The 111,975-nt window shown below is 30.5% G+C and overlaps 15 protein-coding genes and 2 long non-coding RNA genes across 28 annotated transcripts in view; 9 read left to right on the top strand and 8 right to left on the bottom strand.

Moving 5' to 3' along the window:
- The window catches only part of LOC115704936 (LRR receptor-like serine/threonine-protein kinase IOS1), a 5,477-nt gene extending 4,920 nt beyond the window's left edge, over positions 1-557 (bottom strand). Inside the window, exons 1-2 of the mRNA XM_030632155.2 lie at positions 353-557; positions 1-148 (exon numbers count right to left, since the gene is read on the bottom strand). The exon at positions 1-148 is cut by the window's left edge and continues 393 nt beyond it. Of these exons, the coding sequence (XP_030488015.2) occupies positions 1-148; positions 353-464 (260 nt within the window). The 5' untranslated portion in view covers positions 465-557. The remainder of the gene's footprint in view (positions 149-352) is intronic.
- Positions 558-4,487: 3,930 nt separating this feature from the next.
- Positions 4,488-8,781, bottom strand: LOC115704587 (LRR receptor-like serine/threonine-protein kinase IOS1). Of its 2 annotated transcripts, none has more exons than XM_030630878.2 (13): positions 8,537-8,781; positions 7,893-8,436; positions 7,231-7,700; positions 7,007-7,148; positions 6,854-6,925; positions 6,683-6,754; positions 6,498-6,578; positions 6,222-6,382; positions 5,901-6,139; positions 5,682-5,808; positions 5,463-5,528; positions 5,163-5,352; positions 4,488-5,066 (listed from the first exon to the last, which is right to left on the bottom strand). In XM_030630878.2, exons 1-13 carry the CDS (start codon positions 8,625-8,627, stop codon positions 4,634-4,636), a joined length of 2,688 nt encoding a protein of 895 aa, XP_030486738.2. In that variant the 5' UTR covers positions 8,628-8,781; the 3' UTR covers positions 4,488-4,633. The 2 variants fall into 2 exon arrangements, with proteins under 2 accessions (XP_030486738.2, XP_060971464.1); XM_061115481.1 differs by having other exon boundaries at positions 5,901-6,133; positions 8,537-8,759.
- Positions 8,782-11,212: 2,431 nt separating this feature from the next.
- On the bottom strand, positions 11,213-15,315 carry LOC115704132 (LRR receptor-like serine/threonine-protein kinase IOS1). Its single transcript, XM_030631352.2, has 13 exons — positions 15,131-15,315; positions 14,501-15,053; positions 13,944-14,416; positions 13,700-13,838; positions 13,527-13,598; positions 13,355-13,426; positions 13,165-13,245; positions 12,864-13,027; positions 12,534-12,742; positions 12,309-12,435; positions 12,157-12,222; positions 11,878-12,067; positions 11,213-11,755 (listed from the first exon to the last, which is right to left on the bottom strand). Exons 1-13 carry the CDS (start codon positions 15,225-15,227, stop codon positions 11,350-11,352), a joined length of 2,649 nt encoding a protein of 882 aa, XP_030487212.2. The 5' UTR covers positions 15,228-15,315; the 3' UTR covers positions 11,213-11,349.
- An 8,165-nt stretch (positions 15,316-23,480) lies between these two features.
- Positions 23,481-24,392, top strand: LOC133034634 (uncharacterized). Its single transcript, XM_061109837.1, has one exon. It carries the CDS (start codon positions 23,481-23,483, stop codon positions 24,390-24,392), a length of 912 nt encoding a protein of 303 aa, XP_060965820.1.
- A 6,635-nt stretch (positions 24,393-31,027) lies between these two features.
- On the top strand, positions 31,028-34,856 carry LOC115707575 (inositol oxygenase 1). The gene is made up of 11 exons (XM_030635589.2): positions 31,028-31,386; positions 31,627-31,729; positions 33,033-33,114; positions 33,211-33,415; positions 33,514-33,573; positions 33,690-33,742; positions 33,835-33,957; positions 34,068-34,137; positions 34,234-34,312; positions 34,401-34,482; positions 34,565-34,856. Exons 1-11 carry the CDS (start codon positions 31,353-31,355, stop codon positions 34,589-34,591), a joined length of 918 nt encoding a protein of 305 aa, XP_030491449.1. The 5' UTR covers positions 31,028-31,352; the 3' UTR covers positions 34,592-34,856.
- A 12,976-nt stretch (positions 34,857-47,832) lies between these two features.
- Positions 47,833-48,642, top strand: LOC115704586 (uncharacterized). The gene is made up of 2 exons (XM_030631788.2): positions 47,833-48,040; positions 48,309-48,642. Exons 1-2 carry the CDS (start codon positions 47,935-47,937, stop codon positions 48,419-48,421), a joined length of 219 nt encoding a protein of 72 aa, XP_030487648.2. The 5' UTR covers positions 47,833-47,934; the 3' UTR covers positions 48,422-48,642.
- A 3,236-nt stretch (positions 48,643-51,878) lies between these two features.
- LOC115707574 (GDSL esterase/lipase APG) lies at positions 51,879-53,983 on the top strand. The gene is made up of 5 exons (XM_030635588.2): positions 51,879-52,496; positions 52,607-52,737; positions 52,913-53,146; positions 53,231-53,486; positions 53,583-53,983. The coding sequence occupies exons 1-5, from the start codon at positions 52,241-52,243 to the stop codon at positions 53,774-53,776; spliced, it is 1,071 nt and encodes a 356-aa protein (XP_030491448.2). The 5' UTR covers positions 51,879-52,240; the 3' UTR covers positions 53,777-53,983.
- Positions 53,984-60,156: 6,173 nt separating this feature from the next.
- Positions 60,157-61,504, top strand: LOC133034631 (small ribosomal subunit protein bS1c-like). The gene is made up of 4 exons (XM_061109826.1): positions 60,157-60,252; positions 60,407-60,568; positions 60,974-61,249; positions 61,424-61,504. The coding sequence occupies exons 1-3, from the start codon at positions 60,157-60,159 to the stop codon at positions 61,184-61,186; spliced, it is 471 nt and encodes a 156-aa protein (XP_060965809.1). The 3' UTR covers positions 61,187-61,249; positions 61,424-61,504.
- A 1,016-nt stretch (positions 61,505-62,520) lies between these two features.
- LOC133037874 (uncharacterized) lies at positions 62,521-63,774 on the top strand. Its single transcript, XR_009687860.1, has 2 exons — positions 62,521-63,008; positions 63,101-63,774. It is a non-coding gene; the product is annotated as an uncharacterized LOC133037874 (long non-coding RNA).
- A 3,151-nt stretch (positions 63,775-66,925) lies between these two features.
- Positions 66,926-68,729, top strand: LOC115707570 (GDSL esterase/lipase APG). The gene is made up of 5 exons (XM_030635584.2): positions 66,926-67,299; positions 67,428-67,558; positions 67,649-67,882; positions 68,003-68,258; positions 68,369-68,729. Exons 1-5 carry the CDS (start codon positions 67,065-67,067, stop codon positions 68,560-68,562), a joined length of 1,050 nt encoding a protein of 349 aa, XP_030491444.2. The 5' UTR covers positions 66,926-67,064; the 3' UTR covers positions 68,563-68,729.
- A 75-nt stretch (positions 68,730-68,804) lies between these two features.
- LOC115707569 (polyadenylate-binding protein 6) lies at positions 68,805-71,926 on the bottom strand. 8 transcript variants are annotated; one of them, XM_061115530.1, is made up of 8 exons: positions 71,204-71,926; positions 70,726-70,767; positions 70,461-70,620; positions 70,101-70,363; positions 69,749-70,021; positions 69,384-69,667; positions 69,227-69,277; positions 68,805-69,062 (listed from the first exon to the last, which is right to left on the bottom strand). In XM_061115530.1, exons 1-8 carry the CDS (start codon positions 71,451-71,453, stop codon positions 69,036-69,038), a joined length of 1,350 nt encoding a protein of 449 aa, XP_060971513.1. In that variant the 5' UTR covers positions 71,454-71,926; the 3' UTR covers positions 68,805-69,035. The 8 variants fall into 8 exon arrangements, with proteins under 8 accessions (XP_060971513.1, XP_060971505.1, XP_060971511.1 ...); XM_061115522.1 differs by having other exon boundaries at positions 70,458-70,620; positions 71,204-71,925; XM_061115528.1 differs by having other exon boundaries at positions 68,805-69,059; positions 70,458-70,620; positions 71,204-71,918.
- A 761-nt stretch (positions 71,927-72,687) lies between these two features.
- Positions 72,688-76,103, bottom strand: LOC115707563 (protein CHUP1, chloroplastic). Of its 2 annotated transcripts, none has more exons than XM_030635575.2 (5): positions 75,780-76,103; positions 75,428-75,659; positions 75,195-75,277; positions 73,977-74,738; positions 72,688-73,875 (listed from the first exon to the last, which is right to left on the bottom strand). In XM_030635575.2, exons 2-5 carry the CDS (start codon positions 75,573-75,575, stop codon positions 72,997-72,999), a joined length of 1,872 nt encoding a protein of 623 aa, XP_030491435.2. In that variant the 5' UTR covers positions 75,576-75,659; positions 75,780-76,103; the 3' UTR covers positions 72,688-72,996. The 2 variants fall into 2 exon arrangements, with proteins under 2 accessions (XP_030491435.2, XP_030491436.2); XM_030635576.2 differs by having other exon boundaries at positions 75,845-76,101.
- Positions 76,104-82,713: 6,610 nt separating this feature from the next.
- Positions 82,714-89,091, top strand: LOC115707562 (uncharacterized). The gene is made up of 15 exons (XM_030635573.2): positions 82,714-83,596; positions 83,699-83,754; positions 84,058-84,116; positions 84,297-84,368; positions 85,007-85,090; positions 85,232-85,339; positions 85,598-85,660; positions 85,796-85,876; positions 86,057-86,122; positions 86,540-86,695; positions 87,391-87,471; positions 87,821-87,859; positions 88,022-88,104; positions 88,479-88,551; positions 88,700-89,091. Exons 1-15 carry the CDS (start codon positions 82,887-82,889, stop codon positions 88,868-88,870), a joined length of 1,902 nt encoding a protein of 633 aa, XP_030491433.2. The 5' UTR covers positions 82,714-82,886; the 3' UTR covers positions 88,871-89,091.
- Positions 89,092-89,152: 61 nt separating this feature from the next.
- LOC115704584 (ATP-dependent 6-phosphofructokinase 6-like) lies at positions 89,153-93,113 on the bottom strand. The gene is made up of 13 exons (XM_030631786.2): positions 92,311-93,113; positions 92,181-92,227; positions 92,042-92,081; positions 91,854-91,916; positions 91,211-91,348; positions 90,940-91,098; positions 90,787-90,840; positions 90,624-90,692; positions 90,411-90,540; positions 90,067-90,332; positions 89,850-89,898; positions 89,604-89,758; positions 89,153-89,471 (listed from the first exon to the last, which is right to left on the bottom strand). The coding sequence occupies exons 1-13, from the start codon at positions 92,542-92,544 to the stop codon at positions 89,280-89,282; spliced, it is 1,596 nt and encodes a 531-aa protein (XP_030487646.2). The 5' UTR covers positions 92,545-93,113; the 3' UTR covers positions 89,153-89,279.
- LOC115704581 (uncharacterized) lies at positions 93,101-105,648 on the top strand. Of its 3 annotated transcripts, none has more exons than XM_061115596.1 (6): positions 93,101-93,222; positions 93,660-93,815; positions 94,399-94,479; positions 94,831-94,869; positions 95,044-95,572; positions 105,374-105,648. In XM_061115596.1, exons 2-5 carry the CDS (start codon positions 93,675-93,677, stop codon positions 95,140-95,142), a joined length of 360 nt encoding a protein of 119 aa, XP_060971579.1. In that variant the 5' UTR covers positions 93,101-93,222; positions 93,660-93,674; the 3' UTR covers positions 95,143-95,572; positions 105,374-105,648. The 3 variants fall into 3 exon arrangements, with proteins under 3 accessions (XP_060971579.1, XP_060971577.1, XP_060971575.1); XM_061115594.1 differs by lacking the exon at positions 105,374-105,648 and adding an exon at positions 95,734-96,117; XM_061115592.1 differs by lacking the exons at positions 93,101-93,222; positions 93,660-93,815; positions 94,399-94,479; positions 94,831-94,869; positions 95,044-95,572 and adding exons at positions 103,132-103,635; positions 103,986-104,024; positions 104,199-104,281; positions 105,141-105,213.
- On the bottom strand, positions 96,463-99,843 carry LOC115704582 (ATP-dependent 6-phosphofructokinase 6-like). The gene is made up of 13 exons (XM_030631785.2): positions 99,610-99,843; positions 99,480-99,526; positions 99,341-99,380; positions 99,153-99,215; positions 98,377-98,514; positions 98,106-98,264; positions 97,954-98,007; positions 97,794-97,862; positions 97,581-97,710; positions 97,237-97,502; positions 97,020-97,068; positions 96,775-96,929; positions 96,463-96,642 (listed from the first exon to the last, which is right to left on the bottom strand). Exons 1-13 carry the CDS (start codon positions 99,841-99,843, stop codon positions 96,463-96,465), a joined length of 1,584 nt encoding a protein of 527 aa, XP_030487645.2.
- LOC133037870 (uncharacterized) lies at positions 101,529-102,012 on the bottom strand. Its single transcript, XR_009687858.1, has 2 exons — positions 101,972-102,012; positions 101,529-101,887 (listed from the first exon to the last, which is right to left on the bottom strand). It is a non-coding gene; the product is annotated as an uncharacterized LOC133037870 (long non-coding RNA).
- Positions 105,649-111,975: the final 6,327 nt, after the last annotated feature.

Raw genomic sequence — 111,975 nt, 5'->3', positions numbered from 1 at the left:
TGTTGTTGGAGACCGACTCTGTATTTGGGGAGTATGCTTTTTATTACACCACTATTAATAAAAGCAGCATCTGAAATATAATTTATTGTTGTTGTTTTCTCCGAGTAGCTAGAATTTTCAGCCAGACCACAGTCCAAGCTAACGAAACCTGATCAATTAATTATCATGTATTAATTAATTACGTAAGATATATGCAGCTATATAGCTTTTTATTACAGAAATTTTAATTAGCTACGTACCTATATATTAAATTTCGATAACAATAATTAATTAGAAACAAACTACATATAGCTATATAGTAATATATACTGATATAGTGATATATATATAAATGATGATGATTAATACGTACCTTTTTGATCATCTTGTGCATTAACGAGATGTACAAGGGCTGTAAGAACTAGCGATAAAAAGAGAAAATGAAGCTTGAACATCATATTGTTTAGCAAACCTATCCGGATCATATATGATCTACCACACCTAGAATCAACTCACTGGTTTATATATAGTACAATACACTTATATATCTCCCAAGTGGATATATTATATAGCTAATTAATTTAGAGTTTGTAACTTTGTATATAGAAATATATTATATATGTGCAATTCAATGCTAGCTATCATGCGAGTCAACATATTCTTTGTTGCTTAAAAGTTGACCCGATACATGCAAATGTAATTAATTAAAGTATTCTATCTAATAAGTCTCCTATATTTGGCTTGTTTTTCAACTCATTACAAATGCAAATATCCTCTTAATTTCCCTTCTTTTTTTTACTAATTTACCCTCGTTTTGTTGGTCGTGAGTGGCGACGACTTTCTTGATTAGAAATTAAATTACAAAAATGAGAAAAATACGCAAGTTGGAAAGTACTGCCGGCAATTCAATTCAATAGCTAGCTAGGGAATAGTAAAATGCAAGTAGAAACACGTAGAATAATATATTGACGAACGTTGTATTAACTTTTTATAATAATATATATAAAATTAAAGAATAAGTGGGATCTGGTCATTGCATTACTGTCTATTTAATTTTTATTACTATAATATATGTGAGAATTTTGTGAAAATTGAGACCAGCGCAGAGCATTGAAATGGCTTCAATTAATTTCTAGGTATTCGTGACTTAAAATAAAGTGAACCCTCAAAATATTTTATTAGGAATATATATATATATATATGATAAATTAATATTTGAATGATTGATCTGGTGAAGAGGAATTGCTAACTTGAACATCTATATTTCATATCTACACAATTTCAACTGAAGTAGAGGAAGCTAAGAACTTCAGTTCAGGCGCCCCAAGTTCACTTTTTCAAATAATACGTACACATTAAAAAAAAAAGAAAATTTATAGAATTTGTTTAAGGATCAGAAGATATTTATAAGAAAGGGAAAAAAACGTAATAAAGACTGTTCATGAATAACATATATAATGCGATAATTTGTTCAATTCAATTCCCATTATCCCCCAATCTTTACACAATATTAAAAGGAAAAAAATGAAAAAAGCACTGTCCACTTTAATATAGTATAAAGTGTACTGATAGAAATTTAATCGATAGGTCGATCTTGAAATTTAGTAAGTTATAGAAAAAAAATATTATTTTGAATTCTTATTTAGAAAAAAAAAATGTAATATTTTTTAAAATTAGTAAAAAAAAAATATGTGTAATTTTAAGAGGAAAAATTATTTGGGCCTGTGGGCTAGGTGGGCCCTAAGCACAGGCCTATAACCCACCTTTGTCCAAGGTTGGGCATGCCCAAATGGGACGAAGATTACCCGCCTTAATGGGTGGTGGGACGAGCACTACAAAAAAATTTACTTTTAGTAACAACAAAATTTGTGACTAAAAGTGAAAAAAATGTGACTAATTATAAATCATGATTCCTATGTTGTGATTAAAAAGTCCGTAGTTAAAAGTACAAAAAATACAATTTGTTGTGACTAAATGCATGTATTTTTAGTCACAATACTCGTTGTGACTAAAACTAAATTAGTGACAATTATTTGTAACTAAATACTATGTTTTAGTCACAAGTAATATTTTGTTGTGACTAAAAGTCACATTTAATCATAAAAAAATTAGGTTGTGATTAAAAAGTTGTCACTAAAAGTAGCAGTTTTTTGTAGTGGGGGATGGGGTGCAATTTTATATACCCGAAGTGAGTTTGGGGTGGGATCGGGGATGATAGTACTACCCACCCCATATTCGACTCAAATATATATAGTTTTTAAATTATTTCCATATAGTTTTCTAATTATTACATATAAAGTTATATATTGTTATACAGTAGAACCTCTATTTAAAAATACTCTATTCAAGAATAACCTCTAATTTGTTATAAAAAAAAATGAAGTCCCAATTTAGGCCAATTATAAATAAGAATAACCTCTATATGATAATTAGTTATACATTTTTTAAGTCACGTATTAATAAAATATACTTCTATATAAGAATAATTACATCTTAAAAAAATATATACATATATTTTATAAATTTATTTATGTAAAATTAATAATTTTATTTCAAATAATAGTACATGTATAACTATTATATGTACTCGAAAATAATTTTAATATAATATAGTATTAAGAATTGTTTATTGGTATTTTTGTTACATTGATATTTTTTCGATATTTTGATTTTTTTTTTTCAAGTGTAACTCTATTTAGTTATAACCTCTCAATTATTAGAATATTATTTTTTAGTCTCAAGTGTATCCTTGGATAGAGGTATCCTTGGATAGAGGTTCTACTGTACTTACAAAGTTGACTATTAATATTCTTTAATTTATTGTATCATAATGGCTTTTTAATAGGTAGAATGTGTATTTATGTTAAAGTTATTATCTTGTTTTTTATTTTTGTTTTGAATTACATTATATTATTTTCTTAATATTATTGGTGTTTTAATTTTAATGGGTACCCCACGGGGATTTTCCTATCTCAAATCCATTGGGGATTAAGCGGGGCGTGATGGGCATGGGGACATAAATGAAAAACGAGAACGGATTTAGGAGGTGCATTACCCGCTTATTATCTAGGCCAATTTCCATATTTAATTAAGTGCCTAGCAGTGCTAAATGACCATGTGCAAAAAAAAAAAAAAAAGTAAGTACATATATAAGAGGGATGCTTCTCTGAAAAGAGTACAAATTTCTAAATATTCAAGATGCGTTCTAAGTACCACAAATACAGTAGAAGGCGTTGAGCACTGCTTAAATGGCTGAAGCTCCCCTAGTACAACATTATATGAAAGGAGTTGGGCACTACCTAAGGGGCCAAAACTCCTCCAATAAAATCTTAATTATATCTCAAAAAAGATTAAGTGGCTTAAGGGACTAAAAGCTCCCTTACATCCAATGATAACTGAGAAAAGGTCAAGACTGCTATAAGAGTCAATACTCCTTCAATGAAAAAGTTACATAAGTACAGAGGTTGAAAAATTCCAAATCACAATAAACTCCCCCATTATAACAAGCGTGCATGCAACAAAAAGAGTCGAGATAGCTCAAAGTGCCAACACTCTCCCATAAAGGGACATTTAAAAAGACCTCAAGGCATAACTGCCTAAAGGGGCGACCACGAAACCAAGCGATGAGGATGAAGCTCACCAAACTCAGTCTACAAGAACACTTAAAAAAATTCTTCTATACTGGAGGCAAGTGTTTACCCCCAAATTTGCTACATGTAAATTTTTAGATTTCTAAATTAAACGAAGAAAAAATTTTAAAACACACTTGAAAGGTGTGTTAAAGGGAAAAAAGGGGGCTCATCGCACACGATAGAACCCCACACGAGTAAATAACCCAGTGCAAGGAGGTGTCTAGCCACGGGTTAAGCTCCCCGCTACCAGTCCACTAGGTCGCTCCCCATGATAGGCTAGTTTAGGTACATTTTATAAAGTGTTTTTAGAGGTTTGTTTTAATTGATTATATTTATTTTGTACAGAATTACACTTATTTTTAACTTTTTTCAAGTTTTATTGGTAAAATTCACAATATGAATTGAAAATGAGAAAAATATTATTTTTATACAAAAATAAATATATTATTTTTACTTTACTTTTCTGTAGCTACAACGTAAAAATAACGGAAAAATAACGCGCTATTCAAATAATAATAATAAAATCTGTTTAAAAACATAAATAATTAAAAAAAATTATAAATCCATAAAAATGAATTTTTGAGATAGTATTTATAATATGTTAATTACATTCACTTTAATTATATAATAGCCGACTAACTGGTCACCTCAAATAAAACATATAACACACATGAATACAAGGAAATTACAATATTGTATATTCACTCTTTATTTTTTATTTTAATTTTTATTTTATTTTATTAACTTTTATTTATACTCAATTTTATAGGTTATATCCCGTGTGGGTTAGAAATCTAATTTTGATAAGTTTTGTAAAAATATTTATCAATCAATATTATTTTCAAGTTATATTTAGATAATTTGTAATAAAAAAAATTGTTTTCAACTTATCCCTTCATTTATTTTCATATATAATTTTTTCAAATAATAATATAAAAATGGTGATCTATCACAGATTATTACATTTCAATTTCAATGAAAAAGAACGAAACAATTAGACATTAATTAACTGAAATTCTAAATTAGCGTGCGAGAGGATGTGATTCAGTAATCATAACATCGAGATCAAGAGATAGCATTTCATCATTTACTGAATGATGATCAGTCACACTACGGCTGCTGTTGTAGTCGTGTCTCTGAGCTAATTCTAGTGCCAAACACTCCTTTAATTCAATTACAACCTGACTCATGTTTAACTTTTTAGACACACAAGCCATGCCTACTTCCACAGCTTTCCATATTGAGTTGATTTCGAAATTTCCCTCTAACTTTGGATCAACAATACTTTTGACATCTCCATTGGCAAGCATAAAGCTCACCCACTGAGTTATGTGACCTCGATCCCTCTCATGAATTACTCTGCTGATGGCTGGTCGATTTGTAATTATTTCTAATAACACCACTCCAAAACTGTACACATCACTTTTTTCTACAAGTCTGTGAGTCATATAATACCTACAAACAAATATACAAATTAATATAGCTAACAATATTATTTCATTGACTATTAATTAATGCCTTTTCATTTTCAATTAAATTAAAATAACTCACTCAGGGTCAAGATATCCAGGAGTGCCTGCAGGAATTGTGGACACATGAGTACCACCATCAGTTGGGAAAAACTTGGACAAACCAAAGTCTGCTATTTTGGCTTGAAAATTCTCATTTAACAAAATATTTGCAGCCTTTACATCTCTATGTACTATGGCTGGCTTACAACCGCTGTGTAAATACTCCAATCCTATATAAGTAAAAAGGGGAAATAATGATATAGAAATTAATTATATATAGAGCAAAACAATAATAATGTATAAATAATCAAATCAACTTATAAATGTAAAGCTAAAATACCTTGAGCTGCATCCAGTGCTATGTGGAGTCTTTCCTCCCAACTCAAGACTTTTGTACGGCTATCATCTATATATGCATAATAAAAGACAGAGTCAAGTTTGTTGATCTACTACTTTCTCATTAGATAGTTTATATATTTAAATTATAAGAAGCAATCGGGAGAAGAAAGAAAAAAGAAAATCATGTTCAAAAATTATTTTTTTAGTTAAAAACTCAAACCTGAAAGATGTGTGTCCAAACTTCCATTGGGCATATACTCGTAAATAAGTGCCAAGTTCGTTCCTTCGTTACAATATCCAACAAGGGTAGTTAAGTTTCTATGGTGAACCCTCATAAGAAGTTTAACCTGTTATTATGAATATAAACTCACAAATTAATTTCAAATCAACAAATTGTTAATGAATTATATATATAATTAAGCCCATGTAAAAATAGTACCTCTGCTTGAAATTGTTGAAATCCCTGAACTGATGAAGCAGAAAGCATCTTCACAGCTACTTGAACGTTATCAATGAGGCCATGGTAAACGGTTCCAAATCCACCTTTTCCAAGAATTCTCTCGAAGTTGTTAGTTATTTTAACAATCTCAGAGTACGTGAATTGACGTTGTTTGAACTCAAACGAATCATTCTGGAAATTATTAGAATATGCTGATTTATCATCATTTACACCTGCAGCTATATATTAATATGTACATATTAGGACCAATTAAGGTTAATTAAACAAAAATGATGTAAATATATATAGAAATTTAATTACCTCGTTTCTTTTTATTCAGTAGTATTATCAAAATAATTGCTACTACTACTATCGAAAGAATGACAAAACCACCAGCTGATGCGACTATTGGAATTACTTTGCTGCTCTTCTTATTCTTTTTGCATGGAAACGACTCACATAAATCTGGGTTTCCTTCAATACTATTATCCGCAAAATAAAAATAAAAAATGTGAATTTTAGTATAATGTGAGTCTACGTGTAATATCCAAGTAATAAAAAAAATTTGTAAGAGCACACGTAGCTTTGGAACTAGACCTTATTGATAGTGAACCATCCTTTGATCTTTCAACGAGTACTGCTGGCACTAAACCTGTAAGCTTGTTTCTCCCCAGGTTTCTGCATTATAAAACAGAAAACAGAGCTCGATCGAATTATATATTTGGTAATCCATGCATTATAACATGTATAGATGAAAACTAGAGTATAAAAATATAACTTACAAGACTTTTAATTTTGACAACTGAGAAAGAAAATCAGGCACTGATCCTGTTAAATTGTTGTTTGACAAGTCCCTGAAATATTTCACATCAACAATATATATAATAATATTAAATAAATTACCGATCGATTGTAATTAAATAAGATTAATTAATCAGATATATATTACTCACAAGGACTCCAACTCAGTGAGTTCTGAGATATGTGTGCTTATCTCGCCAGTCAATCCACTCGAAGATAAGTTCCTATATCACACATAATTAATAAGATTTGAAATTCATAATTAAATTAATTAACGAAGAAGAAGAGTAAAGTAGTTAACTTACAAAGATGTGACTCTAGGAGGATCTGAACCGTCAAAATTACAGTTGAGACCCACCCACGAGTAGTTTGATGGGAGACAAGGATCTCCATCCCAATTTCTCTTATTAACTCCATAAGCTGACTTTACGTTCGTTAACGCATCCACTACATACAATATATATTATAATTATTAATTATATAATTAACAAAACCAACACTAATCATAGTTAAGTTATAATTAACGAACCGTCAGCTTGGGCCGTTTCTGGTAGAGAGAGATCTATAAGAGAATAGAGCTCGATGGCATTCAAGATTGGAGGTAGAGTCGAATTCCAGGCTTTGTTGATTGAGATTGTATAGTTCAATCTCCCAGTAAATGGTGAAATGCTGTAGATAGTGTTTGTTGACAAGTAATTGGGTACACAATTTTTGTATAAGTTGACACTGTTTAGTTTAATATCAAATGCTCTAGAGTCATTGGGCTTGAGTTTTTCAAGTTCAGCAAAATGCAAGTAGACATAAAATCTGTTACTCTCATCGCTGGCCGTCACAAAAAGCTCCAAAGGTGCACTATTGATGGTCGTCGCTGCAGTTCTCATTATCTGAGAAGGTACTAGGAATTCATTTGATTCCACACTCAACGACGTCGTTATGGTCGTCCAAACACTCTCGTCCTGAAAACTCCCCCATTTCCGATCAAAAACGTCTTCTGGAAACCTAAAAGAAACAAAAATTAAAAAATTTGTTCCTTTTTAATTCATGGATCAATTTTTTATTTTTATATAAATATAAGAAATATGTCATGATTCAACATGAAATCAAACACATTTTAATTAATAAATAATATAGTAACCCCAATGCTAAATAATATTATAAAAAGATAAATAAAATAATTAATCACTTAATCACCTCTGTGCTCCATTAGTGGTTGAACCAATATCGAGCCGATCAACCATAGCCAAAGATACATATTGATCGACCTCATAGGTATTGTTTTTCAAAGGCCGAAGTTCTATTGCGTTAACAAAAGGTGTCCCTGTTCCAGTATTGACGAGACAAACACGAACATAATTCTGTAATGGGACATGGATGATCTCCCTTATAGAAGGTGTAGATATACCCTCTACTTTCACCGTATCCCAAAAATTAGCACCCAAGTGGATATCAAATTTAGGGGTATTATTTTTGGCGTCATAATTCCCGTACAGAAAAGATAACCTTATCAAATACTTGGTACCCTTTTTTATGTTTATAGTGTAACAGTTTCTTATTCCATCAGGAAAGCTTCTGAGTTTTATTGCATGTTGTTGAAGATTCAGTCTGTAAAGTGGTAGTATGCTGTTACTCACTCCACTACTGTTGATGAAAGGTTCGTCTGAGATGTAATTTATGCCTGTTGTTGGTTCGGCGAAGCTGGTGTTTTTGGGTGATCCACAGTCTAAGCTGATGAAGCCTGATCGATATTATATGCATAAGAGTCTTAATTAATTAATATTATTATTATTATTTTATAAGTTAATGAGTACAATGGAAAATTAACTATAATTAATTACCTGATTGATCCTGGGCATGAGCGACGACAAAGAAAGACAAAAAATAATAAATAACAAGAATTGTGTAGGAGTGAAAATGCTCTATCTTCATGCTAACTTCACGTTACGTGCTCAAACTTTAAAACACTTAAAAATGATATAAGTTCCTTTTAATATTATACAATATATTGTTATAAATATATATATGTATTATTTTGGCGAATAAAATAGAGTTGGGTTTGGGTAGTCAACTCTTTTTTTAAGTCTGGGTGAGCGGTCCCAAATTAAAGAGGTATATAATAAGTTAAATAAGTGAGATATATGTTAGAAATTAGGATCGATCGTGTATAATTGGTGCAAGTGGTCAATATGTATTGTCCTTATTCCTACGTACAATAATAAGGCAAGCTTCTTTTTTGTCTTTCATGCATTTGGTTGCAAAGTTTGAACACCACACCCCTGCAGCGTTTACACCTTACCCTAGCTTTTGACTCTTGACTCTATTATCTCAATCCGACGCGGTTATTGAGTATAAAGAAAAAATAATATCCGAATTATTAAGCCGACGTTGAACCTATGTGTTACAACTCGACTAAAAACAGTTGAAAAGAATTAAGAATATTACCAGCAAATTGTTTTATTTATTTATTAACAATCATGATTCATGAACCCATAATATATTTATTGCAAAAACTAGAAATAATTAAGATGCATTTGTCTATTATTGTTATAATTTATTGATTATTGATATTGCCCGAGATTGAAATTATATATAGTGAATTTAAACATAATAAAAATCTTTCAAAAGAACATAATTTTAACTAGCTAGTTTAATAAAAGCCACCATTGATCCAACTTTAAGATTACATTATCTTTCTCAAAAATTACATTTGAAATTATTAATAATATTTATAATTGCGTACGTACGTGTACTATCGTACCATATGCGTATGAGCCAATATACGTACCCTTTGCTAAAAAAATATCGCCTAACCTTCTTGTACATTTTCATTGATTATTTCCTCAGTTTCTTTATCCCATATTCATGCTTTCTCTATTATTTTTTAACGGCTTACTTTTTTTGTCTTTACTTTGTTTATGTACACTATACATAATACTGATGTTAATCTTTTTAAATTTTATATTTTTTTTGTCAAAGAAATTATATGTGATAATAAGTATTTTTATTAAGTGTATATTATTAGATAAAATCAATATATATAGAAACATATTACTAAATATTACATTGCATTCTCTCTAATAAGTTTTTCCAATTAATTTTAATATTAATTATTATTATCTTTTATATAGAAAAGTAAATTATAAATATATGATTTATATTTTCATTGATGAATTTTAATTGATAGATGCTCATGAATCATATTTAATTTTTATAATATTTTCACAAAAAAAAAATTATTTTTATAATAAACTTATTTTAATCTCTTATGAGTACTGTAGTACATACCTTTACTAGTATATATAAGTATAAATATATATATCGACCAAATTAATTAAAATGATCGAACATATACCATATATTATTCAAGAGAAATGCTAAAGGGCACCAGTAATGTCGGGCACCAGTAGTGTCTAGCACTCTCTTATGTGTTAATATCGCTATTGGTTCAACTAAGTATCGGGTCCCACATAATTTAATATAATAGCTTTTAGGGGATATCGTTAGCTAATCGCAACGCGACATGTCAAGAAGGTGCTAAGCACCACTAGTGCCTAATAGCAATGCTCATTATTCAACTAACTACATGCATTAATTGTAGTTTAGAGAAAATAATTAAGAATTTTTGCATTAATGGTAGTTAATTGGTCAAGAGAATGATTGTTCATATTACGCGCGAATGTAATTAAGCTTCAGAATATGTATATTATATTGATTGATAGAAACAACAAGGAAAAAGACCATAAAAACAAATATATAACACATATATAATACAAAAGTCCAAATAATAAGAGGTGCTCTAAGTCAAAGTCATCGACGTCGTAAATAAGTTTGAGGCTTTGAGTGAGTTATTGTCAATATTTACTATACATAGTAATGACCAAACTTTAGTTCTGGGGAATATTACAATTAAGAGCACACATCATTCTTGTACGTATTCTTAATTTAAAATGAACAAAGTCACTCCTAACTTCTTTATCGTACGTGCAAGTCCAAAGTCAATAAAACCAGCGTGCCCTAGCTAATTAAGGATGCTTATAAGTACAAAAATAATAACACGTCTATGCATAATAGTAATTCAGTCTTAACATCTATTAAATTATTCCACTTGTTATATCAGTGGGTTATTCATTTGTAATGTCGACCGAATAACTCGTTGAAGTTCGGTATATTTGAAAGAGATCGCTGACAGTGATACCCGTCTTTAAAATAAAATCACAATGTTATAGCTCTAGCTTCCAAACTATTATGTTGCTATATTGCCCCAATTTTTCTCTTTATTTGGTAATTGATTTAATTTTATATATAACACACACAAAATTAAACGCTAGCTAGTGCTTTGACTCGAAATGATATTATTGTAATTTGATGATCAAATTAATTATATATATAAAAGTAGTTTCAGCATCAATTAAATCTTAATTAGAGACTAATTCATTGAACCCAAAGAACCAGAATAATAATTATCTTATCTATTTTTCCTTATAACATTGTAAAATTTCGTTAACGCGTGCGTATAGCATGTGAATTGTATATGTAAAGTCATTATTATTGATAGATAAGATGCAACACAATCGAGTAAATTCAACTCGTTAAACAAAATTTTCAAAGAAATATATGAAACAGCAATTGAGATGTATGTTTTTGTACTTCTCTACCTAGCCAATGGACTAATTTCGGTAGACACGTCTAAAGAGGAATTAGTCAGTCGGCCATGGTTATTTCGAGCAAGCTCCATTGCCAAACATTCTTTAAGTCCATTCACGACCTCACTCATGTTTGGCCTTTTTCTTGGTGTTGGAGATACACAAGCCATTCCTATTTCAACAGCTTTCCATGCAGAGTTATTATCAAAGCCTCCCTGCAGCCTTGGATCAACAATACTTGTAATTGCACCGTTATCGATGGTAGAGCTAACCCATCGGCTTATGTGAATCCTTTCATCATCAGTACTCTCATTTACTTTAATTATGGCCGGTTGATTTGTGATTATCTCTAACAAAACAACTCCATAACTATAAATGTCACTCGTCTCATTTAATCTATTTGTTATGTGATACCTAAAAAAAAAATTAAGATTCTTGTTCAGTGTATAGTTTTTAAACATATATATCATTTTTCTTTTCTTCAACTGAATATATATATATATATATATATATATATATATAAAATAAAAACTTACGCAGGATCAAGGTATCCAGGAGTACCAGCAACAACTGTAGAAACATGAGTGCCTGTATCAGTGGGGAAAACCCTTGAGAGACCAAAATCAGCAAGTTTCGCTTGAAAATTCTCAGTCAACAAGATGTTTGTCGTCTTCACATCTCGATGGACTATAGGTGGCTTACAACCAAAGTGCATGTACTCCAACCCTACATTTTTTTAAATTTACTGTCAATCACACACAGAAAAAGCTATTTTTTTTTATAAAGGTGGAAAAAAAATTTGTACTTTTCCTAACCTTGTGCAGCATCCATTGCAATCCTAATCCTACCTTCCCAACTCAAGACATTTGTGTTACTATCGCCTGTAATTAGAAATAATAAATCAGAGCTCAATGCTATAATAACTTCTTGTAAAAAGAACATTTTCATGACGTAAGAAAAATTGAACCTGAAAGATGTGAGCTTAAGTCTCCATTGGCCATATATTCATAGATAAGTGCCATTTCGTCCCCTTCGTTGCAATAACCAACAAGGCTAGTCAAGTTTCTGTGATAAACTTTCATAAGAAGTTGAACCTATAATTGAGAAAAAACCACATTATATATAATTTATATACTTGCATTGCATATATTACATATCTCAATATATAATTAACAAGAAAGAAAAAACATGCCTCTGCTTGAAATTGCTGATAACCTTGAACGGAAGTAGAAGAAAGCACTTTCACAGCTACTTGAGTATTCTCATCTATCAAGCCATGGTAAACGGTTCCAAATCCCCCTTTTCCAAGAACTCGCTCAAAATTGTTTGTAATTCTTATGATCTCAGAGTAACTAAACTGTCGTTTTGAGGATTCAAATGCATTCTTTTGAGCACTGGGATCTGCAATATTTAATGTTATAACAAATTTATCATATAAAGCTAGAAAATTAATTTCTATATATTAATTGCTTGTTCATTTGTAATAAACTTATATAAAATATACAGTCTTATTATTACTTACCTTGGGTCTTTTTCATTTTCAAGCCAACAAAAACAGCCACTGCTATTAACAAAGTCACAACCAAACCACCAAGTACTGATGCTAAAATTGGAACAATACTCCTCTTTCTCTTCTCCGTATTCTCACACTTAGATGAGACACATAGATGAGGATTTTCTCCCACGCTATAGATTATTATAATATTGATCCAAGGAATAATTTATGTTAGGAAGCATATTATACAAATTTATAAAAAGAAAATTAATGCAGAATATGTATATATAAATGGTCAAAGCCTTTATACAAGCTTTGACAGACATACCTTAATGATAGCAAACCACGATTTGACTTTTCAATAAGCTTAATTGGAATTGAACCTGTGAGATTGTTTCTTCTCAAGTTTCTGGAGTACAAAGCAAGAAGAATACCTTGATGAATAATGCAGATATAATAATAAAATTTTAGTAATGCAGACAATTAAATTTGTACGGTGTCTATTAATAAAGACTTACAGAACCCTTAAGTTTGGCAATCGTGTCAAAAATTCAGGAACCGGTCCAGTTAAATTATTGTTAGACAAATCCCTGAAACAAAACAGAGTAATTAAGTAGTTTGTGATTGTACAACTTGTAGATAAACAGCAAGTAAAGTAGAGAAAAATCATGATAGATTTAAGGTACTTACAGAGATTGAATCCTAGAGAGTTTTGATATGTGTGTAGTTACATTGCCAGTCAATCCACTCGATGACAAGTTCCTGAATATCATTAATTTCAATCAATTTAGAATTATATGTTATAAAGAACAATAATAATAAAATTAAAAATTAAAGTTAGGGAGTGCTATAAAATAACTTACAAGGATATAATCATTGGAGGATCAAAATCATTGTAGCTACAATTTAGGCCACTCCACGAGTATTCCACAGGGGCACAAGGGTCTCCGTCCCAATTTCTCTTTACTCCGTAAGTTGACTTTACATTGGTGATTGTATTCACTAATGTTCATAATATATAATCAAATAAAACCATGGAATTATTATGTATTAATTAAAAAGAAATTGCAAAAATGTAAAAGATATAAAAGATATATATGTGTATACCATCATTTATGTCTGTCTCTAAGTGTGAAACATCGACAGAGTAGAAGACTTCAAAGGCATTCAAAATAGGAGGCAGAGTTGAATTTTGAAGCTTAACAAGTGAAAAATTGTATTGACTAAAACCAGAATTGCCTGAAGTGCTAAATATGGTGGTCGTGTTTCGGTAGAGAGGAGCAATATCTTCAAACCAGAGCTCTCCATTAACAATAACATTGAATAATCTTGATTGATTAGGTTGGAGTAATTGAGTTTCAGTGAAGTACATATAAAAATATAAATCAGCATTCTGGTTAGGGGAAAACACAGAAAATTCCAATGGATCGCTTTCGTTGATGGGCGTTGCAGCCGTGCTCATCACAATAGCTGGTGGCCGGTAGTATCTCTGGCTTTGAGGATATTTCGTTGTACTAATTACAGTCCATCCCTTTCCATTATAGGGTAACCAACTTCGGTCGTAGAAATCATAAGGGTACCTAAAAAAAAATACAAGTAAACAAAATTGACATGTGTGTAGATAGATAGTCGTTATTATATTATACTAATTATATATTTTATACCTGTATGCTAGATCAGTGGTTGAGCCAATATCTAAGCGAAAGAGTAGTGCCAAAGACTCAGAATATCCAGACGTAGCAGTGTAATTGTAAATGTTACTACTGAAAGGCCTAAACTCCAAAGCTGAAATGAATGGAGTTCCTGATCCAATATTTACAAGACAAACGTGGAGGAAGTCTCGTGATGCAAGATGAATGATCTCACGGATAGAACTTATAGACACGTTGATAAATGTCACTTTGGTCCATAAGTTAACTCCTAGATGGAGATCGAATTCTGGTGCTGTATTTTGGTTGTCGTAATTCCCATGAAAAAATGTTGCTCTGATTAAGTATCTAGTTCCTTTTGTGACATTTACTCTGTAGCAGTTTCTAATTCCTTCTGGAAAGCTTCTAAGATTTTTCACTTGTTCTTGAACACCGGTTTTGTATTCGGGTGCTATGCTGTGACTTGAACCTGTTGTGATGAAAGGTACGTCTGAGATATATTTAAGCTCTGTTGTTGGCTCTGTATAGTTGGAGTTCAATGGCAGACCACAATCTAAGCTGATAAAGCCTGAGAACAAAGATTAATATTAGCATTATGTATATGTATTATATATATATGATGATTTTGTTGGTCATATTATTTACCTGATTGGCCCTCTTGTGCATGAACAATAAGTACTACAGCAAAGGCATTGAGCAACGAAAAGAAGAAAAGCGTTTTGTACAGCTTCATTACTCTCATGTTGATCTATAAGCTTAGCTTGACTAAATGTAAGTATTAGAAGCAATTAGTTATATATTATAAATATCACCTTGCTATATATATATGTGAAACTAATAATAATGCCAAAGTTTAGAAAATGGACTATAGCACTAATTGAAAATATATGCTGTAGCAGAATATACAATACAATGTATTTTCATTTCATGCAATATAAGAGAATTATGTAAATGAGAAAGTCAAAGAGTGTGAGTCAACAAAAATGGCTTTGTATACCGACATATACATATTCGTGGCCATCTTTCTTTCTTGTTTTTTTTCATTTCAGTTTGTCTATGAAAGATCGATAGATCTTTCTTTCTTAACTTTTAGCAAGCTTAATTTGGTTCTAGTTTTTGGACTAGCGAGAGAGGAAGCATTGCCTTTCTCACCCAAACGAATCAACTTGCAATGATCGATGTTACGTTGTTTTCTCTCTCCCAAACACGGTGCTATGCTATTACTATACTTGTGGAGAGATATCATCCACTACATTGTACCATATATATTTTATATTTATATGAAGATATAAAGTTTTTGACTCAGAAATATGTGTTAGTTTAGAGTGGTTTTGATAGTGGACCGTGCATTAAACCGTCTATATTCATTGGATATATTGTAGACTTAGAGCATCAAATATAATTCATTTTGTAAAAATTTTGCTTCTATATTTATTTTGAAGTCAATGTTAATATTTAATTATTACGTTCCAAACTTTTATACATTTATTTTCATTGTTTATATAATAAAATTATTTTTACTATATTTTTAATAAAATTATTAATTAAATATTAAATTTTACGTCAAATCTTATAATTTTCATTAGAACATAATTCTTAACACAAATCTATCACAAAATCATTTTATACTAAATATAATACAATTTTTACCTTCCTCATTTCATCCCAAGATATATGCTTGCTTAAGGTAACTTTTTTTTTGTTTCTAGAATATAAACGGCATAGTCAAACCAAATTAAGACGTATAATAAAAGGAAAATATTACTCTTCCTTCTTAGCCTAATGGATGTGGCTTACTAATTAGTCTTTGAAATATATTCTAGTTTTTTTTTAAAAAAAATATTGAGATATATTTGTATTTGTCATTTTGTCGGATGCTAATATACAACAATGTTTGTTAGTTTTCTTTTCTTGCAACGATATAAATATCTATTCTATATAAAGTGTGTCTATATAACAGAATTCTTGGTTTATGAGAAATTCATGAGTGACTTTTTATTTATATTAAAAATAAAATAGTTTATTATTAAAAATAAAATAGTTTATGAGAAATTCATGGGTCACTTTTTATTTATATATAATAAAATAAAAATAAAATAAATCCCATTAAATCCAAAAAAAAAATAATAATAGGGTTTTAGATTTTCTTTAATTACCGTATTTCTAACCATATTTGATTATTTATGCCTCCTTTATAAACCCTATTTGATTCAAGTTAAGATTATAAGATTAATTTAAAGTATTGTTCATATATTGATTAATCCCATTAATCAATATATGAACAATAATTTAAATTAATCTTATAATCTTAACTTTTTAATTCAATAAAAAATTATTTGTCACGTAATTATTAAGTCTTTTCCTTTTAATTTTTCTTTTGTTCATGATGCTAATTTATTCATATTTTAATTTTTACAATTTTTGTGTTCAGACCATTAAGGTAGTGTTCTACTAGGGGATCTAACGAGTTTCGCCCCTTCGCTAATGGCCTCTAAGAGTTCAAATTTCAGTATTGTATAAATCTTCAATTTATTCTATTTCTTATATTAACTGAAATTTTGCTACTTTTTTTTTTTTAATTTACAACTTTATTGTTTATATCTTATTAGGAACATTCATGGAAATTTAGGTTTCTTTGAAATATACAATTAATGAGCATTACTTTTTGATCATAGTGTGTTTTCCATGGCTGAAAACCTCAATAATCTCTATCATTTAATATCAAATAAAATAAAATTATCATGATGTATACATTATGATTATTTAATGAGTAATTAGTGTGTTGAAATTGTCAAGCTGATATTTAGAATTATTTATAATTGAATTGTTTCTTTGTCAAAATTAATATTAAGTATATTTATATGTTTATAGGTTTATCTATTTTCTCTTAGATCAATCATGCTCGTATAGCAAAAAAATCATACTCGCATATAGACATGTTATTTTTATTTTGCAATTTAGATCTTCTTAGTCATTATTTAGTTCACTTAAACATTTTCCGATTATGGTAACTGAAGTTTTGTTTATTTTAGGTACTCTATTACAAAAATCTGTATTACATGTATTATTTATTTTTGACTATGAGGAGGTGGATTTCTTTATTGGGAAATATATAGCGTGACAAATTATTGTTCATATATTGAATAATTATTTTTGATTAATGCGATTCATATATATAACTGTGTATACTGAATTCTTTATTCAAATAATTATTTTTTATTTTTACGTGATTATTTATTGTTCATATATTTAGAACCCTATTTGATTAAAGTTAAGATTATAAGATTAATTAATTTGTGATTTCTTCCTATAATAATAATCTCACTTAATAATTAATAATATTTTTTTTTTAATTTTTAATTGTATCACTTTCAAATAACATAGAAAAAACTAGCATAAAATTTAGTATACGTGTCTCGCACGTAGTTTTTTGCTAGTATATATATATATATTTGAGTATGCTCTTAATGGGTATTTTATTCTTGAACATCGCATCAAATATCTAATGGTTGATATTTATAGTCATTAACTAAATATTAAAAAAAAAATATTTCCTATTTTGTTATTCTCTATGTTCCTAAAATACATAAAACTATTAATAGAAATAAAAAAATTATACATAGAATTGTTATTTAAAAAATAAAACACACTAAAAATACTAACAAACTATTTTTTTTAATTAATAAAAATCATTTTAAAGATTAAAAAGAAAAAAAATTTATATTTATCTTTTTATAAAATTTCTTTAAACTAGAATTCTAAATTGCATTACTGAGAACAAAAAAAAAATTAAGCTTTAAGCTTTAATACATATAAAATGTATAAGATTTTTTCTAAACCTAAAATCTTTAATTTCATAATAATTAACAATCATTTATATGTTTTTATTTTTTTTAAAATACTTGAACTTACCAAAACTTATAAGAATAAAATCAATGAAGAAAATTTTAACAAAAATAATGAATGAAGAAAAAAAGTGTCATAAACATTATTGAATAATGACAGTTGCCAACACAAGAATTTCAGCACAAAAAATTATACTTGACCCCTAGACAAGATTATCATCTTCCAATCCTAAGAATATAAATAATGAACAACACATCATTAATTATTCTAGGAGAATGATGCATGGTAATGTCAAAAAAAATCATTAGATGATAATAATATTTCTCTAACAATGATACCCTTAGTAAGAACTAAGAAGTATTGCAGCGTTTTATTTTTGAGAGCATGAATAATATTAAGACAATTAGATTCCACAATCAAGCTCTTATTCTCCTAATAAAAAAAACACATTGATATACATGTAAATGATTCTTAGTTTTACAATAATAAATTATTAATAAACTCACAATTTCATAAAATTAAATAATAAAGTAGTAATTTCAATTAATTTTTAAAAATAATTTATAATTTTATCAAATTGTTGGTTGTAATTATTATTTCCAATTTTATAAAAAATAAATATAATTTTTTTAAAAAAATAATTGTAAGAAACTTACCATAAAGGGTTATTAGATTGTTAACTTATTAATATTTTTTAGTGTCCATCAATGGGTATTACCTATTAAGAAGTGTTCCATATATATTATATTTAAACACAATACAATACGGCGTACCGAATGAGCTTTAGTATTGAGTTTTACTTTATTGATTCTTTTATTTCCTTTGATTTTTTTTATTTAAAATAAAAATCAATTGTGTTTCTGTATAAAAACCCTCATAATATTGTAATAAAGGACAGTAAATACCTCCTTTTCCATAGAAAAACCAACACAAACACTGGTCAATCAAGAAGATCCTCATCTTTACTTATATTGGACAGATGACTAGAATTTGGAAGGTATATTATTAGCTTTGTTTGTGGTGACAATTAATTCACTGGATTGATTCCGAAAATGACAATGCACCTTTGGAACCAAAGGTTTCTACCAAGAGAATCGATTTTAATTACTTAAAGCGAACTGATGATCATATTATTGCATCTTGAAATACAGAATTTAATTTATTTTACTTTTGTTATGATGTGAAAGAAAAATTGGTATTTTTGCAAGAACAAAGTGGAATTTAATTAAGAGGTAACACAATTGTGCCAGCCCATCAGCTTTCTGTCTTCCCCAGCTCGTTGACCCATGGGCTTTGACTGGCACCCGCTTGCCAAAGCTGCTGTATGCCTCCCCTGTTCTTCCCACAATCACTCGCCTCCTGTACCATTTTATCACAAAAATCTCCTGTTTTTTTTTGGAGGAAATTATTTATATTTATTTTCCTTTTTTATTTTAACTAGTAAAATAATACGGGGTGATTCTACAATGCACCCTCTTAAAATTGATGTATTGATACACTCTCTACTTGTTTCGGCATCTAGAAAAAAAAATTTAGTCTAATTTTTTTCATATTCATGTACTCTATAGATATTTGAGATATCCTACAAAATTTTAAGAAATTCGGAATAATTTACAATATAGAAAATAATGTTCAAACAGTCTATTTTACACGCGTATAAAAATGTTATTTGCGGCAAAACCCCTAAAGTAGGCAGGTTTTTGCAACTAACCCCCTAATCTAAAATTTTGGTGGTAAAACCTCCTAAACTCAACTTCTGTTAGCAGTTAGCCCTTTCTGTCCATTTTTAGGTGTTAAGTGACAGTTAGCAGCTACTCCACCAAAAATAGTTGCATTCAATATCCATTAAAAAGAGAAAAATTTTAATCAATATTGTACTGCCAAACAATAATGGAAAAGGAAATCACTTAAACAATTAAATAAGAAGATTGAGAGTTCACCTAATGAAAGATAATTTGTTGATGCATAATTCAATAATAATGTTGCTGAGAGTAAGCGATCATTTGAAATTTAAAACTTGACCAACTTTAAAAAATGAGCCTTGAAATCAAGTTTATGCAGTGAGAAAGTGAAATAGAAAGTGTAGGAGAGCAAAGTGGGTTAGGTAACGAAAAAATAGAGATTTGGTGGTTAAGGGAGTGAGATTTTTTTTTTTTTTTTTATAAAATAGAAGAGTGGAACGTGTGTGAGAAAAAGAGAATTATATTCTCTGTGCAACACCCCACTAAATAATGTTGTTAAATTAGATCCCCCCTGTCACACTTATTATTACAGCTTTACAAGAAGAGAAGAAAAATACAAATAAATCAGACCAGATCCTATATGGCTTCGCCTCTAGTGGATCAAGATCTAGTAGTAAGTTACAACCAAAATTGTAACTAACTCCTAGACCTTGATCAACCCTAACCTACAACTATATAAAGGGATCTAGAGCCTTACCAATCTCTCAGTTGAGAGATACCAGAAAACCAGAGCCCAGAATTCCAGATGTGGAAGTTGTTCAGCTCCGAACGTTGTTTCAAGTTCATGCAAAGAAAAAGAAAAGAGTCAGTGAGTGAGAAAAGAAAATAAGAGAGAAATAAACACATAAAGAGAAAAAGAGAGAACATCAGAAATACCAGTCGAGATTGTGACTTGGATTTCTCACCTTTTGTATTAATCTTCTTCAAATAGTGCAGATCTGAGGATCGTCTTCAAAGCGAGCTCGAAAGAGGACGTACCCCTGATTTAGGGCGAACCTCTATAACTTCTGGTGTTTGATTTCTTACTAACTCTACTGTGCTTTGTTTGATCTTTGTGTGTGTGTGTTGTATGGTGTTTCTGGGATGATTTCTGGGTAAGATTGATCAAGAGATCGAGAAGAATCTCTGGTTCTAGGGTTTGAGAACCAGAGAGAAGACAGAGAGAAAGAGAGAGAGTTTGAGAAACTCTCGAATGTTCGAATGAGTGAAATGAGCTAGGGTTAGCTCTGATTTCACTTAGTTTTGTTCAAGGCAGAACGACAAATCGTTTGGTTAAAACGATTTGTCGTGCAGGTGAATACGACAGTGTTTCTTTGTCGTTTGGTTTTGGTTTAAGTTGAATTTTCTGGGACAATTTTATCCCTGTCGTTTTTGACTATATACTTGAGTTGGTGTAGGGCATTCTAGGAATTTCACCAAGAAAATTCCTACAAATGTGTACACTTAATATTACATCCAATAATTATTAAGAATTTAAGAGGTGCATTGATGTATTCAATTTTAGGGTGTCTATTGTAGAATTATCCTAAAATATTTTCTTTATATTTTTCTTAAAGAAATATTTTTTTATATATATAAAACAGCCATTTTTTTTAAATCAGAAAAAAAATTGCATGCATACATTACATACACACCATCATACTATATAATCTATTTAATTTTAATTTTATTGGCCTAAAAATACATGTATGACACTATCATATTATGTAATTTTTACTAAATTTAATTTTATTGGCCAAAAAATAAACACTATCAGACTATCTAATTTCTATTTAATTCTAATTTTGTTGACGAAATAAACTACCACTTATTGAGTATTACCGCGTAATTATCTTAATATATAAAAATATGAATATACCTTCAAAAACCTTTGCTCTCTCTTGAGAAGAGCCTTCCTAAGATGCTGGAAAAGCCCGTGACCATGACGAACAATGATACCTCCATGGAAGACCTGCTGAACAGAACAACCAATCTGACCGTGCTGGATGATGAAGGCTGGGAAATCAACGAATCTGGGGGATCAGAAGTGAATGCTCTTTGCACTATGGGACGATAGTGTTCGAATCACCCAATGAGTCGTTCTCTATTGAGAACGATTCTAGGACGTGTTTGGGGCATTTCGGACAGAGATTGGAGTGTGGAAATTAAGCTAACAACAGCAACAGCAAGCTTCTTGGTCTTCTCTTTCAAATCGACTAAGGATTTAAATCGGATCTTGGCCAAGAATCCTTGGTTCCTCAACAATGGTATACTGATCTTGGAAAGATTTAACGGTATCCCACAGAATTGGGAAAACGGTCTCTCAAAATTCCCTTTAAGTGGTCGAATTCACAATCTCCCTGCCAAATCGATCACTAAAGGGAACTTGGAACGACTATCTGGGTTTGCTGGTGAAGTGCTCGAGATTCAAAAGATTGATATACCAAAGATGGTTTCCAAAGGTTTCTTCACCTTCAAAGTCATGTATGATATATCAAAGCCCATCTGCCCAGGCTTCCTCTTTCCGTTTGAAGGTCGAAAACTATGGCTCCCATACAGGTACGATTGTTTACCTTATATGTGTTTTAATTGTGGTTTTGTGGGGCATGATACTCGGGTTTGTGCAGAACCAATGAAATTCGTTGAAGATGGACTTGGAAACCAACTTCCGGGATATGGAGCATGGCTAAAGATTGATGAAAAGAAGGATTATCTTTATTCACAAATCAAGAATCCCTCTGGTGTTTTTTCATCAAATTTTCCTCCTCCTGGATTCAAGGAAAAACCTTCATCGACTTCGGAAGTAATTCATTCTGGTGGCGGACAAGGGATCAATCCCATACCCGAATTCAAAACTGGTGTCACTATGGAGGCTTCGAAAATTCTGGCATCTTTTCTTACAATCCTGGGTCGAAGATTTTGGAGAAAGGAAAGGGCAGGATAATAGATGAGCCCCTGGGTTTTTCGAAGGAAGGTCCAATGGTTCTGGAAGCTGGGAATATAGCAGGTTGTAGTGATCAAATGAAGTGTGATGGTCAGGGAAGATCTAAACGGAATGGCGCTTGGAGAGAAGAGTGTATGGTGACTCTAAATAACTTAACAATTCCTGACAAGATTCATCCACCATGTCCTCAAGAAACTCCTCTTGAATCCCCAATAATAGATAAATCTACTCTTTTGGACATACCCCTAACTTATGATAGTAACTTGGAAGCTTTGATGAAGATGGAAGGGCCTGCTAAGAGAAGGAAGGTGATCCCGAAAAGAACTAAGAACAATGGGAATAATGGCTCTAAGATGATACCTTCTAAGGAGATACATCAGATACGACACAGGAAAGACCCAAAGGAATTTTCGACAGCAACCGATTTGACCTTTGATGAAACTATGAAAGCGGCGAACTCAGTAGAACTGGGTCGCCGAGAGCCATGAATGCCTTATTTTGGAATGTCCTAGGACTTGGGAACCCTTGGACTCTAAATTCCTTAAAATCCCATGTTAAAGATTATCATCCCGGGATGATATTCTTATCTGAAACTCGGCTTAACAGTATTCGAATGGAGTTTATTCGTATTCAATTAGGCTATGTGGGGTGTTTTACGGTGGATGCCAAAGGCAAAAGTGGTGGTTTGGCTCTTCTTTGGTCAGACGTTTACTCGGTTCAGATTAAGTCTTTTACGGCTTCTCACATTGATGCTCTTGTGGAAAACGACTTGGGCTTTACTTGGCGTTTTACGGGTTTTTATGGTAGTCCGGATCCGGGAGGAAGATTGGAAAGTTGGAAGCTTTTGAAAAGGATAAAAACCATGTTTCATGGTGCTTGGATTTGTGGGGGAGACTTCAATGAAATAGTTAATAATAAAGAAAACAATGGAGGGGGCCCTAAACCAGAATATCTTATGAGAAACTTTCGACTTGCTATTTCGGATTGCCATCTAAGAGAAATTCAAGCCGAGGGGGGAGGATTTACATGGTGTAATGGTAGAGCGGCTAATCTTGTGTATGAAAAACTTGATAGAATCCTTTGCAATACGAATTGGAAAGACAAATTCAAGAAGAACAAAGTCTCCCTTCTAAATTGGTGGAATTCGGATCATAGGCCGCTTCTACTTCAAGCTCATCAAGTTGGAAATGGGAAGTCCTTCAACAAGAGATGGGGATCGCGTTTTCATTTTGAACAAGCTTGGGCGGATAATGAAGATTGTAAAAGAATCATCACTGAAACTTGGAAGAAAAAACAGCAAGGAGACTCGCTTCAAACACTACATCGACTTTTACAATCTTGTGGTTCAAAATTGAACGCATGGAATGCCAAACAAAAAAAAGGAGATGCTTGCTAGAACAAAAGATCTCAAAGGAAAAATAGAGAGCCTTGCAAACTCAACAAAAAAAGAAGATTGGATCACTACTCAAAAGTTGGAGCATGATCTTAATGGTGTTGAAGAAAAGAAAGAGATTTATTGGAAGCAACGAAGTCGAGCTCTTTGGCTGAAACATGGGGACAAAAATACAAAGTATTTCCATTTAAAGCTTCTCAAAGACGCAAGAAAAATACGATTATGGGGATGTTTGACGATTCGCTTAGTTGGACAACGAAAGAGAATGAGATAGAGAATATAGCTGTTGGTTACTTCAAAAAGCTATTCACTAAAGCTAACCGAGGTATAGATCTCTATGAAACTCTCCATAAGTGTGTTCCTAACCGTCTAAGTCTTGCTGAAAACAACTATTTGCTGGAGCCATTTTCCACTGAAGAAATAAAGGCAGCTTTATTCCAAATTCATCCACTCAAAGCCCCCGGCAAAGACGGACTACCAGGCCTATTCTTTCAAAAAAACTGGGATGTTATAGGAGACGAAGTCACTAACGCTTGCCTTGAAGTGTTAAACAACAACGCTGACTGCAGCAACTTCAACGAGACTCTAATTTGTTTAATACCGAAGGTAAAACAACCCACACGCATGACTGAATTCAGACCCATTAGTTTATGTTCAGTGGTTTATAAAGTGATTTCAAATGTCTTGCGAATCGAATGAAAACAAGTATGAATTCTGTGATCTCTTCAAACCAAAGTGCGTTTATAGGAGGGAGAATTATTCAAGATAATACTATCCTTGGGTTCGAAAGTTTACATTGCATGAGGAAAGGCCGGTTTGGTAATGGGAAAAAAATGGCGGTAAAACTCGATATGTCAAAGGCTTATGATAGAGTGGAATGGGACTTTTTGGAAGCTATGATGGTTTGTTTGGGTTATGATCATAGATAAATAATGAAGATTATGAATTGCATCAAATCGGTTTCTTTTTCTATCCTCATCAATGGCTCTATCAAAGGAAAATTCTTCCCCGAAAGAGGTCTTCGCCAAGGTGATCCCTTATCTCCTTTTCTTTTCCTATTGTGTTCTGAGGGTCTTTCCTGTTTAATATTTGAGGCTGAACGGGTTGGTAGACTACATGGTCTTAGATTCGGGTCTATGGAGCAAAAATTATCCCACCTTCTCTTCGCGGATGATAGCCTTATTTTCCTTGATGCAACTTTAAATGAAGGTTATACTTTGAAAACAATTCTTGAGACTTATGCAGCCTTATCCGGACAATGTATAAACCTTGAGAAAACAGAGATGTGTGTGGGATGTAAGGTTGGAGACAATTTGGCTACCAATTTAGCCACAAGTTTGGGTGTTTCCTTGGTAAAAAGCCATACGAAATACCTTGGAATGCCAACTTTTATGGGAAAAAACAAGCAACAGGTGTTTGGAAAAATAAGGGAGAAGATAGAAGCTAAACTACAAGGGTGGAAAGTTGGCCTCTTCTCTCTAGCGGGGAAAGAAATTCTTATCAAAGCAGTGATTCAAGCTCTTCCATGTTATGTAATGAGTTGTTTTCGGATTACTAAAGGTATTATCCATGACATAGAAAGTTTGATTGCTCGTTTCTGGTGGGGAGCAAACTCCAACAAACATAAGATTCATTGGGGTAGTTGGGACAAATTGTGTAACTTAAAAGAACATGGAGGAATGGGATTTCGAAACTTGGAGGACTTTAATAAAGCCCTCTTAGCCAAACAAGGGTGGAAGATCCTCACCAATCCCGATTGCTTACTAGCTCGTGTTTTAAAAGCGCTTTACTTCCCAAATGAAAGTTTTCTAGAAGCAAGGTTGGGTCACTTTGGGTCCTCGGTGTGGAGAGGTATATTATGGGGAAGAGAGTTACTAAAGGAAGGCTACCGTTGGTGTGTTGGAGACGAGAGAACTATTCGTATTAATGAAGACCCTTGGCTTCCTAGAAGTAGCCCTTCCAACCTTCGAACTAAGGCCCCCATTCCTAAGGATGTCACTCTTAATACTATGTTGACAACAAGTGGAAAGTGGAAAACTAATGAAATTAATTGTTGGTTCCACAAGGATGACATCCCATGGATACTTGGTATTCTTCCAAATACAAATAGATCAGATTGGATAACATGGAGTTTAAATGCAAATGGAAAATACTCGGTCGCTAGTGGTTATAAACTTCGCTTTCAAAACCCGAATTTAGCTGAATGAACCAATAACTCAAAAACTAAAGCTTGGTGGAATTTTGTTTGGGGATCTAGACTCACTCCTAAAATGAAAAACTTCATTTGGAAAGTTTTTTAATAACTGGCTTCCTTCAAAGATGGAGTTGGAGAAAGGGGCATATCTTTGGATACTTTTTGTGATTGGTGTAAATTTCAAAGAGAAGATACAAGCCATGCTTTATGGAGATGTCCTCATGTTCATCACATTTGGAAGAAGTTGGGATTTGATAATTTCCTTCCCCCAAATGTGAACCAGCCTGCTGATGTGTTATGGTGGCTTTGGGATCATTTTGAAAAGGAAAAGCTCATCAGATTTATGGGGTTTACTTAGTTGATTTGGCTAAGAAGGAACAATTTTATCTTCAATAAAAAGCATCCTCCTGATCAGATTTGGCTTGAGTGGGCTGTAGAGATTATTGAGCAGCAGCTGGGTTTGCACCAGCAGCTGCAAACTACTGCTCTCTCTAAACCAAATGCTTGGTTTCCTCCTCCCCTCGATGTCCTCTTAATCAATACAGATGCAGCTTTAAAACCAGGTGAGTGGGGCTGTGGTTTAAGTGCTGTTATTCGGAATTATGCAGGGGAATTGATGGTGGCTGAAGTAGTTTATATACACGGTTGCTTATCAGTTCAGATGGCAGAGGCAGCTGCTATTAATTTGGGCATCCAATTGGCTTTGCGCAGGTCCATCCAAAAGGCTCGAGTTGGCTCGGATTGCCAATCCATCATCAAAGCTCTCAACTCAAATTTGAATGTGCCGACTGATTGGGGACAAATGGTGATGGATATAAACCAATTGAAGATTCATTTTCAGAATTTGTCTTTTACTTATTATCTTAGGAAATGTAATCAAGTAGCTAATAGTTTAGCTAAGTGGAGTCTTGAGACTCAACAGTCTATTGTATTGACTGATTTGTTACTTCCTTGTGCTGCTGCTTTTTTAATAGCAGATGTACCTAATGTTGCTTAGTAATAAAAGTTTTATTTCAAAAAAATATATATATGAATTATAATTTTCACATATCTAATAAAAAAAAAAAAAAGTGATAGTGCTACCATAATGTTGTCGTTATATTCTTTTATGTTAGATTGCGTTACTAGATTTCTGGTGGGAATCGATGAGCTTATCTCTATCAGTCTATCTATCTATGTCACTCCATTGGTTGCTCCCCAGGATTCTCCTTTTTCTTCACAACCACAAATATTATATTGTTATTGGGAAATATCTTAACAATATATATCAGTCATATAATAATTTCCTCTATCTGCCTATCCTTTATTTAGTATATATCAAACCTTTTTTCAGGTAAGAAAAGAGGGAAAATAAAACAGAGATCGACTTCATTTACTTAATCAACTACTCTTACTGCTTTTAATAATACATGGGAATATTTTATATTGAGGGGCTACTCTTATGACTTTTCCAAAATATTTTATATGAGTATACACATTGTAATTATATAAGCACACTTTCGGTTTTATTTTTTCTTTTAAAAAATAATCTAATTATTTATTTTACTGCAACAAAATTTCATCAATTACTTTATTACATTCCTAAAAAAAATGCGTACCTAATTATTTTTTACAGCTTAAATTATTAAAATTTAGGTAAATAACATTTTGGACCCTGTGTTTTGCAAAAGCTACAAATTGGGCCCTGTGTTTTGTTAAATGGCAAAATGGACCCTGTATTTTCTAAAATAGTAAAAATAGGACCCTAAGCTTAATTTTTGACAACTTTTTTTTTAATACAACCAACTTGAAGACAATGCTTAATACAAACAGATACAAAAAATGTAAACAATTTTATCATAGCACTTTTAGATCAGATTATAATTAAACTTTATTTTGACAAAAAATTAATTAGTGACCAAAATATTTATTTAAAATATTTTCTCAACTTATATGTGACCAAAATATTTATTTATACCAATAATAACATGACATTGGAAAAAAAAAAAAAAAACGCTAATAATATGTTTTAACCATTATATATATGACAGTACGTAAAGGTGACTGTTTCACATGAAACACCTCACTCCAAAGCAAACACGTATATATTAAAGACTTTATTTCGTACATCAACATTTATTAATTTAACCTTTTCTTCTAATTTTTCGTCTGATAACGAAATCGTAACAATATGTTTATGAATTAACTAAGCAATTACGCAATCAGTTTAATTATTTTATTATTGCGGTTCTAGGAAAACTAATGTTCCAATACATTTTAATGGTGGAATTTAGAGAATAAAATATGCTTAACGACTAGTAATTATATATAAATTACTAAAACTACTATTAGTAATTAATGCTTTTTTGATTGTCATATTACTATTAATTTAATTTAGTATATATAGTTTCATATGAGTTATTAAAAAAAGTATTTTTTTAATAAATATATATCACTAATTAATCGTATAAAATGTTATTTATAAAAAATATGAAATACTACTAATATTCAATATATAATAATGCTCTAAATAAAAATGTAATATTTTTTATAGTAGGTTAATTAGGATTTTTGCTCCCGAATTTTGATATATATCAAATCATTCTCTCTGAATTTTTTTGGTCGTTAAAAATTCTCTCCCTGAACTATTGAGATGGTTAGATTTATGGACTTTTGTAAAATTTTATTCAATTTTACTATTCAGTAATTGTTTATTATGTACTAAACCATGCTCCCTAGCTAGACTTTGATATCTACCAAATCATACCCCTCGAACTTTGACATGTATTAAATCATGCCTCCTGAACTTTCATCTATATTAGACTTTTTTTTTTTTATTAAAATTAGATAAAAGTCATTAAATTTAATAATTTCAATATATAGTTCATGAGACATTTTTAACGACCTCAATAGTTAAAGACATAATTTAGTATATATTAAAGTTCAGGGATAAACTATTCTTTTACATAACTATTCTTTTGTTCAAGGATAAACTCTCATTTTTTTGTAAACTTTTGGAGGATAAGTTGATGGAGAGCTAGTTATGAGTGGATAAACATTGTTGACTCTTTCCATTTGACTACATTGACTTTCATATATTGATCTCTTTTAAGCTAGGAAGGACATCAAGAACTTCTTACATACAAACACTTCGGTTTTTTTCTTCTTTTTAACACTTCGAAATTTTAAATTAAATTATTAATATCAAGACACAGTATAAGTTAATCGTGTGTTGTGTAGTGTAGTAGAGATTATTTTTACTAGTATTCTCTTTTATTTGGGTTAAGGTTTTGAAACTTCTTATAGCCTCTCTTGAAGAGATTAAAAAATGATTAGCCCTCTAAAAACGAGCTATTATAGATAATATTATTTGTGTAATAAAAACTCTTGAAATAATTATTAATGACTCAAAACTAAAACCTGATAAATAAAATCCTTATAACTAATACTTGATTCTTAAAATTAGTAAAATAATTGAAAGAGTGGAGAAAAAATCTACACCATAGTCCTTTTATTATTTTAAAAGAAAAAAAAGACACCTTACAAGTTAAAGATTAAAAGATTAAAATAATTAAAAATATATATATATAAATTTGCATTACATATTTAACTTATAGCATCTCTAATTGTATACCTATTTTACTAAATATGAAATATTTATTTAGTAATATATTTAATATAATATTTAGTATAAATTATTAAAATTGTTGCTAAATTAAATTAGTGTAATCATGGAGATTGTCTTAATACTCCATGAATAGTTAATAATTTTTTAAGTAGTTTAATGGGTAGTTAATAATTTTGTATAATAATTATTAAATTTAAAATAAATAAAAATTAATATTAAATTATACTAAGTGACATTTTAGTTAGGTAATATAATTTTTCAGCAATCCTTAGACTTAATGGTAATGTTAGGTAATGAATTTATTATTATTACAATTTTTAATTACTAATAAATATATGTAATGAATTTAGAAGTGCATATATTTTATTTGAACAAAATCAGTTCTCTATTTGATAAACCTGATCAATCGCCAAAGCAATAACAGAACGTCACGTGGTAGAAGATAAATATCTTAGACAGCGTCACAGCGATGTTTACGGTTCTCGGGTTGACACGTAGCAATCTCATGCTAGTTACGGACCGTCGGATCAGATACCCACTGCTCAACAAGAACTGGAATCCTGAGAGAGAGAAGCACGGGCGTGAAGGTGGCACCGCCGATAATGGCAACCACATTGAAATGTCAACCGCATAGCCTGATAACGCCAATTACCAACTTGACTCGATGCCACGTCAAGCGGGCCCCGCTTAATATGAGAACTTCTGGCTAAAAAATGTGATATGTAATCCAGCCAACCCTAGGCTGACTCAGTCATGACACACACGTATTCACTGGAACCCACCTCTCTTGAAGATTTTTTTAGTTTAATAATAATATTTAACAGCCAAACCCAAGTTTAAAGGGTTTAATATAGAGTCTCTCCTGGCGCCAACTTGCATGGAGGCCTGAATGACTGACATGTTTTACTTGCTTTTACTTTGGCGTAAAATTATGACACAGAGAAAATTATATTATTAAATAGAAAAAAAGTATGAAAACTAATTAATAGATTTTCAGGTAAGGACTCAGGTTCTCCGAATTCTCAGGGAAGGACTTCCGGCCAATTATAAATACCATACTTGCCCAATTGCAAATGCAAACCCAACTCCAACTCCAACTCTCTATTTCTCTGTTTTTTTCTTGTGTTTCTTTTATTATTTCTTGTCCGTTTCTCGATCCAGGATGACTATTCTCATTGAACAGCCTCACCAAATTGGTAATTTTCAAACTTGTTTAACTTTATTTTCCAATGTATAAATTCTTTAACGTTGTTCAATTTAAACATCCCCAAAGCTTACCATAATTTTATTCTCCGTTTTTTTATTTCTTTTTTTACGAAATTAACCAGGCTTATTGAGAAAAATATATATGAGAATTAATTTCAAAAATCAAGCCTTTTTTTTAGTAATAATAATTATTGTATTTCTCTTTTTTCTCATTCGTAATCTTTATACAGGAATAGAAGCAGAGGAAAAGAACGCCCTTATAGATGAGAAAGAACTGGCGTGGGATGGCGATTTTTTGGTGCCACAGACTAACTCTTTTGGGCACACCTTTAGGTTATCTCCTTTGCATTTTTCAAAAAGAATTATAGTGTGTTGCCCCCCTTTTATAAGTATTTTTGACTAGGATTATAGGCACCTGTTCTTGTCATATATACTAATATATAATCCAATCATATACACAAAAAAAACTATAATTTGTTCAATAAAAAAAATGTATGTATATCAAACTCTAATATTTTTATTTATTCTTAAGCTATAAATTTGACAAATTAATTATGATTTTTTTCTTTTGATTTAATTTAATATTTTTATGTATGTATATTTTAATGAATGAATGATTTTAATTTAATATAATGATAATAATGAATAAACACACACTAGAAAATCTTTTTCGTGATGCGAACATAGTCTTTATTTTTATTTTTATTTTTTAGTTCCAATTTTGACGGAGGTTCGTCATAAAATTTTAGGGACCCAAAATTGGAATAATAATACCTCTTAATTTTTTCGATATTTGATCATTAATCCTTGAAAAGAAAAAAATTCAAAGTTTTTAAATTATATTACCCATTAAGTCCTAATAATCTTTCACAATTTTTTTTAATGAAATTCTTAACAAACTTGGAATTTTGTCAATTTTATAAAAAAATTGGGGACTGAACGAAAAATAATATCTTAAAAACCTTGATAAGTGATAATAACAACAATCCATTATAGAAAAATGCAATCAACATGGGCCCTGTGGCCCATTCTTTCCGAGGAAATTACACTCTATACTCTTTTTATATTGTCCTCTTTTATTTTTACCCTCTTTTTTAAAGTCTATCATTTTTACCTCTTTTTTTAATCATTGTACCAATTTTGCCCCTGTCACTTCAAGATACTCTCCATGTGACTCTCTTATGTTAGGGTATTTTGGGTACAATACATATAAAAAGAGGTATGTTTCAAATAAATATAAAATTAGAGGCAAATATGGTTAATTGATTAATAAAAAAGGTATTTTTCAACTTACCTCATTCTTTCCTTAGCCTTAGTTTGAAATCTGGGTTTTCAACAAAACTAGCCCAATCAAATTGTTTTCGGCCCGTGTAATCAGGCCTTGGCCCACAGATCCTCATTATCCCGGCTCAAACAAGTGTGCCATATGACGTCTCAGCAAAAAAAGTGTGCCATATGACGAGAAAAATAGTGTCACAAGTGAAGTGTTTGGAAAGTGTAATGTTAATTAGTTAGTACAATACAAACTTGCTTTTAAACTTAGTGTTGAGTTAATTTAATACAATACGGAGATGGTGTAGATGCTCTTAATAAAGTATATTTATCCAAATTAATCGTATGTGAATGAAAATAACAGGGACTATGAGGTTGAAGGAGAGAGGCAGCCGGGTGTGGAGAACTTCTATAGGATTAATCACCTCAACCAAACATTTGATTTTGTAAGTATTTGGTTTCATTTTTTTTCTTTAAATGAAAGTTTGGTAACTCTTTTTTTAAAAAAAATAAATAATTAAATTTAATGTAATGTAATTTAGGTGAAGAAGATGAGGCAAGAGTACAGCAAACTAAACAGGATGGAAATGAGCATATGGGAATGCTGTGAGCTTCTGAATGATGTTGTGGATGAGAGTGATCCAGACTTGGATGAGCCTCAAATTGAACACTTGCTTCAAACTGCTGAAGCCATTAGAAGGGACTATCCCAATGAGGATTGGCTTCACTTAACTGGCCTTATCCATGGTATGTATTTATATAAACCTATTGTTGTTACCATTCAAGATTTGATTTTATATAACAATGGATTACCTAAGTTTGTATTCTGTATTGATTTGTTTTAGATCTTGGAAAGGTGCTTCTTCTTCCCAGCTTTGGAGGGCTTCCTCAGTGGGCTGTTGTAGGTAAGGAATAAGGGTTACATACAATCACTCTTTTTAGTTTACCACAAAAAGCTTATTTGTTTTCTATTATCTTCAACTTAATACGTCATATTAATCAATTGTGATTCATATTATAGGCGACACATACCCCGTTGGTTGTGCTTTTAATGACTCAATTGTTCACCACAAGGTACTTTTAACATAAAATTCAAGTTAAGCTTTCTACCAAATCTAGTTTATAATCTTTATTAACTAATAAGATGATCCCTTTTTTCTGTGAAGTATTTCAAAGAAAATCCAGATTACTACAATCCTGCTTATAACACCAAGTATGGAGTTTATTCAAAGAGATGTGGACTAGAAAATGTGCTGATGTCATGGGGTCATGATGACTACATGTACTTGGTACATCCTTTATACACTTATTCAAAGGGCATAAAACACTTATGAATTCATATATAAAAGAAAAGGGATAGACAAAACAGAGAAGCTGAAATTTGGGGTGTCATTTTCAGGTTGCCAAAGAGAATCATAGCACTCTACCTTCTGCTGCTCTTTTTATCATCAGATACCACTCATTTTATGGTAAGTAAAGAAATGGAAATTTACTTGTAAAATAGATTAGATTTGCCATAAAAAATGTTACCATTTCCATATTAAAATAGTATCTGGTGATTGCAGCATTACACAGTTCAGGGGAATACAGACACTTAATGAATGAAGAGGATTTTGAAAACTTGAAGTGGCTACACGTATTCAAGTAATTACCATTTCAGTAATTTGTACAAGATTTTCTCAGCTAGTCCAATTACTAACTAATACTATTTTCATTTTTCCCATCTTTGTAGCAAGTATGATCTATACAGCAAGAGTAAAGTTCGGGTTGATGTGGAGAAAGTGAAACCATATTATCTCTCCCTCATCAAAAAGGTAATTGCCACACACAATTGGTCTATATTTTTTTTTAGCTAATTAAATTGACCTCTTATGTTATACATTGCTACTGTTGCAGTACTTCCCTGCTAAGCTAAAGTGGTGAGAACTTAGAAGTGTAGCAGTTTTTGGTCCAAGATATAATGCTTGCACATCCAGTTCATACATCTTTGATGAGTACCTACCTGTTTGGCTTTAGCAATTGTGTTTAGAGTATATGATCTTTGAGAGTTGGTGTTGTAGTTTGCCCATTTGTGTTGTTTAGCTACAAGGTTCTCATGTAATTCTAGTAAGTTAACTAGTGATGCTTGTAAAATATCGATTGTTTAATAAAAGCATTATGCTCTGTTTCTATGGTTTTGAAATAATAATGAATGTTTTCTTTATATATATATATTATATATATATATATATATATTTATATATATATTATTGTTGTATTAGACCTCACCTGGACCACTTATTAATAAAGTTTACAGAGAAGAGAAGAAATACAAATAAATACAACTAAAGACCAGAACAGATCCTATGTGGCTTCGCCTCTAGTGGATCTAGATCTGGTTGTTAGTTACAACCGAAATTGTAACTAACTTCCAGATCTTTGATCAACCCTAATCTATAAGTATATAAAGGGACTAGAGCCTTACCAAATCCCTCAGTTGAGAGATACCAGAAGTCAGATTTGAGAGTTTTACTCTCAAAGTTACAGATCCAGATTGTACATGCAAAAGAAAACACAAGAGAGTTAGTGAGATTGTGAGAAAACCAAAAGGAAAATACAGAAAAGAAAGTTCGAGTGAAAAACCAGAAATACCAGTCGAGATTGTGACTTGAATTTCTCACCTGTTTGTAATACTCTTCTCAAATAGTGCAGATCCTGAGAAACGTCTTCAAGGCGAGCTCGAAAGAGGATGTACCCCTGATTTAGGGCGAATCAATATAAACTTTGTGTTCTCTCTCTTTAGTTTTCTCTCTGTATTGTGTGTGTTTGTTGATCTTTGTGTTTGTGTGTTTATGGTGATTGTTTGAGCATGGATTCTGGGTAAGATCGATCTGTTGATCGAGTGAGATCTCTGGTTCTAGGGTTTGAGAACCAGAGAGAAAGGAAAGGAAGAGAGAGAGTTTGAGAAACTCTCGAATGTTCGAAGGTGTAAATGAGCTAGGGTTAGCTCTGATTGAACTTAGTTTTGTTCAAGTCAGAACGACAAATCGTTTGGTTTAAAACGATTTGTCGTGCAGGTGAAAACGACAAGTTCCATTGTCGTGTGAAAGAAACGACCGAGGTTTCTTTGTCGTGTGAGTCAATTGTTTAAATTGAATTTTCTGGGACGATTTTGTCCCTGTCGTTTTGACAGGTTTCTTGAGTTGGTGTAGGGCAAACTTGGAAATTCACACCAAGGAAAATTCCTACAATTATGAAAAAGTATAGAATCAAAATTATTCTCACAATTGCATTAGATCTGTCTTTGTCCGATAATGAATTTTAGACACTTTAAACACTTGTTCATCTTTATCCTTTAAAATAAATCACTAAAATTATATTTTATCTATTTTACAATAACTTTTTACATTCCACTCATCAACTTTACAATTTCTTTGTAATATATTTTATTAATTATAAATATATATAATATTAATATACACACGTACCCATATATAAAAAAATAATTTAAAACTAAAATAAAAACGAATAAAATAAATTTAGAGCAATTAATTATTGCTCTAAAAATTTATGTAAAACATTTGTAGTATGCTAATTTGTATCTTCTTCATTTTAAAGAAATATTAAATTTAGAACATATATTACAAGTGCTCTTTTAACATTTTAAAGTAGAAAATATATATATTAATAAGAAATATGAGTTTAATCACAAAATTAACTGGCTATAAATTGGGTGTGTATCCTCTTATAAATCAGTGACTTTGTCAAAAATTTCTTATGCATTTTACAGTGAAATCAATATTAAAAATTGACCAAGGGAAGGGTGTGTAGTACCATCCATAGCCAAGTCACAAGTGGTAACTTAGAATTTTTCAATACTTAATTCAGAATACTTAATGATGAGCCTTGAATGTTTTTTCTTTAGTAGGTTTAGAAAGTGAGTGCTATAGATATGAAGTATTCTTATTTACATATAAGTTAGTCCTTATACTGGCTAAGACAATTTATTTATTTATTTTTGGAAATGGCATGAATTTCATTCAAAATTTAACATGGACAACAGTCTTACATGCTAGGCCAAACAACCGAAAGAGTCGCACATATATAATCAAATAGCAGCAAATCAAGCCATAAGCCCTAGAAAAGGTCATCTAGCACTCACAAAGAGAGACATAGAAAAGAAAGCATATTAATATGTGTATACATAAATCACACATAAACTTTAAACACATCTAGCTATGTGGCATACTTTTAGCAAGTATGACTCATCTTAAAGAAAATGGATTGATTGAAATAATTACTTGCCACATAAAAATATGTCAAGTATGCGTAATTTATGTGTACAGATAGATATCACTACTCTAATAATATATGCCTATAAAAAGCATCTTAAGTAGGGAACTAGTAATATTTTTATTGTTGGGCTGCTACATCATCTTTACTCACACATTAGTATGATATTATTATCTATTTTGGACCTAAACTTTCGTGGATTTATTTTTGGAGATCTTTTCAAAAGACCCCATACTGATAGAGTGTATCATTTTAAGTTAGTGTGGCAAATTTGTGTAGTATGATTAATCTGGAAACATAACAGATGTATTTGACTAGTAACTAATTGGCATTTGGCACGTGGGTTGTCTTTATTATATTTTTCACTGAGTTGGGTTTAGTATATATTTTCTGTTAGCTCAACTTTCATATTTTAACACCTCTTTAATAAAATACACAAATTTCATCTTTTGTTTTCTCTTTGTTGTAAATTTTTGCATGTGCAAAAAAATCAAGCTTGAAGTTAGTTCATCCATGGAGATCTAGGACTGCTGATCACTACAAGAAAAAATGAGTATTGGCATGATTAAATTAGTGCCAACAAATTCATTTTTTAGTGCCCATCTGTTGATTGGCACGACATGTCGTGCCCTTTTGGTCGTGCCCCACATGAAACAAAGTGGGGCCGACACGTGCGTGCCCATTTTAGTGTCATTTGATCCCTATTGGCACGCCATGTCAGGGCATGGGGCCCGACGCTGTCGTGCCCACCTGTGCAGCAATACATATTCTCGCTCTTCGCAACGGGCATTTTTCAAACCCAAAGGGGCACGACTTTTTGGTGTCCATTGGGACACATGTCGTGCCCACATGCCTCCAAATTTTTTTTTAAAAAAAATTAAATATGGGGGGCACGACAATAGTAGTGTCGTGCCAAGATATACCAAAAAAGGGGCACCACCCTCCCCTAGTTGGACGTGCCAATATTCCATTATTGTGGTAGTGGATACAGGTATCCAGCAAGATCGTGAGGGACAGTTCATGCATCGGAGGGAGTTCGATCCTTGAAAATCGAGCGGGATGCTTGATTAATGATGTCCAAGAACTGTTTAGAAGATTTGTGTACAAGATCTTTTGTTATAAAAGCAATTTGTGGGAACTCTTTGATTGGTTAGTAGAATCTTTATCCCAAACTGAAAATTTCCAAGGAATATATAACTTACCAGAATTTATTTCCAGTTGCAGTGAACCTTGTAAATTTAAGTGTTCTTTAATTTCTGTTATGATTGATCAGTGGAAGAGATTGAGCCTTGAAAAGTTCCAAGGCTCTTCACGCTATATTCAATGCTATTTCGACTAACCAGATGAAAGTAGTAACAAATATGGTACGTTGGAATATAGTGTGAAGAGCCTTGAAATTATAGTTAGTTTTAGCTTGCTAAATCTCTTTCACTGACCAATCAACCATTTTCTTGATAGATTCAACCACATCAACTATCTTAAAGAGAACCTTCCAACCTTCAACTACGGCCATCCAGATTATCTCATCATGTGCTTTTAAAAACACTCTCATTTTTATCTTCTAGTATGGATAATTAGCCCCTTCGACCATAGGGGGTCTTGTAGTGGAACCTCTCCTTCCTTGAATATATCCATTGACATGATAACAAGAAAAAAAAAATACACTCTCAGAGATTGAACTAAAAGAAAGTGAAATTAGTCTCACAATCACATTAATGAATTAAGATTATAGATCAACTAGCAACAATCTTAGATCTAACAACGAACATGGTATGATATCAGTGTAAGAATATTTTTTATTTAAGGAAATCTATTTCTATATAAAGAAATAAATTTCTATTTAAGGAAATAAATAAATAATTGATTTTCTGATAAATGAATATTTTATATTCATTGAATCTGGACAAAATCAATTACGTAATATTCTATATATGGTCAGATTTCTATATTCATTACCTGATTTGATTTCCTGAATTAATTGTCAAAATATTCTGACAATTAATGTGGCGCAGATACTGATGGAGTATCTCACCTATAAATATAGGGTCTCGGTCCCCGAGCTCCTCACTCATTCTGTTCATAACAGCAAATTCCATCTAAAGAGAGTTGAGAGAGCGAGGAAGCCCGATTACCCATGGTAGTCAATTTCCTTTGCAGATCAAAGCTTATGTGGGTTTGAAGCTCAAGAATCAATGGCTGGAGGTATTTCGATCCTTAAATTATAGTGCATATATGTTTGATTAATTCCGCACTTTATACTTAAACATATATATTTCAGTTTATACATATAAATGTCTAACAGTTGGTATCAGAGCGGTTTTTATCTCTGCCTTGATTTTAGTTTGAGTTTCATATATATATATATATACTCGTATATACAGTGTTTATATATATATATATTTAATTCAGTGTTGATATATATATTTATTTTCGTTGGGGTATATATTTATATATTCATATTCATTCAATCCCAATTATATATATACATATATATTTTCATACATATATACTTGTTTATTCATTCAGTTCATATATATATATTCATATACATATATATATATATTTTTTCTTCATTTCATTACGTATATATGTTGTATATATATATATTATTTATATATCTAAATGCTATATACAAATATATACATATATACATTTCATGTTTATATATATATACATACAGTATTTTTATTTTTCTGTATATATATGTATATATATTTATATATATATTGTATATGTATTAATACATTCATATATTAATATAGATTGTTCTAAGCATGAAAATCCACTTTGAAAAAACAAAGAAATCTCAAAATTATTTTTCAGAAAATTTTGGTGATTTTTAAAGTCTTTGTTTTATGTATTTTCGATGCATAAAATCTATATGAATGTCTTAATTTTTGCATTTAGATTCATGTGGAATTGATTTCATGATTTTTGGAAGTTTAAGGAAATTTTATCATGTCGCTTATGGCAGTGTATTTTTCAAAAAAAAAAAAAAGGGAAAAAAATTTCGATTTTTTTTTATATATTTTTTTATTTATTTGGAAATATAAATTATTCTCCTATTGTTAATTTAGTCAATAAATTACATTCATTAATTTCCATTTTTAATTTAATACATATATTTAGAATTAATATGTTATTTAGTATAAACTGAAAATGGAAATTTGTTTTAATATGGTAATTAATTACATGATTTATTTAGGCATGTAATAATTGTGCAATTTGTATAATTGTGCATTTAATTATTTATTACCAAATTTATGTAATTTATTGTTTAAATTAATAAAATTTGAAAAATCTGCCATTAAGTATAGTCTTTAATTTTGCATTTAATTCATTCCATATAATTAATTGTACTAATTTGTATAATTACCTTATTTATACAAATTAATTATTAGTATAAATATTTAAGATATTATATGGTCATAAATGCATAATTAATTATATATTATGGAATTAAGCATTTAATTTATTATCATACAATAATTGTATTAATTTGTATTTATTTGGCAAATTTATGTTTAATGCAATTAATTTAGATTTGTATGATTTAAATGCTATACATAAATTCCTTTTATAGTGCTAGATATATTTAGAAATATTCAAACATTAAGATAGGTTGAATATTTTATATAGCACATTAAGTTTCATAAAACTTCATAAAATATTCATAAAACTTCCTAAAATGAATAAAATATGAATAAAATGTAAGTAATTTTGTGGTTTGACATAAGAAAACATGAATTTGGGACAAATGCTCATATCTAGAACGGTTTTTAATGATCTTCGGACGACCACACTAGGAGCATTAATCTCAGTGATTGTCTACTATGTTAATAACGAAATTACTTTTAGGTAGAGCCCAATACCTAATGTCAAAGTGAAAATATAATTTTATATAATTAGGGAGTAGCCACAGCATCCTTATTTGTATAAAATTATATATTAATTAAAATTCACCTTAATGGACATAACTTGTAATTAATTATATAGGTATAATAATTTTACCCCACAGGGATTTTATTATATTTGTATAATTAATTAGGATAATATGTTAAATTAAATTCTCTTAATTTACCCCACAGGGAGTTATGGGGATTTAATTTAATAGTGTTATCATAAATTTAATTAAAGATAGATAATAAACCTTCATTTTCCAAAACTAATTGTTTAATTAAATCTATCATAAAGTTCATCTAATTTTATTAAATTTAAAATTTAGCCCACAGGCAATTTTGGATTTAGTAAAATTTTAATCTTCGATTTATACTTTGGTGTCTAGTGAACCACATAATTTTAAATAATTAGGGAGTAGCCACAGCATCCTTAATTATATAAAATTATATATATTAAGTGGATTAAGATCACATAATGGACATGAATTATGTGAACATAATAATCTTACCCTACAGGGATTTTATTATATTCACATGATTAATATGTTAAATTAAATTCTCTTAATTTATCCTACAGGAAATTATGTAGATTTAATTTAATAATTTTATCATAAAGTATAAAATTTTGAAACATTTATAAATAATTAAGTGTTTCATACCTTTCATTAAGATAGATATATTAAACTTTAAGTTTTTCATAAATTGTGTAAATCTATCATAATCTACATCTAAATCTAATCTTATTAAATTAAAAATTTAGCCCACAGGCAATTTTTGTTTAATAAGATTTCATATGTAAGCATGTTTATTCATTGGTAAAAACATGATTCATTTAAACCTCAAAACTATATATGTAATTTTATTACATCACTATTCATAAATTTCTTCCATACCAGTAGAAATTTCCAAAAATTTATTCTGATAACTTAATATAAAATGTACAGTTTTTACTGTATAATTAAGAAAAATAAATCACACTTTATTATCACCAATAAATTTTAATTTATTGTGTATGAATTCATTCTAATATAGTTATTGTGATTATTAACACATAGTGGATTATTTTAGATTGTTATTCCACATTCATAATTTCTTGCAAGGTTTACAAATAAACCTAAGAAAGTCAGTAACTGTGAGCAAATCTTATCCACAGACAAGATAAGTTCTCACATTTAGAAGTTTAAGGAACAAACAATATAGTAGTGGCTTTGTTTTAAAATTGGCAAAGACCTTTATGTTCCAAGATTCTATTGAAACTTGATTTAGACACATTTAGAGGTCTTTACTACAAATGATGTCACTCATAAAGATATGCAAGTTCAATCTGACAATAAGAAATGTGTTATTAATAAGAATTCTTTTACATTATAGCACCAAAAATTATGGAACATATCTCCATAAATAGAATAAATGTTAGTAAATGGTGGGGATATTCATTACACTGATTTTACTAACTTTATTTAGAACTTGTGTGAATTTCATTAAGAATATGTATTCCAACAAGTCAAAATCGGTGCATACTAGAATTCTATTATATTAGAAATCATACAAGTCAATTAATTTTGAAGACATGGACTCAAATTTTGCATCTCCTTTTTAACGATTACTCACATAAATAATTTTTCTACAAAAGTATAGATTTATATGTTTCAAAGACATTTAAATCTTAAGTAGAGAAATAGTGCATTTTGCATATTAAGATAGTGAGATCAAATATAAAATGGAGAATATTACATTAAAATTCGTGAGTATGGATAAACTCCCAGTCTATTGCAAAATTTCTTTAAAAGCATGGGTTCATTGCCCGATACATATGCTTGGTACACCTAAATTATAGTGTGTAACAGATTTAAGAAACTAAGCATTTTTTGGACATGGGGTGGAGCCTACATAGCAAACTCCAATCTTTCCTAAATCTTTGTCTATTGATACTCTTCAATGGGGTGTACATATCGAATCGTGTTCTAACCAAAGTTGTTTCTCAAACATATTTTGAGTTGTGATAAGGTTGAAAACCGACTTGATGACATGTACACATTTTATAAATACCCATATATAGTTAGAGTACAATTGTCAAAGAAAAGATCTGGGTCCTAAACCATAAATGAGCATATTTCATTTGAAAAGCTATAAGGTTTAAGGGTTACATATTTTATTATCCATCTCACAATACTAGAATTGTGGAATTAAGAATTGACTTGATCAGTGGGAGTGATCAATCTAGGAACCTAGTTTCTGAGAAAGATCATTCATATTTTCTCAAACTTCCACCTCAAGTGTTAGATTAATTATGATTCACAACAACCCTTAAGGTTAATGGTTATTGAGAATTCATAACTAATCATTAATAATCTACAAGTCATTGATAAAATTCTAATAAGTTATGTTATTTAGTAATTGCTAAAATAACATGCATATTGAACCATTTGCTCTTTTAAGAGTTTGTTGGTCCATCCTTAAGATGACTTATTAGAATAATAAGATCAATGTTTTCTAGTGATTACATTTTGTACAATAAGAGTTCAACTACAATATTAATTTGAGACACAAATTAAATTATAGAATGATAAAGAATTGAAGTTGTAGTACAACATGCCATGAATGAAGAAATGAATATCTTAAAGAGCAATAAAGTTTATCTTTAGTAAAGTTGCCTAATGGGGTGGAGAACATTAATTAAGCATAAGTTTTTTCACCAATAATATTCATTAGGCAACATTGAGAAACATAAAGATATAAAAGAATATTCATTGCTAAGAAGTTCATTTTGAACTAAGAATCAATAACAAATGAGATTTACATAATTTTAATTAATTAGAGAGTAGCCACAGCATCTCTGATTAAATAAAATTATGTATTATTCATCTGATATAACTTTTATCTTTAAGTGTGATAAATTCAACTCGAACCAGCATCTGAAAAATGATCTGGAGTGAGAATAAATTAAGAACATTCATTTGCTTCTATTTTAGAAGCCTAATGTATGCCTAAGAGTCTGAATAAGACTTTGCATTACATTTGTTTCAGGATCGTTAAGTAGTATCAGAATAACTAAAGTTAAGACCACTTTATTCTTCATACAAAGTGATGAGGTGTCTTTAAGATACTGAAATTATATTCATACATATTTTGTTAAGATGAATTGACCATCTGGAAATATAGTTAACCAATTAGATTCTAACGTACTTCACTGGTTGTATTGATTCACGTAAATCAATATTTTATTACGACCTTAAGATTACCAGTAAGTTATATTGTAGAGAATCTTGATTGCTATTTCCACTATAGAAGTCAGATTCATTTATTGTTTTGAGGATACATCTCGTATGATGTATTATAGAGTTTCATAGTAGGCCTAGAGTTCAGAATTACAGTTTCATTAGGCCATTAAGAAAATTTTGCGATAAATTCAGCTACAATATTTATGGCTAATAACTCTAAGAGTACTGGTCGAAGCTAGCATATCGACATTAAGTATTTAGCCATAAAAAGGCGTGATAAGTGGTCATTAATCACGCAAACTGAATTGGGTCATCGCATAGATCCTTGACTAAAGGCATGCCGCAACACAAATTCAAGGATCATAAAGTAAAGATGGGATTCAGTTAACCCATGTGCAGTTTTTTTATTTGTACAACCAAAAATTATTTAATGAAACTCTAATTTCGATATTTTCTCATATTTATGTGCACCTTAATTTCATCTGAGAAAATTATCGTAAGAGGACCTGAATAAACATAAGGGTTAGGGTTTATTCACTTAAGTACATTGCCACATAAAGTACATTGTTATATAATAAATATATCGTAATACATGGAAGATAATACTCGACTTATAATGAGGACATGTCGCTATGATTCGTATGTTTATTATATAATGAGGAACGTTTGGGTTTGAATGTTTTAGTCTAAATGCTGACCAAGTGGGAGAATGTAAGAATATTTTTTATTTAAGGAAATCTATTTCTATATAAAGAAATAAATTTCTATTTAAGGAAATAAATAAATAATTGATTTTCTGATAAATGAATATTTTATATTCATTGAATCTGGACAAAATCAATTACGTAATATTCTATATATGGTCAGATTTCTATATTCATTACCTGATTTGATTTCCTGAATTAATTGTCAAAATATTCTGACAATTAATGTGGCGCAGATACTGATGGAGTATCTCACCTATAAATATAGGGTCTCGGTCCCCGAGCTCCTCACTCATTCTGTTCATAACAGCAAATTCCATCTAAAGAGAGTTGAGAGAGCGAGGAAGCCCGATTACCCATGGTAGTCAATTTCCTTTGCAGATCAAAGCTTATGTGGGTTTGAAGCTCAAGAATCAATGGCTGGAGGTATTTCGATCCTTAAATTATAGTGCATATATGTTTGATTAATTCCGCACTTTATACTTAAACATATATATTTCAGTTTATACATATAAATGTCTAACAATCAGTATGTAAACCAAAATTAAATCAAGTATATATCGATCACCAAAGCTCTCATACCAAATGAAAATAGTTTAACTACCCAACTACTGCAAGATTACCAAGTTGTATGCACTTAGTCCAATTTAATTTCAAAGGCAATTCTTGTATTCTCTTTTGATGTTGGACTACTTGGGTTGATACCCAACAATCATTTTCTCAAACCAAGGACCACTTACTCGTGGCCCCCCTTTTAGGAAAATCATCTTATACTGTCGATATATGAGCAACGAAACTTGTCAGTTGTCATATTGGGTAGACTTTTGATACAAAACACCATATAAATATTTTAGGGGTAGTGTTCATCCAATCTAATTCGTACTATTTGGCTCATAGTGCATACGATCCGCACTACGTGCAGATTAAATATATTGGATCTAATCCAATCTTTACAATAGCTCAAATATAATCAAATCCAATCTAGAAAAGTGCAGATTGGATTAGTTACCTTTTAATATTAAATTATTTAATATTTATGAAAAAAAAATCACATAACTAGCAACAAAATAAAATAAATTATTGTTATTTTGTGTCTCCTAACATTAAATTAAAATAAATAAAATAACAAATAATAAATTCAAATGAAAAAAAAATTGTATGTATAAAGAAATACTTAATTTTATTTAAATTGTATGTAGAAAAATAAATTATATATAAAAATAGAATATAAATTTGATCTGTTAAATTTTGAAATATAATTGTATCATATGTATTAGACTTTTAAATTACTATTTTCTTTACATTAAAATAATAATTATATATATAATTTTTTAATTTTTTTATAAATATGTGTGGATTAGATTGGATTGAATCGTGCAGATTAAATTGGATTGACTATTTTATAAACACTCCTAAAATATTCAATCACGAGGTTATCACATTGTGGTCTTTTCTTACACATTGTAACTGTAAGACATTAGTATGATTTTGTCTATTTTTGGCCTAAACGCTCGCGACTATATTTTTGGACACCTTCTCAAAAAATCTCATACTAATTATATATAGAGTAGATATAACACTTATATTTAAGACAATTTTGTCAATTTCTTCCTATGTGGAACTTACCTAATATTTATAAACTATTAATTCTACTTTAATCTATCTAATTGACTTAACATAATAGAAAATACAAAAAATACTGACACGTCATTAAATATAGGGTTTTGGTCATATCATAGTGGGATTATGTCATATATATATATAAATGGTAAAATTTGTTCATTTTTACAGATATATATGTTATTTTTTCTTACAATTTTATAATTTTTTTAAAACAAAATATAGAGTGTTTTTTTTGTTATTTTGACGTTGCTTTACAGGAAAATAACGCAATTTTTTTTTACAATAATACGAAATATTATTTTTTTGTTGTTTCAAATAATGTTGTTTTGATGTTGTCGTTAAATAGTAAAAATATAAATTGAAAAAAATTGTTAAAAATGGAAAAAAAAAATGTATTGTGTAAATTTTATGGGAAAATTTTGAAAAAATAACGTGAAAAATAGTATAATTAAGTTACTTCTGTAGATGGATAACTATTTTTTCCATAAAATAATTTTGTAAAGAAACAAATATATGTATTTTTACACACATTATAAAAACTTGTAAAATATGTATTTTTATGAAGGGAATAGGAAGTTTTCGGAACCCTTTGAAAAATCCTAGGAACGAGTCGACTGGTCAAATGTGGATAAAAAATACTCAGCATACGTTTATACGTGAATTTGGGGATCTACTGATCTAGTCAACATATTAGGATGAGGATATGTTTATATTCATCAAGGTCAACTATATATTACGTGTGCTATATGCTACAAAAAGTAAAAGCTTTGGCAGAATTCACGGGTGAAGATTGATTAATTACCTCTCTTTCATTTCAAAAGGTTATCATGCGTACGCTAGCTCCCCTCATTTTTTCTAATTAATTAATAAATCAACCCAAGTTCTCTCTCATGGAACATGGGGAGACCATAAGCATGCATTAATTAATTTCCAGCAAAAATAACATTTCTATTAGTTATAATTAGTTACCAATTTGTAGAACTAGATCGAGGAATTAGTGAACTAATTAATCACTTGTTAAAGCGTGTACTATATTTTGACCGCACTCAAGAAATATTATAATAAACACTTGCAATATACGTACAGATGACATGTTCTCACCAAAAAAAAAAAAAAACTAATTACTTATAAATCTGTAAAGTATCAGAAAATCAACTCTCAAACTAAAGAAAAGGGAACATTATTATTTTTCTTCTTTGTAATTGTATTGCATTATTACCACAATGGCGTAATTAATCGGAGATGTGAAAACAAAGTAATTAAATATCAAAAGATTCTTGAAATGAAAATGGTCAAACTAATTATAAATATATACACAGTAACACAGATACATTTATTGCAATTTGTAAAAATGTAATATATGATATCCACCTTTGAATCTTGTTAATATATATTCAAATAAGACGGCCCGACGACCCTAGCTGCTATTGCTAATATATAGGGGCATTATTCAACATTTGGTAGTAGTATTATTATTTGATCTATAAAACAGTTGATAATCAATCAATTATAACTTTTTCCCAAAAGCAAAACCGTGGTGTGTAGAAATGGGTGGGGATCGCTCTGTGAGAGCTGCCTTGGTGACCCTCTTCATCTTCGCTATTGTTTCGATTCCATTAACGACGTCTGAGGCTGCACGTGTCGTTTATCTAGGTATATACGTGATTACACTACTCCTCAACAATATTTACTTATAAAATCATTCATGATGTTGCAATTTGATTTTGTGCCAATACATTTACGCAAAAACCTAATTTAATTATAAGCTTACACATCATCATGATATATATATATGAATGATCTATATATCTTTATTAATTAATTAGTCGTTAAAATTAATTAGATATCATATATATATATATATATGAAGTCCATGCATATTTATATGATGATGAGTTTGGTGTATATAATATATATGCAGATACGACTCCCATATGTCCCGCTTGTGTGTGCTGCAGTCCACCTCGACCTGGGTCGTGTTGTACGGAATGTTGTGCTGGTGAAATCACTGATCAGGCCCAAGGCTTTCCATGACCATCTAACCTCCCCCAAAGCCAAATACGTTGATGAATAACACATGAGATCAATATGCATGGTTTTAACTTATAAGTAATGAGTAATAAATTATACAGGAATAACTTAATTAATTACCATGAATTATTTAGTATAATAAGTTTGTTACGTCTCGCTCTCACTTTCCTCTTGTTGCAATTTCTCTCACTCATCATAACGTATATATATATGTACTTTTATTATCTCTCGATGATCATTTCATTTTCTCCATCTTTAAAAGTAAATTGGATTAAATTAAGATAAAATAAAATTCAATTAATTATCAAGAACTGATCACTAGATATATGATTAACTCTGTTTGGTTGGGAGGAATGAAAATATAGGAATAGGAATGGGAATAGGAATGGGAATAGGAATGGAATAGAATAAAATTTAAAATGCATAAAAAAAAATTGATAAAAAAATAATTAAATTTTTTTTCTTGTTAAATTGGAATGGTCATTCCTTCTTTTTTAAAATGGAATAGTCATTCCACCAAAATGGTGGAAAGAGCATTCAATTGGAATGCTATTCCAATACTTTAAAATCCAACCAAACAAAAGAATGGAATGAAAATTATTTCCTTTCCATTCCATTCCATTTCATTACCTCCAACCAAACGCCACCTTAGTGTATTTTATCATTATTAATATACATTGTATATATTTTTTATTAGGGTAAATACCATTTTGGACCCTGTGTTTTGCAAAAGTTACAGATTGGACCCTGTGTTTTATTAAATGACAAAATAGACCCTGTATTTTCTAAAATAGTAAAAATAGGACGCTGAGCTTAATTTTTATTTTTTTTTAATACAACCAACTTGAAGACAATGCTTAATACGAACAGATACAAAAAATGTAAACAATTTTGTCATAGCACTTTTAGATCGGATTATAATTAAACTTTATTTTGACAAAAAATCAATTCAGGGTCCTATTTGTACCATTTTAGAAAATACAGGGTCCATTTTATTATTTAACAAAACACAGGGTCTAATTTGTAACTTTTATAAAACAAAAGGTCCAAAATAGTATTTACCCTTTTTATTATTTTATTTTGTAAAGATTATACATTGGTGTTTGGGCCGGGGCACCAATAATAATGCCATTTAGCAATGAACATGATAGGTTTCTTCTCAACTTTTAGTTAGCTTCACGCTAGATTAAAGATGTACCGTTCCTACTATTATACCTTGGATTTGGAATTCAATCTACTAATATATAATGGAGTAGTTTGTTAATTAAAGATAAGAAATAAAACGGTACTTATTATATTTGATTATATATTAGTGGATCGAGCATATGTTCATCTGCAACTAACTTTGATTCAGAGTGATGAGAGTTAGTTAGTTAAGGACGAAGGCCACATGTGTAATAGTTCATTTTTTCTGTTGTAAATTCGTATTGTATTGTAATGTTATGAGGATTTATTCCAACAATATTTAAATATATCGATATGACTAAACAACAGTACTCACATAGGCCAAACAACGAATTAAGGAAATTAATAGAAAATTATGTGCATCAAAGAGGTTCAGTTGTGTTTAGCCATATGTAGTATGGTAATGGGTAGAACACAGTACTAATAGTAATTAATAATATACAGTGCTATATACTAGTACATACTGTAGTAGTCTGTACGGTAATTTATGAATTTATGAAGGCCCATTTCCAGTGTCATAGTCAAACAAAATCCGCGTAGTATTTAATAATTCTGATTTGAGCTCAACCAGATCCATCTCGTGTAATATACCAAACAAAAGTACTGATCATTGTAACCAATTCATATATATATATATATACTCTAAGTAATACTGGGGCATAAATAAATTTAAAAAGAAAATATAAAGTGTAGTTAGTGGGATTTGAATCTTTCATCTCTAACCTATTTACCAACTACTTTAACCATTACACTAAGGTTACTATTATGTCTATAAATATCATCTTTTAATACAAATATATGTTGTAACTAAATAAAATACATATACATTTTTTTCTCGATTTTTTTTTTTTTTCAGGAGGCAACAATGTGGATCCGCCCCGGTATACATTCATGTTTTTATATAATATTAATAATAATAATAATAATAATAATATAATATTTAATAGTATCTACTTCTGGTCTTCTCTCCTGATCTGGCTTGCTCCCTACCAAGCTAGTACTTATTGCGGTCGGATCAAATGGTTCCTATATAATATTTTACAAATATTTCTTTCTTTACTTACAAATATAAAAGTTGATATTAATTTGAAGAAGAAAAAACTATTCCTTAATTTATTAACCACACATATAACTTTATACAATACCCTCTTAAACAGCGTGGTTCCAATCGGTACATTAATTACTTTTTTGGTATTCAAGAAATTTTTTATTATTATTATATATGTTGTAATTATTTAACACATAATTTACAGTAAATTTTTAGAGAGTTTTAAATAATTTATATGCCAAAAATAATAAATTTAAATATTTTATTACACTTGTGATTATTCTTTTGTATATACGTGTGTGATTGTTTTTTTTTTATACATGGTAACTAATTGTTGAACTTTATTTTCAAGTAAACTATAAAAGGTGTACTCTATATATATTTTTAGCTAGCTAGTAGGTAATTAATTAATTATAAAACATCTCTCAAAAAAAAAATTATAAAACAATTGCAGCAATATAGACTAGAACTTGCAAGATTATTTGGTTATAGCTAATTTTTTTTACTAAATATTTATTGTATTATATATCAATCACACATATATTTATATGCATGCAAATTCTTAATAAATAAAAAAAGTGTTCGAATACAAGATCAGCTTATTTGAGAACTATCCCGGGCACAGCTAAGTGGTTCAATCTATATCAGTAAGTACGTGTATGATAGCAATTGCTGTTGCATGTTCTTCAAATTTAAGATATATAGCCTGTAGAATCCATTATCTCATCTATCAACTCATATAGTTACTTAATTACATTATTAATTTATATCTATGGGGACACACACATATATATTACATCATCTCTTTCCTTTACTCCACATCGATTTATAAATGTAGTTGTCTGGTGAGAAAGAAAATATAGATGGTGCATGCCATGGTGGTGAATATATGTTCATGAATATCTCAACCCCAAAATGTTTCATAATTTAATATGTATTGAATGTTATACAATAATCTCTCTCTGTGTGTGACAGGTATTTATTTCCAAAGCTACAGTATAGTTCAATATTAGTTGAAACATAAGTCAGCAGATCATGTTGCTGTTTTCCCTTAAATTTCTCAACCACCAAAATAAATCCATCACATGTGCAACTTTTCTCCATTGGAGAGCTTAAACTCACAGTGACAGCTGCTATTGTAGTGTTATCTATAATTTTTATATATAATTCATCTCAACTACCATGCCAACTTATATTGAATGAAGAGAGACCATATATTATTGTGGTTGTATCTTTCAAAATCATGAGTAAAAAGAAAAAGAAAAAAGAAAATCAAAATAGTCACTATAGAAAAAAGGACCCCAAAAAAATGAAACAATGAACACACAATATATAATCTGTTGGAGAGTTAAGTTACACTACTTTTTATAAAATTATAAAGTTAAATTGTGAGGTTTAAATGGTGCTATAGCAGCTAGGTACAGAAAACTTTTAAGGCAATCATTTAATGACCAAACACAACCCCCACCTTCCTTCTTCAATAGCCGCTTCTCTAAGGTCGTTTTCTACTTGAATATATATATGGACTTTGTCTTTGCTAAGTCTCTACTGCCATACCACTGTTAAAGAAGAAGAAGAAGAAGATAGAAATGCATAACAGAGGAGGAGCTAGCATGGTTTTGAACTTGGTGTGTGTATGTGTATTACTATTTTTATATGGTGGGAATGCTCAGGACACTCTTGTTCCAGCGGTCATTACTTTTGGTGACTCTGTAGTTGATGTGGGCAACAACAACTATCTCTCCACTCTTTTTAAGGCTAATTATCCTCCTTATGGAAGGGACTTCGCTAATCACCAACCCACAGGAAGATTTTGCAATGGAAAACTAGCCACTGACCTCACTGGTAAGTAGTACTCTAAACCCAATAAAGAAAGAAAAACAAACAAAAAAGATATCATGATGTTTTTGTTTAACTCGATCTGACACTAAATAGTTTAAAATTTGTTTGTGCAGCTGAGACTTTAGGCTTCAAGACTTACCCAGCGGCATATCTTAGCCCAGAAGCATCAGGGAAAAACCTTCTCATTGGAGCCAACTTTGCTTCAGCTGCATCTGGTTATGATGAGAATGCTGCAAGTCTAAATGTAAGTAATAAGATCTATATTTTTATACTAATACAAGCCTTAAAAGTGTCTACCTTTATATTTAATGTGGCTAAACTTCTAATTAATTAGACTTAAAATCATTAATTATTTGTTAAGCATTAATTAGCTCTCTTTATCTAACTTGATTGATTAATACCTGAACCTTTTTTTACAGCACGCAATCCCATTGTCCCAGCAATTGAAGTACTTTCAAGAATACCAAACAAAGCTGGCTAAAGTGGCTGGGCAGAGTAAAGCTAAATCCATAATTAAGGACGCTCTTTATGTAGTGAGCGCTGGCAGTGGCGACTTTGTCCAAAACTACTACATCAATCCTTTAGTCAACAGAGCCTACACTGTTGAACAATACAGTTCCATGCTCCTAAGTTCATTCAACACCTTCACTAAGGTAATATATAAGTACTTTAAGTAATACTTAAAACTGAACCTGTTTATGCTATATAGTTTAAAATAACACTTATTGCAAAAACAGGGCTTGTATGGTTTGGGGGCAAGGAAAATTGGAGTGACTTCACTCCCTCCATTGGGTTGTCTTCCATTAGCAAGAACCTTATTTGGATATCATGAAAATGGGTGTGTCTCTAAGTTCAACACAGATGCTCAAGCATTTAATAAGAAGTTGAATGCTGCTGCTACCAGTCTCCAAAAGCAATACCCTGATCTTAGACTTGTTATCTTTGACATTTACAAGCCTCTTTTTGATGTTGTTAAATCTCCTTCTCAATATGGTACTCACACTCTCAAACCCTTTCTTCTTTCCATTTTTCCCATACTGCGAGTGCATACAATAATTTAATGTCTCTGTTTTGAATTTGTTGTTATAGGCTTTGCTGAAGCAGCAAGAGGCTGCTGTGGAACTGGGACTCTAGAGACAACCTCAGCTTTGTGCAATCCTCACTCAGTAGGAACTTGTTCAAATGCTACTCAGTATGTATTTTTTGACAGTGTCCATCCATCTGAAGCTGCTAACAGAATTCTTGCTGATGAGTTGATAGGTCAAGGTCTATCCCTCATCTGATGAGGATTGTGTGTGTACTCACTTTTACTGAATCTATACATTATATAAGAAGATTTGATAGTATTTTATGTTACATGTACCAGACAAATTTCTTGTGTTTCTACTTCCGAGTGCAGTGTTATTTTCATTTTTTTTTAATATGTAAGATTGTAAGGACCAGAATTATTAAGAATATCTAGTGGTTGAAAGAATCTATATTGAGTTTCACTTTTGTTATGCTATGATGAATGGTTAAATATTATTGCTAGTAGAATGGGAATGAGAATGAAAATGGGAGTCAACAGACAGGAGAGATCCATTGGCAATCATACATGAGTACTTAAAATCCTACAAAATAGGTAATGTAAACAACTGGATTTAGCCATACAGTTACAACAGAGATAAGGAGATAGAATGAGATCTATTTGGTATGGCATCAAGTAATTATAGAGCATAGAATTAGAGAAATGCTAGGGTGCTCAATATCTATATAAATATCTAGAATTAGGGAATCTAGTAGGGTCCAAAGTATTTACAAAATAGGAGAATGATTAACTTTACATGCAGGCCCCGACCCGGATATATGCGGGTTAAGCCAGTAATTAAGACCCACCTAATTTATAGGTTCAAAAAAAATATTACTCTTTTTAAACTTACACACTTTTTAACTGATTTTGAAAAATACCACATTTTTCATATAAGGGTTCAAAAATATTTGTATGGCCCAATAAATTTTAAACAGATCAAGGAAAAACTGGAGGGAGTTACCACTTGTATAAAGGGCTATTTACAAAAATATGGGAAAATGAAGATATGTTTTGATATATATGGCATAAAAACTTAATTGCCTTAAATATGGCATTTTTTTAGAAAAACTTACAAATATGGAAAAAGATCATGAGGAATGCCATAAAAAACTTTAAATTTGTGTTTCTTTTTATTTTTTTTCTTATTTTTTTTAAATAAAACACTAAAATAAATAAAAAATGACTAGATGTGTTTTTTTTTACAGAAATTAAACTTGTTTTTTTTATTTAAACTACTGTTTGTTTTTTTTTTTTTCCTTTTTTCTTTGTTAAAAACTAATTATTTCATTAAAAGTATCAGGAAAAAAAAAAACCAGTTTCATCAACATCATCCTGAAAAAAAAAACAATATAAAAAAATAATCTAAAAATAATACAAACTTTAAAAATTAGTTTCATCAACATTAAAAGAAACTAACAATTTAAAAGAATAAAAAAATAGTTTTATTATGTTATTTCAAATTTTTTATTTTAAGTTACTTTTTTTTTTATTTTGTTTCTAGGTTCGAAACTTACACTTATTTTTTGTTTTTAATATTGGTATGCATGGTGTGTTGTTTTGATTATATTTGAGATTAGGTTTTATTTTTTTTTTTCTGTATTTTTGTGTGTGTGTATTTTTTTTATTTGATTGTTTGATGAAACTGGTTTCAGTTAACTTTATAATTAACATTTATATTTTGTTATGATTTTTTATAGCGTCAAAACTGGTTTCACAGGTTTTAACTGTTCTGTAATAGGGTTGCTCCATTTTTATGATATTTTTGTGTGTGTGTGTATTTTTTTTATTTGATTGTTTGATGAAACTGGTTTCAGTTAACTTTATAATTAACATTTATATTTTGTTATGATTTTTTATAGCGTCAAAACTGGTTTCATAGGTTTTAACTGTTCTGTAATAGGGTTGCTCCATTTTTATGATATTATTGTATTTTTTTTAGTTTGTATAAAACCAGTTTTATTATTGTATGATATTTGAACAACACTTTTTATTTATTTTATTTTAAATAATCAGTTTCTGACACACATATTATTTTATTATTTTCATAACTGGTTTTTTTTAAGTAACTAGTTTTTATAACTGGTTTTTTTATTGTTGTTCATAATTGAGTTTTAAGTTTTAATTTTTTATTTTATTATTTCAAGAAACTAGTTTTTATTTGTTAGTTTTTATTTTGGTTGTTCTACTAACTGGTTTCTCACATTCCATTGTTTTTATTTTTTTGTTATTCTTTTATGGTTTTTATTGTATTTTTGTCTTTTTAATTTTCTTTGTTTCTTTTTTTCTCTTTGATTTTAATTTCTTTTTCTCATTGTTATATTTGCTACATAATGTATGTTTTAATCAATTCTATTTTTTGAGCAAGCAAATAAAAATTAAATGCCAACATAAAGAATGAAGTTAGAAGTTTTTTTATTAAGTATTGATATAAAATTTATATGTTCAAAATTGATTTTTAAATTTAGTATCGTTTGTAAAAGTTTAATTATTAGTCATTGTGTAATTTTCATTATGTTATTGATGAAACTATTTTTTTTTTTTGCCTCTTTTAATGAAATAATTAGTTTCTTTTAATATTGATGAAACTGGTTTTTAAAGTTAGTATCGTTTTTAGATTGTAATTTTTTTTCATTATCTTGTTGATGAAACTATTTTTTTTTATTCTTTTAATGAAATTGTTAGTTTCTTTCAATGTTGATGAAACTAGTTTTTAAAGTTTGTATTCTTTTTAGATTATGATTTTTTATATTATTTTTTTTATGATGATGTTGATGAAACTGGTTTTTTTTTTTCTGGTGTTTTTAATAAAATGATTAGTTTTTAACAAAAAAAAAACAAGTTTAATTTCTGTAAAAAATGAGATACAAAAATGTACACTTATTATATATATTTATATATATACAAAGAGAAAAAAAAAATAGTTTAAGAAAAAAAATTGAAAAAAAAAAGAGAGACTTAAAGAGAAATTAGAAAAAAAAAAAAATTAGAGATAGAGAAGAGAAAGAAAGAAAAAAAAAATCAGACTTAAAAAATGAAAGAAAAAAGAGAGCCAAAATTGACTAAAAAAATATATAAAAAAAGACAAAAAAAAAGTTTTTTAAAGCTTTAATAAGTAAAAAACAGTAAAAAAGAAAAAAAAATTAACAAAAGTATAAATGTAAAACTTTCTTTGTCTAATTATAAATGTAATGTTTGAAAAAAAAAAGTTAGTATTTGGTGTAAATTTTCCAAATAGAAAGAAACCCTAAAATGTAAATGTAAAATAAATTAAAAAAAAAATAAAACTAATTAAGTTAGAAACAAAACATGAAATATGGGTTTGGATAATAGGTTTACAAAACTATGGCATATCAAATACCATAGAAAATCTTAAATGTGAAAAAATGCCATAGAAGAGTGGCAAACCTATAAATGCCATATTTTTGTAACTTTTTTACAAAATCCCATATTTCATGTAATTTTCACTTGTATAAACTATAATATGAGCCCTCATTTGTATATAGCTTTATATATGCTGATGTGTGAGCATTTTTTCTTAAAGTTAATTTGTAGGAACCAGATGTTAGTTTGGCAAGGTGCTTTGTTATTTGTGAGCAATTAAAGAACAGAAGACTCTAATGAGTTTCACTAAGTCCTAACAGATAATCATATATAGGATCATCAATACAGAAGAATAAGAAATGGTTAACCTATATAAGTGTGTATATGTATATAACATTACACACACTTACATGAAAAAGGAAACAATAATCAAAGAAAACAAAGAAAATGGTGAGGCCTATGGTATCCAAACTTATCAAAGACACTCAAAAGCCAAAAGGTGGCTAGATGATATGTATGAATGAGTGCTCAATATAGAAATGGTCAAATTGACAACATTACCATTGTTGAATGCTCTCATATATAAAATCAACCAATACTGAGGAAAGGACTGCAAAATGTAAAATCAATTTTATGTTTTCCCCAAAAAAAAAAAATATATATATATAACTAAATGTGAAAAGGACCACCAAAAATAATCATTTGATTCTTATTATCTTCTTGAACCAATTTCTTTAGTAAAGAAGTATAAATACCTATCACTTTTGCTTCACCACATCCACAGACACACAACGTGTTGGAATCGTTTGGTAGGCAGGTTTCATTTCATGGAAATAGGTTTTATATTGCTAGGAGAATGAGGAAGGGAATGAATGATAAACTTAGGAACGAAACATTACCGTGGTTGACAATGAAATGTGATAATTTTTTTTTACAATAATAATTATTTTTTTATAAAATACTAATAATTCAATATATTTTTTTCTTTCTAAGTGTTCAAAATAATTTTTATTTATTATTTTTTTTATATAATTTTGTAAAAAAAATTAACAATAATAAATAATTATAAAGAGTAAATTTATATACAAATTGATAATATATTTTATAAAATAAAATATATAAAAGAAATAAGGAAAATATTTTATATTTTAAATATTTATATATATATTAGTATTTATATATAAAAAATAATAATTTTAAAATGCAAAAAGTTTATGTTTGCCAGTAGCATTAGAAAATAAAAATCACATTTTCATTGAATTTTCTTTGTTAGCCAAATTTAAGTCTACCATTTTTACTTAGCCAACATTAAAATATTAAAAATCTAAACAAACATCGGAAACTTTCAGATTCCCATTACCGCATACCAAACAGCCCCTTTGAAAGTGCAAGGCTCTTTCGTGACATTTGTGTGCTCCCTTCTTTCGGATTCCTATATGACATTATTTAATTATCAAAAATATTGATTATTGCTTTAAAAGAAAATTAAAAGATGTGAATAACTATTTAATATTATAAGAGAGAGTAATTACCAAAGGCAAAATGAAAAGAAAATAAAAACACTTTTTTAGAATGATGCAATTTTGCCGATGTTTGATTTTTATAAGAGAGATATTTAGGGGTTGTTTGGCTTCATAATTTAAAAATTGAAACCGTTTTTAAAAATAGAAAACAGTTTTTAAAAACTAATAGTGGTTGTTTGGTAAAAAAATTTAAAAACAGATTTTAATTAAAAAATAGAAAACATCAAAATTTTGTTTTTTAATTTTCAAAAACTATTTTTTTTTTGTCTAACATGTTATATTTTATATTTTTCTCACATACTGGGATCCTAAACCTGAACCCGAATGAGTTCATATTTTGGTATGGTGTTGAAATATTGATTTTTTTTAGTAAGAAAAAATTAAAAATAGTTTTAAAAAACTTGTACCAAACACCATTAAATTTTTAAAATGACAAAACTCGAATTTCTATTCTCACTTTTAAAATACAATTTTAAAAACTGAAAACACAACCAAACAAACTCTTAGTTTGTTGGCTTTATTTTTAGATACATTTAGATTTTTAGGGATGAATGACATTTTTTTTTTTTTTTTTTTGAGAGAGAGAGAAGGGATGAATGACATTTTGATTATAATCAAATTATCAATGTTAAAAAAAAAAAAAAGAAAAAAAAACACTCATCTTGTTGAAGTTTCTCCTGAATTTTTCTACTTTCTTTGATTTTTTTTATTTTTATTTTTATTAACGCTTTTTTTTTTTTTTTTTTTTTTTTTTTTTGATTCAAGCGTTTATATATTACATCACGTTTTACGCAGGACTCGAACCCAGGGCACTACGCTCCAAATATTACTTTATGGCCACTGAAAGTGGCCCAAGTGGTTTTATTAACGCTAAGTAATCAAATGCGTGGGAGACAAATATATGCATACTCATACTATGAAATGAAAAATTGGATGAAAACAAACACACCGTTTTTTTTTTTTCCTTTTATTCCAAAACTCCTTTGTTTGGAATAATGAAGGAGAGTAATAAGATTAAGAATAATGAAGGGAGAGTAAGATTCATAATCATGTTCAAGAACTCAAAAAATGGAAAGATGGTTCATATTTTCTCAAAAAACAATAAGGAGAGGAAATTGTTACTTGCCTTCAAATGTTTTCGTCTCATAAACTCGGAAGGAATGTTGTGTAGTGGATTCCGATACACAATCTTGCCAATACTTTTTCTTTAGTGATAAACAAAAAATTTGGAACCGTTGTAAGATCAACAAAAACAAATGATATTCAAGAGAAAGAATATGTTCATTTTTTTAAAACAAAACTATTGTATAACCAACTTTCAACATAGGCTCATCAGTGGGTGGGGCTGTTGCCCACAGCTCACCGGCCCAACAGGCTTCTTAACTTTTTTACTACTTTATGATATTTAAAAAATATATTTTTATATATTAAAAGTGTAACGGCATTTCTTGGTTTAACAGAATATACCTTAAAAATAAAAGAATATTCTGTTAACTTTAACGGAAAAAACCAAAATAAATTCTGCGATTCCTCTTTCGTATTTAACAAAATCCTATTGCGATTATTTACGGGACAACGATGATGATTAGCTATCTCCATTTAGTCTATCTCTCAGTCGTCAACCAGTCTCGACCGACTAACTCATTCGTTCTCTCACTCCTTCGTCTTCTCACCATCGCCGCAAGCATGGTTCGGTTAACTGCTGGTACATCATCACCTCAGAACATCATCACCTCAATCGGAGAACAGAATGCAGAATGCGACCTCAGAAAAGAAAGCTTTGGAGCACAAGAAGGAGATCGCTAAACGATTGGGTCGTCCTCTTATTCAGACGAATTTTTACGAGGTAATCATGGGAAAAATTCATATTCAAATTCATGTTGGGTGTAAAGTTTTTACCCTTTTTATGTTTAGAAATTTAATTGTCTTAGGGCATATGCCATGTAATCTGATGAAAGAGGTGGGTTTATATTTATTTGTATGATTTGGTTTATCTTCAGGATGATACAGCATTTGAGAAGCAGAGTGCTCTTTTTGCTCTTGTTGTTTCAGATATGGAGCCATGGCTGCCTGCGGCTTGGTCAAGCAGAGTCACTTTTATCGTCGATGATTTTCACTCTGCTATCGAAAAGTACGACTTCAATTCTGAAATTGGGACTAAGGTATACCCCTCTCTCTCTCTCTCTCTCTCTCTCTCTCTCTCTCTCTCTCTCTCTCTCTCTCTCTCTCTCTCTCTCTCTCTCTCTCTGGGTGTTAATCATAATTCTTGTTTATATATTTTATTTAATTCAACCTGAATTATGGACAAAATGGGTATGAGCTTGAATACCCAACTGAATGTGGCCACCAAGCTATGCTTATAATTTTAGTGTTAGGAACTATTTAACTAATTTAAGCCAACTTAAGACTTAAATTATGGACAAGTGTTAAGAGTATTATCTATCTAATTATTTTTTGCTCTTGACTAGTTTTACATCATGAAACTGATTGTATAAAACGAACAAAAATTGCAACTGAAGGAGCAAATTTGCAATTATTTCCATACGTAAAAATGATTTATGATTTAGGTGAGGGGAACTGTTTTCTGTACTGATAATGGTGGAGCATTGGTTAATATTACTGCAAAATCTTCAACACACTTACCTCTTCAAGAAGCTTCAATCCACAGGCTAAAGCATGTAGAAGAAGCAGGGATAGTTTCTGGTTTGAAAATGGATTTTGTAATTATTGGTGAGAATGAAGTAGATGATAGCATAATCTTGAGCTTGAAGGCTATGTAGTATGATCTCGCATGGGAAAGGTGTAGACAGCTCCAAGCAGAGGATGTTGTTGTTAAGGGTAAGGTAAGTAAGTGCTATAATTTCAGGCAAGTTGGTTAGTTTATTATAGGTATCAACAATGTCATTCTTGGTGTTATAAAGAGTTGATAATGTAAACAATGCTAAAGAAGTGATCATAAGATTGTTTTATTGTACTGTTTTTTAATTCAGAAATGTTGTTGAAAATAATGTACTCAGGTTGTTGGAGCAAACAAAGGTGGAGTTGTGGCTGTGGTCGAAGGCTTAAGAGGTTTTGTTCCTTTCTCGCAGATATCATCGGTTAGTCATTTAACTCAGTTTCCCAATTGTGAGGCTCTTTAGATAATGAATATCTGCAACTGGAGACTATTAAATACTAGACTAACATTCCTCCAGGCTTAACCTCCTAATGTTCTACACTTGGCCATCCTTCTTCTTTAGCAAAGCTCTTATTTGAAGACCAAAGCTTGGTATTTATCCTTGTTTGTCTATACGAACATTTCAAATTATTATTTTCTATTTTATTACTGTGTACTACATTACTCTTTTCTCTGTTTGTCGCAACACTATCGAAGATTTCTTCCCCAAATCTCTGCGATAATCCTCCAAGGTTCACCATTATATTTCTTTAGGTGGAGGTGTGGGCAGTGGATTTCTGCTCATTCTCGTTGGTTATCTTAGTCTCAAAGCCTTCGAGAAGAGGAGGAACTCATATTTTGCTTTGATTCTTAAGACGGGTATGGATTTCTTTTCTTATTTTTCGATTTTCTATTGACAGGTTTTGTGTTTGGGAGATTTGCTTTTGTGGACAGATCGTAGTATTCTGATTGATTTTAGTTGATTATGGAAAACTAGAAGTACTGATAATGAAATTGGAAAAAATAAGAAACTGATCTGGCATTTCGGCTGCTGTGTGATCTATCTAGAACACCAAATAACTATTAAAAAATTTCTTTTCACAAAAAAGAAATGGTTGTTGCTATCTTGTATTATTTGAAGTAACTGCATTTAAGCATGATATTTTCTGTTTACTTTTCTTTGTTTGTCTAAGTACTAGATTTGATTTTGTTTCAGCTTTGGTAAGGAGTGAGAACAGAATGTTGCATGAAATAAATAATTCTTGATTATTGTACCCTATTCATCACTAAAGAAGTTTTAGTTTAGAGAGATGCTACTGCAATGGTTGCTTATTATATCAATGTGTGACAATGATTGGTAGTGTTGCTTCAATTGGCTATTCATTTGCTGCAGGTGGACATGGTAACTCCTATGTACTCTCAATTAACATATGAGGGGCTTTTAGATTAGGTAAGTTACTATAGCTGGAGTGTGGCAGTATTTTACTTATTAAATAACTTTTATGTGGTATGATTTGACTAGAAATATTTACGAGCAACAGAGATGTTGATGATACGAGCAAAACAAGCACATGTTGTAAATCTTTAGTTCGTCATGTGGCATTCATTCTCACTGTTCTTGTTTAACCAGCATGTAAACTAATTCATGATTTTTTTTCTCTTTCCAATTAGTCTGATTGGTGATATTTTTCTCTGTTATCTTTCTCTCAGATAATCTATATTCTATTTGATATTAAATACCTAGATCTGGCAGCAGAACATTTAGTATTACGTATGTTTTATCTTTTCATTTAGTATTACGTATTGTTTCAAACAACAATATAATGTTCCACCTTAATGATCCTTTGGCTGAGGACCTGATGAGTTTTTATGAGAGAATGGGGGACACCTTGGCACACCAATATTGTGGCTCAGCAGGAATGTTTTCATTTATTTTGCTTTTACTTGTATGTTTTGTTTTCTGTAGTATCTGATATGGTACCTTATTAGCCCTTGTGCTCAATTTGCTTACATTTTTCTGAACTGTGATGTCGAACAGATATTTTCTCAGAGAAGGGGGCAATGGAAAGCGGCAACTCAGTCTCAGGAATTCTTCAGAACTCTTCAACGTTATTACAGTAATGCATACATGGATGCAGAGAAGCAAGATGCTATTAATGTGTAAGTTTACCACATTAAGTATCATTCTTGTAACTAACACCTTGGAAGCGGAGTCCTTTTTTAGAATAAATATTCTGATATCTGAATGTAATAAGATTTGTAATGGGAAATTGTTTTATCTGCTGAGTTTTATGGGCCATGTCTTATTCAAACATTGTTGCTGCCTCATTAGAAACAATTAGTTTATTTTACTCTTCTTTTCATGATCGGTAAAGGCCTTTGTTGGTTGTGTGAAAAAATTAGTGTGCTGCATGCTGTTTGTTATTCTATCATTTAAAATTGATTAATTTTCATGTAATTAGTACTTAGAGGAAAGAAGCAATAGCTTACTCTCTAATTCAGCTAATTAACTGTATTGATCATCTGTTTTAGTAGTAAGAGTATGGAGATTAGGTGATCAATTTTTTTCTTCTGAGTTTCAGAATTGTTTATAACAATGAGTATAAAGTACAATAAATTCATCATTCAAGCAGCTGAACCAATGGAAGATTAGGTAGAAGTTTCACTATACTCTTTTTAGTTTTTCTAATAATATTCCATATATTAAGACTTTTTTTTTTCTTCTATTTTAAGATCGCACATTCACTTTAATTTATGTTACATAATATTTGCTTTAAAATCTGTAAAACTTATGACTTGTTCCTCCAAATTTTCTATAAGTAAATATTAAGTATTATTTAGTTATGACTTATATATACCCAAATTTATTTGAATAACCAATTATAATACCACAAATATTACTTTAATAAAACGAATCATTCGTATGATCATACCTTCACATACAATCTAAATAAAAAAAATAAATAAAAAAACTTAAACTTTACCTAAAACTAATATTTACGTGCCTCGGCACGTAACTCCTACCTAGTGGTCAGAAAAATATGCGATGAATCTTCTTAGATAATAAATTAAATTTTTTAAAAATTTATAGATAAATTTTATTTCTATATAATTAAAATCAGTTTTTATGAAGAAAAAAAAATCGGTTTTCTATGATCAAAAAATAGTTTTTGGTATTCGATAGATTTGATTTTATGCTTCAAGTACGAAAAAATGCTTCAAAAAATTAAATGGAATTTACAAACACAATTACAATAGTATGGCAAATCGTAAGTCCATAAAAAAACTCTTTTTTTTTAAAAAAAAAAAAAGCTAAAAAAAAACTATAAAAAAATGAACAAAGTTAAATAGATCATATTTAATTAAAAATCTTTTAAAATCCCATATTAGGTAAAATTATTTTTTTTAAGTCTTACCCTTTTTTTATTGGACATTTTTATTAGAATAGAATTGATTGGTTTGGCTATTTAAAAAAAAAATGGCTTTTCTTATTAGGGAAATTTTCTTTTTTATTAATTTATTTTTATTTTATTTTTTTTGCAAAGTTTACTAATAACACTTTTTATACTTCTTATAAAAGAAATATATTTAATATATATTATGAGAAATTTTCTAAAAAATATGCGAAAAACAGTAACCAAAGGAATAACTAATTATGCAATTATTTATGTTATATTCTTCTTTCATATTTTTTTTATTTTTTCATAAAATAATTTTTTTTAGAAAAAATTATGTTCTTGAACAAATTAGTAACTGTTTAAGTAATGATTGTTTTAATATTTTTTTTTTATATGAGGATGTACAACATATTTATTTAAATCATTTTACAAATTTTTTAAAAATTCAAAATAATTTAATGTATCGAAAATAAGATTTATACAGTCTATATTGCGCGTGTGCTTGTTTTGTTTTATACGTGTGTGAAGTGTCTATTTTGTTTTACACGTATGTGAAATATCTATTTTATTTTATACGCGGGTGAAATAAATTTTTTATTTAAATTTTATTTATTATATTGTAAAATATTTTAAATTTTTCAAAACTAATTATATAATTTATTAAATAAATAAAAATTAAATTATTTAAATATTAAAAATAGGAATATAAGTGCATCAATGTACTTATTTTTGGAATACATCGTATAAAAGCACCCAATCCCAATCATATTTAACGTCAATTATGTCTTGTAACATTGATTTTTTTTGATCAAATGAATCTTCGATCTTTTTAAATTAAATAAATAATGTGATACACCGTTGACAAGTAAAAATTAGATTTACTTAGTACTGTATATCTCTAGTCGCACATCATTCTTGTATTTCAAAATTAATAATAATCCTTTATAGTTAGCCTACTTGAAAATAGAGAAACAAAAATCAAAATTATCTATAACCGGACGATTATTTAAAGCTCCACTACTTTAAGATTTGTTGAGTTGAACATTTTGTTAGTTTCTTCATTAAGTTAAACGCAAATGATTAAAATGGTTAAACTTACAATATTTGCTGCATTAAACAAAAAAAAAAAAAACAATATTTGTTGCATGCATAAACATTTTTCATGTACGTGTAGAAAGATTTTCCAGTTAGAGATTAAGTCAAATATATTATTATTAGAGAACTCCTAACAGTTTCTTTACTCTATTCTTTAAAATATATTACCAAAACTCTACTATATATTATTCATTTTATATTAATAATTTATTTGATATTACACACATATAATAAAGTTAAAAGAAAATAATGTTAAAATATGTTTAGCTCAATGAAGTTATCTCTACATTTAGCTAAGTACTATTCATTGAGCTAACAAATATGAAAATAGCTAAGGTTTACCTCACTTCTTGGAAGCTCAATTTTATAATTTTTTCTCTGTAATTTAAAGATTGAGCTATTTTAACTCTATTGAGAGTGCTCTTAATAGAAATAATTGCAACATATAATATCAAAAGTTTTGTATTTGCACATAAATTTAATAATTTTTTAATAGTATTTAATGTTTTGTAAAATTATAATTTTTGTATTTAGTTTCATCAATACATATTCCATTTTAAATTTATTAAAAAATATATATAAATGTAACTCATATTACATTTTTCCGTTAAGACCTAATACTTTAAAATATGGATTTTAAATGTGTCATGTTTAAAATATTAACATTGAGTAAGTATAATACTAAAAAAAAATATTAAATTTATATGACTTACACTCAAATTTTAAGTATATTTATCTCACTATTTACCTTAATTAAATATTTAGGTATGTTTAAAAAGTTAACTTAATACGGGATAATTAATAATAATTGATATGCTTTAATTACACTTTTCAATTCTAAATACCTTTATGAGAGTTAATATATATAATTACTGGCTAATTGTGGCCGAATTGTTAATGTGTAATGCTAAATGCATATTAAATTGCACATTTGCACACACTTATTTCAAACAATAATGTCTATTATTATTAATTATTTATATTTTTAGATAAGAACTCTATCACTTAATTATGTGGTTGTGTATTAAGTATGTAATTTGGGTGTGTCGGAATCTTTATTCATTGTGAATTATTTATAAATTCTTATCGTTAGGCAAAATAGTAATGAATGAATGAGGAAAAATATAAAAAAAATAAATAAAAAAAAAAAGAGAGGAAAGTGGTCACTCAGGCACGAAAAAATGAACACAACATCATATACAATTTGTTTGAGAGTTAGTTACACTTTTTTAGCTAGTGGTAGCTAGAGAAAGCCATTAAAAGAGTCATTTAATGATCAAACACAACTCCCGCCGACCCTCCTTAATTAGCCGCTTCTCTAAGTTCACTTTTTACTTGAATAATATACATATATATATGGACCAGTTTAACAGAATTGTAACTTATATTTAACAATCAGTATTAGCTGTTACTGCATGTATTGTGAAAAATTCACTTTTACGAAACTTGCATAACAATAGTGTCTTAATCATATAGGGAGTGTTACAAAAAGAAGAAGAAGGAGCTAACATGGTTTTGAATTTGGTAATGTGTGTATGTGGATTATTATTTTTATATATTGGGAATGCACAGGACACTATTGTTCCAGCGATCATTACTTTTGGTGACTCCATAGTCGATGTGGGCAACAACAACTATCTCTCCACTCTTTTCAGGGCTGACAAACCTCCTTATGGAAGGGACTTCGTTAATCACCAACCTACCGGAAGATTTTGCAATGGCAAATTAGCCACTGACTTCGTTGGTAAGTATTAATTACTTAAAACCCAACAACAACAAATACTAGATTATGTTGTAGGCTTGTATGCATGCATGCATGCTTGTGTTTTTTTTGTTATATTCATGAGCAGACTTAAATTGGATATTGTGCAGCTGGGACTTTAGGTTTCAAGTCTTACGCACCTGCATATCTTAGCCCAGAAGCATCAGGGAAAACACTTCTTATTGGAGCCAACTTTGCTTCAGCTGGTTCTGGTTACTATGACAAAACTGCAACTCAAAATGTAACACTTCTTATGCTATATTTTTATGCATTAACTAACTAGTTCTGTTTATCTAACTTAATTGGTCAATACCGAAACCCTTTTCTACAGCACGCAATCCCTTTGTCCCAGCAATTGAAGTATTACAAGGAATACCAATCAAAGCTGGCTGAAGTAGCTGGCCAGAGTAAAGCTAAATCCATTATGAAGGACGCTCTTTATGTACTGACCACTGGCACTACCGACTTTATACAGAACTACTACACTAATTCTTACCTCAGAAAAACCTACACTGTTGAGCAGTACAGTTCCATGCTCATTAGTTTAATGAAAAATTTTACTGAGGTAATGTATAATTTCGTTGACTGATACATTAAAACTGCACTTTTTATGATCATATAGTTTTGACCATATTTGAACTCTTAAAATTTTACAATAATAGTTTCTATCTTACTACAAAAACAGAACTTGTACGACTTGGGGGCAAGAAAGATTGGAGTGACATCACTCCCTCCATTGGGTTGTATTCCATTAGAAAGGACCTTAGCTGGAACTCATGAAAGTGGGTGTGTGTCTCAGCTGAACACAGACGCCCAAGGATTTAATAAGATGTTGAACAATGCTGCTACCAGTCTCAAAAAGAAATGCCCTGATCTTAGACTTGTTATCTTTGACATTTACAAGCCTGTTTATGATCTTGTTAATTCCCCTTCTATGTACGGTAATAAATTCATACCCTCTCTTTTCTTTCTTCTTTTTCCCCACACTGCATACAATTATGATTTAGTAATATAGTTAAATTTAATGTATGTTTTGAATTTCTTGTTATAGGCTTTGCGGAAGCAGGAAGAGGCTGCTGTGGAACAGGGACTGTAGAACTAACCACAGCTTTGTGCAATTCTCACTCATTAGGAACATGTTCAAATGCTACTCAGTACGTATTTTTCGACAGTGCCCATACATCTGAAGCTGCCAACAAAGTTATTGCTGACGAGATGATAAACCAAGGCCTATCCATCATCTGATGAGGATGTCTAACTCGTTTCTACTGAAATCTATATAAAAGAAGAATTGATAGTACTTAGCCAACTGTCTTAATAATACTATTATGTTATGTGTGACAGACGAATTTATTGAGAAGATCTAGTGGTTGAAAGTATCTATGTCCTTTAATTTTATTTTTGTTATGCTATGATGAAACTGGTATGAATGGTTGCTTATTGCTTGTGAATGGGAAACGAGAATGAGAGCACTTTAAGAAAAAAAATGTTCAACAGAAAGAAAGAAGAGATTTATTGGCAATCAAACATGAGATGTTCAAAGAACTAGTTACAAAAACAAAGAAATGTTTTAAAATCAATTTCAGAAAACATGAGTACTTAATATTCCTATACAATGAGATGTAAAAGATCCATGAAGATTCTATACTATATGATCCTTAACGTTCTTGCATCCATGTATGTTCGGCTACCTTTCTTATCCCCTTGACTCCCATAGCTCAGATGTCGGTGAGAACACAAGACTGCTACAATAAAAATGGAATATTGAATGTGAGCAAACAATCAACTCAATTTGAACACTAATGAAAAAAAAAAAAAAAAAAAACAATTGAGTTGTGAAGCAATCATATCTGTGCTAGCTCTTATATCCCTTTTACTTTACTTGGAAAGGAAAGAAAAATCAACATACACTGGGTCGGAAATTCTGGTGGCGCGGCTGCTGCATTTGCCTTGTTGGAACCTGTCATTACAAAATTGTTTTTTAAGCATATAGCCTGCTGACAACTACAGAAATAATCAATGGTTTTTTAATAAATATAAGGTTCCTAAATAAAGCAAGTCCTTACACATGTGGAGAATTGTTGCAGGTAGTTCTGTAACAGATAGGGATACTGTACATGGCCAACATCATTGCCAATGTTGAGATACTCATATGGCTGGTATGGGAGTGGAGAATGTAAAGACGGGGAAGGATTGAAGTTGTATGGGACAAAAGGGATTGAACAAGAAGCATTATCCCAGTTTGGAATATCCAAAGATTGTTGAGGGTAGTGGAGTTGCGACTCCTTGCGGTGATAATCTTTCTGCCAAGCGAAGGTCACACGCAAAGATTTTTGTTCTAAAACAGTTCCTGGGTACAAATAAACTGGCATTAGACAAGATAGTTAGAAAAGAGGTAAGGAGATAGGAATGAGATTTATTTGGTGTATACCATCAAGTGTTTTGAGAGCATTCTTGGCTTCTTCGTGAGTAGAGAAACGAACAAAGCCAAATCCTTTGCTGACGCCATTCTCATCTCGCATCACTCGAACTGATGTTATATTTCCGCAACAACTGAAATGTTTTCTTAGTTTGTTATCGTCAACAAGTATGTCTAGGTTCGTAACATGCAAATTTGAAGCCTTTTCCAACTGGGAGTTGAGCATTTTGTTTCCCGCCATAGTAGGTTTCTTACGAGCCCTTTCCACGTACATGTGCCTTGATCCTGATCCATTGTTTCAAGTCAGACAAAATATACTGATATGGCTTTACAAAATGATATGAACAAAGTCACCGTGTTTTACCTAACAGTGAACCGTTCAACCTCTCAACAGCAATCATAGCGTCTTCAGGGGACTCAAATTTTACAAAACCCATACCCCTCGAGTTACCCTCGTAATCCTTAAGTATGACTACATTAGAAACCTTTCCAAATTGTGAGAACTTGGCTCGAAGAAAATCCACACTGATATCTTTATCAATATTTTTCACAAACAGATTTGTAAATGATGTTTCTTCTTCATTGGTTGCTGTCCTCTCACTTTTCTTGACAAATTTTGTCACATATCTAAAGTACATAGCAAAGAAAACAGAACATGATGATGAGCTGAAGTAATTTAGCATAATAATAATAATAAAGAAAAACAAAGAAGGGGGCTCACAACTTTTTCCCCTCGATCTTTGTACTATGGAGATCACCAACAGCAGCTTTTGCAGAGTCCTCCGAGTCGAACTGGACAAACCCAAAACCCTTACTTATGCCATTTGCTTCGGCAACCTTGCAAGACTGTATATTCCCATATTTGCAAAACATCTCCTCCAAATCTGCACTCGTAATCGAACGGTCGAGATTCTTCACAAAGATATTGCCAATACCAGTTTTTCTAGGAAGAGGATTTCTTTGAGACCACATTATTCTCATGGGCTTACCCTTTAGTTCAGTATGATTCAGACAATCTAGAGCTTTAGAAGCTGAGAAATCAAAGAAAGCGAATAAAGAAAAGTTATATAGACAGAAACTTATAAATGATTACTTAAACAAACCACCAAGGAAGAACAAAAACAATTTGGTGGGATATGAAATGTATCTTAAAGAATGTTGACATAGCAAGATAGGTAATACCAGAAAGAAAAAGGACACATCAAAACAGAGAAGAAGAAAAATAAACATGATATAGTAAATTTGAACAAATTACCCAAATGATCAGTTTAAGCAAACACTAAAAATTAAAGAAGCCAAGAAAAATTCATTCACAGAACAACTTTCCAAAAGAAAGCTCGAATTTGAATCATTTTTTCGTGAAATGAACCAAAGAAACCAAGAAAATTGCGAAAGACAAAAATCAAGAAAGAACCTAATACAAAAGGAAGTAACGAAATAAAAAAAACAAAAGACAAAAGTGTATACCATGGGAGTGGGAAAAGAAGTTGACGTAGGCATAACAAAGAGATTTCCCGGTGAAAAAGTCTCGGCAGAGGCGAACGGAGGCCAGGGGACCCATGAAACGAAACGTTTCGATAAGGTCAGTTTCTTCGGCAGTTGGGTCCAGGTCACCCACATACAACGACTTCTTGTGAAGATTAGCCTCTGAAACGGGAAAAACTGTTGTTTCCGGTGGTCGTCGTGTTCTAGACGGAGCGCCCACTTCTGCCACCATTTTTGCGATTTCAAAAGAATGTTATGTTTAGAGAGAGAGAGAGAGATTGAAAGAGAGAAATTCAGAGGAAATGTTATGTTGGTTCGTTATAAAATTTTGCCTTTATGAGAGGTAGGCGAAGGGTATATATACCGACAAATTAAATCTGGGTTTTTAACGTCGGCGTCTTAATTCGGTACTTTGCCTGAGAAATAAAAAAAAATAAAGAGCGGGAAAGTTAACTGTTTGTTGGTTGGGCTTTAATTGCATTGGATAGCCACAGGCCCATTGTCCTGGTAGATTCTCAATTCTCATATAACCAAACGCTATGTCGTTTTATTGACACCCAAGAGCATCTCCTACCAAATTACACAAATCATCTTAAAAAATTATTTTTTTTATTTTTCTTTTAACTACGTAAGATTAAATACATTTTTCCACAAACATTACTCTAATATGGGCAACTCCCACATTCTACTTTTTAATTAAATTTTATAGTTACATACATTATCTCAAAAAATTAATAGGTGATAAAGTAATTTTATTTTAAAGAATGGCACATGATCATTGCTCAATATCTTTTGAATAATGATACTTATAAAATTAGTTTAAATTGGTCAAATGTTGCAAAAACCATTCCATAAGTAACAAAAAAAATAAACTATCTCTAAATTGGTGTGTCCTTCTTGTCCCCACTAATTGTTTCAAGACACATCATCTATACCTATTTTACATGTATTAATTTAATTTAGAGTTTGTTAAAGAATTTATTATATGTTAAATAGATATAAAATTGTGTACTAAAATAATTTGTGGTACAGAAAAAACACACTAATTTAAGGACGTGAATTTTCTTTGGTTATCCGTTAAATATTCTCTAAAATCTCATGTCGTTGTTTTTAAAATGGCTTTTTTGTTCGGAGAATAATACGTCGTTTGGTAAAAGTGTACTAGAGACCATGCAACTTCTCGATTGTATCCAACTTCATGAGTTCATGTCTATTTTATTTATTTCTCTAAAAAAAATTTCTTGTTTTATAAAAGATTTTTTACTCTGGATCCTTTTTCCAAAACAATCAAATTAACAAAAAAGAATTGATGTTGAAAAATAAAAGAGACCAAAATTTAAACATATAATATCCAAGCAGCCTTTGAAACTGAGCATGTCTTCCACCAAAAAACAAAAAGATGTTTCAAACAAACGATAGCAAGACAAGACTGTTTACACAGATAACTCAAGATAAGAACTAGAAAGTTAATAATACGGGATTATAAAATGTTGAGTTTATCAAGGGCTCAATTTTTTGTAATGAGATTATTATATAACTACAAAGTATAAGAAGCTATAAGAGAACCTTGTTGTCAGTGCCTACAATTATACAGCACCAGTAACTCAAACAATAATCACTATACGAACAAGCTTTCTTGTTCTCTAAACTTTCTCCTATGTTTCTTACAAAAGAAAAAAAAGAAAAAGAAAAATGGGACATGGCATTGAATCTGACCATTTTATATACAAAATTATAAACTAGTGTAAAAATCTTTACATATGGAGACTTCTTACTCACAAAGAACTATAAGATGATGACCTTCGATGTGACTTGTGAGTTCCATAACGAGCCCTCTTCAAAGCTTCTGCATATTTCACCAACTCAGATCTATCAGTGGAATTATCCGAGTGCTTATCAATTCGATCTTTAGCTGTAAAATCTAAATCAACTTCCCCACCCAAAACAAAGCTCTTGTACACATAAGAGGAACCCCCGTCACTCTTTCTTTGCACCCTTTCGATGTCCACACCTTGTTCTTTCTTCAGAGTACTTTTTAATTTGTGCAAATCCAAAGAATGTCTACATAAATTCAGAGTTGGAGTTCTATATCTATGATGGTTCTCCGCAGCTCCATAAGCTCTTGTTAATGCATTTGAATCGCTCTCTTCTGCAGATTCAATTTTATCTGTTGATGAAACATGATTATTATGATGACTACTGTCTTTCCCCATTACAAGTTTCCTGAGCTTATTGAAAATTTTCTTCTTCTTTGAAAGGCTGGTTTTGGCTGCAGCTGAATTATCAAAAGGAGATTCATCTAACTCACTGGAGTCTGTAAAGGAAGCTTGGGAGGATGACCATTGGTCAGAATCAAAATCAATAAGGTTGATAGTCTTTTCCCCTACTCCCTCAGTTTTTGCATAGTCCAATATTAGCTGCTTGGCTTTCTTCTCAGATTTCGGACTTAATGTTTTGCTGAGGTCCTTTGCCACTGTTTTACCAGCTGCAGGCTGATAATTTCGCAGCTCATATCTTAAACAAGCATTAACCCATCGAAGATAAACTAACTCCTCAATATCAGTACACCTATCTGCTTTGAGTTGCTCAATTTCCTGCTGCAATTTATTGTTTCTTTGTCTCAATCTCTCACTCTCTTCTTTCAATGCATCGGTCTGCAACAAAATACATCATAACAAACATTTAAAATGCATTACCAGAATAATTGTAATAAGGTAATAATGATGAAATATGATTAATAGAGTAAGTAAATTACCTCAGGATCTTCCAGAACAGAGTTTGCAAGGATCTGAGTGGACTCCAACCTCAGAGACAGTTCAGAATTTTCTAGCCGCAATGACAAGTTAGACTTCCTCAGCTCTTCAGCTTCATCCTCCAATTCTTTTAGCCTTTTCAGGTGCAATTGAGCATCAGCATCACTCGAAAAAGAGTTGTATTCCTCCTCTTGCATCTTCGCAACTCTTCGCTGAAGTTTTAATATCTGTTCCTTGTTCTGTTCAGCTTCATATCTGAGTTTCTTCTTCAGCATCTTGATTTTTGCTCTCGCATCCTCAAGTTCTGCTATTACTTTAGCTTGACCAGCCACCTGCTTCTCTAGTCTTTGGTTTTCTGCTTGTAATGATTCAATCTTAAGATTAAAAAGCTTAGCCTCCATGTTGTTTATCTTTAACCGATTTTGGAGCTCCATGACAGTGGTTTCCTGCTCTTTAAGGCCATAATACTCGAGCAACTGAACTTCAAGATTCTTCTCCCTCTCTCTAAGAATTCTAACCATATTTTGAAGATGGCTGATCTCTTGCTCATATTCATCCTTCTCTAAAGTAATAAAAGCTTTTGGAGTTTCTAGGTCTGAACTAGTACTATTAACATCACCATTTGGAGAAAACCCAGCTGTGGGAGTAGCAGAATTAAAATCTTTGGCAATTTCATAAAATTGTGGCAGGACGAACCCATCTCTGTCTCCACTAAATTTACTACTAGAGATTTCAGCCGGAGATTTCTGCATGTAAGCCTCCTCCTGGTAAAAAAACAGGCACACATAAACATCATGCTTCACTGTAAAAATAAACTGAGCAGGAAGCTGTGATTAACTTCATGGTTTCATTAATCAACATGGAAAACTCAATAATTGACATAGCTAAATTTGCATCACATGCCAATTTGGGAATTCTTATATAAGAAAATAAAAAATTTCAAAAAGCTGATCTTAAACTTTTAACAAGCTGGTATCAACAAGATACAAGGGGCAGTAATAAAATAGTAAAGCAAGAATCATCACCATCTTTGGCTGGTATCAACAAGAGACAAGGATATTGAAATATAATTCTAAGGAAATTAATTAATTTAATCATAAAGTAACAAGTACATACCTTTTCTAGACAACTCTGCACCTTAAGTTTGAAAAACAAGATCTGATGCCCTATAGTTTCAATTTAATTGAATTTATATAAATTGACGAATAAATAAAACTTACATATTTCTCTGATGCAACAGCAACAAGTCCATAAGAATTGGGTATTGTCATCCTCGAATGAATCTCATCTCGTCGAGCTTTTCCTAATCATATAATTTCGTTACCATAATCAAATATGCATGCTTATATAAATAATAAAAATAGCAAAAAGATTCTATAAAAATTTATACATTAATAAGAATATATGAATTAAAAAAAGAAAACAGGAAAAAGTAGAGTGAAAATTTTCAAACCTAAGGAGCGTGGCGTGGGTGGAGGCAAGGCTGGCTTGATCCTTCTGGTTCTAAGGCGAGAATAAATAAAACCAGCAAATGAGAGAGCCAAAGCCATCCCAAATTTCAACATAAGAGGCCTCATATCGCCTCTCTCTTTCAATTTCATGATTTAATACCTTTATCCTTAGCCAAACTGATTACTGATTACTCCACATAACGAGTATACTTCATCTTCTTCATCATCTTCCATCTTTGTAACCAGAAACACAGAACAATCAGATGAAACCCAGAAAACAAAAGACATAAAAATAGCATAAAAAAATATAGAAAAATTTGAACAACCCATCATTGATTCAAGTCAAAAGCATACCCAAAATAAAAAACTCATCTATGAGATGAACCCATTAACAAGAACAATGGCATAACAACAGATACCCTGCTCGGTTAATATCCATAGAACCGGTGATATAAGTTGTTCTCATGAAGGAGCTGGTTCGGGGAATTGAATTGAATTGAATTGAAGGAGCGGATCATCAAGACAGCAACGTTTTGAGTTTGTCTAGTTGTATATATTTTTGTGTTTTCAGGGACAAGATTTTTCATTTGTCTCTTTCATTTTTTTATTTTCATGGGGCTACTGGCTCAACTATATGAAATAGGTAGTTGGTACAATAGAAAATTATGTATATTATAAAGTTTTGAATTTAATTTCTTCTAAATATTATAATGTGGACAAATATTAGCCACTGATTTTTGTCTCATGTGTACTCATGTAATGGTGAATTAGCAATAGGAAAGAGAAAATTAATAATAGAATGATATTCTGATTCCTAACTTCCAATTAGGCAAAGAAAGAAAATTGGTTTGGACACGCAAATAAGAATAATAACAATAATTTTGAAGTCGGTTTTAGAAAAAATGGAAATGAATGGACAACCTGTTTAACTGCTTTTTGTTTAATCTATTCTTATTACAGGGTCACCCCTGTTCTACAGTAAAGAATTAGATGCTGGGGCCTTGGTCAACGGTCCATATTTATGGAATATCTCCATCTCACTATTTCTTTTTTTATTAAGAAAACAGTAATACATCAATTAAAAAAATTGTAAAAGGAATAATTTTCAATAAGAACGAAGAGAAAAACACACGTTTACATTATCTCTCATTGGTAAAATATTTGAATTGTTTGTCATTAGAGTTGTAAAGTCAACGAGTTATTTTAGTTTATGATTAGATAAAGTAGCTTGTGATGTGTTTAGAATTTAGTGTTGCCATCAATTATATTTGCTAGGTTAATTAGTAATTTTTTCCTCCGAACTTTGACATGTACTAATCATGCTCCTTGAATTTTTTTGGCCGTTAAAAATTCCTCCTGAACTATTAAGATTGTTAGATTTAAGGACTTTTGTCTAATTTTAGTAAAAAAATTCTAACATAAATGAAAGTTTAAAGGGCATGATTTAGTACATATTAAAGTTTGAGGGGTATAATTTGGTAGATATCAAAGTGTGGGGAGCATGGTTTAGTACATAGACAATCACTGAAACAGTAAAATTGAATGAAATTAGACAAAAGTCTTTAAATTTAACAATCTCAATAGTTCGAGGAAAATTTTTAACGGCCAAAAAAGTTCAGGGACACGATTTGGTACATGTCAAAATTCAGAGAAAAATTACTAATTAGCCTATTTGATAAGATAATTTTTCTCATTTGTTTCCATAGAATCACTATAGTTAATATTTATAGATACTCTTTATTTGTAGTAAAAATTTATTATTAAATTTGTAACAATATTTATTTATTACGACTGCTATCTATTTCATTTTTCTTATTAATATATTTTCATTTATTTGCAACTAAAATATTTTTGGGTGATTCTACAATGCATCCCCTTAAAAGGGAAGTACTGATGCACCTTTAACTTGTTTCAGCATCTAGAAAAATTTTTTAGTCTAAGTTTTTTCATATTCATGTACGTTAGAGCTATTTAAGATATCCTACAAAATTTTGAAAAATTCGGAATAATTTACAATATAGAAAACAATGTTCAAACAGTCTATTTTACACGCGTATAAAATAAAATAGTCGCGCGTGCAACACACTGTTTGAACATAATTTTCGGCGTGTTAAACTTTTCTAAATTTCTTAAAATTTTGCAGGATATTTTAAATAACTATAACGTACATGACTATGAGAAAAAATTTGACTAAAAAATTATTTCGAATGCTAAAACAGATAGAGGTACATCAATATATTCATTTTAAGGAAGTGCATTGTAGAATTTTCCAATATTTTTTTACTTTTGAAAGAGTCAATCATCAAAAGTACAAAATTCTCACATGTTGCTAAAATTCCCTTTTTGTCCGGAGTTCTTCATTGCTGTTTTTTTTTTTTTTTTTTTTTGCTTCTTTTATAGAGTGTTGTTGAAGTTGCTAAAGTTGTTGTTAATTCTATTCAATTGTTTTAGAGTGTCTCTTGATGGGATTATTTTTTAGATCTATTTAATTATTACTATCTATTTATAGAGAGTGTTGTTGAAGTTGCTAAAGTTGTATGTCTTTTACATGTAATTTAAAATATTAATACTGTATCACACAATACATAGATTAGTAAGATATACACTATAAATAAAAATTAAACTTTTAGTTAAAAAAAATCTTCCATATTTAATAATTAATTATGTATTGTTTCACTTATCAATAAAATTAATTGTTATATTAAATTATATATATAAATTATATGTATGGGATAAGTACTTAATATATAAAGAAGAGTGTTGAATTGAAAAAATATAGATTGATTAAAATGGAGAACTGAGCTACTGATGTGAAGTTGTGAATTATGGCGGGTACTTCATAACTATTGGTATAATTAAAATAAAATATGCATTACATGTTACCCAACTGCACCAATTAAAATATAGTGGAGTTAAACTGAAAAATAAGGTACATTTGGTTATGATTTTAGGTTCCATATTTGTGTAGTTTGTCTTTCCACAAAATAAAGTTTAACACGATTTAATGACACCATGTTAGTAGTCTTATTTGTAAGAAGATTATTAAAAATAATTTTATGTTCTTATCAAAATATAAAAAGAAAACAGAATCAAAACTGATCAAATCCATTACATTATTATTTCGTGCTCTTCTGCAGTTCCACGTAGTCGAACTTGATATGATGTGAAGAATAGTATCGTATTAGAATTACTTAATAAGATTTGTTCGATTTTATTATATTATTAAATGTTATTTTCGGATCTAATAATGACTTTGTGACCTGGTAGTTCATCATTTACGATGACTAATAAATTTATGTCAAAATGGCAAATAATTACTATATTGAAATTTAATGTTTTTTTTAAAAAAAAATAAACATATAAATTTAATGAATTTTGATGGTACTATTACTATATACGTATTAATTATATACACCGATAATTATATAAGGGAAAGGGATGTTATAAATTATATACACGTGGAGATGGAGTAGTTAGCCTTCAAAGAAAAGTTTTAAATATTGAAAAAGTGACTGGGGAGACAATATGTTAGTTCTAAAGTTGTTTAAGCTATTGACTAGTTTTAAATATTAAAGAGCCATTTGATTGTTTTTTCAGAAGATTTTTGTGTGTATCCTATATGGCTAGAAATTGTATAGTATTAAGCTATAGCAGGATATGAAATATAAAACACATTCTTCAACACCACTCTCTAAAGAATTTTGACAAATGATAATATAGATTTTGGGTTGTTTTGATAGTTTAGCTAGTTTATTTATATATTAAGAAAGGTTACAAGTATCTTTTAAAATTTGTGCCGTTTCTTTACAAACGAGGAAGATGCTGTTTGAAGAAGATTACAATTTAATTAAGGTACGTACATGTTAATAAATCATGGAAATTGGAAAGCTTAACTCAATATATGCCAAGCTATAAATGAGTTATTATGGATGGGATTTGGGCTTGACCACTTGAGGCTTAAACATTTCCATTATTGTTCTTGATCAGTACCGAATCCCATTCCTATTATTAAATCCTCTTCATTTAATGGTTGCATTAACTTTTATTTTAAGGACTCCCATTATGTTATGGTGAAATAGAAGAGAGAGGTTGCGCATTACGACCATTATCTAGGTCAGGCACAAGTTGATACCACTACAAATACTTCAATGCTCAACAAAGACACTACCTATTGGAGATGTTATTTGGATCACCAATAAATGTTTGGATTATGGGAAAATATTTGAAGTGTTTTGGTAACTTATAACCAAATTTGAAAAATGTCATACATTCATATCGCCCATAGTTTGGTGATAGAGTTGGGTTTGGACTTAAGTGGGCTAAGCCTGCACCTAGAGATCACCAATCTCAAAAAAAAAAAATATTTTTTTAAAAGTATACATGTGATTTGGTGATTTTCAAAAATACCATATAAGGTGGTGTTTAGTTTACCGGAATGTAATTGTAATGGTAATAAGAATAAAAATAGAATGTAATGGTAATAATAATGGGAATACTATTATTATGTTTGGTTTATTTTGTAATGAACATTGTAATTGGAATCAAATTGACTAAAATATCCTTATTTTATTTATTTATTTATATTTTCAAAGTGAGAAAAAGAAAAAGTAAAACTGTCTTTTTTATTATTTAGTTGTCATTGTAATTCTCATTCATGAGATGTAAGAGTGTAATGAGAATTCATAGGATTGGTGTAATGCCCATTACAATGGAGTTCTATTACAAAGGTTAGAAACACAAACCAAACATTCTAATGGTGACTTTAATTTCATTACAATCTTGATTCCAATCAATCAAACATGTTCTAACTTTTTAATAAAGTGCTTAATAATTTTTTTTTCCTTCACCACCAAATTTATTGACCTTATATAGCAATATGTCCAAGAGTATTTTGTGAGTGCTTTGGTATGCTCAAATAACCTCCTAACATTGAATCCCCATAAAATCCTAATTTATGATTAGTATCTTTTAGGACTTTAGAGCCTTATTTAAACCTTGCTGTTTTTCCTTTGTTTGTCATTTGTATCTTATATTGTATTAAGTTGTGATCCTTTTCTCTTCTCAAAAATTCTTATTGACTCATGGTTTACCTATACTATACATATTAAAATAAGATTACAATGTATTAAGATGAGGTTACCCATGTATTAAGTATGGATGATAATTTCTATATATTCAGAATTGACAAAAAAAATCACATAAATAAAGATTTATAGGTTTTCCTTTTTAATATTTTTACGGATTTATATATTTTAGTTTTTATGAAAATACAAATTGTTGTTTTCAGTAAATAGTAATAAAAAAAAGTGAGTGTAAACACTCTGTGTAAAATAAATAATAATAGGGATATTGGCGGCTAAACTACCTAAACTTTACGGTTTGTAACACTTAACCACCAAAACTAAATTTTTGGCGGCTAAACTACCTAAACTCTGGTTCCGTTTTGCTCTGCACACCTCCGTCCAAAAATCAGCGTTAAGTGCCACAGTGGACTGTCCACGTGTACACACTTGTACACGTGGCAAATTTTTAGTGGTCCACCTAATATTAATTTTAAAAAATAATTATAAATATTAAAAAAAATTAAAAAAATAATAAAAATATTTTTTTTTACTTTTTTTTTTTCTTTTTCCTTTTCTTTCTTTTCTTTTTTTTTTTTTCTTCTTCTTTCTTCCTCCTCTCGCAAATCAAACACCCACACCCACACCCACACCCACCCACTCCTTCTTCTTCTTCCTTTCTTCATCACCCTTACCTCCATTCACCTTGTCAACACCCAAATCCCACTAGCAACTCCATCACAATCTGTACAACCACACATAACATCAAATAAAGCTATAATCACCCACCATCTTCACCACAGCTACTACCTCCATCACCATTGTCACCACCCATCACCATAACCTATATCTCAAATCCAAATCTAACACTAAAAATTAGAAATCAATATGTCCATCTGTTATAACACAAAACAAAAAATAAAACTAAAAAAAAATCTCTGTATCAAACCCAATTTCCCACAAAAAACCCAAATTAATATCTCAAAAAAATAAATAAATAAATAAATAAAAAGAAGAGATCTAAACTTCCTGAAACCCCCATCCTCGGATCCATGAACAGACCACCGTCGGCCGTCATTGGCCTAGGCGAAGACCCCGTCGAGATTAGCAAAAGCAGGTGAAATCTTCCCCAAAAACCCCTGCTTTTTAAAATTCACAGTAATAACATTCCCATCAGAATCACAAATAACAAAACTCCAATCTGAACAAGCATCATTGTTTTTCCATGAATTTGCTAACACAGTTGGATAACCCAAATCCTCAGCACCCTGAAGCAAAGCCATAACCTGAGGATCACAAGGTCCAGGAGTACTCTTACAGAAACTATTAGTACCATCAAGCTCAACATTGGTGACAGACTTAGGAAACGAAGGCATTGGACCCTGCAACTTATTGTTAGCCAAAGTAATGTTCTTTAAGCTTGGAATAGAAGATAAGCTATTGGGAACAATCCCTGTTAACAAATTATCACGAAGTTGAAGATCAAATAATGTGTCCAAATTCGAAAGGTCTGGAATTGGACCAGTGAACAGATTCTTATGAAGCCAAACCTGATACAAACTAGTCATATTAGCCAACACTTCAATGGTACCAGAAAGCCCCATTTGTTGATTATTAAGCCATAGATTTCGAATCACAGATCCAGCAAAACTCGGAGGTAAAACCCCAGTGAGATTATTGTAAGAAAGTCTCACATCTTGTAAATTTGGGAATGAGCCAAAAATATCAGGAATAGTACCAAACATATTACAACTTCCGGTGAAGAAAGGAAGAAGAAGAAGGAGTGGGTGGGTGTGGGTGTGGGTGTTTGATCTGCGAGAGGAGGAAGAAAGAAGAAGAAAAAAAAAAAGAAAAGAAAGAAAAGAAAAGAAAAGGAAAAAGAAAAAAAAAAAGTAAAAAAAAATATTTTTATTATTTTTTTAATTTTTTTTAATATTTATAATTATTTTTCAAAATTAATATTAGGTGGACCACTAAAAATTTGCCACGTGTACAAGTGTGTACACGTGGACAGTCCACTGTGGCACTTAACGCTGATTTTTGGACGGAGGTGTGCAGAGCAAAACGGAACCAGAGTTTAGGTAGTTTAGCCGCCAAAAATTTAGTTTTGGTGGTTAAGTGTTACAAACCGTAAAGTTTAGGTGGTTTAGCCGCCAATATCCCATAATAATAATTAAAAAAAGAGGGAAGGAATTAGGGCTAATTTGTCATATTTAGAGGGTAATGTCATATTTCTCAAACCCAAAGATACTGACCGTTCGTCTTTTGAAGTTGCAGGGTTCAAACTTTTTCAGGATCGGGACGAAGAGGAAGAAGACCATATGCAAATGCTACAACTGTTCTGAGTCTTGACTCCACTTCACTCTCTCTAGTTTCAGGGTTCCATCCCACTCTTCTTCTCATGCAAGTTTTGGACATGAGAGCCCTCCGAGCTGTCTCTATTCACAAACACCTTCTCACTCTCTACAATCGCAAATTAACTTACAACCCATTTCATTTCTCTTCACATTACTCCACTTTTTCCCGCCAAATCCACCGTCGTTTCGGCTCCCAAGCGTCGAGCCTCAGTTTTGAAGTTCCAAACGGCCAAAACGACCCTAAACCAGAAAGGAAGCCTTCCAAAGTATGGACAGTTTACGAGCCTTTATCGGGTAGGCTCGTTACGGAGAAAATTCAGAAAGGCAGCGGCGAAGAAGAGTCGGGAGATGAAACCGAAAAGTCTTCATCAAGTTCGGAAGATGGGGTGGAGGAGTTATTGGAACAGAGAACTTATGGGTCTGTTAAAAATGCCAAGTCAGGAGGTATTGAGAAGATTAATTTGAGGGGCATTGTGGGGAACAAGAAGAAGAAGAAGAACAAGATTTGTTGGGTCTGTTCGAGTTGTGGATATACCGATGGGCAGTGGTGGGGTATGTGCCGGTCATGTAAAGCTCAAGGCACGATGACGGAGTTTTCTGAAGGTGATGCCTTTGCCGGTGGGGCTGAGATTCCTGGGTTGGGGATGACAGAGAAAACTGGGGCTTGGCTACCACAGTCGGAGGATCAAGTGCTCCCTATGCGGCTTAAAGATGTGAAACGTGGTATTAGTCATCCAGGTTGGCGGATTTCCTTGTAAGTTGTTATTTCCGTTACTTACTTTCTATACTCTATACCAAGTTATTTTGGTATTCATTACGATGTTTCATGTTTTTAATCTAAGTTCATGATACTCAGGCCTGGACTTTTGGGCGAAGAAGTTTCTATGGTTCTTGGTGGTGGTCTTGTGCCAGGTCAGTTCTACATTAATAGTTTATATTATGTAAATTTATGATATTTTTCAACAATCAATATCTGAGGTTTCATGTTTTTTTGACCTTAAATATGATGTACTTATTAGATAACATGTTTTTTCAGTGGCAAAAGGTAGCACTGATCAAAATAATTTGTGAGCTAGTTATGGTTTAACTTTGAAAAGCATGTCCGGCTTTGATATGATGTTATTTTCTTTGCTATATTTGATTTCTGATAATGAGGTTTGGTTTTGGTAGGTGGTGATCCTAATTAACAATGTTTTATCTTTTTTGTGCGCGAAGGTTCTTTGGTTTTGGTTGGTGGTGATCCTGGTATTGGCAAGAGTACACTCATCTTGCAGGTAGAATTGTACTGTAGGGTTTGATCTGATCTTTATTGTTTCAATAACTTTTATCCATATCGTTTCTCTGATTATAATTTATTATGAAAGTTAACTAAACTTCTTGTTATTTCATTTGTATTTATGTTTTTTTAGTTTATTCTCATGTAATATGATACTTTTGAATATGTATTGAGGAAGATTGCTGCCTTAATAGCTGAAGGGGGAGAGCTTGGCAGAGCAGCCCCAGTTCTATATGTCTCTGGTGAAGAGGTTAGTAGTTAATAATTCTTGTAGGGTATACTTGGGCTCCTTCAATCAAATACTGCAGTCGTTTATGCTTTTCTTATTAAGTAACCAGGGTCTGGAAAATGAAATTATTCCAGGTTTGTGAGAACTTCTTTCTATTTCTTATTATACTATTAAGTGGTAAAACATGTGTTTGTTGAACTATTCTTTCAGGAAATAGATTAATTGAAGTGATAGTGTTAAGTTTAATTAGGTAGGGGCATGGCTTTCTAGTTAGTTACAAGGCATTGCACTAGGGCTGGGTTTTTTATTCTCTTCATTTGTGTGTTTGTGGAGCTTGTGTTGTTGTGTGCTTTCCAGAAATTGTAAGGTGATATTAGTTTTGAATTTTTATTGGTGGTAAGAGTATTATTTTTGGGAACTTTTCATAATTAACCAAAAAAAGAGAAAAAAATTACAAAAATATGTTTGTACAGAGTTTTAAACATTTTTACGGATTACAAGTGTTTTTTTTACTAAAGTACGGACTATTGATTCACGTTGTCTTTTCATGTTGTTTAAGACTTCGTAAAATTATGCCAAAAATGACATTTTGTGTAAAATTTTCTTTATTTTTCTCATAAGGTGGTGTCAGTAATTATTCATTTGCTCTCTAATTGTAGAGTGTGGATCAAATTGGAAACAGAGCTGACCGTATGGGGATTGGAACTGAAGAACTTTTCTTATACTCTAGCACTGATATTCAGGTGCATCATTTTTGAATCGTACTTGAAGATTGCTCCTCTGCCATTCATGTTAAGACTTCTAGATTAATATTGAATCTACTAGTAGTGGTAGACCATTCTTCTCAATGAGGTAAATTTAAGTGGTGAGTTTGCTTCTTTCAGGACATAGTGAATAAAGCTCAGCTTCTCTCTCCCCGGGCATTAATTATTGACTCAATTCAAACAGTTTATTTGAGTGATGTGACTGGAAGTGCTGGAGGGATAACACAGGTTTTATAATTTTCTAGTAGATAACTTTTTTTTTCTTGGTTATAAACAGGCATTTCTTTTATTTTACACCTGAATGCAACCCACTCTGGAAAAACTATTGATTTTTCTTTGTAACAATGACAAACTGAATGTGTTGTTGTGCTAAGTGGGACAAACTAAAAACGTCAAGAGAATTAAGTTCCTGCCACACTTTTTTTTTTTTGTAAGACTGATAATTTATGAACTTTGCTTATTCCAATGCTTTTTATCATATATCAGGTCAAGGAATGCACATCAGCCTTGCTCCGGTATGCAAAGAAGACTAATGTGCCTGTACTTTTGGTTAGCATGTTTAATCAACTCATCAATTGGACTGGTTTTTATGACTTTCAATTAGAGTTCATAACTTAGATTTTGTCTGAGCGAGTATGTATGACACCTCAATTTTTTCTGCTTGTCATCCTCTGAACATTGCAGATTGGACATGTAACAAAATCTGGAGAAATAGCCGGACCTCGTGTGTTGGAGCATATTGTGGATGTTGTTCTATATTTGGAAGTGGGTACCTTTCCACATAAAATTTATTAGAAAATTTATAATGTCTTTAATAATCGGTGACTTTTTTTCTTCATTTGCCACACTTCTGGATTATATGTTTCTGCACATTATTGTAGTAAATTGTGTAAGGTGGTAAGATTCTGATTTTATATCTTTTCATTGCTGACCCTGACCTATTAGGGGGAGAAGTGTTCATCTCACCGTTTACTTCGATCAGTGAAGAATCGTTTTGGATCCATCGATGAGGTATGTGTTTCTTATGAGGTTCTATTGGATGTTAACTATTTGTGCAGATACATTTTGGTGGTAACCATGTATATTGGTAGTTTCATCTTGATTTTAGAATATATCTTTTCTTAGATCCTGTTTTCTCTAACTTATTTATGCGTATTATTTTTTTTTTATCAATCTACCGGGGGTGAGTTAGATGATGATTTAGAATAGGACCATATAGCAAACTGGTCTCTGAGACTTGATACTTATGTGATGTCATTAAAATAAAAGAAACTGTTCTGTAGTGCTGCTTGTTGAACTTGGAAGTTATTTGTTAGTTTCAAATTTCAAGTCCTGCACCTTTTGAAAATTACATTTTCTTTACCATCGTTGTGAAGGTAGAAAATTATTGTTTGGACCAACTTACATAATTATTTTTTGTTATGTCAGCTTGGAGTTTTTGAAATGTCACAATTAGGATTGAAAGCAGTTTTAAACCCCAGCGAGATGTTTCTAAGTGAGGAGTATTCAGGCTCAGATGTTTTGGCGGGTTTAGCTGTTGCTGTTACCATGGATGGATCTCGAAGTTTTCTTGTAGAGATTCAGGTTGGTTTTCTATAGTTAATGACATTAATTTTCCATGTTGAAAACTCTGATTTACATTTTGAAATGACAAGGTCAAACTGGAACCCTTTTTCACTTTCATTTTATTTTCCCCCTTTCTGTGGAGTACACGACTTTTTTTTTTGAGACTCATAGTTTTCATCTATTGTGATGTAAATGCCTTTTTCTCCGCAGGTTCTTGTTTAGAAATTTTGACAGCTGTTGTAATCATACAGTGATGAGGTTACTATACCTGAAAATTTTACATTCTTTGCCCTGTTTAAACTTTAAATAAAGTATCAGGACAATAATAATTTACATATCACTGTTGGAAAATCCGTTTTCATTCTACTGTTTTGTTTGATTGCAATTTAAAGCATTGGAGTACTATTCCAATAGAAATAATTCCAATGCACAATTAAAGATATTTAGTTTTTACTCATGTTAAATTTAATCCATTTCTCATTTTTTTTTACCATTCCTTTGTTTTCATTTATCTCAATCACATGTACCCTTGGATTTTTAATTATGGGTTACCATTCAACTCTTATTAAGTGCTGTGTAACTAGCACCAAATTTTTTTAGCGTATTTTCTTCTAATTGCCTTCTTATCTTTAGTGACTGTTAATATGGACCATTTGCTATCTTTACCAAAAAAAAAAATGAATTATCCCCTTCTTTTATAATTAATTTTGCAGGCATTATGTGTATCTGGTAGTTCAACAATTTCACGGCAGGTTAATGGAATAAATGGAAGCAGAGCTGATATGATAATCTCAGTAAGTAAATCTCTGTTTCTATTTTTCTTTATAATAGATCGTAAGAAGATATTAATTTAGTATGTGCTACTTATTCATTTTGATATAAAAATTGAACTGCAATGTAAGGATGTATATTCAAAATATTCAATGTTAACTTTTGTAATTTTAAAGTATAATATATTCCTTTACATTTGAAATTATCAATTAGTTTAATCTTTGCATTTCTCCTTATCATTTTATTCTGAGTCCATTTTGAAGTAGAGCAGAAACTTGTTAGCGGGTATCTATTTCGAATTAAATTTCTCTTTATTTGTGTTTGCCCTTAAGACTTTTTTGAATTAATTGTTTCATTACTTCCAAATTCTAGGTTCTTGTGAAGCAAGCTGGACTTATGCTCCAACAGAATGTAAGTAGAAATTTGTGCCTACTTTTCCACATTAGTATGCTAAGTTTTCTCGTTATGGTTTATTTAATGCCGTCTCTTACTGTTGCCACTGTGATTACCATTACCTTAGCTCTTTGTTTCTTTGGAAATATCTCCTCTAATTTTGAGCTCCTCTTATTGTAGGCCATTTTCTTGAATGTTGTCAGTGGGATAGTGCTGACAGAGACGGCAGGGGATCTTGCTATAGCAGCTGCAATATGTAGCAGGCATGTCTTATTCTAGTGATTAATTTCTGCTATTTCTTTACCAACTTAGGCCTATATCTTTTGCAGAGGAAATTACAAGGAAAAAGATGCAAGAAAACATTTTTCCAACCTTATAAAATTATTTGCATATTTTTTTAGTTTTGACTTTCTTAACGTTTTTGTGATTAATTCCAAGTGCTCGAAATTTGCGGTTTTTTTTGTCTACAATTTTATGTCTTCATAAATAGACTTAAGTTATCCATGAGGTTTACATTATTTGTTGTTAATATCCACGACCCCTTTACTAGCAATTCCTGCTAGCATCATCACCATCCTCTCTTTATACGAGTTGATTAAATTTTTTATACGTATTTAATGATTTTTTTTTTCTTCAGTTTCTTGGAGTTCCCTATTCCTAATAATATAGCATTCATTGGCGAAATTGGCCTTGGTGGCGAGCTTCGCACGGTAAGAATCTGATCCTAATTGCACTGGTAATTGCTGAAGTAATTTGTATATTATGTCTAAGCATGGGGCTTGTTTGCATTGCATGTGTAAAATTTAAATTTCAACCATTCATATGAATCTCTTGCATTTGGGTTGGTTTTCTTTGTAGGTTCCTAGAATGGATAAAAGAATACATACGGTGGCGAAATTAGGTTACAAAAAGTGTGTAATACCAAAATCAGCGGAGAAATCTATTGGAGCTTCAGCTTATGAGGGGATGGAAATCGTAGCTTGTAGGAATCTCAAAGAGGTTATCAACCGAGTATTTTTAACCCGTTGAAGTGAGCTAAACGCCACTTTTCTTTTTGCATTGGATATTGTTTGACTCTGTATATATTACGTGTAAATTTACTTGGCTAATTAATACCTATGCTGTTGCTTAGTTATTCATTTATTATCGGCATAGGTAGGGTTTTAGGCATATTATATCAGATTATTCAACAAAAGCATATTCATGTTTTTATAGATGGTTGAATCAAAGTATATTTTTAGAGTCGTGTATATATGAAAATAAAAAACAATTTATTGATAATCCTAAAAGAGGATTGTAACAAAACAGTACGTAATAATGTGTTCAGATAAAAAACTGATAAAAATGAAAAGTAAAATACACAAGCACAACATTAGCTTTAGCATGCTGTTCATACAAAAATGGGGAGTAACACTTTTGGTGATCTCGTCTGAGGCAGTCAGTCACAGAATAAGAATTGACCATGGTAACCGTTTTCTTCGCTTTCCTCATTTTCAGAGTGGATTTCTGTATGATCATCTTCAAAAGTGTCTGGAGCATTTAGGAAACTTGGTTGATTGGTTGAACCTAGTAGTAGTCTTGCCCACATTCGGTCGGTTACTACAACCTTATTTTGTTTCTCATTAATGCGCTGCATATAAAATAAAAAATTAGGAAGAAAAACAATTATATCAATTTCTACTAGTGATTATGAATGGTAGGACACACCGATCAAGGTTGATGGTGAATTATAATGTATCTACTTTTTCATGGTTAAACTTACATGGAAAGGTATGTAAGCATGTCTTCCATTAACAGGGCCAATTGTGAAACCAGTATATCCTGCCATTGCACCATGTACGGCGCTCTGAGCAAGGAGTGTGCAGCATATGTTGTCGGATGCGTTGCTTGGAATCGCCCGGATCATGTAAGTGGGATCTGCATCACATCATTTTGTTAAGCTACATGTAAGTATGAAAATACCCTTTCTTTTCTTTTTTTTTTTTTAAAAAAAAAAAAAAAAGCTTACCTATATATTTGAGGTTTATGTTAATCTTTTCTTGCGTTGAGAAGTAATCCTACAATACAAAACAACATTAATTAATATAGCAAGTTGCGGAAACATGGATTTCTAGTAGTTTCCCAACAATCGAGCGTTATTGTGTTTAGTGGAACTGGAAAAGTATAAGAGCGAAAACCCTTTTAAAAGCTATTAGGAAATAAGTAGGAAATTCTAGTATTTGTACCTTGATTTTCTGTGTTAACCAGAGTCCAACATCTTGAAGTAGCTTATTGCCAGAAGCATCTTGCTGGTTAATGTTACGAGTATTCTCAGAAAGATTTTCTTGTCCTGCACCTTCAGCTATCACTATTACCATGTGTCCATTCTCTTGAAGTCTTCTTTTGATGTATTCGAATAGTCCTCCAGGTCCTTCGAGGTAAAACGGGGACTCTGGTATCAGGCAACAGTCAACATCTCGGCTTGCAATAGAAGCATACATTGCTATGAATCCTGTTTTAACGAAAATTTATCAGACCACAACATTCATGTAGAGATTAGTAATGTAGTGAACTTAAAATTTAAACTCACCACTATGGCGTCCCATCAACTTGACAACACCAATGCCATTCTCAAAGCTTTCAGCCTCAACATGAGCTGCGTTGATAGCTCGTTGAGCTTCCTCGACGGCAGTATCAAAACCGAAGGACTTATCTATAACCTGAAGTAGAACAATGACAATATTAATCAATATGATACATTCACCAGTTCATAAACAAGTTTGATCATGTTATGAAAAAGTACCGGTATGTCATTGTCTATAGTCTTTGGGATTCCAGCCACTGCAACTTTCAGGCCACGCCTCCTAATTTCCTGTAGGATATGATTTCTTCATTAGTACCATTAAACTAAAAATATTATTATTCAATAGTTTATAGACTGATGTGATCTTCAAACTTGAACTGACCTCAAAAATCACTGAAGCACCCTTTTGAGTTCCATCTCCTCCAATTATGTAGACCTGAGGCCAATCAAATTGAAATTTTCAATGAGTTAATAGAGTTGCATTTGTAAAGATTCTCTTTAGAACCAAGTAAGTCGGGAAAAAAAAGAAACATGCCTGATTGATGCCTCGATTTTGAATACTGTCTACAATTTTTGATGTGTGATGACCTCCACGAGATGTTCCAAGAATGGTGCCACCACGTTTATGAATGTCATTGACAATTTTTGGGGTTAATGGGATTGTGTTTCTAGCATAGAAGCCTTTATATCCACCCTACATTATAACAATAAATAAAGTTCCACCTCATTAAGACTAGACAATTTCAAAGAAATTACTTCATGACTATATAGAGTCCTAAAAACAATATATATTCAGTATCGTTTACCTCAATCCCATGAACTTTGTTTACACCATACATGTGGTGTAAGCAACAAACTATCTCCCTGATCACTGTGTTTAGACCAGGGCATAGACCCCCACATGTGACTATGCAGGCGTTCACTTCTTCTGGTTCAAAAGATACCTATGGAATGAAACAAGTTAATTACTTTTGAATGATATTCAAAACACATGAAGACTAAAACTAAGTGAAAATTATTTTGGAAACTTTAATTTATTTTGAAGAAGATTAACTTTTCAAAATTAAGTTAAGGGACAAAGTTTTATAGTCATTTGATATACAATAATTTTACTAAAAATATATATCATAGTTATATTGACTTGAATTTTCAATTCTTAACTATTTAATGTGTTAAAAATAAAGTTTAAATATTTTGTTACATGTTTGTATTTTTTAATTTTTTTACGAGTGAAATAAATTGTTTGAATCTTATATTCTATATTGTAAATTTTTAAATTTTTTTAAAATATTTTAAATAATTATAATATATATTATCATGTAAGAAAAATTGAGATTATAATTATTTTTTATACTGAAAATGCAAAAATTTATTAGTGTACACAAGCACCCTAAAAAAATTATAATTTTAAAAAGTTTAAAAAAAAATAATAACAAATTAAGTTATTACCTTTTGACGAGGTCCTGCTAGTCGAAAGTGGGGCCCTCTTGGACCGTCCTTCTGGACAACAATCTATATAGAAGAAAAATAAGTAAATTCATAACTATTACTAATTCGATATTAAATAAATATAAAGTAAAACGTAAATAAATAACATTTTGGAATCAATAAAGTAAACGATGAGAATATTCACTTACCTGTTGTGCTACCGAATCATCCTCACCAACAAAACATTGCCTGTTCAAATGTCAATCATTTAATGGTTTAGTTCATTTGGGTTCTAAAGTCAAAAATATAATTGAACACATCACTAAAAACATTAAAATAAAAACTCACCTCACCGCTGAGTAAGTTTGATTATATTGTAATGGATTTGGATAAGTCTGCAAAAGAAAAAAAATATATATAGTAAGAAATAGTTATATTATAGATGATAAAGAAGAAGAGAAATAGTACTTGCACTAACATGAAGGTCAGTGAGGTAATCAGATAGGTGAGGAACATCTTCGAGAATGTAACCGTTGTCACCTGTGATGATTTTAGGAGTTATCATTTCAGTAGTGGAATTGGAATTTAAAGTGGTTGTTGGGATGTATTGTTTGTGATTAGTGGTGTGATCTGGGTAAGAGTTAGAGTTGGTGGGATCAAAACACCGAAACCTTGGTGTTGAAAGGGAATCAGAGCTAGATATTCTGTTCATTAGCTAATTCTTTCTAAGCTTAATTAAGTTTTCAAGCTTTGAAAGTGTAGGGTGCATCTAAATTTCTGCTGTAACTATGCATCTATTTATAGCCTTTTCATTAAATCCTAATTCTATACTAATTAGGAAATTATTTAAATTAATCCTATCTTTTATCATTTTTTTATGATAAATATCTTTTACATGCTGAATTGTAATTCTGCTGCCACCGCTTAATTGAAGCCTTTCATCAATCCTAATTCTATACTAATTAATAAGAACGTATTTAAAATATATATATAAAAATAAGATCTTATTTAAATTAATAAATATCTAAAAGATAATTATAAAAAATCATATGTTTTACCATTTATATAATTTTAAAAGTGCTGAATTAACTTATTTCTGTTTAACCGAACTAAACTACATCCATTCAATTATATTGTAAATATATAAAAATCTGTTTTTATTTTTTTCCGACATTTTATTATTTGTAAAAATAAAACTATTATAAAAATATTATTAAATCTAAAAACATATTTTAAAATATATTAATTTTATTAAAGGTAAGAAATTAAAATATATATATATATATCATTTCAATTTACTTCGAGTGTCTTTAAAAAAAAAAATTATTTCGAGTGTTCATCTCACCGTTTACTTCGATCAGTGAAGAATCGTTTTGGATCCATCGATGAGGTATGTATTTCTTATGAGGTTCTATCGGATGTGAACTTTTTGTGCAGATACATTTTGGTGGTAACTATGTATATTGGTAGTTTCATCTTGATTTTAGAATATATCTTTTCTTAGATCCTGTTTTCTCTAACTTATTTATGCATAATATTTTGTTTTTTTTATCAATCTACCGGGGGTGAGTTAGATGATGATTGGAAGTCATTAGAATAGGACCATATAGCAAACTGGTCTCTGAGACTTGATACTTATGTGATGTTATTAAAATAAAAGAAACTGTTTTGTAGTGCTGCTTGTTGAACTTAGAAGTTATTTGTTAGTTTCAAATTTCAACTCCTTCACCTTTCGAAAATTACATTTTCTTTTCCATCTTTGTGAAGGAAGAAAATTATTTTTGTTATTGTTTGGACCAACTTATATAATTATTTTTGTTATGTCAGCTTGGAGTTTTTGAAATGTCACAATTAGGATTGAAAGCAGTTTTAAACCCCAGCGAGATGTTTCTAAGTGAGGAGTATTCAGGCTCAGATGTTTTGGCGGGTTTAGCTGTTGCTGTTACCATGGATGGATCTCGAAGTTTTCTTGTAGAGATTCAGGTTGGTTTTCTATAGTTAATGACATTAATTTTCCATGTTGAAAACTCTGATTTACATTTTGAAATGACAAGGTCAAACTGGCACCCTTTTTCATTTTCATTTTATTTTCCCCCTTTCTGTGGAGTACACGATTTTTTTTTAGACTCATAGTTTTCATCTATTGTGATGTAAATGCCTTTTTCTCCGCAGGTTCTTGTTTAGAAATTTTGACAGCTGTTGTAATCATACAGTGATGAGGTTACTATACCTGAAAATTTTACATTCTTTGCCCTGTTGGAAAACCCATTTTCATTCTACTGTTTTGTTTGATTGCAATTTAAAGCATTGGAGTATTATTCCAATAGAAATCATTCCAATGCACAATCAAAGATATTTAGTTTTTACTCATGTTAAATTTAATCCATTTCTCATTTTTCTTTACCATTCCTTTGTTTTCATTTATCTCAATCACATGTACCCTTGGATTTTTAATTATGGGTTACCATTCAACTCTTATTAAGTGCTGTGTAACCAGCACCAAATTTTTTTTAGCGTATTTTCTTCTAATTGCCTTCTTATTTTTAGTGAATGTTAAATTTTGCAGGCATTATGTGTGTCTGGTAGTTCAACAATTTCACGGCAGGTTAATGGAATAAATGGAAGCAGAGCTGATATGATAATCTCAGTAAGTAAACCTCTGTTTCTATTTTTCTTTATAATAGATCGTAAGAAGATATTAATTTAGTATGTGCTACTTATTCATTTTGATATAAAATTTGAACTGCAATGTAAGGATGTATATTCAAAATCTACAATGTTAACTTTTGTAATTTTAAAGTAATAATATATTCCTTTACATTTGAAATTATCAATTAGTTTAATCTTTGCATTTTCTCCTTATCATTTTATTCTGAGTCCATTTTGAAGTGGAGCAGAAACTTGTTAGCGAATATCTATTTCGAATTAAATTTCTCTTTATTTGTGTTTGCCCTTAAGACTTTTTTGAATTAATTGTTTCATTACTTCCAAATTCTAGGTTATTGTGAAGCAAGCTGGACTTATGCTCCAACAGAATGTAAGTAGAAAATTAAGTAGAAATTTGTGCCTACTTTTCCACATTAGTATGCTAAGTTTTCTCGTTATGGTTTATTTAATGCCGTCTCTTACTGTTGCCACTGTGATTACCATTACCTTAGCTCTTTGTTTCTTTGGAAATATCTCCTCTAATTTTGAGCTCCTCTTATTGTAGGCTATTTTCTTGAATGTTGTCAGTGGGATAGTGCTGACAGAGACGGCAGGGGATCTTGCTATAGCAGCTGCAATATGTAGCAGGCATGTTTTATTCTAGTGATTAATTTCTGCTATTTCTTTACCAACTTAGGCCTATATCTTTTGCAGAGGAAATTACAAGGAAAAAGAAGCAAGAAAATATTTTTCCAGCCTTATAAAATTATTTGCATATTTTTTTAGTTTTGACTTTCTTAATGTCTTTGTGATTAATTCCAAGTCCTCGAAATTTGCGGTTTTTTTTTGTCTACAATTTTATGTCTTCATAAATAGACTTAAGTTATCCATGAGGTTTACATTATTTGTTGTTAATATCCACGACCCCTTTACTAGCGATTCCTGCTAGCATCATCACCATCCTCTCTTTATACGAGTTGATTAAATTTTATATACATATTTCATGACTTTTTTTCTTCAGTTTCTTGGAGTTACCTATTCCTAATAATATAGCCTTCATTGGCGAAATTGGCCTTGGTGGCGAGCTTCGCACGGTAAGAATCTGATCGTAATTGCACTGGTAATTGCTGAAGTATTTTGTATATTATGTCTAAGCATGGGGCTTGTTTGCATTGCATGTGTAAAATTTAAATTTCAACCATTCTTAAATTATAAGCATATGAATCTCTTGCATTTGGGTTGGTTTTCTTTGTAGGTTCCAAGAATGGATAAAAGAATACATACGGTGGCGAAATTAGGTTACAAAAAGTGTGTAATACCAAAATCAGCGGAGAAATCTATTGGAGCTTCAGCTTATGAGGGGATGGAAATCGTAGCTTGTAGGAATCTCAAAGAGGTTATCAACCGAGTATTTTTAACCCGTTGAAGTGAGCTAAACGCCACTTTTCTTTTTGCATTGGATATTGTTCGACTCTGTATATATTACGTGTAAATTTACTTGGCTAATTAATACCTATGCTCTTGCTTAGTTATTTATTTATTATCGGCATAGGTAGGGTTTTAGGCATATTATATCATATTATTCAACAAAAGCATATTCATGTTTTTATGGATGGTTGAATCAAAGTATATTTTTAGAGTCGTGTGTAAGCATTTTTTATACATGAAAATAAAAAACAATTTATTGATAATCTTAAAAGAGGATTGTAACAAAACAGTACGTAATAATGAGTTCAGCTAAAAAACTGACAAAAATGAAAAGTAACAGACACAAGCACAACAGTAGCTTTAGCATGCTGTTCAAATAAAAATGGGGAGTAACACTTTTGGTGATCTCGTCTGAGGCAGTCAATCACAGATTAAGAATTGACCATGGTAACCGTTTTCTTCGCTTTCCTCATTTTCAGAGTGGATTTCTGTATGTTCAAACAAAAATGAGAAGTAACACTTTTGGTGATCTCGTTTGAGGCAGTAAATCACAGAATCAGAATTGACCATGGTAACCATTTTCTTCGCTTTCCCCATTTTCAGAGTGGATTTCTGTATGATCATCTTCAAAACTGTCTGGAGCATTTAGGAAACTTGGTTGATTGGTTGAACCTAGTAGTAGCCTTGCCCACATTCGGTCGGTTACTACAACCTTATTTTGTTTCTCATTAATGCGCTGCATATAAAATAAAAAATTAGGAAGAAAAACAATTATATCAATTTCTACTAGTGATTATGAATGGTAGGACACACCGATCAAGGTTGATGGTGAATTATAATGTATCTACTTTTTCATGGTTAAACTTACATGGAAAGGTATGTAAGCATGTCTTCCATTAACAGGGCCAATTGTGAAACCAGTATATCCTGCCATTGCACCATGTACGGCGCTCTGAGCAAGGAGTGTGCAGCATATGTTGTCGGATGCGTTGCTTGGAATCGCCCGGATCATGTAAGTGGGATCTGCATCACATCATTTTGTTAAGCTACATGTAAGTATGAAAATACCCTTTCTTTTCTTTTTTTTTTTTTGAAAAAAAAAAAAAAGCTTACCTATATATTTGAGGTTTATGTTAATCTTTTCTTGCGTTGAGAAGTAATCCTACAATACAAAACAACATTAATTAATATAGCAAGTTGCGGAAACATGGATTTCTAGTAGTTTCTCAACAATCGAGCGTTATTGTGTTTAGTGGAACTGGAAAAGTATAAGAGCGAAAACCCTTTTAAAAGCTATTAGGAAATAAGTAGGAAATTCTAGTATTTGTACCTTGATTTTCTGTGTTAACCAGAGTCCAACATCTTGAAGTAGCTTATTGCCAGAAGCATCTTGCTGGTTAATGTTACGAGTATTCTCAGAAAGATTTTCTTGTCCTGCACCTTCAGCTATCACTATTACCATGTGTCCATTCTCTTGAAGTCTTCTTTTGATGTATTCGAATAGTCCTCCAGGTCCTTCGAGGTAAAACGGGGACTCTGGTATCAGGCAACAGTCAACATCTCGGCTTGCAATAGAAGCATACATTGCTATGAATCCTGTTTTAACGAAAATTTATCAGACCACAACATTCATGTAGAGATTAGTAATGTAGTGAACTTAAAATTTAAACTCACCACTATGGCGTCCCATCAACTTGACAACACCAATGCCATTCTCAAAGCTTTCAGCCTCAACATGAGCTGCGTTGATAGCTCGTTGAGCTTCCTCGACGGCAGTATCAAAACCGAAGGACTTATCTATAACCTGAAGTAGAACAATGACAATATTAATCAATATGATACATTCACCAGTTCATAAACAAGTTTGATCATGTTATGAAAAAGTACCGGTATGTCATTGTCTATAGTCTTTGGGATTCCAGCCACTGCAACTTTCAAGCCACGCCTCCTAATTTCCTGTAGGATATGATTTTCATTAGTACCATTAAACTAAAAATTTATTATTCAATAGTTTAGAGACTGATGTGATTTTCAAACTTGAACTGACCTCAAAAATCACTGAAGCACCCTTTTGAGTTCCATCTCCTCCAATTATGTAGACCTGAGGTCAATCAAATTGAAATTTTCAATGAGTTAATAGAGTTGCATTTGTAAAGATTCTCTTTAGAACCAAGTAAGTCGGGAAAAAAAGAAACATGCCTGATTGATGCCTCGATTTTGAATACTGTCTACAATTTTTGATGTGTGATGACCTCCACGAGATGTTCCAAGAATGGTGCCACCACGTTTATGAATGTCATTGATAATTTTTGGGGTTAATGGGATTGTGTTTCTAGCATAGAAGCCTTTATATCCACCCTACATTATAACAATAAATAAAATTCCACCTCATTAAGAGTAGACAATTTTAAAGAAATTGCTTCATGACTATATAGAGTCCTAAAAACAATATATATTCAGTATCGTTTACCTCAATCCCATGAACTGTGTTTACACCATACATGTGGTGTAAGCAACAGACTATCTCCCTGATCACTGTGTTTAGACCAGGGCATAGACCCCCACATGTGACTATGCAAGCGTTCACTTCTTCTGGTTCAAAAGATACCTACGGAAGGAAACAAGTTAATTACGACGTGGTTTTCTTATTAGAATAAGGTGACTTACTTTTGAATGATATTCAAAACACATGAAGAGAAAAACTAAGTGGAAATTATTTTGGAAACTTTAATTTATGTTTTTATGAAGAAAAAAAGAAGATTTACTTTTCAAAATTAAGTTAAGAAAAAAGTTGAAGAATATGATAAAATCATATTAACTATTGAAAAAGAAAAACTATAAAAAAAATAGGGACAAAGTTTTATGGTCCTTTGATATACAATAATTTTACTAAAAATATATATCATAGTTATATTGACTTGAATTTTCAATTCTTAACTATTTAATGTGTTAAAAATAAAGTTTAAATATTTTGTTACATGTGTGTATTTTTTAAGTTTTTTACGAGTGAAATAAATTGTTTGAATCTTATATTCTATATTGTAAATTTTTTAAATTTTTTTAAATTTTTTTAAAATATTTTTTATAATAATTATACATTATTATATATTATCATGTAAGAAAAATTGAGATTATAATTATTTTTTATACCGAAAATGCAAAAATTTATTAGTGTACACAAGCACTCCACAAAAAATTATAATTTTAAAAAGTTTAAAAAAAAATAATAACAAATTAAGTTATTACCTTTTGACGAGGTCCTGCTCGTCGAAAGTGGGGCCCTCTTGGACCGTCCTTCTGGACAACAATCTATATAGAAGAAAAACAAGTAAATTCATAACTATTACTAATTCGATATTAAATAAATATAAAGTAAAACATAAATAAATAACATTTTGGAATTAATTAAGTAAACGATGAGAATATTCACTTACCTGTTGGGCTACCGAATCATCCTCACCAACAAAACATTGCCTGTTCAAATGTCAATCATTTAATGGTTTAGTTCATTTGGGTTGTAAAGTCAAAAATTTAATTGAACACATCATTACAAAGATTAAAATAAAAACTCACCTCACCGCTGAATAAGTTTGATTATATTGTAATGGATTTGGATAAGTCTGCAAAAGAAAAAAAAAATATATAGTAAGAAATAGTTACATTATAGATGATAAAGAAGAAGAGAAAGAGTACTTGCACTTACAGGAAGGTCGGTGAGGTAATCAGATAGGTGAGGAACATCTTCGAGAATGTAACCGTTGTCACCTGTGACGATTTTAGGAGTTATCATTTCACTAGTGGAATTGGAATTTGAAGTGGTTGTTGGGATGTAGTGTTTGTGATTAGTGGTGTGATCTGGGTAAGAGTTAGAGTTGGTGGGATCAAAACACCGAAACCTTGGTGTTGAAAGAAAATGAGAGCTAGATATTCTGTTCATTAGCTAATTCTTTCTAAGCTTAATTAAATTTTCGAGCTTTGAAAGTGTAGGGTGCATCTAAATTTCTGCTGTAACTATGTATCTATATATAGCCTTTTCATCAAATCCTAATTCTATACTAATAAGGAAATTATTTAAATTAATTCTATCTTTTATCATTTTTTTATGATAAATATCTTTTACATGCTGAATTTTAATTCTGCTGCCACGCTTAATTGAAATCTTTCATCAATCCTGATTCTATACTAATTAATAAGAACTTATTTAAAATATATATATAAAAAAATAAGATCTTATTTAAATTAATAAATATCTAAAAGATAATTATAAAAAATCATATATTTTACCATTTATATAATTTTAATAGTGCTGACTTAATTCATTTCTGTTTAACCGAACTAAACTACATCCATTCAATTATATTATAAGTATATAAAAATCTGTTTTTATTATTTTCTGAAATTTTATTATTTGTAAAAATAAAACTATTATAAAAATATTATTAAATCAAAAATGATATTTTTAAATATATTAATTTTATTAAAGATAAGAAATTAAAATATATATATATATTTATATCATTTCAATTTACTTCGAGTGTCTTTTAAAAAATATTACTTCGAGTGTTCAATCAATTTTAATAATTTGAATGTTTAAAGATAAAATTTATTTTATTTTAGGAAGCTATAACTTTAAATACATTTGGTAGTCTACTTAAACTAAAAAATTAAAATAGTATTCTTGTTTCTTCTACATGAAGTCAGGAACTAAATCCTCTTATGATAAATATTAGGTTTTAACTATTATTATATATAAATTATACTGGAAGAGTTTCTAACAACTAATTTACTTTACTTTTTATAATATATCACTAACATTTATTTTTTTTAAAGTAGTATAAACATTTTATATTACACAGGCTTTTTTTTTTAGTTTTTTTTTTTACATAATTTAAATATTATTTTTTAAAATATATATTTAATTTAGTTTATTATATGTTAATGTGTATGATTAGAAGAAATAAAAGAAAAGGTCTAAAATTATTTATAAAAAATCGAGGAAAAGTTCAGTTTCATTTAGTTATTAATTTTATTCAGTTTCCTTATCCACATTTGAGGTTTTTAGCATAAATTTTAATTGGAAAAGTACATCTAAATACAGAGCATTGAAGATATTCTCAATATAATAGTTTAGTGACGTAATATATTACAGGTGAAATTACGTATAAAGAATTCTACATGATTCCAATTAAATTTATGAAAAATATTAAGAAACACCTTTAACGTATTAGTCACCACAATAAGTAATATATTGTTATTTGTACATTTTAATATTACATTTAATATATTTTAATTTAATAAATAAGATGGAAAACTAATATTCATTTAATAAAATATGGAATGTTAGATAATAACTTTTAGACTATTAGTATTTTTCTCAAAATTTAACTATGACATAAAGAAATTAAACATATTATATGGGATATACAATATTAAATTCACTTGATTGAACTCATATATATTTGAAGAAAAAGAAGAAAGATATGGTTATCATGGAGGGGATGACATAAAAAGGTGATAATAGTTTTTCTTAGTGTAGTATATATTAATTTATTTTTCGCTAATAATTTTTTATTGATGACTGAATGCAGTATACTTTACTTGGACCTTAAAATATTCCAGTGCTAAAATAGAAAACCATAGAAAATGATAATCTTAAAAGAGGATTCTAATGATACAGACTACAGTATATTCATTTGAAAACCTTATGACACATTATTTAGCATGTTGTTCAAACGAAAATGAAATTCAACACTTTTTGTGATCTGTCTAGACTAGAGGCAGTCTCTCTCAGCTTATTAAGCTTTGACCATTATAGCCGTTTGGTTCGCTTTCCCCATTTTCAGCATGGATTTCTGTTTCATTTTCTTCATGATCATCTTCAAAACTATCTGCAGCATTTAGAAAACTTGGCTGATTGGTTGAACATAGTAGTCTTGCCCACATTCTGTCAGTTAAACCTTATTCTGTTTCTCATTAATCCTCTGTACAGAAAAAAGAAAAAAAAACAATTATATCATTTTTACTACACTAACTATATGTATGTATATTTGCATAGTTAAACTTACATGGAAAGGTATGTAAGCATGTCTTCCATTAACAGGGCCAATTAACCGTGAAACCAAAGATACCACTGCCATTGCACCTGTGATGATCGGTAGTCCGTGATCCGTAAGGGGAAATACCGGCAGCTGTGCAATCCCACACCGCACAGGGGAAGGTCAAGTGGGATGATTCCGAGGATCGTGTAGGTATGGGACTACACAGTTGAAGAGGGCTTAAATGGATTGATTGGTACTACCTATATCAACAAGGTGCATCTTGTTTTTCGGTAGCCCATCTCGAAAGAACTCCACAGTTAAGCGTGCTTGGCTTGGGGTAATTTAAGGATGGGTGACCTCCTGGGAAGTTTTCCCAGGAAGCGTGCGAGTGAGGACAAAGCATGCTGGAAACACTCGTGTTGGTCCGTAAGGTCGGATCGTCGATCCGTGAAGCGGCCCAGGAGTGGACGTACTCGTGTATAAGAGCCATTAGTACGTGGGTGTAAGGACCCAACGTGGAGGCTTGAAGCGGGGACGTTACAAATGGTATCGCAGCCTTCGACCCGGCCTGGAAGTGTGGTCGACGAGGACGTCGGACCCCGTAAGGGGGTGATCAGGATGGCCGTAGTCCCGTGATCCGTAAGGGGAAATACCGGGAATGTGGCAATCCCACACCGCCCAGGGAAGGTCGAGTGGGATGATTCCGAGGACCTGCAGGTATGGGACTACACAAGGTTGAAGCAGGCTTAAATGGATTGATGATGTACTACTTATATCAACAAGGTGCATCTTGTTTTTCGGTAGCCCATCTCGAAAGAACTCCACAGTTAAGCGTGCTTGGCTTGGGGTAATTTAAGGATGGGTGACCTCCTGGGAAGTTTTCCCAGGAAGCGTGCGAGTGAGGACAAAGCATGCTGGAAACACTCGTGTTGGTCTGTAGGGTCAGTCGTCAGTCCATGAAGCAGCCAGAGTGACGTACTCGTGTATAAGAGCCATTAGTCTGTGGGTGTAAGGACCCAATGGAGGCTTGAAGCGGGGACGTTACAGCACCATGTACGGCACTCATAGTTTTCATCTATTGTGATGTAAATGCCTTTTTCTCCGCAGGTTCTTGTTTAGAAATTTTCACAGCTGTTGTAATCATACAGTGATGAGGTTACTATACCTGAAAATTTTACATTCTTTGCCCTGTTTAAAGTTTAAATAAAGTATCAGGACAATAATAATTTACATATCACTGTTGGAAAATCCGTTTTCATTCTACTGTTTTGTTTGATTGCAATTTAAAGCATTGGAGTACTATTCCAATAGAAATAATTCCAATGCACAATTAAAGATATTTAGTTTTTACTCATGTTAAATTTAATCCATTTCTCATTTTTTTTTACCATTCCTTTGTTTTCATTTATCTCAATCACATGTACCCTTGGATTTTTAATTATGGGTTACCATTCAACTCTTATTAAGTGCTGTGTAACCAGCACCAAATTTTTTTAGCGTATTTTCTTCTAATTGCCTTCTTATCTTTAGTGACTGTTAATATGGACCATTTGCTATCTTTACCGAAAAAAAAAATGAATTATCCCCTTCTTTTATAATTAATTTTGCAGGTATTATGTGTATCTGGTAGTTCAACAATTTCACGGCAGGTTAATGGAATAAATGGAAGCAGAGCTGATATGATAATCTCAGTAAGTAAACCTCTGTTTCTATTTTTCTTTATAATAGATCGTAAGAAGATATTAATTTAGTATGTGCTACTTATTCATTTTGATATAAACATTGAACTGCAATGTAAGGATGTATATTCAAAATCTACAATGTTAACTTTTGTAATTTTAAAGTAATAATATATTCCTTTACATTTGAAATTATCAATTAGTTTAATCTTTGCATTTCTCCTTATCATTTTATTCTGAGTCCATTTTGAAGTGGAGCAGAAACTTGTTAGCGGGTATCTATTTCGAATTAAATTTCTCTTTATTTGTGTTTGCCCTTAAGACTTTTTTGAATTAATTGTTTCATTACTTCCAAATTGTAGGTTCTTGTGAAGCAAGCTGGACTTATGCTCCAACAGAATGTAAGTAGAAAATTAACTACAAATTTGTGCCTACTTTTCCACATTAGTATGCTAAGTTTTCTCGTTATGGTTTATTTAATGCCGTCTCTTACTGTTGCCACTGTGATTACCATTACCTTAGCTCTTTGTTTCTTTGGAAATATCTCCTCTAATTTTGAGCTCCTCTTATTGTAGGCCATTTTCTTGAATGTTGTCAGTGGGATAGTGCTGACAGAGACGGCAGGGGATCTTGCTATAGCAGCTGCAATATGTAGCAGGCATGTTTTATTCTAGTGATTAATTTCTGCTATTTCTTTACCAACTTAGGCCTATATCTTTTGCAGAGGAAATTACAAGGAAAAAGAAACAAGAAAACATTTTTCCAACCTTATAAAATCTTTTGCATATTTTTTAGTTTGACTTTCTTAGGTGCCGTTTGGTAAGATTTTTTTATCAGTTTTCTGTTTTTAAAATTGAAAAAGTGAAAATATTTTTCAAAAACATGTTCTATAAAACTGTTTTTATTTTTCAATTTTTTAATTGATAATCAAAATTTTAAAAACAAAAAAAATCACTTTCAATATTTTTTTAAACAGTTTTTTTTCTTAATTAATATCTTGAACTTCGATCATGACCCGGACCCAAATCCCCCCACGGTCCTGGCGCTGAATCCGACCTCTAACTTGAACCCAAATCCGACCCCGGACCTAGACCCAACGTAAATAAAATCAAAAAATGAAAATGAAAATGAATTTTACAGAACACACTTTTGTTTTCTGTTTTTAAAATTGAAAAATAAAAGTGGTTACAGAACGCATTTTTGTTTTTCAAAAGCAAAATTTTTAAAAACAAAAATTTTACTTTCATTTTGTAATTATAAAATTAGAAAACAAAAGTGTTACCAAACGACAGCTTAATGTTTTTGTGATTAATTCCAAGTCGTCGAAATTTGCCGTTTTTTTTTTTCTACAATTTTATGTCTTCATAAACAGACTTAAGTTATACATGAGGTTTACATTATTTGTTGTTAATATCCACGACCCCTTTACTAGCGATTCCTGCTAGGATCATCACCATCCTCTCTTTATACGAGTTGATTAATTTTTTTATACGTATTTAATGATTTTTTTTCTTCAGTTTCTTGGAGTTCCCTATTCCAAATAATATAGCCTTCATTGGCGAAATTGGCCTTGGTGGCGAACTTCGCACGGTAAGAATCTGATCTTAATTGCACTGTACCTGCTGAAGTAATTTGTATATTATGTCTAAGCACGGGGCTTGTTTGCATTGCATGTGTAAAATTTAAATTTCAACCATTCTTAAATTGTAAGCATATGAATCTCTTACATTTGGGTTGGTTTTCTTTGTAGGTTCCTAGAATGGATAAAAGAATACATACGGTGGCGAAATTAGGTTACAAAAAGTGTGTAATACCAAAATCAGCGGAGAAATCTATTGGAGCTTCAGCTTATGAGGGGTTGGAAATCGTAGCTTGCAGGAATCTCAAAGAGGTTATCAACCGAGTATTTTTAAAGGAAATTTTTAATTATATACTTAATTATAAAATAATTAATAAATATACCGTCAATCATTTAAATGATACATTGAGCGGTAATGATGTACTACATATATAAATAAATATATGATATATATATTTTTTTTTTAGTTATTGTCAAACTCAAATGGCACATTGCTTTTTTTTTTTTTATCATTTTCACTTTTCTTAATTATGCTGACTAATCTCTCTTTTTGATTTATTTATTTATTTTATTTTATAAATCTATCTCCATTTCTATTTTTTACAATTAAAAAAAATAACAACTACATCATTTATCATATTGATTAAAATATAATATTATTACAATTTACTTATTAAGTTGATCATTTTAATATGTGGATAGTGTATAATTTATACCATCACCAAATAAGATATTTAAAATATAAATTAATCATTTAGTTTCTTTTATAAATTCTTCAAATAAAATAATAAAAATTTTACTCAAATAAAATCAAATATGTACTATACTAAAAATATTTTTTTTATTAGGACTAATCTATCCAGAAAATATTTATTTTATATTATTTAAGAGTTACTAGATGTTATCAAAAAGTAAGGTACTACAATACTAATTAATTTTTTTTTAATAAGCTATACTTTGAGATAATAGCATCTCATATGCATCTTTGTTACCTACCAATAAATTACTTTTAAATCATATTTTTCACTAATTAGTTACTTTTAAAACTATAATTTTATTATTAAATTATATTATTGATGAAGATACATTTATCTTACTTATATCTATTCTATATAAAGTGTGCCTATATAACTAAAATTCTTAGTTTTTGAGAAATTTATGGGTGACTTTTAATTTTTATTTAATAAAATAATAAAATATTATTTATATATAATAAAATAATAATAAAACAAACCCCATTAATATTTGAACTGATATTTAGGTGACTTTTAATTTTTATTTAATAAAATAATAAAATATTATTTATATATAATAAAATAATAATAAAATAAATTCCATTAATATTTGAACTGATATTTGATGCTAAATATTCGAGAATCACAACACATTTAAAAAAAAAAAAAACCCGGGATTTGATACTCTGAGACTCTCAATTAAAAAAAAAAACAAGTAATATGCTCATCAAATTTGTATTTATTTTTAAACATGGTGAAAAAATGAATTATCTTTCATATTATTCAACAGAGTAAAACAAGTTTTATATTAGTTTACTATTCAATAACCTTGTCAAGAATTCTTGTAAGTTGTAACCACAAAATTGCCAGGTCAAACTAACACTTTCATTGCAATATTCACAGACTAACTACAAAATTATTTCATAGCATTTACAGAACCGCACACCCCCAATCATCTTTAATATGGACGTATCAGAAGCCAGATCATTAACCTAAATTGGTTAGTTCTATTATGTTTTGGAACAAATCGTCTATAATATAAAAAACCCATCATACTTGTATCTTGAAACATTCTTCAGGAACCAAGATTTTAAAACACAATTGTTACCTCCTTAAGGTCAACCCACTCCCAAGTCTCATTTGTTGTATTTATATAATAGACCAAAGCATGCCGGCCCTGTAAATAATAAGAAAATCAAACGTGGTTTAAATCTCAAGGCAATAGAGCCTTTTCCGTTAAATCTCAAAGATACATAAATATACAAGATAAAAAAGCCAATCTAAGAAGTGGGTGCCACGTTAAAGCTAAGGAAACATTAAGCAACTGTTAGGCTTGTTTTACAATTTATGGTGTTTTAAAAGAACATATCGAAACAGAAACACATAAAAAAACCTCCACATCATTTAATTTTTTTAAGGTAGTGTTTAACTAGGAGATCTAACGAGTTTCGCCCCTTCGCTAATGGCTTCTAAGAGTTCAAATTCCAGTATTGTATAAATCTTCAATTTGTTCTATTTCTTATATTAAATGAAATTTTGCTACTTTTTTTTTTTTTTAATTTACAACTTTATTGTTTATATATTATTAGGGACATTCATGGAAATTAGGGTTTCTTTGAAATATACAATTAATGAGCATTACTTTTTGATCATAGTGTGTTTTCCATGGCTGAAAACCTCAATAATCTCTATCATTTGATATCAAATAAAATAAAATTATCATGATGTATACATTATGGTTATTTAATGAGTAATTAGTGTGTTGAAATTGTCAAGCTGATATTTAGAATTGTTTATAATTGAATTGTTTCTTTGTCAAAATTAATATTAAGTATATTTATATGTTTATAAGTTTATCTATTTTCTCTTAGATCAATTATGCTCATATAGCAATAGAATCATACTCATATAGACATGTTATTTTCATTTTGTAATTTAGATCTTCTTAGTCATTATTTAGTTCACTTAAACCTTTTCCGATTATGCTAACTGAAGTTTTGTTTCTTTTAGGTACTTCATTACAAAGATCTGTATTACATATATTGTTTATTTTTGACTATGAGGAGGTGAATTTCTTTATTGGGAAACATATAGCGTGACAAATTATTGTTCATATATTTAATAATTCTTTTTGATTAATGAGATTCATATATATAAATGTGTATATTGAATTCTTTATTCAAATAATTATTTTTGATTTTTACGTGATTATTTATTGTTCTTTATTCAAATAATCTCACCTAATAACTAATAATGTTTTTTCTTTAATTTTTTATTGTATCACTTTTAAATAACATAGAAAAAAACTAGCATAAAATTTAGTATACGTGCCTCGCACGTAGTTTTTGCTAGTAAATATATATGTATATATATATATTATATAGCTACTTTATGTACCTCCAAACATATTGATTAGTGGTTAAAAATACACTTTTATTTATTTTAAATGATAAAATAAATTGAGTTTTAATTGATATTTTCATGAAATTATTGTAATATATTTTATAAATGAAAATATTTGATTTTGATTCAATTTATGTCTTTCTTGTAGGAATTAAAGTGTATTTTTGTTGAAAGAAAGAGGAAGGAGCAAAGTTGAAAAGAAATGAAGAAAAAAATGGTATTTTTGTTGAAGTCCAAAGCAACCCAACCCAAAAAGGTTAAGCCTAGCCCATGAAGCTCATCATCAATTTTGTCTCTTCCAAAGCATGTGATGCAATGATGATAAGTCTAGGTCATCATCAACCCTATTTTCCTCTTCCACACTCAACCTTCATCCAAAGAGTAGAAGTCAAAATCACAATGATAACAAAAATAATATTAATTTTATTTTTGATTTGAAATGTCAAATTTAATCTTAATATTTATTTTATAATCCCAAATTTTTATTTATTTATTTTTAGTCCTTTTATGGCTCTATAAATAGGAGCTCATTTTAGTAATTGGTAGTGTAATTTTTAGTGTAGGAAAACTATAGCAAAATTCTCTCAACTTTTCTTCTCATCTTTTCTCTTTAGAAATTTTATGAGAATGATTAGCATAATGGCCTAATCTTCCTTGGAAGGTTAGGGATGATTCCATATGCAAAGTGAGGTTATTTTGTATCTTTGATTCACTTTTTGTTGTAATGTTTATTTGAGTAATGCAAGTTCATATTCCACTTTTATTTTTATGTTCTTCTTCCATCTATACTATCTATGCTATTATACCAAATATATATATAGACTTAGTCATGCTCTTTCTATATATTTTTATTTAGTGATTATAGTAATGATAGTATTGCTCATTTCTATCTTTTATGTTCATTTTTATTTACTTTTAGTTAAATGATATATAGGTTTAGTCATGCTCTCCCTATGTGTCTAAAAATTAATAAAAGTAATATTAGTGTTCATTTCCTTCACTATCACCTCCATCTCCATCTCTATCTCTTTGTCATTATTTTTACTAAAAATATATAGGATTAGTCATGCTCTTTCTATGTGTTACTATTTAGTAAAAATAATATTGATGTTTAGTTTTATATTTAATCTTTTATTGCATTATTGCTTGATGTATAATGTCATTTCTAGGTTCTACATAAGATTAAATTATTTCTTTTATTTTTAAGAACTTGTATACTCAAAATATAATGAACTTTAATGTTACATCATTTGTGTCAACTTAGTGAATCAAAGGTACAAAATAGCTAAACAAGCATATGGATGATTCTTGAAGCCTTTCTCTCTTTTACTATTGATTACACATCTATTTGCTTTCTTTTAATATTTATTATCATATTAAAAATCACAAAATCATTAGTTAATATTATCACTTATTATTAACCTTTTGTTTCTATTTTTCTACTAACGCTTTTGTCCATAATCACCTTCCTGTGGAATCGACCGCCCGATCTATACTACAACCACCGCTAGTGGAAGTCACATTTGGGCGTTAAACAAATTTTGGCGCCGTTGCCGAGGAGGTAATTTTTCGAAAGCTAGTGAAATCTACAATCAAGAGGTTAGTAACTTTTTTTTTGTTACATTTTATTTTCTTGTGAATATTGTCTTATGTTGTGTAAATATTTGTAAAAAAAAAATTACCAAGAATTCAAAGTATGCTCTAAGGTTGCGGTTTTATCCGATCTTCCTTATCAGAAATGATTTCTTGAAAAAAAAAAAGTCTATTTCCTTTATTTATTTTTTTTTATTTTTTTTACTTTAATTTTTGTTTAGTGTGATTGGTTATACTATCTTTTAGTTATTGTTTTCTTTTTTCATTAGTGTTTTATTTGTCTTTTTCTTAGTACTCATAGCATTTAAGTCCTCTAAAAAAAAAAAAAAAAAGTAAGTTATAAAAACTCCTTCATAAAACACCTAGTATTTTTTACAACAATGTAATAATACATATGACACAAATCGAGTTTGCTCTGTCTAGAAAGATTGGTTTTTAAATAAGGATTGTGTTAGTGTACCCTCCACCTTACCTGGGAACCTCGGTTCTGTCTAGGCAAGGTTGGGACGAAGCGGTACCTTGGCAACCTTTCCAATTCGCCTGGGAGCATTCTTGTGTTAGTCTTTGTAATATTGCATTTTTGTACCTTATACTAAAAAAAAAAAATAAAAATAAAACTTATGACTAAAATAAAAGAGAAATGAATGAAGAAGAGAAGCAACGTTTTGAGTTTTATTTTCCAACATACTATGCTTCATGTAGAAACTTTGCAAATTATAGTACTATTGATGGTACCAATAATTTTGTAATACCCGGAATTAAGAAATGGATTAGCAAAACCCTAACTAGATAATTATGTATAATTGAGGAAATTATATTATTATATAATTTAATATATGTGAAATTATATGAATTTTATTATGTTAAGACCCCGTTGGTGAGCCAGGGGCATTTTAGTAATTATGACCCGAGAAGGGTAAAATTATGAAATTAATTTGATTACGTGCTTAATGGAACTATATTATTATATAGTATACCTGTGTTGTCTTTTCAGGTGTGTTCTGACAGGTTAGCGCGGTATAGTCACAACCGGGAATTTCGGGCGGCAGGTTCGGGCCCGAAATGTAAATTGGATTGATAATTTGGCATTTTATTTGATGAATGATAATCTGAAATTTATTTGAAATTAATTGAGTATTGAAATGACTTATTTACCCTTGTGAGGGTGTAGGTGTGAATAATAAGCCATGAGGGCATTTTGGTCATTTGACCCCTATTTACTATGTTTGATTAAAATTAATTTTTAATGAAATGAAATGCAAAATTCTGGTTTTACTTTCACTCTTGGCCGACCCCCTCTCTCTCCCAAACCCTCTTATTATTTCAAAGTTGAATTTGAAGAAAAGCTTGGTTCTTAGCTTGTTTTGGAGCTTTGAAGTTGTGAATTCTTGAGCTTGGAGTTGAGGTAGATTCTTGCTAAGTTTATGTGAAATTTATGGTTGAATTCTTGCTGAAATTATTGTGGAAAAAGCATGCTTTAAGTTGTTTGATCTTGGTTTGCATGTTTAGGGAAATGGATGTTTAATCTTGATAATTTGTGTGTTAATCTCTTGATTTGTGTTTGATTGGGCTTAGAGTACAATTCAAGGATGTTTTACATGCTTAATCTAATTTTTTATCTATTGTTTTACTGCTGGAAATTGAATAAGTATGTGTTGGGTTAAAGTTCATGTTCTTGAACTTGGAGTTTTGCTAGTTGAAGCATGATTTGTGATTATTGTGCAATCTGAAATTATGGGGTTTATTGTTGGATTTTGATGCATAATTATGTGTTTTAGACCCTATAATATTTGCTAGCTGCTATAAGTGGGTTAATTGTGAAATTGGTTGTGAAAAGCAAGCTTGAGTTCATGGAACTCAAGCTTGGTGCTTTAATGGCACTTTTTGATTTTTAGTGCAATTGTTGGGTTTAAGTTGTGGAATATGTTTATTATGACATATATTGATGCTCGGAAAGTTTGGGAATGTTTGGGAATGATTTGAGTGAGTTTTGGGGGTTTAAAGATTGAGAAATTTCGTGTTCTCTGCCGGACAACCGGAATT

Source organism: Cannabis sativa, chromosome 1 (assembly GCF_029168945.1).
Source record: "Cannabis sativa cultivar Pink pepper isolate KNU-18-1 chromosome 1, ASM2916894v1, whole genome shotgun sequence".
Classification (NCBI taxonomy): Eukaryota; Viridiplantae; Streptophyta; class Magnoliopsida; order Rosales; family Cannabaceae; genus Cannabis; species Cannabis sativa.
Note: the sequence above shows the minus strand (reverse complement) of the source record. Positions and strands in the feature narration are given on the sequence as shown.

What these genes read in the sequence shown, in the direction of transcription:
- LOC115704587 (XM_030630878.2), bottom strand. Translation starts at nt 8,627, where the DNA reads ATGAAGATAGAGCATTTTCACTCCTACACAATTCTTGTTATTTATTAT. An exon ending in ACCACTAATGGAGCACAGAG is followed by an intron (nt 7,701 to 7,892) that starts GTGATTAAGTGA and finishes TGTTTCTTTTAG; the next exon opens with GTTTCCAGAAGACGTTTTTG. An exon ending in AGAAACGGCCCAAGCTGACG is followed by an intron (nt 7,149 to 7,230) that starts GTTCGTTAATTA and finishes TATTGTATGTAG; the next exon opens with TGGATGCGTTAACGAACGTA.
- LOC115704132 (XM_030631352.2), bottom strand. Translation starts at nt 15,227, where the DNA reads ATGAGAGTAATGAAGCTGTACAAAACGCTTTTCTTCTTTTCGTTGCTC. An exon ending in TGCACAAGAGGGCCAATCAG is followed by an intron (nt 15,054 to 15,130) that starts GTAAATAATATG and finishes CTTTGTTCTCAG; the next exon opens with GCTTTATCAGCTTAGATTGT. An exon ending in ACCACTGATCTAGCATACAG is followed by an intron (nt 14,417 to 14,500) that starts GTATAAAATATA and finishes ATTTTTTTTTAG; the next exon opens with GTACCCTTATGATTTCTACG.
- LOC133034634 (XM_061109837.1), top strand. Translation starts at nt 23,481, where the DNA reads ATGAATGCCTTATTTTGGAATGTCCTAGGACTTGGGAACCCTTGGACT.
- LOC115707575 (XM_030635589.2), top strand. Translation starts at nt 31,353, where the DNA reads ATGACTATTCTCATTGAACAGCCTCACCAAATTG. An exon ending in TCTTTTGGGCACACCTTTAG is followed by an intron (nt 31,730 to 33,032) that starts GTTATCTCCTTT and finishes TGAAAATAACAG; the next exon opens with GGACTATGAGGTTGAAGGAG. An exon ending in TCCTCAGTGGGCTGTTGTAG is followed by an intron (nt 33,574 to 33,689) that starts GTAAGGAATAAG and finishes TTCATATTATAG; the next exon opens with GCGACACATACCCCGTTGGT.
- LOC115704586 (XM_030631788.2), top strand. Translation starts at nt 47,935, where the DNA reads ATGGGTGGGGATCGCTCTGTGAGAGCTGCCTTGGTGACCCTCTTCATC. An exon ending in TGCACGTGTCGTTTATCTAG is followed by an intron (nt 48,041 to 48,308) that starts GTATATACGTGA and finishes ATATATATGCAG; the next exon opens with ATACGACTCCCATATGTCCC.
- LOC115707574 (XM_030635588.2), top strand. Translation starts at nt 52,241, where the DNA reads ATGCATAACAGAGGAGGAGCTAGCATGGTTTTGAACTTGGTGTGTGTA. An exon ending in CATTCAACACCTTCACTAAG is followed by an intron (nt 53,147 to 53,230) that starts GTAATATATAAG and finishes TTGCAAAAACAG; the next exon opens with GGCTTGTATGGTTTGGGGGC. An exon ending in TAAATCTCCTTCTCAATATG is followed by an intron (nt 53,487 to 53,582) that starts GTACTCACACTC and finishes TTGTTGTTATAG; the next exon opens with GCTTTGCTGAAGCAGCAAGA.
- LOC133034631 (XM_061109826.1), top strand. Translation starts at nt 60,157, where the DNA reads ATGCAGAATGCGACCTCAGAAAAGAAAGCTTTGGAGCACAAGAAGGAG. An exon ending in TTCAGACGAATTTTTACGAG is followed by an intron (nt 60,253 to 60,406) that starts GTAATCATGGGA and finishes GTTTATCTTCAG; the next exon opens with GATGATACAGCATTTGAGAA. An exon ending in ATTCTGAAATTGGGACTAAG is followed by an intron (nt 60,569 to 60,973) that starts GTATACCCCTCT and finishes TTTATGATTTAG; the next exon opens with GTGAGGGGAACTGTTTTCTG.
- LOC115707570 (XM_030635584.2), top strand. Translation starts at nt 67,065, where the DNA reads ATGGTTTTGAATTTGGTAATGTGTGTATGTGGATTATTATTTTTATAT. An exon ending in ACAAAACTGCAACTCAAAAT is followed by an intron (nt 67,559 to 67,648) that starts GTAACACTTCTT and finishes CCTTTTCTACAG; the next exon opens with CACGCAATCCCTTTGTCCCA. An exon ending in TAATTCCCCTTCTATGTACG is followed by an intron (nt 68,259 to 68,368) that starts GTAATAAATTCA and finishes TTCTTGTTATAG; the next exon opens with GCTTTGCGGAAGCAGGAAGA.
- LOC115707569 (XM_030635581.2), bottom strand. Translation starts at nt 71,453, where the DNA reads ATGGTGGCAGAAGTGGGCGCTCCGTCTAGAACACGACGACCACCGGAA. An exon ending in TGCAACAATTCTCCACATGT is followed by an intron (nt 69,278 to 69,383) that starts GTAAGGACTTGC and finishes TTGTAATGACAG; the next exon opens with GTTCCAACAAGGCAAATGCA. An exon ending in ACCAGAATTTCCGACCCAGT is followed by an intron (nt 69,063 to 69,226) that starts GTATGTTGATTT and finishes TTTTTATTGTAG; the next exon opens with CAGTCTTGTGTTCTCACCGA.
- LOC115707563 (XM_030635575.2), bottom strand. Translation starts at nt 75,575, where the DNA reads ATGAAATTGAAAGAGAGAGGCGATATGAGGCCTCTTATGTTGAAATTT. An exon ending in ACCCACGCCACGCTCCTTAG is followed by an intron (nt 75,278 to 75,427) that starts GTTTGAAAATTT and finishes TTATATGATTAG; the next exon opens with GAAAAGCTCGACGAGATGAG. An exon ending in CTGTTGCATCAGAGAAATAT is followed by an intron (nt 74,739 to 75,194) that starts GTAAGTTTTATT and finishes TTTTTTTACCAG; the next exon opens with GAGGAGGCTTACATGCAGAA.
- LOC115707562 (XM_030635573.2), top strand. Translation starts at nt 82,887, where the DNA reads ATGCAAGTTTTGGACATGAGAGCCCTCCGAGCTGTCTCTATTCACAAA. An exon ending in CTAATGTGCCTGTACTTTTG is followed by an intron (nt 85,661 to 85,795) that starts GTTAGCATGTTT and finishes TGAACATTGCAG; the next exon opens with ATTGGACATGTAACAAAATC. An exon ending in TTGGTGGCGAGCTTCGCACG is followed by an intron (nt 88,552 to 88,699) that starts GTAAGAATCTGA and finishes TTTTCTTTGTAG; the next exon opens with GTTCCTAGAATGGATAAAAG.
- LOC115704584 (XM_030631786.2), bottom strand. Translation starts at nt 92,544, where the DNA reads ATGAACAGAATATCTAGCTCTGATTCCCTTTCAACACCAAGGTTTCGG. An exon ending in TAGCAGGACCTCGTCAAAAG is followed by an intron (nt 91,349 to 91,853) that starts GTAATAACTTAA and finishes TTCATTCCATAG; the next exon opens with GTATCTTTTGAACCAGAAGA. An exon ending in GTGCTTCAGTGATTTTTGAG is followed by an intron (nt 90,693 to 90,786) that starts GTCAGTTCAAGT and finishes CATATCCTACAG; the next exon opens with GAAATTAGGAGGCGTGGCCT.
- LOC115704582 (XM_030631785.2), bottom strand. Translation starts at nt 99,843, where the DNA reads ATGAACAGAATATCTAGCTCTCATTTTCTTTCAACACCAAGGTTTCGG. An exon ending in AAAATCGAGGCATCAATCAG is followed by an intron (nt 98,008 to 98,105) that starts GCATGTTTCTTT and finishes GATTGACCTCAG; the next exon opens with GTCTACATAATTGGAGGAGA. An exon ending in ATGCTTACATACCTTTCCAT is followed by an intron (nt 96,643 to 96,774) that starts GTAAGTTTAACC and finishes TTTTATATGCAG; the next exon opens with CGCATTAATGAGAAACAAAA.
- LOC115704581 (XM_061115592.1), top strand. An exon ending in GACTTATGCTCCAACAGAAT is followed by an intron (nt 104,025 to 104,198) that starts GTAAGTAGAAAA and finishes CTCTTATTGTAG; the next exon opens with GCCATTTTCTTGAATGTTGT. An exon ending in GCAGCTGCAATATGTAGCAG is followed by an intron (nt 104,282 to 105,140) that starts GCATGTTTTATT and finishes TTTTTTCTTCAG; the next exon opens with TTTCTTGGAGTTCCCTATTC.